This window comes from Natator depressus, chromosome 13 (assembly GCF_965152275.1).
Source record: "Natator depressus isolate rNatDep1 chromosome 13, rNatDep2.hap1, whole genome shotgun sequence".
Taxonomy (NCBI): Eukaryota; Metazoa; Chordata; order Testudines; family Cheloniidae; genus Natator; species Natator depressus.
The window spans coordinates 41145659-41286799 of record NC_134246.1 but is presented as its reverse complement, the minus strand read 5'-3'; the positions used below and the strand labels follow the sequence as shown (position 1 = coordinate 41286799).

Genomic DNA, 141141 nt, shown 5'->3' with positions numbered 1-141141 from the left:
GGCTATGGTCTTGGACATAGTGTTCTGTAGGGGTACGGCCTCGGGATATCGGGTGGCATAATCTAGTACTACCAATGTACTGATGACCCCGGGTTGACTTCTCCAGTGGCCCTACTGGAGCCATAGCTATTCGCTCGAATGGGATTTCAATAATTGGTAGAGGTACCAAAGGGGCCCTTAGGTGAGGTTGGGGCCCATGTAACTGACATTCCGGACAGGAGGTACAGTATTGCTGGACCGCCACATAAATGCCAGGCCAAAAACACCGCTGCAGAATCCGATCAAAGGTCTTATCTACCCCTAGATGACCCCCAAACAGATGGCTATGGGCCAGATCCATCATGCCCCTCTGATGCTTCTGTGGGACCAAGAGTTGTTCTACGACTTGCTCTTGGACCCGGACTACTCTGTATAGCAGATCACCCTTCTGCTATACAGAGTAGTCCGGGTCCAAGAGGCCCTGGGCCCTTGACTCTCCCCTCCACAGGGACCCCATTTACCTCGACTACTTCTTTACAAATATTGCTGTATATTGGATCATTGGCCTGATCCTGACCAAAATTTGTCCAAACTCAGGGGGATCTACCTCTGTCTCCCCCACGGGGAAAACCCGTGGGGAACTAGGTCCGGCTATTGGGTCGTTGATCTCCTGCCCCACCCCGCTGTCCGTTGAGCCACCTCTTTCCCCTACAAGCGTAGATTTCTGGTACTGGGTCATGATCCTCGTTCCTCTCCTTTTATCCGCCCTCCGTTCCCTCTGAGTCTTCCAGGGCTTTCCCGGCGGGGAGAACAAATCCTGGCCAAATTTGTGGAAGGCTGGGGGAGGGGTTATCTATCTGGGCCACCTCCTGGGTCCCGGGTTCATTATTTTCTTCCACCTTCTCCCCAGGGAGTAGGCTATCAAATCCCGGGAAGTCTCATCCGATAAGGACTGGGTAGGGGAGTTTCGGAACTACTCCCACCGTCACCTTAGTGGGGTTTCTGAGAACTTCTATTTTTACGGGGATGGTCGGGTAGTAACTGACATCCCCATGCACACAGGATATTCTTGATAGTTGGGATATAGTTCTGGGATAGTTGGTCCTGCCCGACCAGCTTTCCCGAGACCAGCGTGATTGCACTTCCAGAGTCTATTAAGGTGGTGGTCTCTATACCATTCATCTTAACGGGTCTGGTGTATTCATGAGGGACCATTGCAACCCCTACTAGACTTATTAGATCACATGATCCCCCTATATCTCCCAGTTCGCATTGCACGGGCTCTTCTAGATTTGGGCATTGGGCAGCAATATGCCCCAATTCGCCACATGCATAACATCGGTACCCTGCTCGGGCTACTGGGCTTTATCCCCCAAGCCTTTCTCCCCCAGTCCTCAAGTCTCTCTGGGACCTCTGGCTTCTCTTCGGCCTCCGTCCTCCCCTCCATAGTCCGGCCCGGTGCTAGGGCAAACCGGGGCCTTGGCGCAGAGACATGTCTCTGATTCTGGCGCCTTCCTTCCCCGGTGGTCTGCGAAAGTTCTTGGGCTGCTAGGTGTCTCTCTAAGAGGGCAACTAGTTCATCATAGGAGGAGGGATTGTTTTGGTGGACCCGCCCCCATATGTCTGGCGGCAAGCCCCTCATGTACCTGTCCAACACGAGGATTTCCACTATCTTCTCCAGCCCATTGGTGTCGGGGCGGAGCCACTTCCGGGCGAGATGGATTAAATCAAATAGCTGGGACCTCGGCGGTTTGCTGTCCCGGTATTTCCACTCATGGACGCGCTGGACCCGTATGGCTGACGTCACACCTGACCTTGCCAGGATTTCCTCCTTCAGCTGGGAGTAATCCATAGCTGTCTCTGTGGTCATGTCGAAATAGGCCTTCTGGGGCTCCCCACACAGAAGTGGAGCCAGGATACCTGCCCACTGGTCTTGGGGCCAGGCCTCCCGCAGTACCGTCCTCTTGAAGGCGAGGAGGTATGCCTCTATGACATCGTCCCTAGTCATCTTCTGTAAATAGTTGCTTGCCCGCAGCAGCCAGGTCCCCTGGGGCCCGTGCGTCAGCATGGTCAGGGCTTTTAACTGGTTCACTACTTCATTCAGGGTGGCTCGATCTTGGGCCGCCTGGTTCATCAGTAATTGGTTGGTCTCCTGTTGGACGCGTACTGACTCTTGCTGGGCAGCCATCTGTACCCTGGTAGCCTCTTGTTGGGCCGCAGTGGCCTGTACCAACGCCTTTACTACATCCTCCATTTTTGTGTGTGTGTGTGATTTACCCTGCCCTGAGATGGCTTGCCACAGAGCCTTACTCACTCACCACATCCCACTGCTGACACCATGTGTGGCAAAATTCCTTGTTCGCCTCAGTAGGCTCAGTCCTTTTTAGCCTTGGAGACTCAGGTTTGGGGCAAGGCAAATCCTTATAGGAGGCACAGGGTCCTGCTACTCCTCTCCTCAGTCAGTCCCTTGGGCTTGTTTTCCTTCCCTTCTGGGGAGCGAGTGCAGCCTCCCTACTGGGAAGGTCTGGTGTCTTGCTGCAAACAGCCTACTGGCAGCTTCCCTGCTCCTCTCCCTCCCTCACTCTCCCCCTTCTACCACCCAGGGGAGGGTTTAAAAAGGTCCCAAGTAGTTGGAGTCAGCTGAACCTAATTGGTTCCCTAGCAATCCCTTTCCAAGCTGACCCTTATTGCCCCCTGGCTCTCTCTCCTCAGTGGATAGGGAGGGGCCTTTTAATCCCCTGGGACTAATTACTACTCCGCTTTTGTAGCTGTTTGTCCTGGGTTTACCACACTAGCTATCTAGATAGGTAGAAGGGGAGTCTGGGGATAGCTAGCTAGCTAGCTAGAGGGGCTGTATGGAAATAGATAGATAGATAGATAGATAGATAGATAGATGTGGACGGGGATGGATGGATAGATGTGGATGGGCATGGATAGATAGATAGATGGGATGTATGGGGATAGATAGATGTGGATGGGGATGGATAAATAGATGGATAGATGTGGATGGTATCACACCAAAGTGGCTGGGGGACCTGGGCCTGCCCACCTATGACTGCTGGTTTCCAGTCCAAGGTGCAATTCACCCTCCATTCATTTCCCACATTTCTTTCAGGAGGCGAATCCCCACCCCGGGGGACGAGTGGGGAGGGCCCATGTTTGAGAACGACTCAGGGGATTAGCGGCAGTGAGTGTTTGTACAGCAGTGAGCACAATGGGGCCCTGGCCCATGGCTAGGACTCCAGGGTGCTACCGCAATACAAACAGCACAAGATGAGACTAACGAGGGTGCAGAATCAGAGGTGAGGGAATGCAGCCCCTGTATGAGCAAAGGTGCAGGAGCTCTGGCTGGGTGAGACGGAACTGGGATGGATCAGCCACTAGATGGCAGGCGAGGATCATCAATGGGAAATCTCTCACATGGCTTCCCTTTGTTTCTGAAGGCTGGAATTTCCAAGTGGGTCAAGGGAGTTAGGCACCCAACTCCCATTGAATTGAGTGCCTAAATCCCTCAGGCTCCTTTGAAAGGGCTCTGCATAAAGCCAAGTTGCCAGTTGACGAGTAGCGTCATAGGGTCTGACCCACAGCGCCCATTGCAATCACTGGATGCAGGCTGATTTACACCAGAGGAGACGCCCCAGAGGTCAGTACCCCGTACACCCACTTTCCAGGCCTCGTCGTAAATGTCCCAGGCTCTGTGGCTGACAGTGCCCCCTTGGGAAGGATGGTCCAGGGGTCAGCGTGCCAGCCTGGGGCTTGGGGAATCTCCATTCCATTGCCTCCTCCTCCACTGACTTCATGTGTCACCTTGCGTACATCATTTAGATTCAGACGTTTACAGGTGTTTAGGTGCCTCCAGAGGCAGATAGGTACCGAGTGGGAATTTGAAAAGCACAGAGGTGCCCAACTCCCATTGGACCTAGGCACTTCTGAAAATCCTTTTAGGTGCCTAAATACCTTTACAAACCTGGCGCTGTATGCCTCAGTTCCCACCTGTCAAACTAGTGCAGTACTTCCCTGCCCTGCTTCACTGGGGCATTGTGAGGCTCAATACGTTGCTGATTTTGGGGTGCTCAGATACTGGGGAGCCAGATGAACTGTAGTGCTTTAACCAGTCTGGTCTAATGGCAAAGTGGTACAACTGCCCCAGTGCGGATGCAGTGATACCAGCACAGAGGGGCTTATCCTGGCATAGCTATTGCTGAATGGTGAGGAGAATCAACGGCACCAGGACAAGGCCCCTTTTTCCCAGCAGAACCTCCTCCGCATTCAGAAAGTTTCTGGGATAACTAGATTGTGAAGAACTCACCCACCCAATGACAAAGTTCCAGCTACAAAATCTGTGTGTAGAACAGGGGTAAAAGAGATGGGCTGGGAGCCTATTCCACAGCACCATCCTCCTCCTCAAACCACCCCCCACCATTTTAGGTAGCACGTAGTTCCCACAGCTTCCAAGCATTCATACCCTTAGACTCACATCCCCCAGTGAGGCAGAGAAGGGCTGGATCCCCCTTTCACTGCTGGGGAGATGAGGCAGAGGGCCAGATTTTTAAAGGTACGGAGGCACTGAGTAAGATTTTCAAATGCCCCTAGTGCCTAACTCCCACTGTCTGCGAAAGGAGTTGGACACCTAGGCCCTTTTGACAACCCCACTAGGTACCTTTAGGTGCCTAAATCTCTTTAATAATCTAGCCTGTAGAGACTAAAGACCAGATTGTCAATGGTAGTTAGGCACCTGAAGAGGCTGATTGGCACTGAGTGGTCTTTTCAGAAGCCTTGTGCACCTAACTCCTATTGATTTCAAAGGGAGTTAGGAACCTAATTTGCACAGGTGCTTTTGAAAATCCCTCCAGGTTCTTTCCTGCTCCCTTGGGCACCCCAATCCCTTTGCAAATCTCACGCCGAGTGACTTACCCAAGGTCACAAAGAGTCAGTGGCAGAGGAAGGAACTGAGTCTCCTGAATCCTAGTGTTACCCTCTCCCTGTAACAGACGCTCCGTTACAGAGTGCAGGGTTCCAGGCGCGGGCTTGTGGGGCTTGCTCTCCTTGCTGTTTTGAACTGGAAGGGGGAGGAGACAGGATGATGCAAAGAAGCAAACCTCAAGGCCTAGAGAGCCATAGCAGTTTTAAGACAGGGTTCACCCTCTGCCACGACTCAGCTCCATGAGGCGGGGAAAGGGCAACATGGTCTTGCTTTGGCTGGCAGTCCTGGTGGGGCATGCAAAGCCCGGTGAGCGGCGACTTTCACCACAGGGGGAATCTGAGCGACCAAGAGTCCCCGCTGGAGTCAGAGGGGAAAGTGCCCAGTGTCCTGAGCCAGTGGCAGAGCGGGTAACTGGGGCATTTGCACCAGCAGTGCTTGGGCGGCAGACGTGGAAGGGCAGAGAGACAGGGACGGATGGAGAGACGGGAATAAAAAGAGGAATAAAAGTCTGCATGGTTCTTTGCTAGAGAGAGAGAGATTGTACAGGGTGAGAGAGAACGATGGACAAGACACTGTCCAAGGAAGAGCAAATAGATTGACAGATGGATAGCCAGCTAGATGAGATATTGAAGAAGGAAGAATGGATAGAGAGTAAATGGATAGGCAGGCTACATTCTGTAGAAAGAGAGATGGATAGATAGGTGAGGGTGTGCCTGGGATGGATGGATGGATATAAACTGGACCTGGAGGGATAGGTAGGTAGGTAGGTGAGGGTGTGCATGGGGATGGCTAGCTGGAGACACAGGAAAGCAGTGTAACAATGACTCCCTGTCTTTGCAGGCCATGGTCAGAAGGTGTCCGTCTTCCAGTCCCCTCCTGCCCTGACAGTCCCAGCTGGGCGCAGTGTAACTCTGAGCTATAATTTTTCCACCAGTGGTAGTTTTCCGTATCTCTTCTGGTACCGGCAGCTCACACACCAGCCCCCGCAGATGCTAATTCAGCTGGACAAATTCCAGCTCAGAAAGGAACTCGGGCAAGTCTCTGCTGAGTTGCACGTGGGCAATTACACGGCCCCCCGGTGATCTGGGAGGTGACTCTACAGGACAGTGCTGGATATCTCTATGTGCTGAGGGAAGGCAACGTGGGTCTCTGCACAAAACGGGGTGGGCGGGCTCTGGATCTGTGCCTGCACTGAGCAGTCAGAGAGAACAAAGAGATGGGGGAGAGAGCGAGACACAGAGAGATGCTAGAGCCAGCCAGTGAGAGAGGTGATAGAGACCGACAGATATTAGAGATGGGCAGCTACCATGTATTAGAAATACACCTTTTATCCTAGTGTGGACAGCCCCTCAGGGTGTGTGGAGTCTGTGTGTGTACCGCCTGTGTTGTTTGAGCATGTGTACCCTCTGTGCTGTGTGGGCGTGTGTACCCTCTGCGTTGTGTGAGTCTGTGTACCCTCTGCGTTGTGTGGGCGTGTGTGTGTGTGTACTGCTGCATTGTGCGTGTGTACCTCCTGTGTTGTGTGGGCGTGTGTACCCTCTGCGTTGTGTGAGTCTGTGTGTGTGTGTGTGTACTGCCGGCATTGTGTGTGTGTGTACCTCCTGTGTTGTGTGGGCATGTCTGTGTTGTGTGTGCGTGTCTGTTTTGTGTGGGCGTGTGTACTGTTTGTGTTGTGTGTGTGTGTCTGTGTTGTGTGGGCATGTGGTTTGCATGGGTGTGAAACAGGAAGTTTGATCTTTGTGTCAAAGGGGCTGGCTGGCAGGTGTCAGAGGAAGACAGTGACACAGAGAGTCCGATTGACAGAGATGTGCAGATGGAGGCAAGGAAAGCAAGCAAGAGGTGTGGGTGTGGAGACAGAGAGGTTTGATCCTGAAGGTTGTGGGAGAAGGCAAATGACGTTTTCGTCCCACCATGAGGACACTCTCAGTTCTGCTTTCCATCCTTGGTGAGTAGGATTTTCCAGCTATTTCCCTGTGTCTCCAGCCTGGATTTGAAAGTTGAGTTTCTCAGGCAGTGACCAGTTCTTCCTCTCTCACTTCCTGCCTCTCTTCCGTAGTGGCTCTGAGATGGGCCCTGGCCCAGGTTTTTCAGCTCCCCCAGATCACATGAGTGGAAGGAGAAAGGATCTTGATCCCATGCAGCCAAAACGCCACCTCCCATAATTCGATGTCTTGGTACAAACAGCCCCAGCAGGGCTGGGGGGTGCAGAGCTTTCTAGGGATTGGGTATGACGGCTCCTCCACCGCTGGAGAATTCACCATGGCTGTGGACAAGGCCGCCCGTTCCACCAACCTCACCCAAGACGGAGCCAGCCTAAGCGATGCCGGCATCTACCACCGCACCGTGAGAGACACAGCGAGGGGAACCCAAGTGCCAGCTGCACAGAAACCCACAGCCTGGCTTCCTGCCACCCCTGTTCACAGTATAGCTGCTTTCCCTGGACAAGCTATGCTGATCCACATCAGCTGGGGATTTGCCCCAGTGACACAGGGAGGCTATGACCAACTTACACCCATTGGGGGTTGCTCCTTTGACTCCAATGGGGCTACTCCAGTTTACACCAGCTAAGGATCTGGCCCACGTATGTTCACATAAATACATTCGGGCAAATTGCCGGAACTACGATGATGGGTCTCGAACTTTCTCTTCTTGTGGGGGACGTTCAGGGCACCGTTTCTTGCACCTGAACTGGGGTATTAACTGCCCCACTAGTGTCCTAGAGGAGGGGAGTGGAGAGAGAGGGACCTGGGCCTACCCTCTACTCCGGGTCCCACCCCAGGGGCCCTAGGGTTAGCAGCAAACCACTAGAACTAGCGGTTTCTTCCCCTGGACTACTTCCCTCTCCTGCGCTTCAGCTTGTGGGGCTTCCTGCCGTCCCTCTGCAAAAACCAGGTGTCTCTTTACTGAGGGTCTTGGTCTTCTTAGCCCACCACAGCACTTCTCCAAACTCTCCTCTGCTTCCCTCCAAACTACTCTCTGCTCCAACACCAATCCACTCCACTTCAACTCCTCCAAACTGCTCTCTGCTCCAACACCAATCCACTCTGCTTCAAGTCCTCCAAACAGCCCTCTGCTCCAACGCCAGTCCTCTCTGCTTCACCTCCTCCAAACTGCCCTCTGCTCCAATGCCAATCCACTCTACTTCAACTCCTCCAAACCGCTCTCTGCTCCAATGCCAGTCCACTCCGCTTCAACTCCTCCAAACTGCTCTCTGCTCCAACGCCAATCCGCTCTGCTTCAAGTCCTCCAAACTGCTCTCTGCTCCAACACCGATCCACTCTGCTTCAACTCCTCCAAACTGCCCTCTGCTCCAACGCCAATCCGTTCCGCTTCATCTCCTTCAATGCCCTCTGCTCCAATGCCAATCCGCTCCGTTTCAACTCCTCCAAACTGCCCTCTGCTCCAACACTGATCCACTCTGCTTCAACTCCTCCAAACTGCTCTCTGCTCCAATGCCAATCCGCTCTGCTTCAACTCCTCCAAACTGCTCTCTGCTCCAACGGCAATCCGCTCTGCTTCAACTCCTCCAAACTGCTCTCTGCTCCAACACCGATCCACTCTGCTTCAACTCCTCCAAACTGCTCTCTGCTCCAATGCCAATCCGCTCTGCTTCAACTCCTCCAAACTGCTCTCTGCTCCAACACCGATCCACTCTGCTTCAACTCCTCCAAACTGCTCTCTGCTCCAATGCCAATCCACTCTGCTTCAACTACTCTAAACTGCCCTCTGCTCCAACGCCAATCCGTTCCGCTTCATCTCCTTCAATGCCCTCTGCTCCAATGCCAATCCGCTCTGCTTCAGCTCCTCCAAACTGCTCTCTGCTCCATCGCCATCCACTCAGCTTCAACTCCTCCAAACTGCCCTCTGCCCCAACGCCAATCCACTCCGCTTCAACTCCTCCAATCTGCCCTCTGATCCAACGCCAATCCACTCTGCTTCACCTCCTCCAAACTGCCGTCTGCTCCAACCCCAATCCGCTTTGCTTCGACTCCTCCAAACTGCCCTCTGCTCCAACGCCAATCCACGCTGCTTCAACTCCTCCAAACAGCCATCTGCTCCAACGCCAGTCTTCTCTGCTTCACCTCCTCCAAACTGCCCTCTGCTCCAATGCCAATCCACTCTGCCTCAACTCCTCCAACTGCTGTCTGCTCCAGCACCAATCCGCTCTGCTTCCCTCCAAACTGCTCCCTGCTCCATCGCCAATCCGCTCTGCTTCAACTCCTCCAAACAGCTCTCTGCTCCAATGCCAATACACTCCGCTTCAATTCCTCCAAACTTCTCTCTGCTCCATCGCCAATCCACTCTGCTTCAACTCCTCCAAACTGCTCTCTGCTCCAACGCCAATCCACTCTGCTTCAACTCCTCCGAACAGCTCTCTGCTCCATGGCCAATCCACTCTGCTTCAACTCCTCCAAACTGCTCTCTATGCCAGCCCCGATCCACTCCTCCTCAGCTCCTCCAAATAGCTCTCTGCTCCATCGCCAATCCACTCCGCTTCAACTCCTCCAAATGGATCTCTGCTCCAATGCCAATCCGCTCTGCTTCAACTCCTCCAAACTGCTCTCTGCACCAATGCCAATCTGCTCTGCTTCAACTCCTCCAAACTGCTCTCTGCTCCAATGCCAATACACTCCGCTTCAATTCCTCCAAACTTCTCTCTGCTCCATCGCCAATCCACTCTGCTTCAACTCCTCCAAACTGCTCTCTGCACCAATGCCAATCTGCTCTGCTTCAACTCCTCCAAAGAGCTCTCTGCTCCAATGCCAATACACTCCGCTTCAATTCCTCCAAACTTCTCTCTGCTCCATCGCCAATCCACTCTGCTTCAACTCCTCCAAACTGCTCTCTGCTCCAACGCCAATCCACTCTGCTTCAACTCCTCCGAACAGCTCTCTGCTCCATGGCCAATCCACTCTGCTTCAACTCCTCCAAACTGCTCTCTATGCCAGCCCCGATCCACTCCGCCTCAGCTCCTCCAAATAGCTCTCTGCTCCATCGCCAATCCACTCCGCTTCAACTCCTCCAAACTGCCCTCTGCTCCAACGCCAATCCACTCCGCTTCAACTCCTCCAAATGGATCTCTGCTCCAATGCCAATCCGCTCTGCTTCAACTCCTCCAAACTGCTCTCTGCACCAATGCCAATCCACTCCGCTTCAACTCCTACAATCTGCCCTCTGCTCCAACGCCAATCCGTTCCGCTTCATCTCCTTCAATGCCCTCTGCTCTAATGCTAATCCACTCCGCTTCAACTCCTCCAAACTGCCCTCTGCTCCAACGCCAATCCACTCCGCTTCAACTCCTCCAAATGGATCTCTGCTCCTTCGCCAATCCGCTCTGATTCAACTCCTCCAAACTGCTCTCTGCTCCAATGCCAATCCATTCTGCTTCAACTCCTCCAATCTGCCCTCTGCTCCAACGCCAATCCGTTCCGCTTCATCTCCTCCAATGCCCTCTGCTCCAATGGCAATCCGCTCTGCTTCAACTGCTCCAAACTGCTCTCTGCTCCAACACCGATCCACTCTGCTTCAACTCCTCCAAACTGCTCTCTGCTCCAATGCCAATCCACTCTGCGTCACCTCCTCCAAACTGCCCTCTGCTCCAACACCAATCCACTCTGCTTCAAATATTCCAAACTGCCCTCTGCTCCAATGCCAATCCACTCTGCTTCAACTCCTCCATCTGCCCTCTGCTCCAACGCCAATCCGCTCTGCTTCAACTCCTCCAAACTGCTCTCTGCTCCAATGCCAATCCACTCCGCTTCAACTCCTACAATCTGCCCTCTGCTCCAACGCCAATCCGTTCCACTTCATCTCCTTCAATGCCCTCTGCTCTAATGCTAATCCACTCCGCTTCGTCTCCTCCAATGCCCTCTGCTCCAATGGCAATCCGCTCTGCTTCAACTGCTCCAAACTGCTCTCTGCTCCAACACCAATCCACTCCGCTTCAAATATTCCAAACTGCCCTCTGCTCCAATGCCAATCCACTCTGCTTCAACTCCTCCATCTGCCCTCTGCTCCAACGCCAATCCGCTCTGCTTCAACTCCTCCAAACTGCTCTCTGCTCCAATGACAATCCACTCTTCTTCAACTCCTCCAAAATGCTCTCTAGGCCAGTGGTAATCGACTCTGCTTCACCTCCTCCAAACTGCTCTCTGCTCCAACACCAATCCGCTCTGCCTCAACTCCTCCAAACGGCTCTCTGCTCAAACGCCAATCCACTCAACTTTATCTCCTCCAAACTGCTCTCTGCTCCAAAGCCAATCCACTCTACTTCAACTCCTCCAAACTGCCCTCTGCTCCAATGCCAATTCGCTCTGCTTCAACTCCTGAAAACTGCTCTCTGCTCCAACACCAATCCACTCCACTTCAACTCCTCCAAACTGCTCTCTGCTCCAACGCCAATCCGCTCTGCTTCAATTCCTGCAAACAGCTCTGTGCTCCAACGCCAACCCGCTCTGCTTCAAATCCTCCAAACTGCTCTCTGCTCCAACGCCAATCCACTCTGTTTCAATTCCTCCAAACTTCTCTCTGCTCCAAGGCCAATCCGCTCTGCTTCAATTCCTCCAAACTGCTCTCTGCTACAACACCGATCCACTCTGCTTCAACTCCTCCAAACTGCTCTCTGCTCCAATGCCAATCCACTCTGCTTCAACTCCTCCAAACTGCTCTCTGCTCCAATGCCAATCAACTCTGCGTCACCTCCTCCAAACTGCCCTCTGCTCCAACACCAATCCACTCTGCTTCAAATATTCCAAACTGCCCTCTGCTCCAATGCCAATCCACTCTTCTTCAACTCCTCCATCTGCCCTCTGCTCCAACGCCAATCCGCTCTGCTTCAACTCCTCCAAACTGCTCTCTGCTCCAATGTCAATCCGCTCTTCTTCAACTCCTCCAAAATGCTCTCTAGGCCAGTGGTAATCGACTCTGCTTCACCTCCTCCTAACTGCTCTCTGCTCCAACACCAATCCGCTCTGCTTCAACTCCTCCAAACGGCTCTCTGCTCCAACACCGATCCACTCTGCTTCAACTCCTCCAAACTGCTCTCTGCTCCAACACCGATCCACTCTGCTTCAACTCCTCCAAACTGCTCTCTGCTCCAACACCGATCCACTCTGCTTCAACTCCTCCAAACTGCTCTCTGCTCCAATGCCAATCCACTCTGCTTCAACTACTCTAAACTGCCCTCTGCTCCAACGCCAATCCGTTCCGCTTCATCTCCTTCAATGCCCTCTGCTCCAATGCCAATCCGCTCTGCTTCAGCTCCTCCAATCTGCCCTCTGCTCCAACGCCAATCCGTTCCGCTTCATCTCCTCCAATGCCCTCTGCTCCAATGGCAATCCGCTCTGCTTCAACTGCTCCAAACTGCTCTCTGCTCCAACACCAATCCGCTCTGCTTCAATTCCTCCAAACTGCTCTCTGCTCCAATGCCAATCCACTCCGCTTCAAATATTCCAAACTGCCCTCTGCTCCAATGCCAATCCACTCTTCTTCAACTCCTCCATCTGCCCTCTGCTCCAAGGCCAATCCGCTCTGCTTCAACTCCTCCAAACTGCTCTCTGCTCCAATGTCAATCCACTCTTCTTCAACTCCTCCAAAATGCTCTCTAGGCCAGTGGTAATCGACTCTGCTTCACCTCCTCCAAACTGCTCTCTGCTCCAACACCAATCCGCTCTGCTTCAACTCCTCCAAACGGCTCTCTGCTCAAACGCCAATCCACTCAACTTTATCTCCTCCAAACTGCTTTCTGCTCCAAAGCCAATCCACTCTACTTCAACTCCTCCAAACTGCCCTCTGCTCCAATGCCAATTCGCTCTGCTTCAACTCCTGAAAACTGCTCTCTGCTCCAACACCAATCCACTCCACTTCAACTCCTCCAAACTGCTCTCTGCTCCAACGCCAATCCGCTCTGCTTCAATTCCTGCAAACAGCTCTGTGCTCCAACGCCAATCCGCTCTGCTTCAAATCCTCCAAACTGCTCTCTGCTCCAACGCCAATCCACTCTGTTTCAATTCCTCCAAACTTCTCTCTGCTCCAAGGCCAATCCGCTCTGCTTCAACTCCTCCAAACAGCTCTCTGCTCCAGTGCCAATCCACTCTGCTTCAACTCCTCCGAACAGCTCTCTGCTCCATTGCCAATCCACTCTGCTTCAACTCCTCCAAACTGCTCTCTGCTCCAATGCCAATCAACTCTGCGTCACCTCCTCCAAACTGCCCTCTGCTCCAACACCAATCCACTCCGCTTCAAATATTCCAAACTGCCCTCTGCTCCAATGCCAATCCACTCTGCTTCAACTCCTCCATCTGCCCTCTGCTCCAACGCCAATCCGCTCTGCTTCAACTCCTCCAAACTGCTCTCTCATCCAATGTCAATCCGCTCTTCTTCAACTCCTCCAAAATGCTCTCTAGGCCAGTGGCAATCGACTCTTCTTCACCTCCTCCAAACTGCTCTCTGCTCCAACACCAATCCGCTCTGCTTCAACTCCTCCAAACGGCTCTCTGCTCAAACGCCAATCCACTCAACTTTATCTCCTCCAAACTGCTCTCTGCTCCAAAGCCAATCCACTCTACTTCAACTCCTCCAAACTGCTCTCTGCTCCAATGCCAATCCGCTCTGCTTCAACTCCTGCAAACTGCTCTCTGCTCCAACGCCAATCCGCTCTGCTTCAATTCCTGCAAACAGCTCTGTGCTCCAACGCCAATCCGCTCTGCTTCAAATCCTCCAAACTGCTCTCTGCTCCAACACCAATCCACTCTGTTTCAATTCCTCCAAACTTCTCTCTGCTCCAAGGCCAATCCGCTCTGCTTCAACTCCTCCAAACAGCTCTCTGCTCCAATGCCAATCCACTCTGCTTCAACTCCTCCGAACAGCTCTCTGCTCCATTGCCAATCCACTCTGCTTCAACTCCTCCAAACTGCTCTCTGCTCCAATGCCAATCAACTCTGCGTCACCTCCTCCAAACTGCCCTCTGCTCCAACACCAATCCACTCCGCTTCAAATATTCCAAACTGCCCTCTGCTCCAATGCCAATCCACTCTGCTTGAACTCCTCCATCTGCCCTCTGCTCCAACGCCAATCCGCTCTGCTTCAACTCCTCCAAACTGCTCTCTGATCCAATGTCAATCCGCTCTTCTTCAACTCCTCCAAAATGTTCTCTAGGCCAGTGGCAATCGACTCTGCTTCACCTCCTCCAAACTGCTCTCTGCTCCAACACCAATCCGCTCTGCTTCAACTCCTCCAAACGGCTCTCTGCTCAAACGCCAATCCACTCAACTTTATCTCCTCGAAACTGCTCTCTGCTCCAAAGCCAATCCACTCTACTTCAACTCCTCCAAACTGCCCTCTGCTCCAATGCCAATCCGCTCTGCTTCAACTCCTGCAAACTGCTCTTTACTCCAACACCAATCCGCTCTGCTTCAATTCCTGCAAACAGCTCTGTGCTCCAACGCCAATCCGCTCTGCTTCAACTCCTCCAAACTGCTCTGTGCTCCAACGCCAATCCGCTCTGCTTCAACTCCTCCAAACTGCTCTCTACTCCAGCACCAATCCGCTCTGCTTCAACTTCTCCAAACTGCTCTCTGCTTCAACGCCAATCCTCTCCGCTTGAACTCCTCCAAACGGCTGTCTGCTCCATCTCCAATCCGCTCTGCTTCAACTCCTCCAAACGGCTTCCTGTCCATCGCCAATCCGCTCTGCTTCAGCTCCTCCAAACAGCTCTCTGCTCCAACGCCAATCCTCTCTGCTTCAACTCCTCCAAACTGCCCTCTGCTCCAACGCCAATCCACTCCGCTTCAACTGTCCGAAACTGCTCTCTGCTCCAACACCACTCCCCTCTGCTTCTCCTCCTCCAAACTGCTCTCTACACCAGCGGCAATCCACTCTGCTTCAACTCCTCCTCTTGTCTGATTGAAGCAGGGAGTTTTTTCATGTGACTGGCTTCAGGTCCTTTAATTGGCTTCAGGTGCTTTAATTGGCTTCAGGTGCTTTAATTAATTTTTAGCAAACTTCCTTCCGTCTACTGGGAATAAGCTCCCTTCTAGCACTCTCCTGCTGCCCTCTGGCCTGGGCTTTCCTTGCTTTTTGCCCCTGCTTTAGTTCCCCCTTGCAACCGGGCCAGACGCTTTTTCTTCGTTTTGTTTTTTTTTTTGCTGTTTTTTTTTGCTGCCGTTCGAGTGCTGGTTGGCTGCCAGCTTGCCTGCCAGCCCCCCCACGCCTGCCCTCGGACGCTGCTATTGCTTCAGCTACAACCCCCGGAGGAGGGGGGGAGGACTGCTGACCTGCTACCCGGAGGAGGGGGGTGGACGCCCCCAGACCCAACCGTTTTGCTGTTTGTTTGTTGACCCGCGATTAATCGTCTTCTTATCTTTGCTTGGCATTTTTGGAATGCTCCAGAAAGACCGGGAGAGAAGACAGCTGACAGAGACATCGCCCAGGGAAGCTACAAATCATCGTGGAGGGGGCCATAAGACTGAGTAACTTTTGAACTGTACTCTCGTGTGGGGGGAGTTTGACTGTGTCTTAACTGCGTTTGTAGGGGCACAGGGGGTGTGGCACGGAGCTGCCCCCCGATCCATCGGTGCCCCCCCAACACTACTACAACCATCACGGCTCCCCCCCCCCACCGTCCGTCCCTGCTGGCAACCTGCTGTCTGCCTCTAGCCTCAACTGCTTGCTTTGAATTCCATCATCCGGACCAGACACAACAGCCGACCAAACGAGACTCTTTGGATAAACGTGCATGGGTCCGCGTTCCCCCCCCAGACTGCCCACCCCACAGTTTGCCCCTACTACCTGACCCCAACTCCTGTTTCCTTCCCTGTCCAGTCCGACCCATTTGCCCCCCCCCTCGCCTGCAGCCCAACCGGGAGAAGTGGTTAATTTGCTTCCCCCTCCCCCCTCCTCCTTCTGGTGTCTCCCCGTCTCTCCCTGCTCACGATGGCGGGGAATGAGAGGGGTGAGGCCCCTCTAGCAACCTCAGTTGCCCCTCCCCCACCTACCCCCCTGCCCAACCCCCAAGCCCCCCTCCCCACCACTGCTGCCAAAACACCTGCCACCGACCCCACTGGGGCATCAGCAGCAGGAGGCACTGGGGCGACTATTACCACTGTTATGCCCCCCCCCCAGATTCTAGGAAAGGCCCCCCGGTTAGCCGGAAAGGCCAGGGTGCGAAGAAGGGGAAAGGCCCCACCACAACCACCAAGCCCTCCATGGCAGAGGATGCCCCCACCGCTGCGGCCTCATCATCGACCATGGCGTCCCTCCCCGCTGTTCCCTCCACCAGCTCTGCGAGCGTCCCTCCCCTGGCCCCCAGGGCGTATGCCCGGGCGGTGGCAGCCCCCGCACCGCCTGCCGCCTCGTCATCTCGCCCGCCCACCGCCTCCGCTACCATCAATAGCGGCCGAGGCCCCTTTCCCACCATGACCAGGAAGCATGGCGTCCGTTGCCTCCTGGTGCCCGCCTCGCCCCATGTGGAGACATACGTGCAGGCATTGGCAAAGGTGGTAGGACCCACGGCCATTGTGGCGGCCTCCAAAATGTATGGGAAGGTCGTCTTTTTCTTAGCATCAGAGGCTGCCGCCCAAGAGGCGGTGGAGAAGGGCCTGGCGGTGCGGGGGAGGTATTTGTCCCCCTGGAGCCACTAGAAGACCTGGGCTTCCGCCTAGTCCTGACCTCCGTCCCTCCTTTTCTACCCAATGCCGCCCTGTTACCCGCTCTCTCCACCCTGGGGAAACCCATTTCCAACATCAGCCCTCTCCCGTTGCGCTGCAAGGACCCCACCCTCTGTCACGTCCTTTCGTTCCACCGGCAAGTGCAGCTTCTACCGCCACCGGCAGCGCGTGACGGAGAGGCGCTCGAGGGGTCCTTCCTAGTCCACCTACCAGGGAGCCCACTATCAGGTCTACTATTCCACAGGAGAGGCCCGGTGCTACCTCTGCCGATCAGCGGGGCATGGCCGAAGAGACTGCCCCTTGGTCCGGCGGGGAGGGGGCCCGAGACCCGGCAGGACATCAGCTCTGTCGTTGCCGACGCCCCTGGCCGCCCGACATCTGAAACCACCTCTCTTCCTGCTCGATCCACCGCTGCTCCTGCCCGGGCCCAAGAGACACTCCCCTACAACGCCCAGATGAGGGAGGGAGCCCCGCCCTTGCTGTTAACAATCCAGCAGAGCCTATGGAGAGGGTGCAGCAAAGATATTACCGGGCATAGGAGAGGGCCTGCCCCAAGGAGAACCGCCCCCCTGTCATGCTGCCTCACCGTTACCTCCCCGAGCCCCTGAACCATCGCCTCTGCTCCCCGACACGACCCCTGCTAACCAGCCCCCAGACGATGCTATGGAGGGCTGGACCCTAGTCCAGGGAAAGCGAGGCAAGCGGAAGGCTCGAGCTCCGCTGCACCCATCCGATGCGGAGGCCCCCCGGAAGACCAGGAAGGGAGGCACTGACACTGAGCCTTCCGCTATGCCCACGAGTGAGATCCATCCGCCGGTGTCAGGAGCGGAAGACAAAATAGCACTGGAAGGTAGAATCTCCTCTCCATGGGAGACCCTCCCCTCCGAGACCCCTGAGGAAGCCCCTTCTGCCCAAATATCACCCGAACCCCCCGCGAACCCCAAAGTGACCATCGTAGCAGGCGCCAGAGGGGAGCCCCCCGGGGTGGCAGAAGACGACCTCTCCTCCATGTATGAGGAGATTGAGGCCCTAGGTTTGTTACGAATTACACCTTGTAGGACACGCACACAAGTGCTGCGAATTATACCTGATAGGACACGCACACCAATGCTGCGAATTATACCTGATAGGTCACGCACAGTTCGAATCTAGGCTGAGGCACAGAAATAAAGTCACAACTGCAGAGTTCCCAAAAGACACTAAGTTTATTACGCTCGAGCGTGGTGCCCCCCTGCTAGCCAGGAGGGGACCCTGAATGCAGATTATACAAAGGTTATATACCTTTTAGCAAAGCATGTTGCCCTCATGCATCGGAAACCTTAGCCAATAAACAAACCCTTGTCTTATCTACCACCTATCCCTGCTTGGTGCATTCCTCGTGCTATACCAATATGTTAATTACACAGCATGGTCCTAAAGCCATGCATCGGTAACTTTTATTATCAGGATGGGAGGCCTCACATCAAGGCCAAGAGACAGGGAGTTAGAGACTGACAAAAACCAGATACTGCAAATCAAGGCAGGCTGGAGACAAGGAGGAGGATTTTCACAGGGATTCAGTATCTAAGGATTACTCCTCCTGGTGTATGATGTGCTGGCATTTAAACAATGGTGGGCCCCAAACCAAAGTGGAGTCACATGTGCTAACTTTTCTTTAACATCCTCCCTTTTTTTTTGTATGTCAGTAAGCTATATCGGGGCTGAGTAACCGCGCTGCAGGGTTAGCAACGGCCGACAGCACATACTGCAGCATTGTAGGCATACAAAAAATAACGCAAAAACAATAACAGTCAAAAAAAGTAAATACAAAATACGCCGTCCCCAAGTCCCCACATCCAGTAGCCATGAGGTGAGCCAGGGGAGCCAGTCCCAGACCTCCTGGAATCCGGCGGTGGTAGTGTCGAGGCTGATGTGGTGGAATAGGGCTGCCTGTTGCTTGAGGATGTGGATGTCAGTTTCCACCCTATGGTGCTGATTTACAAAAACACAACAGCTTGAGTTGACCAGAGCACAAACCCCGCCTTGATTTGCAAGGAGATAATCCAGGGCTAGGCGGTTTTGCAATGTAGGTTGGGATAGCTGGGTGACTTCAATTTGAAGGGCAGATAGAGCATCTGCAGCAGCATTTGCCATTAGTTCCAAAGCAGCTGAAATGTTAACTATAGCTTTTTTCAGCTCGCTTACTCCCAACCATGGCAGAAACCAACGCACAAAGGAGTGAAAGCCTTTGGGCCGATAAGAAAGGGGGATTAAAGGAATACTTCGTAGGTCCCTCCATACTAGACTGCGGATCTCTCCCCGGGTCAGGTTCTGGTGTACTGTCACGGCAGGTACTATAGCCCCTAAGGTACATGGACCACACCATCCTGCTGGGAGAACCTTATAGGCTGTGTGATTGCATAACCAATACCAGCCAGACCCCTCGGGGACTGGCCACGGGGTTCTGGAGTAGGTAGAGGGGCCTCCCGCACCAGAGCTGATTTGGGTGGTGTCCTTGCACCCCACAAAATTCCCTACAAAAACTGTATTTTCTATGCCCTTATGTTGTGACACACATAAAGCATAATTATCCTGAGCCACCATATCAATAGACCATATTTGGATTGTAACATTCCAGTTAAATGTAGTGTTTGCCCATAGCTTAGCTTGGAGTGTTTGATTAAGGGGGATAGGTACCCCTACCAACGGGACCCCCTGACCTAAATATGTGGGGGTATGAATACCAATTGAACACTGCGTTCGATTTACACCCTGTTTGATAGCATGGGTTAAATTCAAGAAGCTATGGCCCTCCCATCCTTGTACTGGACTTGGGAATAGGGAGAGAACCCCCCAGGCAAACCACACCAATGTCGACATCCTCCCCTGTACCATACAAAAAACACTACCCCCAATGTAAGTCCAATAAACAGGAACACAAAAAGTCCTGGTGGGCTGTGAAGGTTCCCGTAGCTGGAAAGCTCAGTCCATGGGTTGGTTGTAGTGTTCATTTGTGAAGTGGCTCATCTGCTGGCTCGTCAGGGTCAGGTGGGGGTTCTGTTGCCAACTTGACGTAGCTATGGTGAATCCAGGAACCTTTTACCTGCAACTTTTAAAGCAGAATAAGTACATAACAGAACCTGGTACAGCCCCTCCCACCGGTGTTCCAGGGGGTCGGTGCGGGGGATCTTTTTTACCATTACCCAATCCCCTGGCTTAAAGGAATGAACCTGTAACCCTAAGGGTGTGGTTTGAAACAACTGAGCTTCAGACTGGTTGTCAGTCAGCTCCTTTTGCAGTCTAGCAACATATCTGGCCAAAGTTTCATCTCCATCCAAGAGGCTAGCATGTACAGGAACATAAGTTCCCGGGACTAAAGCTGGTCTCCCAAACAGCACCTCAAATGGGGACAGGCCTAGGGGCATGCGTGGCGTTCGTCTTATATGCCATAAAACTATAGGCAAGGCCTCTGGCCACTTAAGTCCAGTTTTCTTACAAAACTTTGCTACCATTGTCTTTATTGTTCAGTTCATGCGTTCCACCTGACCTGCAGACTGGGGGTGGTACGGGGTGTGTAATTGTCGACTAATCCCCAAGCACCGGTACAGTTCCTCCAAAATCTTTGCAGTAAAGTGTGAGCCCCGATCTGAATCAATGACTTCAGGGACACCAAACCTGGGTACAATGTCTTTCATTAAGAACTTGACCACAGATCTTGCATCTGCCTTTCTGGTTGGTATTGCTTCAGGCCATCCGGAAAGTTGGTCCACTATAACAAGGAGGTGGTGAAACCCTGAGCATTTAGGCATTTAACAGGTTTGACCCCGGTCACCCAGGGAGAGAATGACCTACTGCTGGCTGGCCTCAATCTGGGCAACCTTACCCCAGTCCCCCTTTCCCCGTGCTCCCTCCCCCTAACCGCCTTCCCGGGCGAGCACCCTGCAGAAGGTGGTCCACCACCTGAGGCCATGGCTGCCAAATCCACCACAGAACCTGCGCCTAGCATCACTGGGAGCCCCCTCCCCACCCCCTTAACCCTCAAATCTGTTCGGGAGGCACCACCTCTAAGCTGCTTGCCTCCTGAAGTCCAGAGCCTCGCCTCTGCCCCCGCCCCCACCCCCACCCCTGTCCCTGCCCAATCCACCTCCTCCTGCAATGCTATTGCCGCCCCTGGGGTTATTTCTTTCCCGTTTTTTGTGGATCCCCCCTAAGGAGCAGCCTTTGCATTTTCCTGCCGCGACCCATTAGGAGCTGCAATTTTCCCTCCGCCATCCTCTTCTACCCCAAGGCTTGAGACGGACCTAATAACTTTATCCTGTCAGACGCCCCGTCGGTGGTCTGCACCCTGCCTGCCCGCCTCAGCAGATCATGAGGCTGCACCAAGAGCCCCACCAGGTAATAACCTGGAAATCGCAACCCCACCCCCCCATGAGCTGCGAAAAGCGTTGCAACAGTTTTTAGAAGATATCCGTGGCTCCCGCAACAGGGTACAGCTAGCTCTCCAGCTATGGGGGGACTTTGATCACATCCTCCAGGCCGCAAGGGCCTTTATAAAGGAGGGTAAAGGGAAAGGAAGGCACGGTGCCGCAGCCTACGGGCGGGCCCGCAGTTTCCGTGATGATTTACTCACTTACGGGATGGGTCACGGATTGTTGCGCGACCGCCGGGGGCTGCGAATACCCCCGCCAACAAGGAACCCCCACCCCCCCCAGCCCTCCGCATGACGCCTCTCATTATTGCAACTTTGAACACCAGGGGCTGTAGGATGGTTCTCCGCAGGTCCCAGGTGCTCTCTTACCTTCGGGAAGGGGGGTACTCTGTGGTTTTCCTGCAGGAGACCCATATGGATCCGACCGCCGAGGACAGCTGGCGGCTGGAGTGGGGGGACGGGGTCTACTTCAGCCACTTCACGATCCGACAAGCTAGAGTGGCGACCCTGTTCTCCCCCAACCTACGGCCCGAGGTGCTAGGGGTCACTGAGGCAGTGCCAGGCCACCTGATGCATCTCCGAGTCCATATGGAGGGGCTCGTGGTCAACATTGTTAACATCTATGCCCCGACAATGAGCCCGAAGCGGCCACAATTCTATCAGTGGGTGTCCGACTGCCTCAGCACCCTAGATTCTCACGAGTGCTTAGTCCTGGGAGGGGATTTTAACACCACCCTTGAGGAACAGGACTGCTCAGGGGCCGAGCTGAGCCCGGCCGCTGCAAACATTCTCCGAGAAATAGTCGAACATCACTCCCTAGTAGACATCTGGCGTGACCACCACCCAGATGACACTTCCACGTTCACCTTTGTCCGGGTGGAGGCCCATCGGTCACACCACTCTCGGTTGGACCGTATTTATTTATCCCGTTTCCACCTTTCACAGGTCCACTCCTCCAACATTCGGCCGGCCCCATTTTCCGACCATCATCTAGCCACCATAATGGCCTCCCTCCATGCAGAGAGGCCGGGGCTGGCCTATTGGCACTTTAACAACAGCCTGTTGGAGGATGAGGGCTTCATGACGTCCTTCCGGGAGTTTTAGCTGGCCTGGCGAGAGCAGCAGTGTGCCTTTCCCTTGGCGCGGCGATGGTGGGATCTAGGGAAGGTGCGCGCCAAGCTCCTCTGCCATGACTACACTCGGGGCACCAGCCGACGGAGAAATGCAGCGATAGAGCAGTTGGAACGGGAGGTCTTAGAGATGGAGAGGTGTCTGGCCACCAGCCCCGGGGACCCGTTCCTCTGCGGAGCATGCCGGGAGAAGTGGGAGGAGCTCCGGGCCCTCGAGGACCATCGGGCCCGAGGTGCCTTTGTTCGATCCCGCATCTGCCTCCTTCGGGAGATGGATCGTGGCTCCCGTTTCTTCTACGCCCTGGAGAAAACGAGGGGGTCCAAGAAACACGTCACCTGCCTTCTAGCAGATGATGGCGCCCCCCTCACGGATCCGGTGGAGATGTGTGGGAGGGCCCATGACTTCTACACAAGCCTTTTCTTCCCGGATCCAACCGATCCTGGCGCTTGCAGGGTGCTCTGGGAGGAACTTCCCATGGTCAGCGTGGGCGACCGAGACCGACTAGAGCTGCCTCTCTCCCTTGCCAAGTTCTCGGAAGCCCTCCGTCGCATGCCCACCAATAAATCTCCGGGCATGGACGGGCTGACCGTGGAGTTCTACCGCGCGTTCTGGGACATCCTTGGCCCAGACCTAGCCACTGTCTGGGCTGAGTCTTTGCAGGGCGGGATCCTCCCCCTTTCGTGCAGGCGAGCAGTGCTCGCCTTGTTGCCGAAGAAGGGGGACCTCCACGATTTACGAAACTGGCGTCCCATCTCGCTCCTTAGCACGGACTACAAAATCGTAGCGAAAGCAATCTCACTGTGGCTAGGGTCCGTGATGGTGGACGTGATCCACCCAGACCAGACCTATACTGTCCCGGGTCGCAGCATTTTTGACAACCTATTTCTAGTCCGAGATCTTTTGGAACTCGGGCGTAGAGATGGTCTGTCGTTCGCCCTCCTGTCTCTTAATCAAGAGAAGGCGTTCGATAGAGTGGACCATGGGTACCTCCTGGGCACTCTGCAGGTATTTGAATTTGGACCTCAGTTTGTGAGTTTCCTCCAGGTGCTGTACGCTTCTGCGGAGTGTCTGGTTAGGCTCAACTGGACCCTGACCGAACCGGTCATCTTCGGGTGAGGAGTACGGCAGGGGTGCCCCCTCTCGGGCCAGCTGTACGCTCTGGCGATTGAGCCCTTCCTCTGTCTCCTCCACAGGAGGTTGATGGGGTTGGTGCTGCGGGAGCCAGAGCTGCAGCTGGTCCTGTCGGCGTACGCCAATGACGTTCTCCTCGTGGTCCAGGACCTGGGGGACTTGGCGCGGGTGGAGGCTTGCCAGGCCATCTATTCGGCAGCCTCCTCCGCCCGAGTCAACTGGGTCAAGAGCTCTGGCTTGGCGGTGGGGGACTGGCGGCAGGTGAGCTCCCTCCCACCCGCGCTTCAGACCATCCGGTGGAGCGCGGGCCCACTGCTCTACCTAGGCGTTTACCTTTCTGCCACGCGCCCTTCTCCGCCGGAGAACTGGCAAAATTTAGAAGGTGGGCTGATAGAGCGGCTCCGGAAATGGACAAGGCTACTCCGATGTCTCTCCCTCCGAGGGAGAGCACTGGTGCTTAACCAACTAGTCCTGTCCATGCTCTGGTACTGGCTCAACACACTGGTCCCGGCCCCAGGTTTCCTGACAGACCTCCGGACATAGATTCTAGAGTTCTTTTGGTCAGGAATCCACTGGGCCCCTGTTGGGGTTCTTCATCTACCCCTGAAGGAAGGAGGGCATGGCCTGAAGTGTCTGCACACTCAGGTCCGTGTCTTCCGCCTCCAGGCCCTGCAGAGGCTCCTTTATAGTGCAGGTAGTTCGACGTGGAGCATATTGGCGCACGCCTTCCTGCGCCGCTTCCAAGGGCTCCGATACGACCGGCAGCTCTTTTATCTTTGTCCGAGAGGTTTTCCGCGAGACCTCTCCGGGCTGCCGGTCTTCTACCAGGACCTCCTCCAGACCTGGAAACTGTTTTCAACAGCCAGGTCTGTGGCGGCCACCATGGGAGCAGATCTCCTGGCAGAGCTCCTGCTACACAACCCCCAGCTCCGTGTGCAGGCAGTGGAGTCCCGCTCGGTGCGCCAGAGTTTGGTCCTGGCGGAAGTCACGAGAGTCGGAGACCTCCTGGACTACGACCGGGGAGACTGGCTGGATCCCGTGACACTCGCTCGGCGCATGGGGCTCTCCAGACCTCGTATCCCCCGGCACGTACTTCAGGAGGTGAAGGCTGCCTTGACGCCTGCTGCTCAGGCTTATCTCAACCGAGCCCTGTGCAAGAGTGCACCCTGCCCACCCTCTACCCCAGGTCTGCTAGACCTTTCAATTGGGCCCCTACCCTGTAGATCCCAAGAAACCCCTCACCCTTTCACTGCGAGCCGGCTGCATGAACTGCAGCTGGTCAGCTTCCAAATCGCGCCACGGAAATATCTATACACACTCACACTTCACACCCTTCACGCCCACACCCTGGTGTCCCGCCCCGATACAAAGTGGTGGGACCTCCTGCCACCTTTGGAGGGTGAGCAACCCCAGTGGGCCAGCCTGTATTCCACCTTGGTCCCGAGGCCCGTCGGGGACATTAGTTGGTGGCTCCTTCATGGAGCTGTGAGCATGGGCGTGTTTTTGACACGGTTCACCCCCATCCTGGATACTTGCCCTTTTTGCAACGTGAGGGAAACCCTGGTGCACGTATATTTAGAGCGTGCCAGGCTGCAGCCCCTTTTCCGGCTCCTCACAAATATTTTATTACACTTTTGGCTACACTTTTCCCCTCACCTTTTTATCTACACACTCCCCATCCGTGGCCCCACAAAATCGCGAGATCTCCTGGTTAACCTCCTCCTAGCCCTAGCTAAAACAGCCATTTATAAAACCAGAGAGGGGAGTTTGGCTAATGAAGCGTTCTGCGATTGTGGGGCCATTTTCCGATCCTCAGTACATTCACGTATCAGGGCGGAGTTCCTCTGGGCGGTGTCCACCGACTCCCTTGACGCTTTCGAGGAGCGGTGGGCACTGTCTGTGGTTCTCTGCTCGGTGACCCCGTCCGGTTCCCTCCATCTGACCCTTTGATTGAGGGGAAGAGCGAGAGACCCCAGCCGTTGCCGCTGTGGATACCATCATCACTGTCACCTAGGAGGGGTCCTATCACATGTGGGTGTAGGTCCCCCCCACCTCTAAATCGTCACCCTGCAGCCATGCCCATCTTGTCGGGCACTCTCAGGAGAGGAATAATCGGTGACACTGGGCGTGGCACTAGGTAACTCAAGGGGGTGGAAGACCATGATTGTCGAGGAAGCCCCCTTGCTCTGGGCCCAGGCTAGCCTGAACACTTCTCCCTCCTGAAGGCTGCTGTGTTATACCTTGTGTTTGCTTTTGTTTTGTTGCATAGTTTTGCTTTATTCTTTTTGGTGATTCTTTGTGAGTGTTACACAAATAAATTCTTTTCTGCCTCAAAAAAAAAAAACAAAAACCAACAACAACACTCTGCTGCTGCTCTCTGGCCATGCTGTATCACAACATACATGTACTTTAATGCACACCCCTCAACACAGGTAACGCTAATGGTGTTAACCACTAGATGGATGCCCAGGACCTTTTGGTGTGGGAAGAATTTTATAAGGTCTTTTAGGCTGGAATTTTCAGAGGAGCTGAAGGGAGAGAGGTACCCAACTCACAGTATGCTAACATTTTTATGGCTGACTTGGAACAACGCTTCCTTAGCTCTCGTCCCCTAATGCCCCTACTCTACTTGTGCTACATTGATGACATCTTCATCATCTGGACCCATGGAAAAGAAGCCCTTGAGGAATTCCACCATGATTTCAACAATTTCCATCCCACCATCAACCTCAGCCTGGACCAGTCCACACAAGAGATCCATTTCCTGGACACTACTGTGCTAATAAGCGATGGTCACATAAACACCACCCTATACCAGAAACCTACTGACCTCTATGCCTACCTACATGCCTCCAGCTTTCACCCTGACCACACCACACGGTCCATTCACTACAGCCAAGCTCTACGATACAACCGCATTTGCTCCAATCCCTCAGATACAAACACCTACAAGATCTCTATCAAGCATTCTTTAAACTACAATACCCACCTGCTGAAATGAAAAAACAGATTGACAGAGCCAGAAGAGTACCCAGAAGTCGCCTACTACAGGACAGGCCCAACAAAGAAAATAACAGAACGTCACCTTCAGCCCCCAACTAAAACGTCATCAGCGCATCAAAGATTTACAACCTATCCTGAAAAATGATCCCTCACTCTCACAGATCTTGGGAGGCAGACCAGTCCTCGCTTACAGACAGCCCCCTAACCTGAAGCAAATACTCTCCAGCAACCACACACCACACAATAAAAACACTAACCCAGGAACCTATCCTTGCACCAAAGCCCGATGCCAACTGTGTCCACATATTTATTCAAGTGACACTGTCAAGGTTCCTTCCCCACTCTGAACGCTAGGGTTCAGATGTGGGGACCTCTTAAGCTTACTTTTACCAGCTTAGGTTAAAACTTCCCCAAGGTACAAACTATTTTACCTTTTGCCCTTGGACTTTCGCTGCCACCACCAAACATCTAACTGGTTTTATTTTATTAGGAAAGAGCCCGTTTGGAAACGTCTTTCCTCCCAGTATCCTCACCAAAACCTTGCACCCCCCTTCCTGGGGAAGGTTTGATAAAAATCCTCACCAATTTGCATAGGTGACCACAGACCCAAACCCTTGGATCTTAAGAACAATGAAAAACGCATTCAGTTTCTTAAAAGAAGAATTTTAATAGAAGAAAAAGTAAAAAAGGATCACCTCTGTAAAATCAGGATGGTAAATACCTTACAGGGTAATCAGATTCAAAACATAGAGAATCCCTCTAGACAAAACCTTAAGTTACAAAAAGACACAAAGACAGGAATATCCATTCCATTCAGCACAGCTTATTTTCCCAGCCATTTAAAGAAATCATAAGCTAACACATACCTAGCTAGATTACTTACTAAGTTCTAAGACTCCATTCCTGTTCTGTCCCCGGCAAAAGCACCACACAGACAGACCCAGACCCTTTGTTTCTCCCACCCTCCAGCTTTGAAAGTATCTTGTCTCCTCATTGGTCATTGTGGTCAGATGCCAGCGAGGTTATCCTAGCTTCTTAACCCTGTACAGGTGAAAGGGTTTTTCCTCTGGCCAGGAGGGATTTTAAAGGGGTTTACCCTTCCCTTTATATTTATGACAGACACCATCATAGGACCTAATCACATTCGCCATGCCATCAGGGGCTCGTTCACCTGCACATCTACCAATGTGATATATGCCATCATGTGCCAGCAATGCCCCTCTGCCATGTACATTGGCCAAACCAGACAGTCTCTATGCAAAAGAATAAATGGACACAAATCTGACATCAGGAATCATAACATTCAAAAACTGGTAGGAGAACACTTCAACCTCTGTGGCCAGTCAGTAAAAGATTTAAGGGTGGCAATTTTGCAACAGAAAAGCTTCAAAAACAGACTCCAACGAGAAACTGCTGAGCTTGAATTAATATGCAAACTAGATACCATTAACTTGGGTTTGATCAGAAACTGGGAGTGGCTGGGTCATTACACATGTTGAATCTATTTCCCTAAGTTAAGTATGCTCACACCTTCTTGTCCATTGTCTAAATGGGCCATCTTGGTTATCACTACAAAAGTTTTTTTCTCCTGCTTATAATAGCTCATCTTAACTAATTAGCCTCTTACAGTTTGTATGGCAACTTCCTCATTCTCTGTATGTATATATGTCTATCTTCTTACTATATGTTCCATTCTATGCATGCGATGAAGTGGGCTGTAGCCCACGAAAGCTTATGCTCTCATAAATTTGTTGGTCTCTAAGGTGCCACAAGTAACTGGAAAACAGCTGATTAATTGCTCCCTCTGCTCAGGTCTCAGACTGGGAGAAGGGAGCTGCCCAAGGGCTAAGCTCCCAAAGGCCGGGCTCAAGAACAGCATAAATGCTCCTGCAGCTTGAGATCACGCACACTTCTGGTGTCACCGTGGTGGCCGTGTCAATGCTATGCAGTCACCACGCAGGTCTCGCCTGTAACCTCTGTCATTAAGAGAGACCATCTCCAAGTCCCAACAGCATAAACTGTGCTCAGAGCTCAGGCTGTTTGGGTTTAGAGGATCTGATTCCATCTATACAGGTGGAGCAAACCGGGGAGAAAGAGCTGGTTGGTTCTTGCTCGGGTCTAACTGATCACCAGATTTTGTGTGCATAAGGAATTTGAAGCAACCTTCGGGGTTTTTTTGCCTTCTTCTGCAGCCGGGGGTTGGTCACCTGCTGGGATAATCTGAGCCTCTCACTCTGTCAGTTCTGTGCCTCAGCCATTGGGGGCTCCTTGGTTTCTCCTGTTCACTGCCTGAGATCACAGAAGTTTAGTCTTTTGAGAACTGAAGTGCTTTGGTTTAAGTGAAATCACTGGGTTCAGTGTGGGGTATATATCGTGGAAGTTAACAGCTTGTGATGTACAGGAGATCAGACTAGATTATCTAATGGACCTTTCGGGACTTAAACTCTCTGAAACTTACTCTCTCTCCCCCATTCAATATACAGTTTCTCTCTCTCTCTCTATACACATACAGAAGAGAAATTTGCATTATCATGCTGAAGCATTTTGGAGGTTTTCCTTCTGCCTTGTACACTCATTGTGAAGGCACCTAGGAGTCAGGTAAGATCATGTTCCAATTCATGATAATATGCTTTGCTTTCATTAATTTTTCTTTGGCTCCCTGATGCCACGATGATGGATGAGCTATAAGAATTGAATAGAATAGAGGACAGCTGAATAGAATCGAGTAGAATTGTACAGAATCAACCAAATATAAGAGTCATGACTTTCCACTCACTTTCACCAAACTTAGGCTGGTTAGAAAGATTTACCTTTTGTGATTAAAGCTTGTGGGGTGCAAAGGGATAAATAAACAATGATTTATTGAGATTGCTAATCTGGTTGCATAATCTTTGTCTCCAGGAATGATGCCATCTTGCATGGAAATGGAGAATTGCACTGTGGTGTCTGAATTCATTCTCTTAGGGATCCCCAACACCAAAGGTCTTGAGACCATCCTCTTTGTCACCTTCTTATCCTTCTACCTCTGCACCCTGCTGGGCAACCTGCTCATCTTCTCAGTCATCCTTGCTGACCCCCGTCTGCACACCCCCATGTACTTCTTCCTCTGCAATCTCTCCATTCTAGACCTCGGATTCTCTTCCATCAGCACCTCTAAATTGCTGGCCAACCTCTGGGCCAAGAGTAGAACCATCTCGTTGGGTGGGTGCATGTCCCAGGTCTTTTTCTACCACTTCCTGGGCAGCACCGAGTGCCTGCTCTACACCGTCATGGCCTACGACCGGTACATGGCCATCTGCCACCCCCTGCGCTACCTGCTCATCATGAACTGGAGGGTGTGTGCCCTCCTGGCCGCCGGCACCTGGATCACCAGCTCCTTCCACGCCACCATCCTCACCAGCCTGACCTTCACGCTGCCCTACTGCGGGTCCAATACGGTGGACTATTTCTTCTGCGACATTTTCCCGGTGATCAAGCTGGCCTGTGCAGACACATACATCATCGAGACTGTGACTTTCACCAACACTGGTATGGTGCCCACGACCTGCTTCCTCCTCATCCTCACATCCTACGTCAGGATTGCTGCCTCCGTGGTGAGAATGCGCAGTGCTGAGCAAGGTTTGAAAGCCGTCTCCACTTGCGCATCGCACCTGACGGTGGTATGCTTCTTCTTTGGGCCCTGTGCCCTCCTCTATACCCAGACGTCCCTGAGCAAGGTGCTGGCTACCCCCATTCAGATCTTTTGTGATGTGGTCACCCCGATGCTGAACCCGGTGGTCTATACACTGAGGAATAAGGAAGTCAAGGCAGCATTCAGGAGAATGAAAGGTGGCTAAAGGCAGCCCAGCAATAATTGCTAGCTGAAATGGAATGTCTTCCCCCTTAGTCTTGTGGGAATTAATTTATTGGAAGAAATGGGGAGATTTTAAAAGGCACAAAGGGCTTGTAGGTACCCAACTCCCATGGAAAGAGTGAGAGTTGGAAACCCAATTCACGTTTTTGCATTTAGAAATCTCACTTCATGTTCTCTGCTGGCATAACTCCTTTGAAATCACCATACTTACATCATTGCTAGGGCTAATCCTTCAGTTATTCTCATGGCTTGTCTCTGAATCTTCTCCAATTTATCAGCACCCGCCTGGAATTGTGAACACCAGAACTGGACACAGTGTACCACCAGCGGTCACACCAGGGCCAAACGGGAGGTAAAATCGCCTCTCTCCTCGTATTTGAGATTCCTCCTTTATGCATCCCAGGGTCACATTAGCTCTTCTGGCCCCAGCGTCCTACTGGGAGCTCACGTTCAGCTGATTCTCCACCACGACCCCAAATGTTTTTCAGAGTCATGGCTCCCCAGAAGAGAGTCCCCTGTCCTATAAGTGCAACCTAGGTTCTTTGTTCCTAGATGTATGTGCGTACGTTCAGCTACATTAAAATACACATTGTTTGCTTGCGCCCCCTTACCCAGAGATCCTGATCCCAACTGGGGAGGAGGTCAGAGCAGCTATTCAGGGTTGGGGTTTGGAGGGACGTCAGTGGAGTTTTCCCAGGGTGAGGGAGGAGGACACTGGTGTTTTCCTAGGATTAGTGTTAGGGTCAGGGAAAAGGCCAAAGGTTTGAGGTAGGGCAGCTGGGTGACGCTAGGGTTCAGGTGATGCATTAAGTTAATGAAATTACCCAGTGTTTGGGTGAGGCAGGCAGCGAATACATTCATGTCAGGGTTTCTGAGGGCTAGGCAGGAAGTGAGGCAAAAGACATCATCTCTTTGGGGCTCAGTTCCCCATCTGAGAGACTGTGGTAAGAATTATTTCGTTCTCCCACCCATTTCCCTTGTAAACTCTTCGGGGCTGGTGCTGTCTCTCACTGTGTCAGTGCAGCATCCCTTGCAACTGGGCCTCCAGGCCTTCCATACAACAGAAATAATAATACACTGTTCAGAATTATCACTGACTCCTCGGATGTGGGTTTTAACCTTGTGGCCTTGACATGAAAAAATAATAAAATAAAAAAAGTGAAAGGAACGTGGGGTAGATACCATGAGCCAGGCCCCTGGCCCTTCTCCCTGCAGAACAGCACATGGGAGCCCAACATCTACTCCTGGGGAAATTCTGTGCCAAAAATTTTAAAAAATCTGTGCATAATAGTTTAAAATTCTGCAAAAATCTGCATATTTCATTTGTGAAAATAGCACAATATAATCACTTCCTTTCAATTATTTTGGTAATTTATTTCAAAATACCTGTCAACAAGTATGTCAGCAATACAGACAACAGCAAAAAAGATTCCCCCAGAAGTAGAGAGTTAAAGAAACCCCTAGAACAACCCAGCTCCAGGTTGGGGGCATTGGAGGGGGCTGTGTGGAGGCCCCAGAGCCCAGTCACCTGCACTCCCATCCCACCAGAGCCGAGCTGCAGGGCACCCCCCCGGCCCAGACAGCAGTACTGCCCTCCCCCGAGGACTGAGCCACGGGGCACCCCCTAGCTCAGCCACCAACATCCCCTTCCCCCCAGAACCCAGCAACAGGGAACGTCCCAGCCCAGACATGAGCACCCCCATTCCCCAAAACTTAGCCATGGGCAACCCCCAGCTCAGACACCAGCACTCCCCTCCCCCAAGGACCCAGCCACGGCACACCCCCTGGACCAGACACCAGCACCCCCCTCCTCACAGGACCCAGCCATGGGGCACCCCCTGGACCAGACACCCGCACCCCCAGAGCCTTTACTGCCCCCAGCTTCTTTATTGTCCTGCCAGGGGATGCGGTGCGGTGCAGCCCTGCCCTTCCTCACTCTTTGCTAGAGATAGGTCTCCCAGGCGCTCTCCTGTCCCCAGGAGAATGGGGATCAAGAGGAGTGACCAGCCTCCAGCCCAGCCAGCCTGGGCTCTCTGCTCACTGCGAGCTGGGCTCCACAGAGTCCAGTGGCTCCTAGTTGCACCAGGCAGCTCTGCAGCCCCGATTCTGTGGGGGAAACTGGGAATTCTACAAAATTCTGCATTGTGCAGTGGTGCAGAATTCCCCCAGGAGTAAACATGGCAGCACTAGAAACAGCCCTGACTCTGAGGGAAGAGTAACTGAGTTACCTGCACCACTCCCTGCACCGCAGCGCCCCCCTTTGCACTGCTGGGATTCATCCTGAATTTTCTCTGTGGTTTCTTTGCATTGGTCCAGGGAATCAATTTCCAAAGAGCCACAAACCCAGACTGTGGTGACTGAGATAAGAGAACCTGGAATGGAAGATCAGGGCACAAATTGCAGACACTGATTTTAAAATCCGCAATAGACTCTGCTGGACAGTGGGAAAGCTCCATTTACCTCCAAACCATGGGCACTGCGTGACCGTAGAGGGAGAAGCAGAGAGAGCAGGTGGCTATAATATTTATAACTGAGAACTGTGTCAGTTCATCACACCTACATCTAAAAAGCGCATGGGAATTATTTGCAAACCATTATCTTGCAGCTAAGACAAAGGACTGAAACACAGGAGATCTGGGTTCAAGTATAGGCTTTGTAGATGACTCTCTGTTTGACCTTTAGTAACTCACTAAATCGCATTGTGCCTCAGTTTCCCCACCTGTTGTATATATGGATAATTAAATCCTTTGTCACTCTCAGCTATTAAATATGTCTCACATTCGGGCTGGGGCTGTGTCTCTGTATCTGTGCTGGGTGTTGAACATGACACTTATAGTGACAATAGAAATTAAAATAGTCAAATGCAGGTCCGGCTCCGGGGTACGTGGCAATGACACGCGGAACTCAGCTGATGCAAAACAAGAGTAAATTCTGAGCCTGGTACCCAGCGCAGTGAGACAGCCCAGCCTGGGGATTCATTAGAAACGTCAACATTTTAATTAATCCCAGTGGCCATTGCAGCCCGTGGGATGCTCTGACTGGGCTGGGGATAACGCTTCTACAGAGATTAATTATAACATCTGCTTCTGCCCCTTCATTCTGGCTCCCAAGTAAGATGCCCACCAGAGGTGGAGCAGGAAGTGATAGTGATTAAAGGAATCACAAGTGGCCTTATTAAAACTGCCGTGCTGGGCTACAGCAAATGGATGGATGAGATCATTGCTGGAAAAACCCCTAATCCAGCCCTGTTTCTCTCACATCCCTCTCTGTGTGGTGTCTATGGAGTTGTTCACACTATAGAGCTTCCCAGTGATGTAGCTAACCCCTTAGTGTAGATGCACAGTAGAGGTGCAAGACGAGGCTTGTGTCTATTCCACTTACCTGGCTCGTGAAGGAGCAGCTTTGATTCAGTTAAATCAGCTGTAATCCTCTAAAGGCCCTTTGTCCTGAACCGACTGTGCAAAGGGGAGGGTAAGAGAACACGCCAGAGGCCCAGAAAGACACAGAGCAACTTTCATCCCGATGACAAGAGGAGGGTTTTATGGCTAACGCTCAGACTGGAACAGATTCCCAGCTCTTCCACACACTCTCTTTGTGACCTTACACAACTCAACCAGATTGAGAATTTCCCAAACCTGTAGGAATTAAGTGTTCAGTGCCCACTGAACTTTGGCTAAACTGGACAGTCTCTACGTAAAAGAATAAATGGACACAAATCAGACGTCAAGAATTATAACATTCAAAAACCAGACGGAGAACACTTCAATCTCTATGGTCACTCGATTACAGACCTAAAAGTGGCAATTCTTCAACAAAAAAACTTCAAAAACAGACTCCAACGAGAGACTGCCGAATTGGAATTAATTTGCAAACTGGATACAATTAACTTAGGCTTGAATAGAGACTGGGAGTGGTTGAGTCATTACACAAAGTAAAACTATTTCCCCATGTTTATTTCTCCCCCACCCCGCACTGTTCCTCAGACGTTCTTATCAACTGCTGGAAATGGCCCATCTTGATTATCACTACAAAAGGTTCTCCCCCCCTCCCCCCAGCTCTCCTGCTGGTAAATGCTCACCTTAAGTGATCACTCTTGTTACAGTGTGTATGGTAACACCCATTGTTTCATGTTCTCTATGTATATAAAATCCCCCTACTGTATTTTCCACTGAATGCATCCAATGAAGTGAGCTGTAGCTCACCAAAGCTTATGCTCAAATAAATTTGTTAGTCTCTAAGGTGCCACAAGTCCTCCTTTTCTTTTTGCGGATACAGACTAACAAAGCTGCTACTCTGAAACCTGTAATTTTGTCAGCATGGCTCCTTCGACAATCAAACCCTGAAATTCTCTGTGCCTCAGTTCTCCCTTGTAGAATGGGGCTGGTAATTCTTACTGTGTTTGGTTTATTTAGATGGCAAACTCTGAATGGCTGGGTCTGTCTGACTCTGTGTGGGAGTGGCACCCAGAACAACAGTGCCAGGATCTTCTTGGAGTTGGTGGGGGCTGCTGTACTGTGAAAAGTGAGGTGGAGTCGTGCACAGGATGTGTGCTGCCCTCTGTCTGTACAGCAGTGAATTTCACCCTCAAGCATAACCACACAAGGGCACGAATACATCCCTGTGCACAGAGACACAGAGAAGGGGGCAGGGGAACAGCAGGGGATACAAACCAAAGACAAAGCTCTGTTGGCTTCAGAGGCTTCCAGCTGAACCTCTGGCCCAGGTTACTCTTATTTCACACCACTGGGGGGAATTCTCTGCCTTGTGTCACATGGCAGGAGAGCTTAGACAAGCATGAACGTCCCCTCCCCCCTCACAATGTCTGGGTTAGATTCTCAGCTGGTAGAAATCTACACAGCTCCCTTCAGTCCAATGGAGTTACTCATGATTTACACCAGGGTGTGTGGCTGAGAGGGGAAACAGCCCCAGGGAATCCAGTGGAGTTCCCCAGAAGCCATAGCCCTTGGGGAAGGGATAGCTCAGTGGTTTGAGCATTGGTCTGCTAAACCCAGGTTTGTGAGTTCAATCCTTGAGGGGGCCATTTAGGGATCTGAGGCAAAAATTGGGGATTGGTCTTGCTTTGAGCAGGGGGTTGGACTAGATGACCTCCCCAGCCAAATGCAAATAAACGCTTTGTTATTGTCCTTCAAATCTCACCTTAAAAATCCATCTGGCATGTTATCCACAGAGCCCAGCCTGCTGATCACAACCAAGCAGAGACAAGCTGTGGCCAGGGTGGGTGCTGAGAACCATTGAAGCAAACTGTGAACTCTGGATATGATGGTAACCACATAAAGCCAGGCGGTGTGGCAGCCCTCCCAGCCCCAGCACCTCTGGCTGTGGCTATTCCCCTTCTCCTTCTTTCCTTTTCCTTCTCTCTGTATTCCCAGTGAACTCCCCACCCCCAACAATTCACATCATTAACACAGCTGGGGCATTTCTTCTCCACATTCATTTGTTTGTATGTTCCGTCCTCTTCCTCTTCCTTAACACAAACGTGTAGCAGCCCGTGTGTTTATAAGAACAAAACCCTACCAAAACAAAGTGCTCCACTGCACACACGGACATCCCTCTGTGGAGAGGGTGAGAGAGGGAGAGAACAAACCGCACATGGGAAATGTTAGCCACAAAAGAAAGGCTCTAAGGTACTGTGGGGATAAGGGTGGGGAAAGGGCCTAGGCAGAACAGAATTGAAGAAATTGGAATAGGACAGAAGAGAAGAGAAGAGAAGAGAAGAGAAGAGAAGAAACTGGAATAGAATAGAATAGATATCCCCTTTGTCTGTTTGTGTCTGGACTGTAAGAACGTCAAGGCAGACATTTTCTCTTTCCATGTTCAGCGCCAGCACAGTGAGACCCTGACCCCAAGTGGCATTACAATGATAGAAATATACGCCACTCCTAATGACAGTGAGTCACGTGGGCTGTGGAAGGAAGGGTGAGCATTGCAGCTCTAGGATGACAGGTCTTTTGGTTTCAGTAACTCACTGGCATTATTTCTCTCCCCTACCCCAGGAATGAGTCCTCTGTGGGGTGGGTCAACCACACTGTGGTGACTCATTTCATCCTCTTAGGGATCCCCAGCACCGACAGCCTCCAGACCATCCTCTTCGTCACCTTCTTAGCCTTCTACCTCTGCACCCTGCTGGGCAATCTGCTCATCTTCTCAGCCATCCTCGCCGATGCCTGCCTGCACACCCCCATGTATTTCTTCCTCTGCAATCTCTCTATTGTGGACCTTGGATTCTCTTCCATCAGCACCCCTAAATTGCTGGCCAACCTCTAGGCGAAGAGTACAACCATCTCGCTGGGCGGGTGCATGTCCCAGGTCTTCTTCTACCACTTCCTGGGCAGCACCGAGTGCCTGCTCTTCACCGTCATGGCCTACGACTGGTAAGCGGCCATCTGCCACCCCCTGCGCTACCTGCTCATCATGAACCGGAGGGTGTGCGCCCTCCTGGCCACCGGCACCTGGATCACCAGCTCCTTCCACGCCACCATCCTCACCAGCCTGACCTTCACGCTGCCCTACTGCGGGTCCAATGTGGTGGACTATTTCTTCTGCAACATCGTCCTGGTGATCAAGCTGGCCTGTGCGGACACGTACGTCATCGAGACTGTGAGCTTCACCAGTATTGGGGTGGTGCCCATGACCTACTTCCTCCTCATCCTCGCGTCCTATGTCAGGATCGTCTATTCCATCCTGAAGATAAACTCGGCCGAAGGGAGGCGCAAAGCAGCCTCCACTTGCGCCTCGCATCTGGTGGTGGTGACGCTGTTCTTCAGGCCCTGCGCCCTGGTCTACACTCGGCTGCAGCTGAGCACAGTGCTGGTGACCCCTATGCAACTCTTTGGCTATGTGGTCACGCCCATGCTGAAGCCGGCCATCTACACGCTGAGGAACTAGGGGGTGAAAGCAGCTCTGAGACAACTGAGAGGGGGTCAAACGCCTGCACGCTGATGTGCGGCAGCTGCAGGAGTAGCATGTGGGTCTGCTTGGAAATACATCGACAAATACGTTTCCATGGCTGGTCCGTGGCTTTTGTGAACCTCTGTCTCTCCCCATCCCCACGCAGCCCCATCAGTCTGGATCTCTACAAATCATAAAAATGCTCCTAAAAATACCTAGCTGTCTTTGACATTCAGTATGGGTGATATTTTCAAAGCTGCCTAAGGGATAGGCACAATAAGTCTGCACTAAAATTAATAGGAATTTGATATCCAAATCTTGTAGCTGACTTTGAAAATCTCAGCCTTATTACACAGATCTGCGGAAGGAAGTGCAGCATCTTCTAAACATGTAAAAGGGAAGGAAAAAAATTCCCTTCATCTTCTGGCATGAACCCCAGCTCACCAGGCACCTAGGTAGTTGCCTAAAGCTCCTGGGTGAACAGTTAGACTTTTCAACATACCCTGAAGATCAACGGATTTGTGATGAAATTTGCAAAAACCACCTAAGTGATTTGGGGACTTAACTCCCATTTTCAAAAGTGATGGAGGTATTTAGGAGTCTAATTCTGACTGAATGGCAGTGGGATTTAGGCATCTGCAGACCAGATTTTTTAAGGTGTTTAGCTACTTACTTTCAATGGGAGTTAAGTACCTGACCTATTTAGAAGCTTTATGTACCTAGTGGGATTTACTAAACCTCTTTGTAAAGCTAGACAGTAGGCCAGATTTTTAAAGATCTTTAGGCACCAAGTAGGATTTTCAGAAGCATTTTCAAAAGATTTTCTCATTGAAATCAATGAGAGTTAGCTATCTAGAGCCAGGTGTGACAGTTACAGCAATTTGCTGGATAAACCTTATTGAATTAAGTTTAATCCCTTTGGGGGTCCGTTGTATTAAAAATACAATTGTGTATGTGTTATTGTGGATTGAACGTAACTTTTCTTGGAGACTGACTAATGTAATCTTGGGGAAATGTTAGGAACTTCTAAGAACTGTTTTGGACAGTATGTGTGAAGGGGGCCAGGACATACTTGGGAGGTCTTTCAAAGCTATGTCCCAGGGAGCAAAACCGATTTTCTACTGATTACCTGGTCCTGGAAACCCCAGATCAACCCCCCCATCCTGCATAAAGCATGGACTAAACTTGTTGTGATGGAGCTAGTTCTGAGCTGAGGCTGTACTAATCATCTGACAGAGTCCATGGTGGAGCTGGGGTGATCTCTGCTAAGTTTATTACTATGCACGTAGGAGCTTTTATTAACATAAGAACATAAGAATGGCCATACTGTGTCAGACCAAAGGTCCATCAAGCCCAGTATCCTGTCCTCTGACAGTGGCCAATGGCAGATGCCCCAAAGGGAATCATAGAATCATAGAATATCAGGGTTGGAAGGGACCTCAGGAGGTCATCTAGTCCAACCCCCTGCTCAAAGCAGGACCAACACCAACTAAATCATCCCAGCCAGGGCTTTGTCAAGCCTGACCTTAAAAACTTCTAAGGAAGGAGATTCCACCACCTGCCTAGGTAACGCATTCCAGTGTTTCACCACCCTCCTAGTGAAAAAGTTTTTCCTAATATCCAACCTAAATCTCCCCCACTGCAACTTGAGACCATTACTCCTTGTTCTGTCATCTGCTACCACTGAGAACAGTCTAGAGCCATCCTCTTTGGAACCCCCTTTCAGGTAGTTGAAAGCAGCTATCAAATCCCCCCTCATTCTTCTCTTCCACAGACTAAACATCCCTAGTTCCCTCAGCCTCTCCTCATAACTCATGTGTTCCAGTCCCTTAATCATTTTTGTTGCCCTCTGCTGGACTCTTTCCAATTTTTCCACATCCTTCTTGTAGTGTGGGGCCCAAAACTGGACACAGTACTCCAGATAAGGCCTCACCAGTGTCGAATAGAGGGGAACGATCACGTCCCTCGATCTGCTGGCAATGCCCCTACTTATACATCCCAAAATGCCATTGGCCTTCTTGGCAACAAGGGGACACTGTTGACTCATATCCGGCTTCTCGTCCACTATAACCCCTAGGCCCTTTTCTGCCGAACTGCTGCCGAGCCATTCGGTCCCTAGTCTGGAGCGATGCATGGGATTCTTCCATCCTAAGTGCACTTGTCCTTGTTGAACCTCCTCAGATTTCTTTTGGCCCAATCCTCCAATTTGTCTAGGTCCCTCTGTATCCTATCCCTACCCTCCAGCATATCTACCTCTCCTCCCAGTTTAGTGTCATCTGCAAACTTGCTGTGGGTGCAATCCACACCATCCTCCAGATCATTTATGAAGATATTGAACAAAACCGGCCCCAGGAGCGACCCTTGGGGCACTCCACTTGATACCGGCTGCCAACTAGACATGGAGCCATTGATCACTACCCGTTGAGCCCGACAATCTAGCCAACTTTCTATCCACCTTATAGTCCATTAATCCAGCCCATACTTCTTTAACTTGCTGGCAAGTATACTGTGGGAGACCGTGTCAAAAACTTTGCTAAAGTCAAGGAACAACACGTCCACTGCTTTCCCTTCATCCACAGAGCCAGTTATCTCATCATAGAAGGCAATTAGATTAGTCAAGCATGACTTGCCCTTGGTGAATCCATGCTGACTGTTCCTGATCACTTTCCTCTCCTCTAAGTGCTTCAGAATTGATTCCTTGAGGACCTGCTCCATGATTTTTCCAGGGACTGAGGTGAGGCTGACTGGCCTGTAGTTCCCAGGATCCTCCTTCTTCCCTTTTTTAAAGATGGGCACTACATTAGCCTTTTTCCAGTTGTCCGGGACCTCCCCCGATCGCCATGAGTTTTCAAAGATAATGGCCAATGGCTCTGCAATCACATCCGCCAACTCCTTTAGCACTCTCGGATGCAGCGCATCCGGCCCCATGGACTTGTGCACGTCCAGCTTTTTTAAATAGTCCCAAACCACTTCTTTCTCCACAGAGGGCTGGTCACCTCCTCCCCATGCTGTGCTGCCCAGTGCAGCAGTCTGGGAGCTGACCTTGTTCATGAAGACAGGCAAAAAAAGCATTGAGTACATTAGCTTTTTCCACATCCTCTGTCACTAGGTTGCCTCCCTCATTCAGTAAGGGGCCCACACTTTCCTTGACTTTCTTCTTATTGCTAACATACCTGAAGAAACCCTTCTTGTTACTCTTAACATCTCTTGCTAGCTGCAACTCCAGGTGTGATTTGGCCTTCCTGATTTCACTCCTGCAAGCCCGAGCAATATTTTTATACTCATCCCTGGTCATTTGTCCAATCTTCCACTTCTTGTAAGTTTCTTTTTTGTGTTTAAGATCAGCAAGGATTTCACTGTTAAGCCAAGCTGGTTGCCTGCCATATTTACTATTCTTTTTACACATAGGGATGGTTTGTCCCTGTAACCTCAATAAGGATTCTTTAAAATACAGCCAGCTCTCCTGGACTCCTTTCCCCCTCATGTTATTCTCCCAGGGGATCTTGCCCATCAGTTCCCTGAGGGAGTCAAAGTCTCCTTTTCTGAAGTCCAGGGTCCGTATTCTGCTGCTTTCTTTTCTTCCTTGTGAACAAACAGGTATTCATCAAGTGATCCATGCCCTGTCACCCAATCCCAGCTTCTGGCAAACAGAGGCTAGGGACACCATTCCTGCCCTCCTGGCTACTCGCCACTGTGGACCTATCTTCCATGAATTTATCTAGCTCTCTTTTGAACCCTGTTATAGTACTGGCCTTCACAACACCCTCTGGCAAGGAGTTCCAGAGGTTAACAGTGCGTTGCGTGAAAAAATACTTTCTTGTGTTTGTTTTAAACCTGCTATCTGTTAATTTCATTTGATGGCCCCTTGTTCTTGTATTATGAGAAGGAGTAAATAACACTTCCTTATTTACTTTCTCTATACCACTTATGATTTTATAGATCTCTATCATATCCCCCTTAGTCGCCTCTTTTCCAAGCTGAAAAGTCCCAGTCTTATTAATCTCTCCTCATACGGAAGCCGTTCTATACCCCTAATAATTTTTGTTGCCCTTTTCTGAACTTTTTCCAATTCCAATAGATCTTTTTTGAGATGGGGCGACCACATCTGAATGCAGTATTCAAGATGTGGGTGTACCATGGATTTATATAGAGGCAATACGATATTTTCTGTCTTATTATCTATCCCTTTCTTGATGATTCCCAACATTCTGTTTGCTTTTTAAACTGCCGCTGCACATTGAGTGGATGATTTCCGAGAACTATCTGCAATGACTCCAAGAACTCTTTCTTGAGTGGTAACAGCTAATTTAGACCCCATCATTGTATATGTATAGTTAGGATTATCTTTTCCAATGTGTATTACTTTGCATTTATCAACATTAAATTTCATCTGCCATTTTGTTGCCCAGTCACCCAGTTTGGTGAGATCCTTTTGTAACTCTTCGCAGTCTGCCTGGGACTTAACTATCTTGAGTAGTTTTGTATCACCTGCAAATTTTGCCACCTCACTGTTTACCCCTTTTTCCAGATTGTTTATGAATATGTTAAATAAGACTGGGCCCAGTACAGACCCCTGGGGGACACCACTATTTACCTCTCTCTATTCTGAGAACTGATCATTTATTCCTACCCTTTGTTTCCTATCTTTTAACCAGTTACCAATCCATGAGAGAATCTTCCCTCTTATCCCATGACTGCTTATTTTGCTTAAGAGCATATTTTTTAATGTTTTTTCTTTATTGTTTTTACCTTAAAAATAAAATACGCTTACTTACGAAGAACTGTGTGAACTTAAAACTGAGCCAATTACACTGTGCACCACCCCTGGGGGTGGGGGAGGCAGGGAAGCAAAGTCGGGCTGCTTAGGTTGGCTGGCTTTTGAGGGAATAATGCAGTGAAAGGAACTGCTCAGCCTGGAAAGGCCCCCATTGAGGAGGGAGGGAGATGTGGGTCTCCACCCAATAGCTAGGGAGCTGGCAGCCTGAGAGAGATGCTCCTGCTGGACCACTAAGGGGAAATACAGGTGCAGTTGCTCTGAACTGTGACTAAAGGCTGGGCCTAAACACCAAGGTCCATTTGAAAATCCCACTACGTGCCTATCTGCATCTTTAGGTGGTGATATACCTTTGGAAATCTGGCCATTTCTGATTGAATTTCAGTGAGAACTGGGCTCCTGAATGGCTTTTGAAAATGGGACTTACTCTCCTAAGTTAATTAGGAGGTTTTGAAAATTTTACTCACTACATAGATAAAGCTAGAAAGATAAAAAAGGAAGAAAAAATGCTAATAGATTTAACCGAGGTGAGAATGGCTACACTCATCACACACAATGTATTTTGGATTTGTGGTGCTTATGTATTGTGTCTTCTGCGCCTGTTGCCTTGAATTTTGAGTAACATGCAATATGCATAGAACCGAAATCTGGGAATAAAAGGGGAATTTTTTTCTTGTTTCCTGCCCCCAACAGTTGTGTCATTGGAACTGGTCATTAAGTTTTCTGTGCTTTTTCTAGTTGTTCAAATTAAAAATAAATCTGGAAACCAGTGTCTGGAGAGGGCTGGGCCCATTTATGAGACTGACAAAGAACAAGTGAAATTTTAGAGAACAGGAAAAATAGCTGGACTTTAAGGCTGGAATTTCCAAAGGAAGTTAAAAGTCTATGTCAGTTAGACACCTAGCTCCTGTGAAGTGCTTTTGAAATTCCCAACCTAAAGCAAAAGTGTGAGATGAAGTTCACCTGGGTGTGCAGCGGGTCAGCTCACCGGTTCTATACCAACTTCCGTCCTAAACCATTTTAGACTTGCACGATTAGCCTGACAAACTCATCAGCACATGTTATTATTGAGGCCAAGAGCTTAGTAGATTTCAAACAAGGATCAGAGATTGATCCGGATAATCAGAACGTCTTGAGTTATATAAAAGCCAGTCATCATCATCATCATTAAGGACGAATAGTAAATTTTCCTTTGAAACTTTTCTTTGGTGGAAAACTGGGTTTTCAGTGGACCTGCGTGTTAGGATATAGATATTCAGACCTGTCTGTAAAGGCCTATACTCTAAGAATTTAGGTGTATTCTTATCACTTAGCTAGTTCTAGAGGTATAAAAGAAAGAATCAAAATCACTGTCTGCCGGTGTCTTACTGTGACAGTCTGAGGCCCTGGTCTTAGGCTAAGGCCTCTGGCTAAGCAGCAGAGGCAGCCATAAGCTGGGAAGCGAATGGTCAGATCCTCACATCCCAAACTAGTCACATTGAAATAAGGTGCTATTGGGCTGCTAGGATACAATCCTCTCCTGATAACGCCTATCGCCTCCAGAGAAAGGGAAGTGCCTAGAAGATGTAAAAGGAAACTTAGTTTGATAACATCCTGTCTGGCAAGAACTCACTTATCAATAGCTGGGATGTGAAATCCTCATTTCTGTGTTTGTTCTATCACTGTAGTCCCCATTTCCCTATTGTTTGTCTGTATAATCTCTGTTTGGTTCTGGGATTGTTTCTGTCTCCTGTGTAATTACTTTTGCTGGGTGTAAACTAATTAAGGTGGTGGGATATAATTGGTTACATAATCATGTTACAATATGTTAGGATTGGTTAATAAAATTTCAGGGAAATGATTGGTTAAGGTATAGCTAAGCAGAACTCAAGTTTTACTATGTAGTCTGCAGTCAATCAGGCAGTAAGTGGGGAGAATGGGAACAGGGAATGGGGGTGGGGAAATTGGAATCATGTTTTGCTAAGGGGACGAATGGGAACAGGGACACAGGTGTAAGGCTCTGTGGTGTCAGAGCTGGGAAGGGGGACACTAAGGAAGGAAACTGGAATCATGCTTGCTGGAAGTTCACCCCAATAAACATTGAATTGTTTGCACCTTTGGACTTCGGGTATTGTTGCTCTCTGTGCATGCCAGAAGGACCAGGGAAGTGAGCGGGTGAAGGAATAAACCCCCTAACACTGCACAGGGGTAAACATCACCCACTAGACGGGAATGTGAACCTCTACTACTGAAAAAGTGCTATTGCTTACATCAACCCACAGTGAACTGGGCACCAAGGAAAGTAATACTGCTGGGCCAGAACGGTTTAGGAATCTCACTACATACAGCTATGGCCTCATGACCTAGTGGTCTGGCTCCATTCTGGCAGGCACTGTGTGTGCAGTGTCAGTCCTTGTCCTAAAGAGTTTATAATCTAAACAGCCTTAAGGAAGTGGCCCTAGCCCCATTTTACAGATGGGAAACCAAGGCATGCATGGAGCAAGTGACACAGGCTGTCTGAAGTCCCACTCCAGTGCCTTCACCACAGACCCGTCCCTCTTTGGGAATTGTTGGGGGTTATTTTTCGTAGCACTGATGTGCCTATGGGCCCCCTTGTGCTATGTGTTGCACAGAGAGAGACTGCGTGGGCCCTGAGGACAGGACATTCTAATCTGAGATAAGACACAACAAGTGTATGTGGCATACTGGGGATGGGGATGGGGTTTACAAAAATAAGACCATGTGGTGACAGACGTCATTTTATTTTAAGAGTGGAAGAGCTTTGACAGGAATGTGTGGAACAATGTTCTGATGCTGTTTGGCCATTCCTGTGTCCCTAAAACAAGTCAAACACCTCGGATTCTGCCCCAGGACCCCTTATTAGATGAGCCTGAGATTCTGTTGTTTTCCCTTCTCCTTCTTGGATTAGTATGTCAGAGCCACACTCATGGACCAGGACCCCAGTGTGCCAGGTGATGTACAAACACAGAACAGCAACACAGCTCCTAACCCCAAGCTGCCCATCCCATCACCTCCCATTGTCAGAAGCAGACCCCATGCAGTGGTTAGAAAGCCTATTTCTCTGGCTCCCATGACTGAACCCCTCCTCATACTCCTCCCAGTCAGTAATGACTTTAGCCTCACAACCCTGGGTGTCGTGCAGTAGGGAAATGACCTGCATGGGGAAACTGATGCCAAGGGACTTGCCCAAGGTCATACAGGGAGTCTGCGGCAGAGCTGGAAATAGAACCCAGGAGTCCTGACTCCCAGACCACCCTGCTCTTACCATGAGACATGACTCCCTTCCAAGAAACAGAAATGCAACCCAAGAGTCCCTAGTGCCAATCTGGGCATCTCTAGCCATGAGAGCATTGGAACAAATTCCAATAGATCCCAGGAGCCTGGAGTTCAATTGTTTAGACCCCACTCCCCTCCCAGAGCCAGGGACAGAACCTAGGAGTCCTGATGCTCATCTCCAAGTCCCTCTCTCCCTGTCCAGTTCTCAGGCAGCTCCTGCTGGCCGCAGGATAATCATGGCTCAGGCCCTGGCAGTTTTCTGCCCCCCAGTCTCATGAGGGCAGCTTTCATCTCCTTGTTCCTCAGTGTGTAGATGAGGGGGTTGAGGAGCGGGGTTACTGTGGTGTAGAATACAGCCACCACCCTGTCCATGGGGTGCTGGGAACCTGGCCTCAGGTAGATGAAGACCACGGGCACATAGTAGGTCACCACCACGGTGATATGTGCTGCACAGGTGGAGAAGGCCCGACGTCTACCCTCATTGGAGCGGATCCTCAGGATGGCCGAGATGATGTAGATGTAGGAAGTCAGGATCAGCAGGAAGCAGGTCATGGCCACGAATCCCACGTCGATGAATGTCACCAGCTCATTGAGTGCCGTGTCCCCACAGGCCAGCTTCAGCACAGCTGGGATATCGCAACAGATGTAGCCTACCTGCGTGCCCCGGCCATAGCGCAGGCGGAAGGTGAGTGCAGTCTCTATGAACGAGTGCAGGGAGCCCCCTAGCCAGGTCCCTGCTGCCAGGCACAGGCAGGCTCTGCGATTCATAATGACGCTGTAGTACAGTGGCTTGCAGATGGCCAGGAAGCGGTCGTAGGCCATGACCGTGTAGAGGAAGCACTCGGTGCAGCCAAGGAAGTGGAAGAAGAAGAGCTGGGCCATGCAGCCATGGAAGGAAATGGCCCCGCCGCCTGGCAGGAAGCCAGCCACCACCTTGGGCACCACCACCGAGGAGACCGTCATGTCCAGGAAGGACAAGTGGCAGAGGAACCAGTACATGGGCTTGTGCAGCCGGCGCTCCCAGGCCACCGCCAGCAGGATGAGCAGGTTCCCGCATAGCGTCAATAGGTAGATGAGGAGGAAGAAGAGGAACAAAGGCACCCGCAGCTCTGGGGGGTATGGGATCCCCACCAGGATGAAATGGGTGAGCTGGGATCTGTTCCCACACTCCATTCACTCTGTTTGTGTCCCTGTGAGTGAACCTGCAGTGTTTATAATGAACAAAAAGTGAAATGGGTGATTTCTGCATGGGCTTTCAGAATAACACTCATGTACAGGGCTCAGAATCAAACCCAGGTGTCCTGGCTCCGCACCTTCCTGCTCCAACCCACTGAACCCCACTCCCTGTCCAGATCTGGAGATAGAACCCAGAAGTCCTGACTCCCAGCCTGCTCTGTTCTAACCTACTAGACCTCACTCCTCTCGTGGAGCTGGGGATAGAAGCCCAGAGCAAAATACAGACAAATTCAAATGGGAAACAAAGCATGCATGGTTAGCCACGAGGGTGATTAACCCTTGGAACAAGCTCTCAGGGGAAGTGGCAGATTCTCTGTCTCTCGCTGTCTTCAAGACAAGAGCACTTGCCTTTTTGGAAGCGTGCCAGCCTCTGTGGAGGAGGGCCTTTAGTCAGGCAGGAGTTGCTGGGCTTGGTGCAGGGGTAACTGGGTGAAATTCTATAGCCTTTGGTACCCAGGATCATCCTGGCCTCTTCCAGTCTTAAAATCTCCCTCTGTATGACTGTGTACAGCTGTGTACGGTACCTGGCTGTGCGCTCAGTGGGATGCTGCAGCCAGCGCTCTGCACCACTCTCACTGCTGCACTCTCGGCTCTCCCTTTACCTCGTTAAATCCCTCCAACCAGACACTTCACACAGGAGCTGGGGTCGATTCGAACATGAAGCCAGCCTCAAACTGGCCGGGGCTCAGGGTCATCGTCCCTACAGAGGATTATGCCAGAGCTGCCCACTGCAGACTCCTTGCATCTGCCTCCTAAGTAATTGGTACCAGCCACGGCGGGAGACCAGGCTGGAGGGGACCTGGCACTGATCTGATCAGGCAGTTTCTCTGTTTCTAGCAATCGTTTCTCTGCTCTGTTTAGTTTCTCCTTCAGCTCTGACTTGTCCTTTCTCTCTGCAGTTTCTTATAACCTTCTCTCTGCTCCTCCTTGTTCTCTCCTCTCTTCTCCCCTTGTGTATTTCTCTCCTTCGGGATCACTCATGGCTGGGCCAATATTAAACTGTTGACGTTCGCAGTATTTATAAGTACATATAATGATGCCCTCCGATCACTACTGGGAAACTCCAGTGGGCATTATTAGAAGTGTTGTTTGGGCACAGTGAAGAAGACCCGTGTATTTCATTAGTGAGGAGAGTCTGTGGGCCTGGCTAGGCTGGACTGCAGAACGCACCTCGTGCTGATGATGATGGTTACACCAAAGGTCCTGCCTTTGCTTAATTTAATGCAATAATTCTTATAGAAAACTGCTCTCACTGATATTCCACACACACAACCCTCTGAGCCAGGCCTGAGCCCAGGGTTCAGCAAGGGGATGCTGCTTTGCACAGAGTGGAGTGAGTGTCTCTTCCCTTGGTGTGAGTGCTGATCCCAATGTCCCAGCAAAGTTCTAGGGGCGCTGTGCTGCAGGGAAAGGGGTGGGGCCCTGTTTTCTCTGGTTATGTCTGAACAGGGATCAAAAACTTGCAGCTGGCTTGGGTCAGCTGACTTGGGCTTGCAGGGCTCTGGGGCTAAAAAAACCAACAACACAAAAAAATTCGCTCAGTAGATTTCTCAACTTGGCTCCAGTCTGAGCATGTACACAGCGATATTTACCCCGGCAGCCTGAATCAGCTGACCCAGGCCAGCCACCGGTCTTTTATCCCAGTGTAGACACACCCTCTGAGTCAGTTTTGGACCCAATGTACCAGCATGGCAGCTGGGGGCACGATGCTGTAGGGGGTGCTGTCTCCTGAGAGTCAGCATGAGCCCAGGTGAGAACCCAGTGCTTGGGGTCACCATCATGGTCATTGGAGAGCTCATGGCACATTTTGATCAAAGTAGATGTTTTAACCTTCATTTCCTGTCTACACTCTCACTTGGACAGTTAATTACACTCTAGTTATAGAGGCAGCTCTAATGTAAAGCAGCCGTATCCCCAGCTGGCACGACTCGCCAAAGCATCAGGGGCGTTAATATCCTCATGTCTTTTACACCGAGCACATTCACTTTGACACTTGGCTGCATGTCTATCGGACTACACAATGGTGGGTTTGCTTTCAAAGCAGGGCTAGGTGGGCTAGATTTTCCATCCCAGGAGAATTTCTGGCATTTTGAAATTTTTCAGAACGGAAAAAGCAAAATCTCCAAAGTGTTTCTTAAAAAATCTAAAAAAAAGTTCACTTTGGGTAAATAAATGTTTCGTATTAATCATTTTAAAGTGTTTTAGTCAATACTGACCTTTCCCCTTTTTTAACAATTCTAAACAAGGCATTGTTTTGACTCAACCCCCCGCCCCAACTTTTTGAGCTGACAACATTGAAACAGGGTGTTTCTACAATCTTGAAGATTTTTATTTGAGTCAGGTGTTTCAGTGAGCCCAACACTGTTTCAGGAGCAGTTCTGGTTTTGCAAAATAGACATTATCCAACCAAAAATCCACAAACAAAAAACAAACAAAGAAAACCCCACACCAAACACCAGAAAATGCCCCACCAGCTGTACGCCAAAGGTTTGTTTTCCTGGCATCTGGCTGATCTAAGTGGAGTGTTAGGGGAAGAGTGAGAAGACTCTGAAGAATACAATTTCTACCTGAGTGCTTGCATTGCCCTGGGTCCCTCTATGGCCCCTCACTTACACCAGTGAATCTCTCCTCCTTCGTGTCAGAGAGGGAAGGGTTAGCCCATTTCACAGGCTGAGGGCCACAGAGGTTGTCAGGAATTTTCATAGGGGCCCAACAGACTTAGTTGCCTCCTTTGACCTTTCCAGCATAGGTGACTCACGCAGTGTCTGGGCAGATCTCGAACCCAAATCTCTTGAGTTGCAGGTGACCTCTGTTTTGCCTCTGTTTTCACTAACAAGGTCAGCTCCCAGACTGCTGCGCTGGGCATCACAGAATGGGGAAGAGATGGCCAGCCCTCTGTGGAGATAGAGGTGGTTAGGGACTATTTAGAAAAGCTGGACGTGCACAAGTCCATGGGGCCGGACGAGTTACATCCGAGAGTGCTGAAGGAATTGGCGGCTGTGATTGCAGAGCCCTTGGCCATTATCTTTGAAAACTCGTGGCGAACGGGGGAAGTCCCGGATGACTGGAAAAAGGCTAATGTAGTGCCAATCTTTAAAAAAGGGAAGAAGGAGGATCCTGGGAACTACAGGCCGGTCAGCCTCACCTCAGTCCCTGGAAAAATCATGGAGCAGGTCCTCAAAGAATCAATCCTGAAGCACTTACATGAGAGGAAAGTGATCAGGAACAGTCAGCATGGATTCACCAAGGGAAGGTCATGCCTGACTAATCTAATCGCCTTTTATGATGAGATTACTGGTTCTGTGGATGAAGGGAAAGCAGTGGATGTATTGTTTCTTGACTTTAGCAAAGCTTTTGACACGGTCTCCCCCAGTATTCTTGTCAGCAAGTTAAAGAAGTATGGGCTGGATGAATGCACTATAAGGTGGGTAGAAAGCTGGCTAGATTGTCGGGCTCAACGGGTAGTGATAAATGGCTCCATGTCTAGTTGGCAGCCGGTGTCAAGTGGAGTGCCCCAGGGGTCGGTCCTGGGGCCGGTTTTGTTCAATATCTTCATAAATGATCTGGAGGATGGTGTGGATTGCACTCTCAGCAAATTTGCAGATGATACTAAACTGGGAGGAGTGGTAGATACGCTGGAGGGGAGGGATAGGATACAGAAGGACCTAGACAAATTGGAGGATTGGGCCAAAAGAAATCTGATGAGGTTCAATAAGGATAAGTGCAGGGTCCTGCACTTAGGATGGAAGAATCCAATGCACCGCTACAGACTAGGGACCGAATGGCTAGGCAGCAGTTCTGCGGAAAAGGACCTAGGGGTGACAGTGGACGAGAAGCTGGATATGAGTCAACAGTGTGCCCTTGTTGCCAAGAAGGCCAATGGCATTTTGGGATGTATAAGTAGGGGCATAGCCAGCAGATCGAGGGATGTGATCGTTCCCCTCTATTCGACACTGGTGAGGCCTCATCTGGAGTACTGTGTCCAGTTTTGGGCCCCACACTACAAGAAGGATGTGGATAAATTGGAGAGAGTCCAGCGAAGGGCAACAAAAATGATTAGGGGTCTAGAGCACATGACTTATGAGGAGAGGCTGAGGGAGCTGGGATTGTTTAGTCTCCAGAAGAGAAGAATGAGGGGGGATTTGATAGCTGCTTTCAACTACCTGAAAGGGGGTTCCAAAGAGGATGGCTCTAGACTGTTCTCAATGGTAGCAGATGACAGAACGAGGAGTAATGGTCTCAAGTTGCAATGGGGGAGGTTTAGATTGGATATTAGGAAAAACTTTTTCACTAAGAGGGTGGTGAAACACTGGAATGCGTTACCTAGGGAGGTGGTAGAATCTCCTTCCTTAGAGGTTTTTAAGGTCAGGCTTGACAAAGCCCTGGCTGGGATGATTTAACTGGGAATTGGTCCTGCTTCGAGCAGGGGGTTGGACTAGATGACCTTCTGGGGTCCCTTCCAACCCTGATATTCTATGATTCTATGACCCACTGTGATGGGTTGGATCACAGAAACCCCCTTGGGGTTGCCAACTGATGTGCCAAGACTACTTCTGCCCCGCTTTCCCTGCCAGCTTGACACTCCAGCACCCTGTCTTGCTGAGCCAGACACGCCAGTCTGTTCCAACACAGACCCAGGGTCCGAACCACGGGCCCCAAAGCTGCAGAATTAACCGAAAGCAACTTAAGAAGTGTTCCTGTCTTTAATACTCAGATGCCGAACTCCCAACGGGGTCCAAACCCGAAATAAATCTGTTTTACCCTGTATAAAGCTTATACAGGGTAAACTCATAAATTGTTTGCCCTCTGTAACACTGATAGAGAGATATGCATAGCTGTTTGTCCCCCCAGGTATTAATACATAATCTGGGTTAATTAATAAGTAAAAAGTGATTTTATTAAATACAGAAAGTAGGATTTAAGTGGTTCCAAGTAGTAACAGACAGAACAAAGTGAATTACCAAGCAAAATAAAATAAAACATGCACGTCTAAGGCTAGTACAGCTGATTGAATACAGATAAAATAAAGCTGAATACAGATAAAATCTCACCCTCAGAGATGTTTCAATAAGTTTTTTTCACAGACTGGACACCTTCCTAGTGTGGGCCCAATCCTTTCCCCGGTACAGCCCTTGTTCCAGCTCAGGTGGTAGCTAGCGGATTCCTCATGATGGCTGCCTCTTTTGTTCTGTTCCACCCCCTTATATGGCTTTGGCAGAAGGCGGGAATCTTTTGTCTCTCTGGGTCCCCCCTCAAATGGAAAAGCACAAGGTTTAAGATGTCAAGTATCAGGGGGTAGCCGTGTTAGTCTGTATCCACAATACAACAAGGAGTCTGGTGGCACCTTAAAGACTAACACATTTAAGATGGATTTCAGTACCAGGTGATATGGTCACATTTCCTGTGAGACTCCAAGCCTACATTCCTCCTGGCCTGACTCACAGGAAGGCCTGCCTGGGAACAGAGCCATCCACAGTCAATTGTCCTTGTTGATGGGAGCCATCAAGATTCCCAACCACCATTAATGGCCCACACTTTGCATAATTACAATAGGCCCTCAGAGTTATATTTCATATTTATAGTTTCAGTTACAAGAGTGACACCTTTATACAAACAGGATGACCACACTCAGTAGATTATAAGCTTTGTAATGATGCCTTACAAGAAACCTTTTGCATGAAGCATATTCCAGTTACATTATATTCACACTCATTAGCATATTTTCATAAAATCATATGGAGTGCAGCGTCACAAGGATCCATGTACCTCTTCCACTCGACCAGGGAGCTTGAACCCCCCTGCAATTTACTGTGACTATCTCCAAGGGTCTGAGTTTAATCCAGCACCTGTGGTTTGCTCCTTCTGAGGGACAAGGACAAGAATGACCAGTGACCAGTCAGATTTCACACAGTCCGTTAAGTTTAGAATTACAGAGAGAACATACAACAACAATAATTAAAAAAACACAGCTGACGCCTGCTAAGCTTACCAGGTGCCACGCATCTCCCACCCTGGCAGACCGCAGTCCTTCAGACACTAGCTAGAATCCAGGAGTCCTGAATCCCCCAAGTCCAAGTCCCGCTCTCCTCTCCAGTTCTTAGGCAGCTCCTGCTGAAGGCAGGGTAATCACTACTCAGGGCACAGCTAGTCTCCTGCTCCCCAGTCTTATCAGGGCTTCTTTAATCTCCTTGTTTCTCAGCATGTAGATGAGGGGGTTGAGGAGTGGGGTCACCATGGTGTAGAATACAGCCACCACCCTGTCCAGTGGATCATGGCATCCCGGCCTCAGGTAGATGAAGACCAGGGGCACGTAGTAGGTTACCATCACAGTGATATGTGCCACGCAGGTGGAGAAGGCCTGGTGTAATTTAGTGAGGAAGAAGCACATAGGCACGGTGAATTTTCTGAGAATTTGCAAGTAAATCTTGGTTGAGTGACTAATGATAGATAGATAGATGGGCTGTATGGGGATAGATAGATAGATAGATATACTCCTCACTGTTAGAAAGAAGAGCACTGTGGCTTCCTAGATATTGCTGCCCAGAATTCAAGTTAGTACAGTGTTCTGCCTCCAATGATAGTAAGTACCAGATAGATCACAAATTGAATATGAGACAACAATGTAAGAAATATAAGAACAGCCACACTGGATCAGACCAAAGGCCCATCTAGCCCAGTGTCCAGTCTTCCAACAGTGGCCAGTGCCAGATGCTTCTGAGTGAATGGACAGAACAGGGCAATTATCAGTGATCCATCCCCTGCTGTTCAGTTCCAGAATCTGGCAAGTCAGAGGCTTTGGGTTGTGTCCCTGACCATCTTGGCTAATAGCCATTGATGGACCTGTCCTCCATGAACTCATCTAATTCTTTTTTGAACCCAGTTATACTTTTGGCCTTCACAACATCCTCTGGCAATAAGCTCAACAGGTTGACTGTACATTGTGTGCAGAAGTACTTCCTTAGGTTTGTTTTAAACCTGCTGCCTATTAATTTCATTAGGTAACCTGGTGACATTGCACTCTATATGATTTTATGACAATATGATAATGAGTGTGAATATAATGTAACTGGAACATGCTTCATGCAAAAGGTCTCTTGTAAGGTATCATTACAAAGCTTATAATCTACTAAGTGTGGTCATCCTATTTGTATAAATGTATCATTCTTGTATCCGAAACTATAAATATGAAATATAACTCTGAGGTCCTATTGTAAATATGCAAAGTGTGGGCCATTAATGGTGGTTTGAAATCTTGATGGCTCCCATTAACCAGGACAATTGACTGTTGATGGCTCTGTTTACTTGCAAGTCTTCCTGTGAGTCAGGCCAGGAAGAATGAAGTCTTGGGGTCTCACAGGACATGTGACCATATCACCTAGTACTGAAATCCATCTTAAACCTGGGGCTTTTCTATTTAGAAGGAAGGGTGGGAACCCAGAGAGAGACAAAGGATTCCCACCTTGTGCCAAAGCTATAAAGGGGGGTGGAACAGAACAAAAGGGGCTGCAGTCATGAGAAATCCCCTAGCTACCATCTGAGCTGGAACAAGGACTGTACCAGGGGGAAGGATTGGGCCCAGACTAGAAAGGAGTCTAGTCTGTGAAAGAAGCTTATTGGAACATCTCTGAGGGTGAGATTTCATCTGTAATCAGTTTCTTAATGTATTAGGCTTAGACTTGAGTGTTGTTTCATTTTGCTTGGTAACTTACTTTATTCTGTCTGTTATTACTTGGATATGAAGGTAGATATTACCACATCCGAGGTAGAAGCCAAACTTGAACAGCTTAATAGGACTAAATCGGGGGGCCCAGATAATTTTCATCCAAGAATATTAAAGGAACTGGCCCATGAAATTGCAAGCCCATTAACAAGAATTTTTAATGAATCTGTAAACACAGGGGTTGTAACGTATGACTGGAGAATTGCTAACATAGTTCCTATTTTTAAGAAAGGAAAAAAACGTGATCCGGGTAACTACAGGCCTGTTAGTTTGATATCTGTAGTATGCAAAGTCTTGGAAAAATTTTTGAAGGAAAAAGTAGTTAAGGACATTGAGGTTAATGGTAATTGGGACAAAATACAGCATGGTTTTACAAAAGGTAGATCGTGCCAAACCGACCTGATCGCCTTCTTTGAGAAGATTTTTTAGACAAGGGAAACGCAGTGGATCTAATATACCTCGATTTCAGTAAGGCATTTGATACGGTTCCACATGGGGAATTATTAGCTAAATTGGAAAAGATAGGCATCAATATGAAAATTGAAAGGTGGATAAGGAACTGGTTAAAGGGGAGACTACAGTGGGTCATACTGAAAGGTGAACTGTCAGGCTGGAAGGAAGTTACTAGTGGAATTTCTCAGGGATCGGTTTTGGGACCAATCTTAATTAATCTTTTTATTACTGACCTTGGCACAAGAAATGGGAATGTGTGCTAATAAAGTTTGCGGATGACACGAAGCTGGGAGGTATTGCCAATACAGAGAAGGACTGGGATATCATACAGGAAGATCTGGATGACTTTGTAAACTGGAGTAATAGTAATAGGATGAAATTTAATAGTGAAAAGTGCAAGGTCATTCATTTAGGAATTAATAACAAGAATTTTTATTATAAACTGGGGACACATCACTTGGAAGTAACAGGAGAAGGACCTTGGAGTATTGGTTGATCACAGGATGACTATGAGCCATCAATGTGATATGGCCATGAAAAAAGCTAATGCGGTCTTGGGATTCATCAGGTAAGGTATTTCCAGTAGAGATAAGGAGGTGTTAGTACAGTTATACAAGGCACTGGTGAGACCTCATCTGGAATATTGTGTGGAGTTCTGGTCTCCCATGTTTAAGAAGGATGAATTTAAACTGGAACAGGTACAAAGAAAAGCTACTAGGATCATAGAATCGTAGAATATCAGGGTTGGAAGGGACCTCAGGACATCACCTAGTCCAACCCCCTGCTCAAAGCAGGACCGATCCCCAATTAAATCATCCCAGCCAGGGCTTTGTCAAGCCTGACCTTAAAAACTTCTAAGGAAGGAGATTCCACCACCTCCCTAGGTAACACATTCCAGTGTTTCACCACCCTCCTAGTGAAATAGTTTTTCCTAATATCCAACCTAAACCTCCCCCACTGCAACTTGAGACCATTACTCCTTGTCCTGTCATCCGCTACCACTGAGAATAGTCTAGATCCATCCTCTTTGGAACCACCTTTCAGGTAGTTGAAAGCAGCTATCAAATCTCCCCTCATTCTTCTCTTCTGTAGACTAAATAATCCCAGTTCCCTCAGCCTCTCCTTGTAAGTCATGTGTTCCAGTCCCCTAATCATTTTGTTGCCCTCCGCTGGACTCTCTCCAATTTTTCCACATCCTTCTTGTAGTGTGGGGCCCAAAACTGGACACAGTACTCCAGACGAGGCCTCACCAATGTCGAATAGAGAGGAACGATCACGTCCCTCGATCTGCTGGCAATGCCCCTATGTGACAGGTGTCGGTCGGTCCTCCGAGCCCCTAGGGGCGATGGAGAGCAATGGTCTCCGTGGCAGGCCTCGGCCCCACCTCCCGGGTGTTGGGGAATTAGCGGGGAGGTGCGCCGGCCAGAGTCAGTAGCGCGCCCCTCGGGCGGGGGAGCGCCGGCCAGAGTCAGTAGCGCGCCCCTCGGGCGGGGGAGCGCCGGCCAGAGTCAGTAGCGCGCCCCTCGGGCGGGGGAGCGCCGGGGTAGGGGAACGCAGGCCCACCCAACTCCACTGCGTTCCAGCCCAGGGCCCTGACAGCAGCGGGTGCGAAGGTCCCGCCGCTGGGTCAGCGGGCAATCCGCACCCGCTGACCAAACACACCCACCCCACGGTGTAGTTGGGCCCCTGGGCTACTTCCTACCCGGTCTTTCTCAGGCGGGCGCTCCGGTCCCTCCATCTCCTCCGGGTATTCCGCGGCGGGCAGCTCCGGAACCTCCATCTCCTCTGGGTATTCCGCTGCGGGCCACTCCGGTTCCTCCGGGTATTCCGCTGCGGGCCACCCCCGCTCCCCCTCGGTCTCGGACTCACGCTGGCCCGGGCTGCAGTCAGGCCCCTCCAGGTCCTCTGGGTATTCAGCGGCCGGCATCTCTGGTTGCCACAGGCCTTCCCCCCGGTCAGGCTCCTCCTTGCCCAGGGCTTCGCCTGGGTCAGCAGCAGGATCGCGAGGGAGCAGCCAGCCTGTGTCTGTCTCCCTTCCTGGTGCTCTCCTCACTGGGCAGAGGGCCCCGCCCTTTGTACTTCCTGTCCCACCCTTCCCCTTCCGGGGATTGGTGGAAGCTTGACCTGGCCCCGCCCACTCAGGCCCAGAGGGTGGCTCTTTACCCTCTGGTTTGGAGGGGAGCCACCCTGGCTCCCTACACCCTACTTATACATCCCAAAATGCCATTGGATGATCTGAGGAATGGAAAACCTGTCTTATGAAAGGAGACTCAAAGAGCTTGGCTTGTTTAGCCTAACCAAAAGAAGGCTGAGGGGAGATATGATTGCTCTCTATAAAAATATCAGGGATAAATACCGGAGAGGGAGAGGAATTATTTAAGCTCAGTACCAATGTGGACACAAGAACAAATGGATATAAACTGGCCATCAGGAAGTTTAGACTTGAAATTATTTGAAGGTTTCTAACCATCAGAGAAGTGAAGTTGTGGAATAGCCTTCCAAGGGGAGCAGTGGAGACAAAAGACCTATCTGGCTTCAAGACTAAAGATTGATAAGTTTATGGAGGAGATGGTATGATGGGATAGCCTAATTTTGGCAATTAATTGATCTTTGACTAGTTGTGGTAAATATGCCCAATGGCCTGTGATGGGACACTAGATAGGGTGGGATCTGAGTTCCTATGGAGAATTCTTTGCTGGGTGTCTGGCTGGTGAGTCTTGCCCACATGTTCAGGGTTTAGCTGATCGCCATATTTGGGGTCGGGAAGGAATTTTCCTCCAGGGCAGATTGGCAGAGGCCCTGGGGTTTTTTCGCCTTCCTCTGCAGCATGGGTCACTTGCTGGAGGATTCTCTGCACCTTGAAGTCTTTAAACCACAAGTTGAGGACTTCAATAGCTCAGACATAGGTTAGGGGTTTGTTACAGCAGTGAATGGGTGAGATTCTGTGGCCTGAGTTGTGCAAGAGGTCAGACTAGATGATCATAATGGTCCCATCTGACCTTAAAGTCTATGATTCTATGGGAACCAGTTAAATCCTACTTTTTATATTTAATAAAATCACTTTTGCTTATTATTGAACCCAGAGTTAGTGACTAATACCTGGGGGAGCAAACAGCTTTGCATCTCCCTCTATCAGTGTTATAGAGGGCAGACAATTTATGAGTTTACCCTGTGTAACCCTTCTGCCCATCAGAGTTGGCAGCAACAAGGGCTAGATTCAGTATCTAGGAGTTCCATTACAATAACACAATGCAAAACCGGCTCGAGCCCCCACCCAGTGACCTGGGACAAATATATACCACCCTGCTGGGCGCCTCCAAGAGGCAATACTTCCCCTCTCGCAAGCACAGAGTCTGAGTGTAGCAAAAAGCCTTTTCATAACAGAGAAACAATGTGGCATTATGTTGGGGAAACACCACCAACAGGATTCATAACACAACCCATGAGCAAAAACCAACCCCAAGCAAATTGGGGTGTGTCCTTTCCCTTTGGTTCTTGAGTCCAGCAACCCAAAAGTCACCCAAAGTCCCAAAAGTCCAACAACCAAAAAGTCTCTGTCCCTGGTCAGGGCAGCCCCAGCGTTCGAAAGTTTACCTGCAGAGTTTTACCTCCCAACCTGGGTGGAGATGGAGGTGGGGGTGAAGGGGCACCTTACATGGTCTGAAACTGATTGCCCCACCTCTCCATGGGGCTCCGCTCTTCCAGCCGTCCCGCAAACTGCTCTGCTCCACCAGCCACTCCACTCTGCCAGCCATCCCACAAACTGCTCTACCATATATCTTCAGGCTCCCCCGCTACTCAACGATTTCAACTCTTAGTAAGTTTAGCTCTTTTGTGATTTCAGCTTGTAGTAGGGGAGCCTCAGTGCTGGTGCACCGTTAGCCCAGAGTGAATTCAGCTCAGCAGCTTGTAACTAGACTCCTAATAGAATCAAACTTAACTCTGATATTCTACAGGAGAGAGATGAAGAAGTACAATTAGCATGTAAGACCCTCAGCAGGGGACCCATACCACAAAGTATTAATACCTATCCCCAGCCTCTCTTCCTTCACTAGGTTTTGGAACCCATGACCCTTGCCTAGCGAGTGCTGCTTAGTTGATGGCGAGTCCTTCCATCATAACAAAAGGGCAAGTACAGTTCCACTGTCCTTGATTCACATAATCAGGATAATAACAGTTTATTCCTGACCCAATAACAGAGAAACTGGTGCTCCTACAGAAGCCAAAGTGACCGTCTAGGCAGGGTGGGTGTGCCTATGCAAATGAGATCAGCCCCTGAAGTTCTTTTCCACAACCCACCATGACTCGCCACCAGATGTCAGGGTAGAGCTCATCCTGACTCTGTTTACACCTGTATAAGCTTTATACAGAGTAAAACGGATTTATTTGGGGTTTGGATCCCACTGGCAGCTGGGTTTCTGGGTGTTGGAGACAGGAGCACCTGCTAAGTGGCTTTCAGTTAAGTCTGTAGCTTTGGGGCGTGTGGTTCAGACCCTGGGTCTATGTTGGAGCAGGCGGCATGTCTGGCTCGACAAGGCAGGGTTCTGGAGGCCACTGGCAGGGAAAACAGGCTCAGAAGTAGTCTCAGCACATCAGGTGGCAGTCCCAAGGGGTCTCTGTGACCCAACCCGTCACAGTGGCATACTCGGCAGGATCTGTGCACAGCTGATTGCTTTGAGACACTGGTAGTGATTTAAAGTGAGTTTTAAGTGTGCTGGCTGGAGAACAGGCAAAGTGGTTTGTTATTTTCTGTTTGCTTATTTCGAGTAAGGGAAATAGGGACAGAAAAATAAGCAAAATAAATAAGAGTGAAGATCAGAAGAAGCTAGAACTGCACATGTTGCAAATTGCCCAGGAAGGCTGAACGCTGGCCGCTGGGAAAGTCTCTGTTAACTAAGAAGCCCCTGAGCTGAGTGCATCCCAGTTTCAGTGAGCTGCAGACGGGTGTGGCCCAACCTCGGGGTCTGTGCTGGAGCTGACTGGAGTGTCTAACTCAGCAAGACACGAGTGGAGGGTGCCTGTTCTGGCAGGAGGGTCGTTCTCGGTGGTATCCAGCTCATCGAGTGATGGTCTCGACGGGAGACAAGTGGAAATTGATGCACAATTTGCCCTGGAAAAAGAAAAGGCTGCTCACCAGCAAATCCTGGACTGCTCAGAGCTCAAGTATGAAACTGGAGAAAAACCTGAGAGTCTCTGGATTAAGTTTAGAAGCGTGAGCAACAAGGGTGATGTCATGGTGGGAGTCTGCTATAAACCACCGGACCAGGGGGATGAGGTGGACGAGGCTTTCTTCCGGCAACTCACAGAAGTTACTAGATCTCAGGCCCTGGTTCTCATGGGAGACTTCAATCATCCTGATATCTGCTGGGAGAGCAATACAGCGGTGCACAGGCAATCCAGGAAGTTTTTGGAAAGGGCAGGGGACAATTTCCTGGTGCAAGTGCTGGAGGAACCAACTAGGGGCAGAGCTCTACTTGACCTGCTGCTCACAAACCGGGAAGAATTAGTAGGGGAAGCAAAAGTGGATGGGAACCTGGGAGGCAGTGACCATGAGATGGTTGAGTTCAGGAACCTGACACAGGGAAGAAAGGAGAGCAGCAGAATACGGACCCTGGACTTCAGAAAAGCAGACTTTGACTCCCTCAGGGAACTGATGGGCAGGATCCCCTGGGAGAATAACATGAGGGGGAAAGGAGTCCAGGAGAGCTGGCTGTATTTTAAAGAATCCTTATTGAGGTTACAGGGACAAACCATCCCGATGTGTAAAAAGAATAGTAAATATGGCAGGCGACCAGCTTGGCTTAACAGTGAAATCCTTGCTGCTCTTAAATACAAAAAAGAAGCTTACAAGAAGTGGAAGATTGGACAAATGACCAGGGATGAGTATAAAAATATTGCTCGGGCATGCAGGAGTGAAATCAGGAAGGCCAAATCACACCTGGAGTTGCAGCTAGCAAGAGTTGTTAAGAGTAACAAGAAGGGTTTCTTCAGGTATGTTAGCAATAAGAAGAAAGTCAAGGAAAGTGTGGGCCCCTTACTGAATGAAGGAGGCAACCTAGTGACAGAGGATGTGAAAAAAGCTAATGTACTCAATGCTTTTTTTGCCTCTGTCTTCACGAACAAGGTCAGCTCCCAGACTGCTGCACTGGGCAGTGTTAGGATATAGATATTCAGGCCTGTCTGTAAAGGCCTGTACTTTAAGAATTTAGGTCTATTCTTATCACTTGGCTAGTTATAGAGGTATAAAAGAAAGAATCAAAATCACTGTCTGCTGGTGTAAGGGTCTTCTCTTACTGTGACAGTCTGAGGCCCTGTTCTTAGGCTAAGGCCTTTGGCTAAGCGACAGAGGCAGCCATAAGCTGGGAAGCGACCGGTCACATCCTCACATTCCAAACTAGTCACATTGAAAGAAGGTGCTATTGGGCTGTTAGGAATACAATCCTGTCCTGATAGTGCCTATCACCTCCAGAGAAAGGGAAGTGCCTAGAAATGTAAAAGGAAACTTAGTTTGATAGCATCCTGTCTGGCAAGAACTCACTTATCAATAGCTGGGATGTGAAATCCTCACTTCTGTATTGTTTTGTCATTATAGTTCCCACTTTGCTTTTGTTTGTCTGTATAATCTCTGTTTGGTTCTGTGATTGTTCCTGTCTGCTGTATAATTAATTTTGCTGGGTGTAAACTAATTAAGGTGGTGGGATATAATTGGTTACATAATCATGTTAGGATTGGTTAATTAAATTTCAGGAAAATGATTGGTTAAGGTATAGCTAAGCAGAACTCAAGTTTTACTATATAGTCTGCAGTCAGTCAGGAAGTGAGGGGTGTGTGTGTGTGGGTGGGGGAGATGGGAACAGGGAATGGGGGTGGGGAAATTGGAATCATGTTTTGCTAAAGGGGGAAATGGGAACAGGGAATGGGAGTAAGGAAATTGGAATCATGTTTGGCTAAGGGCAGGAATGGGAACAGGGACACAGGTGTAAGGCTCTGTGGTGTTAGAGCTGGGAAGGAGGATACTAAGGAAGGAAACTGGAATCATGCTTGCTGGAAGTTCTCCCCAATAAACATTGAATTGTTTGCACCTTTGGACTTCGGGTATTGTTGCTCTCTGTTCATGCGAGAAGGACCAGGGAAGTAAGTGGGTGAAGGAATAAGCCTCCTATCAGGCAGCACAGCATGGGGAGGAGGTGACCAGCCCTCTGTGGAGAAAGAAGTGGTTCGGGACTATTTAGAAAAGCTGGACGAGCACAAGTCCATGGGGACGGATGCGCTGCATCCGAGAGTGCTAAAGGAGTTGGCGGATGTGATTGCAGAGCCATTGGCCATTATCTTTGAAAACTCATGGCGATCGGGGGAAGTCTCGGACGACTGGAAAAAGACTAATGTAGTGCCCATCTTTAAAAAAGGGAAGAAGGAGCATCCTGGGAACTACAGGCCAGTCAGCCTCACCTCAGTCCCTGGAAAAATCATGGAGCAGGTCCTCAAGGAATCAATTCTGAAGCACTTAGAGGAGAGGAAAGTGATCAGAAACAGTCAGCATGGATTCACCAAGGGCAAGTCATGCTTGACTAACCTAATTGCCTTCTATGACGAGATAACTGGCTCTGTGGATGAAGGGAAAGCAATGGATGTGTTGTTCCTTGACTTTAGCAAAGCTTTTGACACGGTCTCCCACAGTATTCTTGCCAGCAAGGTAAAGAAGTATGGGCTGGATTAATGGACTATAAGGTGGATAGAAAATTGGCTAGATTGTCGGGCTCAATGGGTAGTGATCAATGGCTCCATGATGAGTTGGCAGCCGATATCAAGTGGAGTGCCCCAAGGGTTGGTCCTGGGGCTGGTTTTGTTCTATAGCTTCATAAATGATCTGGAGGATGGTGTGGATTGCACCCTCAGCAAGTTTGCAGATAACACTAAACTGGGAGGAGAGGTAGATACCCTGGAGGGTAGGGATAGGATACAGAGGGCCCTAGACAAATTGGAGGATTGGGCCAAAAGAAATCTGAGGAGGTTCAACAAGGACAAGTGCAGAGTCCTGCACTTAGGACGGAAGAATCCCATGCATCGCTACAGACTAGGGACCGAATGGCTCAGCAGCAGTTCTGCAGAAAAGGACCTAGGGGTTACAGTGGATGAGAGGCTGGATATGAGTCAACAGTGTCCCCTTGTTGCCAAGAAGGCCAATGGCATTTTGGGATGTATAGGTAGGGTCATTGCCAGCAGATCGAGGGATGTGATCGTTCCCCTCTATTTGACATTGGTGAGGCCTCATCTGGAGTACTGTGTCCAGTTTTGGGCCCCACACTACAAGAAGGATGTGGAAAAATTGGAAAGAGTCCAGCGGAGGGCAACAAAAATGATTAGGGGACTGAAACATATGACTTATGAGGAAAGGCTGAGGGAACTGGGATTGTTTAGTCTGCGGAAGAGAAGAATGAGGGGGGATTTGATAGCTGCTTTCAACTACCTGAAAGGGGGTTCCAAAGAGGATGGATCTAGACTGTTCTCAGTGGTAGCTGATGACAGAACAAGGAGTAATGGTCTCAAATTGCAGTAGGGGAGGTTTAGGTTGGATATTAGGAAAACCTTTTTCACTAGGAGGGTGGTGAAACACTGGAATGTGTTACCTAGGGAGGTGGTGGAATCGCCTTGCTTAGAAGTTTTTAAGGTCAGGCTTGACAAAGCCCTGGCTGGGATGATTTAGCTGGGGATTGGTCCTGCTTTGAGCAGGGGGTTGGACTAGATGACCTCCTGAGGTCCCTTCCAACCCTGATATTCTATGATTCTATGAAAAGACAAAGAAATTGAGGTCCAGAGACAAGCACAAATTGAGCCCCAGAAGCATGAGCTGGCTGTAATGGAGTGGAAGAGGTGCACAGAGACGTGTATCCTGGAGCTGGAAGTTGGGGTCCTGGCAACTGCTGCGGTGGGAACAGACCCCAAGGATTCTGTAGCTGGAAGCAAACCCAACCTGAGTAAAATGGAGGGGGGGAATTTTGCTGGCCAGTGAAGGGTCTATCATAGCTGGTAGCTGTGAGCCCTCAGCTGTATCAGGTTCACCTTCCATTTTGGGGGACACAGGAGTGTCTGCCCCAGAGGGGAGCCCAAATTGGAATTTTAGGTATACTGCCTCCGCCATGGACAGTGTCCAAGTCTCTGGTAGTAAGTTCAGAAGGAGGGTGTGACCGTGCACTCTATATGATTTTATGAAAATATGCTAATGAGCGTGAATATAATGTAACTGGAATATGCTTCATGCAGAAGGTCTCTTGTAAGATATCATTACAAAGCTGATAATCTACTGAGTGTGGTCATCCTATTTGTATAAACGTAAACCCACTGTAAGTGATTAATACCTGGGGGAGCTAACAGCTGTGCATCTCTCTCAGTGATCAGTGATATTCAGGGCGGACAATTTATGAGTTTATGCTGTATATGCTTTAAACAGAGTAAAACGGATTTATATGTGGTTTGGATCCCATTGGGAGCTGGGTGTCTGGGTGCTGGAGACAGGAGTACCTGCTAAGTGGTTTTCAGTTAAGTCTGCAGCTTTGGGGCGCATGGTTCAGACCCTGAGTCTGTGCTGGAGCAGGCGGGTGTGTCTGGCTCGACAAGGCAGGGTTCTGGAGTCCCAAGCCATCAGGGAAAATGGGCTCAGAGGTAATTCCAGCACATCAGGTGGCAGTCCCAGAGGTTCTCTGTGATCAAACCCATCACAAACCCCTAGTTCTTGTATTATATGAAGGGGTAAATAACATTTCCTATTTCACTTTCTCCACAGTATACTTGATTCTATAGACCTCTATTATATCCCTTGTTAGTCCCAGTCTTTTCAATCTTTTGTACAGAAGCTGTTTCATACCCTTAATCATTTTTGTTGCCCTATTCTGTATCTTTTCCAATTCGAATATATCTTTTTTGAGATGAGGCAACCAGAACTGCATGCAGTATTTAAAGTGTGGGCATCTATTTTCTGTCTTATTATCTATCCCTTTCCTAATGGTTCCTAACATTCTGTTAGATTTTTTGACAACTTCTGCACACGGAGTGGATGTTTGCAGAGATCTATCCACAATGACTACAAGATCTCTTTCTTGATGGGTAACAGCTAATTTAGACCCCATCATTCTGTATGTATAGTTGGGATTCTATATGTGAAGTTATCTGATCCAAATATGACCATATGACCATATAGATCATTGTTGCAACCACTGTTATAAATGTAACCCTTATGCCCATCAGAGTTGGCAGCAACAAGGGCCAGGTTCAGTATCTAGGGGTTCCATTACAATAACACAATGCAAAACCGGCTCGATACCCCACCCAGTGACCTGGGACAAATATATACCACCCCCGCTGGGCACCTCCAAGAGGCAATACTTCCCCTCTTGCAAGCATCAAGTCTGAGTGTAGCAAAAGTCTTTTAATAACAGAGAGAAACAATGTGGCATTATGTTGGGGGAACACCACCAGCAGGATTCATAACACAACCCATGAGCAAAAACCCATCCCAAGCAAATTGGGGTGTGTCCTTTCCCTTTGGTTCTTGAGTCCAGCAACCCAAAAGTCACCCAAAGTCCCAAAAGTCCAACAACCCAAAAGTCTCTGCCCCTGGTCAGTGCAGCCCCAGAGTATGAAAATTTATCTGCAGACTTTTACCTCCTAGCCTGGGTGGAGGTAGGAGGGTTAAGAGGCACCTTACACGGTCCAAAGCTGATTGCCCCACCTCTCCATGGGGCTCTGCTCTGCTCTACCAGCCCCCTGTGAGCTGCTCCAACTGTCTCGCATACTGGTCCGCTCCACCAGCCACTCCGCTCCACACAGCTGCCCCATGAACTGCTCCAGCTGTCCCACATACTGCTCTACCATATATCTTCAGGCTCTCCCGCTACTTAACACAACGCTCAGGGATTTCAGCTCTTAGTCATTTTAGCTCTTTTGTGATTTCAGCTTGTAGTAGGGGAGCCTCAGGGCTGGTGCACCATTGGCCCAAAGTGAATTCAGCCCAGCAGCCTGTAACTAGACTCATAACAGAACCAAAATTAGCTCTGATATTCCACAGTGCAGGGAAAAGGCAGTGTAATTAACACATAAGACCCATATTAATGCCTATCCTCAACCTCTCTCAATTCACTGAGTTTTGGAACCCATGTCCCTTGCCTAGCAAGTGCTACTGAGTTGATGGCGAGTCCCTCCATCATAACAAAGGCCAAGTACAGTTCCACTGTCCTTGATTCACATAATCAGGATAATAACAATTTATTCTTCCTGCCCCAATAACAGAGAAACTGGGGATCCCACAGCAGCCAAAGTGACCATTTGGGCAGCTGTGGGCTCATTCTAGGCAGCGTGCGTGTGCCTATGCAAATGAGATCAGCCCCTGAAGTTCTTTTCCACAACTTGCCACACCTCACCACCAGATGTCACGGTGGAGCTCATCCTGACTCTGCTTACATGTATTTGCAACAACCTTGCACATAATGTGGCATGTAAGATGTCTATGAGAAGCTTATGATTTGCTGGTTATGATTGTGCTATCTGTATGCATGTATCATTTTTGTATTTGAAGTTATGAGCATTGGCTCTATACCTGTGTTTCAAATGTTTGCTCCTGGAGTAATGCCCACAGGGTATTTAGCCAGCACATTTTGGAGGGACTATTCAAATTAAGTGGCTCATGAAGAAACACTTAACTGACAATGGACTATGGGGATGCCCATCTACACTGAATGGACTGTTCTACAAACAAGCTGTCTGAGGTATAGGTAATGGCTTCTACTGTGTCCAAACCTTCATGCATGGACATGTGACTCCGAACACTATCTTGTCACCCCTAATTTTCCACTAGCTGTGCTGAGGGCTTTGTTTGAAACAATGGGTTTCCCACCACATGGCAGAAGATATAAAAGATCTTGGAATGGAAACACCTCCATTTTGCCTCTTTTCTGCTCCAGCCTCTGGACTATGAACTTATACTAATGGGAGCATTCTAACCACAGGACTGAGGTCCTTCCAATGATTTGGAACCAGCCAGAGACTTGACTTAAGCCAGCAGTTTATTCCATTGCTGTTACAAGCCTGAACCCAGAATTTTGCCATTACTGTATGTATTTGACTCCTTTGACCAATTTTAACTCTCACCTTTCTTTCTTTCTTTCTTTCTTTCTTTCTATAAATACATCTTTAGATTTTAGATACTAAAGGATTGGCATCAGCGTGATTTTTGGGTGAAATATGAATTATATATTCAGCTGGGTGCATGACTGGTCCTTTGGGATCAGAAGAACCTTTTATTTGATTAAATTGGTTTTAAAAACCACTCATCTTTAAATCCAATGTTTTCGGTGGTAATACAAGGACTGAAATACCTAAGGAAACTGCTTTTATGACTTCTTGTTAGCCACTGTGGTGAAACAGAAGTTTACTTTTGTTCCTGGTTTTGGTATATATTATGGATGGATAGCCATTAGTTTGGGGGTATATCTGTCCTATTTCTCAGCAGTTTGTCCTGAATTTGGTATTCTCAGTTGTGATCCACTGAGGCATGGTTACACCATGTACTTCATTAGCATTTCTCAACATTGACTTTCATCTGCCATTTTATTGTCCAGTCACCCAGTTTTGTGAGATCCCTTTGTAACTCTTCCCAGTCTGCTTTGTATTTTCTGCAAACATTGCCATCTCACTGTTTACATTGTGATGCAGTTGCAAAAAAGGCTAATATCATTCTGGGGTGTATTAACAGGAGTGTTGTATGTTAGACATAGGAGGTAATTCTCCTGCTCTACTCACAACTGGTAAAGTCCCAGCTGAAGTACTGTGCCCAGTTCTGGGCATCACACTTCAGGAAGGTGACAAGTTTCAGAAGGGTAGCCGTGTTAGTCTGTTTCAGCAAAAACAATGTGGCACCTTAAAGACTAACAAATTTATCTGGGCATAAGCTTTCGTGGGCTGGAATCCACTTTGTCAGATGCATCTTTCAAACTATAAGGGTCGTTAAGGACTGGAACAGGCTTCCAAGGTAGGCTGTGGAAACTCCATCATTGGAGGTTTCTAAGAAGAGATTAGACAAACACCTGTCGGGGATGGTCTAGATATATTTGGCCCTGCCTCAGAGTGGGGAGATTGGACTAGATGTCCTATTGAGGCCCCTTTCAGCACTACTTTTCTGTGAATCTATGCTTCAGAGAATCGTGTAAGACACTCTGCAGTGGTTAGTTATGGGATTACCTGTGCACAGGTGAAGTATTTTTTAACCCACGTTGTGGAGTGGTTTGTTTGTTTCCTGGAGCTGGAGATTTCACATGCCCTGCCGTGCTCATGTTCTGGATGAAACAATTGAAACAAAGAGTAAACCTTTGAAGAAGAAGGTGCTTTTATCTTTATTCACTCACTCTTGGGATAAGCTCCCGGAAGAATGTGGTAGCAGAGGCATCAGCCTAATGAGCAATTACTGGATTTTGCATCATTTTGGTGAAATGACAGCTAGCAAAGATTGTTAAATATTTTAATTTCTGAACTGTTTCTTTTGACCTAGTTATATGTACAATTATGGAGGTGGTTGACCATGCTTTCATTGTTAAGATGGAGTCGAGGCTTCACTCCTGGGGGAATTCTGTTCTACTTCAGCTTTAATGAGCTGCACATATTTTTAATTTTTTGTGCAGAAAAGAGCTTCTGCCAAAATGTTACTGCAGTTCTGCCTTTTGCCCACCAGAGGGTACTGTGGGGATAGAACAAAGGCCACCTCCCCACCAGCAAGGGAAGAGAAAGAGCCTGCCTTCTTTGCATCACCTGTTGGGCCAGGTCAGGAGACAGGGGCTATGGGAAGACAGACAGCGTGGGCTTGGGGGGGGGGGTCAGACAGGGGCTCATGAGTGCTATTGGGAGAGGACAGACTGGGACAGGGGCTGAATAGGAGTGGAGGCACAGAGCCACAGAGGGGAGGTGGTGCAAAGCCATGGTGATGTGGGACGGGGTGCAGAGCCACATAGGGACAGGGGGAGGGAGTGCAGTGCCACAGGGGGATGGAGGTAGAGGTGGAGGGACACATGTGGACAGGGGGTATAAGGATACATGGGCATAGGGGAAGATGTACCTGGCTGAATGGGAGAGGCTAGGGGTCAACCAGGGTCTGCATGGGGGAAACTCCCTAACAATCCCTCCTCGCCCCCGGCCCCCTAAAAACCTGTTTCATACTTTTCCCACCCATATCTGACAACCCTCCAAGTTCACCTTTCCCAGAAATTTACTTCCCTCTTCGTCAGCTCCTCCATTACCTCTGATTTCCCCAAGCCTTTGCACTGCTTCTGAGGGGTGTGGAAAATATGGTTCTGTATTGTAGTTTGAATGACTTATTACTCAGAGTTCTGTATTAATATGCCTAGTAAGGAATCTATTTGTCAAAAAGCATTTCCTGAATCATTTTTTATGTTACAGACATACTTACTTACAGGTATTTTGAAATAAATGACCATAAATAATTCAAACTGGTGTGTAGAGCCCTGCGCAGATGTAAATTTCTATCTGCAGATGAGGATATCTGTGGACAGCAATCAGTATCTTCTGATCCGCAGGGCTCTACTCTCAGGAAATGCAGCGGCCAAGGGGAGAAGAACGTGGTGCTGCCTCTCCCAGGATCCAGCTTCCTGCATCAGCAGTCCCTCCCGGCCATACTGTACGACCCCAGACGGGAGATGCAGAGTTTTTCAAATATTGTGTGCAGTTTTTCTTTTTTTTTTCTGCAGAATTTTAATTTTTTTTGCACAGAATTCCCCCAGGAGTAGATCATAGCACCATTGTTCTGGGTGCCACTCAGACAGAGTGACACAGAACCAGCCTTTCAGAGTTCATTAACTAACCCAAGCAGCGGAAACGTTATCAATGCCAGCCCTCCTCTTGTCATTGGGATGAACATCCCTCTGCATCTTTCTGGGTCTTGGGCATGTTCTCTTACCCTCCCCTTTGCACAATCAGGTTTCAGGAGAAAGGGTCTTTACAGCATTATGGCTGATTTAACTGAACCAAAGCTGCTCCATCACTAGCTAGCTAAGCAGAATAGACTCAAGCCTCGTCTTGCACCTCTACTGTGCATCTACCCTAAGAGGTTGGTGGGGGTTAGCTACATCGCTGGGAAGCTCTGTAGCGTGGACAAATCCATAGACACCACACAGAGAGGGATGTGAGAGAGACAGGGCTGGATTAGGGGGTTTCCAGCAATGATCTCATCAAACCATTTGCTGGTGTCCCAGCACCGCAGTTTTAATTAGGCCTCTTGCAATTCCTCTAGTCGCGATCATTTCCTGCTCCACCTTGGGTGGGCGTCTTACTTGGGAGGCAGGATGAAGAGGCAGAAGCAGATGGTATAATTAATCTCTATAGATCTGTTATCCCCAGCCCAGTCAAAGTATCCCACGGGGTGCAATGGCCACTAGGATTAATTAAAATGTCGATATTTCTAATGAGTACCTAGACTGTTCCTTCTCATTGCACTGGGAGCCAGGCTCAGAAGTTACTCTTGACTGCTTTAGCTGAGTTCCATGTGTCATTACCATGAACACCAGAGCCGGAACTGCATTTGACTATTTTAATTTGTATTATCACTATTGCTATAATAGAATTATGGTAGGACCTACAGTCTGGCACTGAGACATGGGTCCCTTTGTGCAACATGCAGCGCAGATACATAGACACAGTTCCCACCTGAATGCGATACACATTTCATAGCTGAGAGTGACAGAGGATTTAATTAGCCATGTGTAACGCCAAGAGACCTGGGTCGCAGGCAGGATTGAACCTGGGAACCTTTGGAGCTAAAGGCATGAGCCTCTACCACATGAGCTAAAAGTCAACTGGCACTTAGCTAAATCTGTAAAGCAGCCACACTAATCTCTCTCTCTCAGTGGTCTCAGTAGCTCTAGGTTACACATGTATAATGGATGGGGAAGCTGAGGCACAAAGCAATGTAGTGAGTTACTTAACGTCAAATACAGAGTCTTCTATGGAGCCTGTACTGGAACCTAGATATCCAGTGTCCCAGGCCTTTGTCTTAACTGTAAGATAATGGTTTGCAAATAATTCCCATGGGCTCTTTAAATGTAGGTGTGTTGAACTGATACAGTTCTCAATTACAAGATACTATAGCCACCGGCTCTCTTGGCGTCTCCCTCTATGGCCGCCCAGTGCCCATGGTTTGGAGGTCAATGGAGCTTTCCCATTATTCATCAGAAGCTACAGTGGTTTTAAAAATCAATGTAACATTTTGTGCACTGATCTCCCATTCCAGGTTGTCTTTTCTCAGGCACCATAAGTCTGGATTTGTGGCATTTTAATGCAACTAAATATATGCGTGTACACCTGGGAACAAAGAATCGACGCTGTGCTTACAGGATGGGGGCCACTCTCCTGAGGAGCAGCAACTCTGAAAAAGATTTGGGGATCATGGTGAAGAATTAGCTGAATGTGAGCCCCCAGTGCAATGCTGTGGCCAGAAGACCTAATGTGACCCTGGGATATATAAAGGAGCAATCTCTAGTATGAACAGAGAGGTGATTTTACCATTGGTGTGATCGCTGATGGTACACTGCGTCCCGTTCTGGTGTTCACAATTCCAGACGGGTGTTGACACATTGGAGAGGAATCAGAGAAGAGCCATGAGAATAACTGAAGGAGTAGAAAACCTGCATTATAATGATGGACTTAAAGAGTTCGAGCTCTGTAGAGCTGTGTAATAAGGTCAAGATTTTCAACATCCTCTTCAAGGTTTGAATCTCCAATTTCTATTAACTGTAGTGCAGACTGATTGTGCCTGTCGCTTAGGCAGCTTTGAAAATGTCAGCCTCACAGCATGTCAAAGACAGCTCGGTATTTCCAAGCAGACCCATATGCTATGCCTGCAGCTGCCGCATATCAACGTGCAGGCGTTTGACCCCCTCTCAGTTTTCTTAGAGCCGCTTTCACCTCCTTGTTCCTCAGCGTGTAGATGGCCGGGTTCAGCATGGGCGTGACCACGTTGCTGAAGATCTGCACGGGGGTCACCAGCACTTTGCTCAGCTGGGGCTGCGTGTAGACCAGGGCGCAGGGCCCGAAGAACAGCGTCACCACCGCCAGATGCGAGGCGCAAGTGGAGGCTGCTTTGCGCCGCCCTTCGGCCGAGTTCATCTTCAGGACGGAATAGACGATCCTGACGTAGGACGCGAGGATGAGGAGGAAGCAGGTCGTGGGCACCATGCCAGTGTTGGTGAAGGTCACAGTCTCAATGATGTATGTGTCTGCACAGGCCAGCTTGACCACCGGGAAGATGTCGCAGAAGAAATAGTCTACCACATTGGACCCGCAGTAGGGCAGCGTGAAGGTCAGGCTGGTGAGGATGGTGGCATGGAAGGAGCTGGTGATCCAGGTGCCGGCGGCCAGGAGGGCGCACACCCTCCGGTTCATGATGAGCAGGTAGTGCAGGGGGTGGCAGATGGCCACGTACCGGTCGTAGGCCATGACGGTGTAGAGCAGGCACTCGGTGCTGCCCAGGAAGTGCCAGAAGAAGACCTGGGACATGCACCCACCCAGAGAGATGGTTTTATTCTTGGCCCAGAGGTTGGCCAGGAATTTAGGGGTGCTGATGGAAGAGAATCCAAGGTCCACAATAGAGAGATTGCAGAGGAAGAAATACATGGGGGTGTGCAGGCAGGCGTCAGCGAGGATGGCTGAGAAGATGAGCAGGTTGCCCAGCAGGGTGCAGAGGTAGAAGGCTAAGAAGGTGATGAAGAGGATGGTCTGGAGGCCGTCGGTGTTGGGGATCCCTAAGAGGATGAAATGAGTCACCACAGTGTGGTTGATCCGCCCCACATGGGACTCATTCCTGGGGTAGGGGAGAGAAATAATGCCAGTGAGTTACTGAAACAAAAAGACCTGTCATCCTAGAGCTGCAATGCTCACCCTTCCTTCCAGAGCCTCCATGACTCACAGTCATTAGGAGTGGTGTATATTTCTATCATTGTAATGCCAGTTGGGGTCAGGGTCTCACTGTGCTGGTGCTGAACATGGAAAGAGAAAATGTCTGCCTTGAAGATCCTACAGTTCAGAGAGGAACAAAGGGGACGTATTTTCTATTCTATTCTAGTCCATTCCAGTTTCTTTTCCTCTTTCCTGTCTGATTCCAATGTCTTCAATTCTGTTCTGTCTAAGCCCTTTCCCCACCCCTGTCACCACAGTACCTTTGAGCCTTCCTTCTGTGGCTAGCATTTGTCATATGTAGTTTGGTGCCTCTCTCATGCTCTCTGCAGAGGGATAGCCGTGTGTGCAGTGGAGCGATTGTTTTGGTAGGGTTTTGTTGTTATAAACACACTGGCTGCTACGTGTTTGTGTTAAGGACGAGGATGGAAATTACAAACCAATGAATGTGGTGAAGAATTGCCCCAGCTTTGTTAATGATGTGAATTGTTGGGGAGGGCGTTATTGGGATTAGCGAGAGCAGGAAAAGGAAAGAAGAAGGGGAATAGTCATAGCCAGAGGTGCTGGAACTCGGGCTGCTGGGGGGGGGGGGCAGCTCCTCCCTTGACATGGTTACCATCATATCCAGGGTTCACAGTTTGGTTCAATTTCTCAGCACCCCCACTACACAAATTGTTCCTCAGCACCCCCGGCCACAGCTTGTCTCTGCTCGGCCGTGATCAGCAGGCTCAGCTCTGTGGATAACATGCCAGAGGGATTTTTAAGGTGAGATTTAAAGGACAATAACAAAAAGCCTGTTTGGGTTTTGCCAGGGAGTTTTCCCTGTGCAGGAGAGGCAGAGCTGAAGGGGAAACGCTGGCAGGTTGGGGATATAACACATGGAGAGAGAGAGATAAAGGATAGATACACCACAGACAGACAGGCAGGCAAGCAGGTACTGCACAGAGAAGGATGGATAGATGGCTGGATCAATTTCTCTCTAAAGAAAATATTTGGCTGATGTCATCTCCCTCTGTGCGAGACAGAGACTGACAGATTCAGAGACAGGCAGAGACCGAGGGACAGAGAGAGAAGAACTTTACCAAAGTAGGAGTCTTACACTGGCTGCATTGGGAGAGGCCGATCCCGCTGCCTGGAATTCTTCCTTTCTGTCCCCGGCCGTGACTCCTGTGTAGCACCATCCAGCTTTCTCATCCCAAACGGCCCATCGCCCAGGAGAGGTGCACGGCCTGGGCTCTTGGTATCCAACCCGGAGACCTAATCTGCTCTGAAGCTAGGCAGGGCTGCCTGCAGCATATCACCCCACACTGCCGCCGAGCCCCACAGCTTCCTCACAGCTTCCAGCCTCCTTATGGCTCTCCGTGGCCGTTAAATCCCCTTCGGGCCCTTCGGGACCAGGGCCCTGAATCCCCACCAGGCTCCCAGACTGAGACCGCAGCAGAGTCGCCAATTAATGGAGATTTTGCATCATTTGAGCGAACGCTCATAGACCCCCGGGACCAAGCCCTCCGCGGGCATCAGTAAGTGTAGCGCCATGGAACTGAAAAGGCCAGATCCCCAGCTCCACCAGGGTCCAGATTCTGCTCTCGCTCCCCCTGACCTGACTCCTGGGGAACTCCATTGGATTCCCTGGGGCTGTTTCCTCTCTCAGCCACGCACCCTGGTGTAAATCAGGAGTAACGCCATTGGACTGAAGGGAGCTGTGTAGATTTCTACCAGCTGAGAATCTGACCCAGACATTGTGAGGGGGGAGGGGATGTTCATGTTCGTCTAGGCTCTCCCGCGGTGTGACACAAGGCAGAGAATTCCCCCCAGGGTGTGAAATAGGCGTAAACTGGGCCAGAGGTTCAGCTGGAAGCCTCTGAAGCCAACAGAGCTTTGTCCTTGGTTTGGATCCCCTGCTGTTCCCCTGCCCCCTTCTCTGTGTCTCTGTGTGCACAGGATTGTACCCATGCACTGGTGTGGTTATGTGAGGGTGAAATTCACCCCTGAAATTCATAGATAGCCTCATACTGTATGAATAACCCTGTGCAGACAGAGGGCAGCATACGTCCTGTGCACCAGGTCTCATCACTTTTTGCAGTACAGTAGAGAATCCAAGAGGAGCATTGAGTTATTTTTGGCAGGACAGTACAGCAGCCCCCAACTCCAGCAAGACCCTGGTACTGTTGTTCCGGGTGGAGCTCAGACACAGAGTGAGGCAGACCCTGCCTTTCAGGTTAATCTAAATTAACCCAAGCATAGGAAGGATTATCTACGCCATCCCTCCTCTTCTCACTGGGTTGAATGTCACCCTGCGTCTTTCTGGGCCTCGCGTGTGTTCTCTTACCCTCTGTAACGAGGCTGGTTCTGGCGGGACCAATTCAGGACAAACTGCTTCAAGCAGGGCAGTTACAGCCCAAGGCTGGAGTTTTTCCACCTCTAAGGCAAACCAAACCAGCCAAACAGAGCAGACTTTGGTTTTACCCCAGTGGCTAACCACAACTCACACAAGCAATTCCCTTCGACACTCCCGTTTCCCAGTATCACCACCAGTGCCACTCGTTCTGGGGACAGATGGTTAGGAAAACCAATACCCCAGTAAAAGAAGAAAGGTTCTCTCAATCCCAAAGGACCAAGCCCCAGACCCAGGTCAATATACAAGTTAGATCCTACCCACAAATCACGCTGTTGCCAATCCTTTAGAATCTAAAATCTAAAGGTTTATTCATAAAAGGAAAAAGATAGAGATGAGAGCTAGAATTGGTTAAATGGAATCAATTACATACAGTCATGGCAAAGTTCTTGGTTCAGGCTTGTCGCAGTGATGGAATAGGCTGCAGGTTCAGATCAAGTCTCTGGAGAACATCCCCAGCTGGGATGGGTCTTTCAGTCCTTGGTTCAAAGCTTCAGGGTAGCAAAGTCCTTCCAGAGGTAGGAAGCAGGACTGAAGACAAGATGGAGGAGCTGCAGCAGCTTTTTATATTCTCTTGCCGTGTGGTCTTTCTTCTTTTGTCCCAAGGACAAGCTGCCCACCACATGGCCTGGAAAACCCTCAGAGTTCTGTCCATAGGCATGTCCCTGCATGCCTTGCTGAGTCGCAAGGCATATCTGCCTTCTCTCAGTGGGTCAGTTGAATAGCTGATGGTCCTTAATGGGCCATCCAGCAGGCTAGGCAGAGCTGACGCCACATTGTCTGGGGTGTCCCCCAGAAGCACAGCACAAGTTTGAAATACAGACAGTACAGAGCCAATACTTACAACTTTAAATAGAAAAATGATACATGCATACAGATAGCATAATCATAACCAGCAAACCATAACCTTGTCTTAGACACCTTATTTGACCCCCTTTATGCAAGATTTGGTGCCACTACAGGACCTTGGTTGCAACAGTGTTCTAAACGGTCCCAGTTCAAGTCAATAACATCAGACCCTCCCCTTTGCATAGTCAGGGTTCGGAGGAAGGGCCTTTAGAGGATTATGGCTGATTTAACTGAACCAAAGCTGCTCCTTCACTAGCCAGGTAAATGGAATAGACACAAGCCTCATCTTGTACCTCTACTGTGCATCTACACTAAGGGGCTGGTGGGGGTTGGCTACATCGCTGGGAAGCTCTGTAGCATGGACAAATCCACAGACCCCTGCACAGAGAGGGATGTGAGAGAGACAGGGCTGGATTAGGGGGGTTCCAGCAATTACCTCATCCATCCATTTGCTGTAGCCCAGCACTGTAGTTTTAATAAGGCCTCTTGTGATTCCTCTAGTCGCGATCATTTCCTGCTCCACCTCGGGTGGGCGTCTTACTTGGGAGCCAGGATGAAGAGGCAGAAGGCAGATGGTATAATTTGTCTCTGTAGAAGTGTTATCCCCAGCCCAGTCAGAGCATCCCACGGGGTGCAATCGCCGCTGGGATCAATTAAAATGTCAACATTTCTAATGAGTCCCCAGGCTGGGCCTTCTCACTGCGCTGGGAGCCAGGCTCAGAATTTACTCTTGGCTGCATCAGCTGGGTTCTGCGTGTCATTGCCACGTACCCCGGAGCCGGATCTGCATTCGACTATTTTAATTTCTATTATCACTAGTATTATCATGGGTATTATGGTAGGACCTACATTTTGGAACTGAGGCATAGGCTGCTTTGTGCCACACCCAGCAAAGATAGATAGAAACAGTCCCCAGCTGAATGTGATACACATTTCATCGCTGCGAGTGACCAAGGATTTAATTTTTCATGTATAACAGATGGGGAAACTGAGGCACAAAGAGATTTAGTGAATTACTTAAGGTCAAATACAGAGTCTACTATAGAGCCTGTACTGGAACCCAGATCTCCTGTGTCCCAGGCCTTTGTCTTGGCCACAAGATAATGGTTGGCAAATAATTCCCATGGACTCTTTAAATGTAAGTGTATTGAATTGATACAGTTCTCAGTTACAAAATATTATAGCCACCTGCTTTCCCTGCTTCTCCCCCTACAGCCATCCAGTTAGGGTTGCAAGGCATTCAGTTTTCGACCAGAACGCCCAGTCAAAAAGGGGTCCTGGCAGCTCCAGTCAGCACCCAGGGGGCTCTGGGCGAAGGCAGGCTCCCTGCCTGCCCGAGCTCTGCATGGCTGCTGGAAATGGCCGCCAGGTCCTTGTGGCCCCTAGGCACATGTGTGGCCAGGGAAGCTCCATGCACAGCCCCCGCCCCTAGTGCCAGTTCCACAGCTCCCATCGGCCATGAACTGCAACCAATGGGAGCTGCAGGGGCAGTGCCTTTGGGTGTGAGGGCAGCACGCAGAGCCTCCCTCGCTGTCCATGCACCTAGGGCCTGTGTCTTCTTCCTGGGATCCGTGGTAAGCGCTGCCGGGACCCCACACCCCAAACCCCATCCTGCACCCCAACTTCCTGCCCCAAACTCCTCAGCCCCAGCTCCACCCCAGATCCCAGACACCCAGCCAGAGCCCTCATTCCCCCACACACACTCCAACCCCCTGTCCCAGCCTGGAGACCCCTCCTGCATCCCAAATCCCGCATCTCTGGTCCCACCTGAGAGTCCACACCCCTAGACAGAATCCTCATCCCCTGTCAAGGTTCCTCTCCCACTCTGAACTCTAGGGTACAGATGTGGGGACCTGCATGAAAGACCCCCTAAGCTTATTCTTTCCAGCTTAGGTTAAAAACTTCCCCAGGGTACAAACTTTGCCTTGTCCTTGAACCGTATGCTGCCACCACCAAGCGTGTTAACAAAGAACAGGGAAAGAGCCCACTTGGAGATGTCTTCCCCCAAAATATCCCCCCCAAGCCCTACACCTCCTTTCCTGGGGAAGGCTTGATAATAATATCCTCACCAATTGGTACAGGTGAACACAGACCCAAACCCTTGGATCTTAAGAACAATCAAAAATCAGGTTCTTAAAAGAAGAATTTTATATAAAGAAAAGGTAAAAGAATCACCTCTGTAAAATCAGGATGGTAAATACCTTACAGGGTAATCAGATTCAAAACATAGAGAATCCCTCTAGGCAAAATCTTAAGTTACAAAAAGACAAAAAAACAGGAAGATACATTCCCTCCAGCACAGCTTATTTTACAAGCCATTAAACAAAAGAAAATCTAACGCATTTTCTAGCTAGATTACTTACTAACTTTACAGGAGCTGTAAGGCTGCATTCCTGATCTGTTCCCGGCAAAAGCATCACACAGACAGACAGACCCTTTGCTCTCCCCGCCTCCAGATTTGAAAGTATCTTGTCCCCTCATTGGTCATTTTGGTCAGGTGCCAGCGAGGTTATCCTAGCTTCTTAACCCTTTACAGGTGAAAGGGTTTTGCCTCTGGCCAGGAGAGATTTTATAGCACTGTATACAGAAAGGTGGTTACCCTTTCCTTTATATTTATGACACCCCCAACCCCTGCCCCAGCCCAGAGCCCTCTCCAGCACCCCAAACCCCTCATTTCCAGTCCCACCCCATAGCCCGCACCCCCAGCCAGAGGGCTCACCGCTTCCTGCACCCAACACTGTGCCCCAGCCTGGTGAAAGTGAATGAAGGTGAGGGAGAGTGAGTGACAGAGGGAAGGGGGATGGAGCGAGCAGGGGTGGGGCCTCATAGAAGGTGTGGGGCAGGGGCGGGGCCTTGAGGAAGGGGTGGAGTAGTGGGCAAGGACAAGCGGTGTTTAGTTTTGTGCGATTAGAAAGTTGGCATCCCTGCGTCCAGTGCCCATGGCTTGGAAGTCAATGGAGTTTTCCCATTGTCCATCAGAATGTACTGTGTTTTTTAAAATCAATGTGCACAATTTGTGCACTGATCTTCCATTCCAGGTTTTCTTATCTCAGGCACATAGTCTGGATTTGTGTCTTGTTGGAAATTGGTTCCCTCGACCAATGCAAAGAAACAACAGAGAAAATTCAGGATGAACCCCAGCAGTTCAAAGGGGGCGCTGAAGTGCAGGGAGTGGTGGAGGCAATTCTGTAGGGGGTGCTCTTCCCTCCGAGTCAGGGCTTTTCCTAGTGCCGGGATGCTGGGCTCACTTGCACTGTTCTGCAGGGAGATGTTATCTACCCCAGGTTCCTTTCATTTTATTTCTTTTATTATTTTTTCATTTCAAGGCACAAGGTTAAATCCCATGGCCTAGGAGTTAGTGATTGTGACAGGTTGTCCCCCGCTCCAGAGTGCCACCTGATGGGGTACCACTGAGCCTGCCAGTTCCACCAGCCTGGGCTCCCTTACACTGTCTTGCTGAGCCAGGCCCTCAAATCTCCTCTAGCACACACACAGGTAGGGACACATCCAGCTGCAGAAAGACACAGACACTGAAATCAGCTCTGCATGGGAATATTCAGCTAGGGAATTGCCAGCACCCAAGTTCACACCCCCTCTGGTATGAAAACGCAAAATGGTATTGTCCTGTGCTGCACAGAGAACTGTACAGCATAAGCTCATGAAATCCACTCCCTCCCTCAATGTGGAGGAAGATATGCACACTCCCCCCACCCGCCCACCCTGGTGTTATGAATTCCACAAACCGGTTTTAGAGAAAGCAAAAATAAGTTTATTAACTACAGAAGATATATTTTAAGTGATTAAATGGGATAGCAAATAGGTCAAAGCAGATTACCTAGTAAATAAACAAACCGCAAACTGAGTTAACACACTAGATTGGTAGGATATGAATTAGCAAATTCTCACCCTGAGAGACAAGCAGGCTGGTAGATTTTTAAGGCATAAGCTGCCTAGACTTTTCAGCTTGGGTTTCCCACGTTTTCATACATAGGCTAGAAATCCCTTAGCCTGGGACCATCACTTCCCCCTATTCTGTCTTTGTTCTTCGGGTGTTTCCAGGTGACTTGTTGTAGGGAGAGTGAGATACCATCATGATGCCATTTCCCCGCTTTTATAGCTTCTTTCCACTTGCTGGAAAGCTCTTTTGCTGTGACCTGGGTCAAACAGTTCTCATTGGGCAGTGCTGTCTCTGAGGGGTTTCTATTGTACGCAGTTCCTGGGGTAATCCTTGTGCTTGTGCATTTCCTCCCTGAGCCATTAACTTTATTTGGCCTTTTTACTGTTGTACCTGAAAGTCTTCTTGTTTCAGTTTCAGTAACACAAACATAGGCAAACTTCATAACTTCACATACAAAGAAAGCACATACAATTCAATGAGATATTAATGTCTAGCAGATCAAGACTTTTAGAATGATAACTTACAAAGCATACTTCATGCAAAATATGTCCTAATTACATGACAGTGGTGAATATTGGGGTGTCAGGATATCACAGTGATAAGTCAGAAAAATACATTATTATTTCTGTCGTATGGAAGGCCTGGAGGCTCACTTGCAAGGGGTGCTGCAAAGACACACAGCGAGAGACAGCTCCTGCCCCAAAGGGATTACCAGAGAAATGGTTGGGAGAAAGGAATAATTTTTAGCAGTGTCTCAGGTGAGGAACTGAGCCCCAAAGAGATTATGTCATCCTCCTAATTTCCTGCCTAGCCCTCATGAAATCTGGCATTAATGTATTCACTTCCTGCCTCACCCAAACCCTGGGTAACTTTATTGACTTCATCCATCTAGCGTAACCCAGCTGCCCTACTTCAATCTGAGCAGAATTCCTTTGGCCTTTTCCCTAACACTAACCCTAGGCTAACACCAGTGTGTTTCTCCCTTGCCCTGGGAAAACTCCATTGATGTCCATCCGAACCCCAACCCTGGAATAGCTCCTTTGACCTCCTCCCCAGTCTGGATCAGGATCTCTGGTTAAGGGGGTGCAAGCAAACAATGTGCATTTTAATGCAGTTAAAGGTACGCACCTATATCTAGGAATGAAGAATCAGGGCTATGCTTATAGGACTGGGGCCTCTCTCCTGGGGAGCCGTGACTCTGAAAATGATTTGGGGGTCATGGTGGAGAATCAGCTGAACATGAGCTCACAGTGCAACGTTGGGGCCAGAAGAGCTAATGAGACCCTGGGATGCATAAAGGAGGAATCTCGAGTACGAGCAGAGAGGTGATTTTAGCTCCCTGTTTGGCACTGGTGTGACCGCTGATGCAATATTGTGTTCTGTTCTGCTGTTCACAATTCCAGACGGGTGCTGATAAATTGGAGAGGGTTCAGAAAAGAGCCATGAGAATAACTGAAGGAGTAGAAAACCTGCCTGATAATGATAGACTTAAAGAGTTAGAGCTCTGTAGAGCTGTGTAATAAGGCCAAGATTTTGTAAGTCCTCTACAAAATTTGGATCTCCAATTCTTATTCATTTGAATACAGGCTGAGTGTGCCTGTCCCTCAGGCAGCTTTGAAAAGATCAGCCTTACAGCATGTCAAAGACAGCTCAGTATATTAGGAGCATTTCTATGACTGGTAGAGATCCACACAGATAGATGGGGCTGTGTGGGGATGAGGAGAGACAGAGACGTTCACAAGAGCCACAGAGCCGCCATGGAGATGTATTTGTCGATGTATTTCCAAGCAGACCCACATGCTATGCCTGCAGCTGCTGCATATCAACGTGCAGGCGTTTGACCCCCTCTCAGTTTTCTCAGAGCCGCTTTCACCTCCTTGTTCCTCAGCGTGTAGATGGCTGGGTTCAGCATGGGCGTGACCACGTTGCCGAAGATCTGCACAGGGGTCACCAGCACTTTGCTCAGCTGGGGCTGCGTGTAGACCAGGGTGCAAGGCCCGAAGAACAGCGTCACCACCGCCAGATGCGAGGCGCAAGTGGAGGCTGCTTTGCGCTGCCCTTCGGCCGAGTTCATCTTCAGGACGGAATAGACGATCCTGACGTAGGACGCGAGGATGAGGAGGAAGCAGGTCGTGGGCACCATGCCAGTGTTGGTGAAGGTCACAGTCTCAATGATGTATGTGTCTGCACAGGCCAGCTTGACCACCGGGAAGATGTCGCAGAAGAAATAGTCTACCACATTGGACCCGCAGTAGGGCAGCGTGAAGGTCAGGCTGGTGAGGATGGTGGCATGGAAGGAGCTGGTGATCCAGGTGCCGGCGGCCAGGAGGGCACACACCCTCCGGTTCATGATGAGCAGGTAGTGCAGGGGGTGGCAGATGGCCACGTACCGGTCGTAGGCCATGACGGTGTAGAGCAGGCACTCGGTGCTGCCCAGGAAGTGGTAGAAGAAGACCTGGGACATGCACCCGCCCAGAGAGATGACCCTGCTCCGAATCCAAAGGTTGGCCAGGAATTTAGGGGTGCTGATGGAGGAAAAACCGATGTCCAGCACAGAGAGGTTGCAGAGGAAGAAATACATGGGGGTGTGCAGATGGGGGTCAGCAAGGATGGCTAATAAGATGAGCAGGTTGCCCAGCAGGGTGCAGAGGTAGAAGGCTAAGAAGGTGACGAAGAGGATGGTCTGGAGGCCGTCGGTGTTGAGGATCCCTAAGAGGATGAAATGAGTCACCACAGTGTGGTTGACCCGCCCCACGGAGGACTCATTCCTGGGGTAGGGGAGAGAAATAATGCCAGTGAGTTACTGAAACAAAAAGACCTGTTATCCTAGAGCTGCAATGCTCACCCTTCCTTCCACAGCCTCCATGACTCACAGTCATTAGGAGTGGTGTATATTTCTATCATTGTAATGCCAGTTGGGGTCAGGGTCTCACTGTGCTGGTGCTGAACATGGAAAGAGAAAGTGTCTGGCTTGAAGATCCTACAGTCCAGAGATGAACAGACAAAGGGGACATTCTATTCTATTCTTGTTTCTACTCTTCTCTCCTGTCCTTTTCCAGTTTCCTCAATTCTATTCTATCTAGGCCCTTTCTCCACCCTTCTCACCATGGTACCTTAGAGCCTTCCGTTTGTGGCTAACATTTCCCATATGTGGTTTGTTCTCTCTCTCTCTTTGTCTCTCCTGCTCTCCGCAGAGTTATTATCCTCTGTGCAGTGCAATTCTTTGTTTTGGTAGGGTTTTGTTGATATAAAGGCACGGGCTGCTACGTGTTTGTGTTAAGGAAGAGGACAAGGATGGAACATACAAACCAATGAATGTGGTGAAGAATTGCCCCAGCTTTGTTAATTATGTGAATTGTTTGGGGGTTTATTGGGTTTAGAGAGAGAAGGAAAAAGAGAGAATGAGAAGCAGAATAGCCACAGCCATAAGTGCTGGAACTCGGGGTGCTGGGGGTTCAGCAGCACCCCCTGGTTTAACATGGTTTCCCTCATACTCAGGGTTCACAGTTTAGTTCAGTGGCTCTCAGCATCTCCACTACACAAATTTTTCCAGCACCCCTGGCCACAGCCTGTCTCTGCTTGGCCATGATCAGCAAGCTCGGCTCTGTGGATAACATGCCAGAGGGATTTTTAAGGTGAGATTTAAAGGACAATAACAAAGAGCCTGTTTGGGTTTTGCCAGGGAGTTTTCCCTGTGTAGGAGAGGCAGAGCTGAAGGGGAAACGCTGGCAGGTTGGGGATATAACACATGGAGAGAGGGAGATAAAGGATAGATACACCACAGACAGACAGACAGGCAGGCAGGTACTGCACAGAGAAGGATGGATAGATGGCTGGATCGATTTCTCTCTAAAGAAAATATTTGGCTGACGTCATCTCCCTTTGTGCGAGACAGAGACTGACAGATTCAGAGACAGGCAGAGACTGAGGGACAGTGAGAGAAGAACTTTACCAAAGTAGGAGTCTTACACTGGCTGCATTGGGAGAGGCCGATCCCGCTGCCTGGAATTTCCCTTTCTGTCCCCCAGCCGTGAACCTTGTCTAGCACCATCCAGCTTTCTTATCCCAAACGGCCCATCGCCCAGGAGAGGTGCATGGCCTGGGCTCTTGGTATCCAACCCGGAGACCTAATCCGCTCTGAAGCTAGGCAGGGCTGCCTGCAGCATATCACCCCACACTGCCGCCGAGCCCCACAGCTTCCTCACAGCTTCCAGCCTCCTTATGGCTCTCCGTGGTTGTTAAATCTCCTTCGGGCCCTTCGGGACCAGGGCCCTGAATCCCCACTGGGCCCCCAGACTGAGACCACAGCAGAGTCACCAATTAATGGAGATTTTGCATCATTTGAGCAAACGCTCATAGACTCCCGGGACCAAACCCTCCGCGGGCATCAGTAAGTGTAGCGCCATGGAACTGAAAGGGCCAGATCTCCAGTTCCACCACGGTCTGGATTCTGCTCTCGCTCCCCCTGACCTGACTCCTGGGGAACTCCATTGGATTCCCTGGGGCTGTTTCCTCTCTCAGCCACACACCCTGGTGTAAATCTGGAGTAACGCCATTGGATTGAAAGGAGCTGTGTAGATTTCTACCAGCTGAGAATCTGACCCAGACATTGTGAGGGAGGGAGGGGACGTTCATGCTCATCTAGGCTCTCCTGCGGTGTGACACAAGGCAGAGAATTCCCCCCAGGGTGTGAAATAGGAGTAACCTGGGCCACAGGTTCAGCTGAAGGCCTCTGAATCCAGCAGAGCTTTGTCCTTGGTTTGTATCCCCTGTTGTTCCCCTGCCCCTTCTCTGTGTCTCTGTGCACAGGGATGTATCCATGCACTGGTGTGGTTATGTGAGGGTGAAATTCACTGCTGTGCAGACAGATGACAGCAAACGTCCTGTGCACCACGTCTCATCACTTTTTGCAGTACACTAGAGACTCTGACAAGAGCATTGAGTCATTTTTGGCAGTATAATACGCCCCCCCCGCCAACTCCAACAATATCATGGTACTCCTGGGGGAATTCTGCACTAGTGGGAACAGAGCCACATAGGAACGGGGGAGTGGCTGGCAGGGGCACAGAGACACATGGGGACAGGGAGGGGGTACAGGGACAAATAGGGACAGGAGAGGGGGGTGCAGGGCCACATGGGGATAGGGGAGTGGGTGTCTGGATAGGGGTGGTAGGACACATGTGGAAAGGGGTAGATGTACCTGACTGAACAGGAGAGGCTCGGGGTTAACCAGGGTCTGCATGGGGGAAGCTCCCTAAGAATCCCTTCCCACCTCACAAAATAACCTGTTCCATACTTTCCCCACCCATACACAACAACCCACCAAGTTCATACCCAGGCTCCTTCCCAGCAATTTACTTCCCTCTCCCTCCGGTCCTCTATTACCCCTGACTCCCCCAAGCCTTTGCACTGTTTCTGAGGGGTGAGAGAAATATGGTTCTGTATTGTAGTTTAAATGAATTATTACTCAGAGTTCTGAATTAATATGCCTAGTAAAGAATCTATTTGTCAAAAAACATTTCCTGAATCTTCTTTTTTGTCTCTATTGTTAAAGACATACTTGCTGACAGGTATTATGAAATAAATGACCACAAATAATTGAAATTGGTGTCAAGTATCAGAGGGGTAGCTGTGTTAGTCTGTATCCACAAAAACAACGAGGAGTCCGGTGGTACCTTAAAGACTAACAGATTTATTTGGGCATAAACTTTCATGGGAAAAAAGGCCAGTTCTTCAGATGCTTATGCCCAAATAAATCTGTTAGTCTTTAAGGTGCCACCTTGTTGTTTTTTTGAAATTGGTGTGATTGTGTTGTATTATTTTAACACAAGATGCAGAATTTGATGCAGAATTTTGAAACATTGTGTGCAGAATTTTTAATTTTTTGGTGCAGAATTCCCCCATGAGTAAGGCTTGGACTTAAAGCAAGGATTCAGCACCTTTGTTATGTACAAAGGAATTGGAGAGGGTTCAGAGATGAGCAATAAAAATGACCTGAGGGCTGGAAAAAATTTGCCTCACAAAGAGAGGTTTAAGAAGGTCAATCTATTTAGCTTATCAGAAAGAAGATCAAGAGGTGACTTCGTGACAGGGTGTGAGAACCTTCATGGGAAGAAAAGACAAGGTATGAATCACCTCTTTAATCCAGCAGAGAAAGGCACGAGAACTAAAGACTGGAAGCTGAAGTCTGGCGAGCTCAAATTAGAAACAAAGCTATGCGTTTTTTAACAGGAAAGGTGATTAATTATTAACACTAGCAACCAAGGGACGTGATGGAGTCTCTATCTTTTGAAGTCTTCAGATCAAGGTGGGATGCCTTTCTGGAAGATATGCTTTAGTCAAACACAAGTTATTGGACTCACTAGAGGAGTAACCATATGAAATTCCCTGGCCTGTCTAACTAAATGATCTAATGGTCCTGGCCTTAAACTCCAGGAACCTATGAAAAAAACCCACAGCATATTCAAATATTATAGCTCTTACTCTCTGGGCACAGAATGACTTTTCTAACAATTTACAAATAAATCGGTTAATTTGTTTATAAATTAAAAAGGATCCTTTTAATATTTAACACCTAGTATTGGATCATTTCTTCGAGCTGAAGGATCTTAATAATAAATAAATAATAATAACAGATTGACAGAGCCAGAAGAGTACCTAGAAGTCACCTACTACAGGACAGGCCCAACAAAGAAAATAACAGAACGCCACTAGCCATCACCTTCAGCCCCCAACTAAAACCCCTCCAACGCATCATCAAGGATCTACAACCTATCCTGAAGGACAACCCATCACTCTCACAGATCTCGGGAGGCAGGCCAGTCCTTGCTTACAGACAGCCCCCCAACCTGAAGCAAATACTCACCAGCAACCACACACCACACAACAGAACCACTAACCCAGGAACCTATCCTTGCAACAAAGCCCGTTGCCAACTGTGTCCACATATCTATTCAGGGGACACCATCATAGGGCCTAATCACATCAGCCACACTATCAGAGGCTCGTTCACCTGCACATCTACCAGTGTGGTATATGCCATCCTGTGCCAGCAATGCCCCTCTGCCATGTACATTGGTCAAACTGGACAGTCTCTACGTAAAAGAATAAATGGACACAAATCAGACGTCAAGAATTATAACATTCAAAAACCAGTCGGAGAACACTTCAATCTCTCTGGTCACTCGATTACAGACCTAAAAGTGGCAATACTTCAACAAAAAAAATTCAGAAACAGACTCCAATGAGAGACTGCTGAATTGGAATTAATTTGCAAACTGGATACAATTAACTTAGGCTTGAAGAAAGACTGGGAGTGGATGGGTCATTACACAAAGTAAAACTATTTCCCCATGTTTATTCCCCCCCACTCCCCACTGTTCCTCAGACATTCTTGTCAACTGCTGGAAATGGCCCACCTTGATTATCACTACAAAAGGCTCCCCCCCCCCCAGCTCTCCTGCTGGTAATAGCTCACCTTAAGCGATCACTCTCGTTACAGTGTGTATGGTAACACCCATTGTTTCATGTTCTCTGTGTATATAAATCTCCCCACTGTATTTTCCACTGAATGTATCCGATGAAGTGAGCTGTAGCTCACAAAAGCTTATGCTCAAATAAATTGGTTAGTCTCTAAGGTGCCACGAGTCCTCCTGTTCTTTTTGCGAATAGTGACTAACACGGCTGCTACTCTGAAACCTTAATAATAAAATAGCTCAGAGGTGTCAAACTTCCCTTATGGTTAAAATTCACTGAAATCTTGTGTATTGGCTACAGCTGAAGACTTTAATTGGGATTAATGGTCATTCCCCCCCCCCCATTATTTTTCATAAGTGAAAATTTCTCCTTCAGAACAGTCTGATGAACAACATGGTACTACAGAGAGTTCCACGTAGAACTGGCACTGCCCTCTTCCAAAATGGCTGACATCTGTCACGGAGTGTGGGGGACTCCGGGCCCTGCACCCCTCTTCCTGGGATTCACCGTAACTCTCAGCCAGCCAGTAAAACGGAAGGTTTATTGGACAATAGGAACACAGTCTAAAACAGAGCTTGTGGGTATAACCAGGACCCCTCAGTCAAGTCCTTCTGGGGGGCAGGGAGCTTAGACCCCAGCCCTGGGGTTCCCTGCGTTGGACCACCCAGCCCCAAACTGAAACCAACCCCCCCCACCCGGTCTCACTCTTCCACCCCCCAGCTCCTCCTCCAGCCTTTGTCCAGTTTCCCGGGCAAAGGTGTCAGCTGGGTCCAACCCCCTCCCAGCTCCGGTGACAGGCTCAGGTCTCCTCACTCCAGTGGAGTCACCCCCTGCTCTCCCGTCCCCCGGGCAGACAGTCCCAGCAGAACTAGACGCCATTCCCCAGTCAGTCCGCCCTACTCCCTGCTGCGTCACAACATCTCCGGCTGTTCTCAGTGAGACTCGGGAAATAACTCACCCAGTTTGGTGGCCATCTATCTCCCATTGTTCTCACTGGGACTGAAGCCACAGGCTGCCCGTAAAAGCCTTAAAATGGTGGTTGCTGGCTTCATTCTTGCTGGAAAAAAGGAGAGGGAGTGGCCATTTTGAAAGAGGGTAGCTCATCTGAGGGAAGCTGTGGTTTTACTGCCCTTGAGGACTAAGGAGGTGGGAGGCCATTTTGAAAGATGGAAGTTCTTTGTGAGTTTCTCTAAAGGAGAAGATTTTATGTGCTGGCAGATAAACCTCCAGTTATGAAAAATAACAACCAAAATTACCACACACACACACACACACACACACACACACACAAAAGCAACTGAGAGGGCAGGAAGAGGAAACTTAGACTGTGTGGAAACAGGGGAAAGAGAAAAAAGAAATATTGTGTGTGTAGGTGTAACACCGACAGACCCCAGTCGTCAGCAGGTGGGATCGAACCTGGAGACTTTGAAGCTTAGTGAATGAGCCTCTACCACATGAGTGGGAGTGACCCATGTAGTGGAAGACACAATGAAGATGACTGGATGTGGAAGCTGCGGTATGTACATGATCCTGGAGGGGGTACCTGGAAAGAGTTTTGTCTGCATGAAGTGCCATCTGATAGAGCTGATGGAAGAAAAGATCCTAGGATTGGAGATGCAGGTGGAAAGTCTGACTGAGTTTAGAAGGGGGTTCGAGCAGATTATGGAGCAAAGACATGAGGCAGCTGAAGGGAAAAGCTCAGACTTGTAGATGGAAAGAGGACTGAAGAATTCTGAGGGGAGACTGCTGGGTGAAGAAAATGGACAGTGGAAGCATGTGACTAAAAGAACCGGACAGAGGAAAAGACGGGCTAGTGAAGGAGAAATAGAGCTTAAGATCAGGTTTGCAGAGTTAAAAAATGAAGAAGGGGCTCAGCAGGTGGTCACTGAAGGTGGAAGGGCAAGGAAGAAGAGAAGAGCTGCTAGTCCTATAGGAAAAGGGGAGGAGCCAATGGAGACTACACCAAATATGAGCCCCAGGAGGATACAGGATGGGTTGAAGAGGATTACAAGGGAGAATAGGAATGGAAAGAACCTGCAGCCAGAGGGAACAGGTTTAGACCGGAGAATCGCATCATCACCAGGAAAAGGCAGGTCTATGTGATCGGGGACTCCTTAATGAGAAGAATAGACAGGCCTGTAACCAGAGCTGATCCAGAGAATAGAAGGGTGTGCTGTCTTCCAGGTGCTAAGATACGGGATGTGGACCTGAGGTTGAAAAGGATCCTAAAGGGAGCAGGAAAGAATCCACTGATTGTCCTTCATGTGGGAACAAATGATACCAGTAGATTCTTACTGGAATGTATCAAGGGAGACTATGCCAGGCTGGGGAAGACGCTTAACGAAATCGAGGCTAGGGTGATCTTCAGTGGGATTCTGCCTGTTCCTAGACAAGGGCAACAAAGGCGTGACAAGATTATGACTATCAACAGATGGCTCAGGCAGTGGTGCTATAAGGAGGGCTTTGGGATCTATGGTCACTGGGAGGCATTCATGGACAGAGGACAGTTCTCTCGGGATGGACTTCATCTGAGTAGGGAAGGAAATAGACTTCTAGGATGGAGGCTGGCACAACTGATTAAGAGAGCTTTAAACTAGGAATCTGGGGGAGGTGGTTGGTTGGGGGATGTCCAGGTAATCTCCATGCCGGATTTTAGCCTTGAGAGGGAAGAAAACAAAGTAAGAAAGGATACAGCCATGGGTAGGAGAATGGCTATAAGGAGGAAGGGCAGTGTGGATACCAGTCTAATATTTTCTACTGGCTGTAGAATGACCGTGCCTCATTGGGTACAGAATGTGAGCGAGGTCAAACAGCAAAAATTAAGATGTTTGTACACCAATGCGAGGAGCCTAGGTAACAAAATGGAGGAACTAGAGCTACTGTGCAGGAAGTGAAACCAGATATTCTAGGGATAACAGAAACTTGGTGGAATAGTCGTCATGACTGGACTACAGGTATTGAAGGGTATGTGCTGTTTAGGAAAGACCAAAATAACGGTAAAGGTGGTGGAGTAGCATTGTCTATCAAGGATGAGGTAGAATGTAAAGAAATAAGAAGTGATGGAATGGATAAGACAGAGTCTGGGCAAAAATCACATTGGGGAAGAAAACTACTCGAGCCTCCCCTGTGATAGTGCTTGGGGTGTGCTATAGACCGCCGGGATCTAATGTGGATATGGACAGAGCCCTCTTTAATGTTTTTAATGAAGTAAATAGTAATGGCAACTGTGTGATCATGGGAGACTTTAACTTCCCAGATACAGACTGGAGGACGAGTGCTAGTAATAATAATAGGGCTCAGATTTTCCTAGATGCGACAGCTGATGGATTCCTCCATCAAGTAGTTGCTGAACCGACTAGAGGGGATGCCATTTTAGATTGGGTTTTGGTCAGTAGTGAGGACCTCATAGAAGAAATGGTTGTAGGGGACAACCTTGGTTCAAGTGATCATGAGCTAATTCAGTTCAAACTGAACGGAAGGATAAACAAAAATAAATCTGCAACTAGGGTTTTCTATTTCAAAAGGGCTGACTTTCAAAAATTAAGGAAATTAGTTAGGGAAGTGGATTGGACTGAAGAACTTATGGATCTAAAGGCAGAGGAGGCCTGGGATTACTTCAAGTCAAAGCTGCAGAAGCTATCGGAAGCCTGCATCCCAAGAAAGGGGAAAAAATTCATAGGCAGGAGTTGTAGACCGAGCTGGATGAGCAAGCATCTCAGAGAGGTGATTAAGAAAAAGCAGAAAGCCTACAGGGAGTGGAAGATGGGAGGGATCAGCAAGGAAAGCTACCTTATTGAAGCCAGAACATGTAGGGATAAAGTGAGAAAGGCTAAAAGTCAAGTAGAGTTGGACCCTGCAAAGGGAATTAAAACCAATAGTAAAAGGTTCTATAGCCATATAAATAAGAAGAAAACAAAGAAAGAAGAAGTGGGACCGCTAAACACTGAGGATGGAGTGGAGGTTTAGGATAATCTAGGCATGGCCCAATATCTAAACAAATACTTTGCCTCAGTCTTTAATAAGGCTAATGAGGATCTTAGGGATAATGGTAGCATGACAAATGGGAATGAGGATATGGAGGTAGATATTACCATATCTGAGATAGAAGCGAAACTCGAACAGCTTAATGGGACTAAATCGGTGGCCCCAGATAATCTTCATCCAAGAATATTAAAGGAATTGGCACATGAAATTGCAAGCCCGTTAGCAAGAATTTTTAATGAATCTGTAAACTCAGGGGTTGTACCGTACGATTGGAGAATTGCTAACATAGTTCCTGTTTTTAAGAAAGGAAAAAAAAAGTGATCCGGGTAACTACAGGCCTGTTAGTTTGACATCTGTAGTATGCAAGGTCTTGGAAAAAATTTTGAAGGAGAAAGTAGTTAAGGACATTGAGGTCAATGGTAAATGGGACAAAATACAACATGGTTTTACAAAAGGTAGATCATGCCAAACCAACCTGATCTCCTTCTTTGAGAAAGTAACAGATTTTTTAGACAAAGGAAATGCAGTGGATCTAATTTACCTCGATTTCAGATACGGTCCACATGGGGAATTATTAGTTAAGTTGGAAAACATGGGGATCAATATGAAAATTGAAAGGTGGATAAGGAATTGGTTAAAGGGGAGACTACAACGGATCCTACTGAAAGGTGAACTGTCAGGCTGGAGGGAGGTTACCAATGGAATTCCTCAGGGATTGATTTTGGGACCAATCTTATTTAATCTTTTTATTACTGACCTTGGCACAAAAAGTGGGAGTGTGCTAATAAAGTTTGCGGATGATACAAAGCTGGGAGGTATTGCCAATTTAGAGAGGAACTGGGATATCATACAGGAGGATCTGGATGACCTTGTAAACTGGAGTAATAGTAATAGGATGAAATTTAATAGTGAAAAGTGTAAGGTCATGCATTTAGGGATTAATAACAAGAATTTTAGTTATAAGCTGGGGATGCATCAGTTAGAAGTAACGGAGGAGGAGAAGGACCTTGGAGTATTGGTTGATCACAGGATGACTATAAGCTGCCAGTGTGATGTGGCCGTGAAAAAAGCTAATGCGGTCTTGGGATGCATCAGGCGAGGTATTTCCAGTAGAGATAAGGAGGTGTAAGTACCATTGTACAAGGCACTGGTGAGACCTCACCTGGAATATTGTGTGCAGTTCTGGTCTCCCGTGTTTAAGAAGGATGAGTTCAAACTTGAACAGGTACAGAGAAGGGCTACTAGGATGATCCGAGGAATGGAAAACCTGTCTTATGAAAGGAGACTCAAAGAGCTTGGCTTGTTTAGCCTAACCAAAAGGTTGAGGGGAGATATGATTGCTCTCTATAAATATATCAGAGGGATAAATACCGGAGAGGGAGAGGAATTATTTAAGCTCAGTACCAATGTGGACACAAGAACAAATGGATATAAACTGGCCATCAGGAAATTTAGACTTGAAATTAGACAAAGGTTTCTAATCATCAAGAGGAGTGAAGTTCTGGAATAGCCTTCCAAGGGAAGCAGTGGGGGCAAAAGACCTATCTGGCTTCAAGACTAAAGATTGATAAGTTTATGGAGGAGATGGTATGATGGGATAACATGATTTTGGCAATGAATTGATCTTTAACTATTCATGGTAAATAGGCCCAATGGCCTGTGATGGGATGTTAGATGGGGTGGGATCTGAGTTACTACAGAGAATTCTTTCCTGGGTATCTGGCTGGTGAGTCTTGCCCACATGAAAAGGGTTCAGCTGATCGGCATATTTGGGGTCAGGAAGGAATTTTCCTCTAGGGCAGATTGGAAGAGGTCCTGGGGGTTTTTCACTTTCCTCTGTAGCATGGGGCACGGGTCACTTGCTGGAGGATTCTCTGCACCTTGAAGTCTTTAAACCATGATTTGAGGACTTCAATAGCTCAGACATAGGTGAGAGGTTTATTGCAGGAGTGGGTGGGTAAGATTCTGTGGCCTGCATTGTGCAGGAGGTCAGACTAGATGATCATAATGGTCCCTTCTGACCTTAATATATATGAGTCTATCTATGAGTCTATGAGCTAAAAGCCACATGGCTCTTGGTTAAGGCTGTAGCAGACTCCTTCATCTCTAAATGGTCTCGGTGCCATCACATGGGACAAAGCACCACAACCAGGAGGCGTGTGGGTTACATCGTCAGAGAAAGGACAAATGCAAGAAGGAGTGGAACTGGTGTGTGTATGGAGAGGAATGTGGGGTGCAGGAGGGAAGGAATTGGTGTGTGTGCGTGTGTGAACGTGGAGTGGAGGAGGGAGGGGAAACTGATGTGTGCACACAGGGGAATGTGGGGTGCAGGAGGGAAGGGGAACAGGTGTGTATTTGTGTAGGGAAATATGGGGTGTCATAGGGCGGAAGAGTTTGGTGCTGGGGGTGTGTGTAGGCGGGTCTCTGCAATACTGAGCCCCTGCTCCTTACAGCACAGCACCCTGTAGCAGTGCACTGGGGCACTGGGTTCCGCACTGACGGCTAGCGGACAGCTTCCTGCATTGATCCCCGCCCCACGTCCCTGCAGAACAGCATCCCCTAGCATCATATTGGAGAATTGCAGTCAGTGCTGATTCAGAGAGGAGAGCCCTCCCCCACGACTGTGTCACCATGCTGGTTCCTGCAACACAGCATCCTCTAATGCCACCGTGGGTTCAGAACGGACATGGAGGGGAGAAAATCCCCGGCTGACCCCCTCATCCCACTTCCTGACCACAGCGCCCCCTAGTGCCATGCTGGAACACTGGGGTCAGCACTGACTGTGAGGGGAGAGCGCCCCCTACTGAGACCAAACCCCCCACCCTGAAGTCCCACACTGGGCCATTCTTTTAAGATCCTAAGTCAATGCTCTGTCTCCTTCATTTTTGCCCCAAACACCATTTCTAATAATGACCATTGGGGTTTGCCAATGGGGGATCTCATTATTCACGTAAAAATACAGCAAATGTCAACAGTTTAATATTAGAGCAGCCATGAGTGGTGCTGCGGAGACAGAAATACACAAGGGGGAAGAGGGGAGAATGCAGAGACGAGGGCAGCAGGGACACCAGAGAGAAAGGACACGGCAGAGCTGAAGGAGAAATTAAACAGAGGAGAGAAATGATGCACAGAAACAGAGAAACTGCCAGAGAAGATCAGCACTGGGACCCACCCAGCTTAGTGGCATCACATTGGAGACAAAGGCACCTCCTGTGTGCCATGTTTGATCGGGGGGTAAAGGGAGATCTCAGAGCATAGAAGAGAGCAAGTGGGAGCGGCTTAAAGACCTAGCCATGGCATCCCAACTGGAACACACGCCAGGTAACGGTATTCAGAGGGGCAGCTGTAGGACTAGTCTGTCACCTGTTTCAGGCTCTCTCTGCTGCTCTTCCTCACTATGGGGCCAGGTCCCTAGTTGGTGAAAATTCCCATTTCCAATGGCAAATGAGTCCTTCATGACACCCAACAGCCACTCGCCCCTTGATGGTGGCCTGAACTGACAGTTCCAATATTGACTTTCCAGAGTGGAAGTTTCTTCCCCCTGCATAAGAGTGAGTCTTATCCCAAATGCCCCTGAAAAGATCACCCATTGCTTCTCTGCTCATTAATCATTAACACCCCGCATTCACTCACAGGGACACAGAGTGAATGGAGTGTGGGAACAGATCCCAGCTCACCCATTTCATCCTGGTGGGGCTCCCATACCCCCCAGAGCTGCGGGTGCCCTTGTTCCTCTTCTTCCTCCTCATCTACCTATTGACGCTACGCGGGAACCTGCTCATCCTGCTGGCGGTGGCCCAGGAGTGCTGGCTGCACAAGCCCATGTACTGGTTTCTCTGCCACTTGTCCTTCCTGGACATGACGGTCTCCTCGGTGGTGGTGCCCAAGGTGGTGGCTGGCTTCCTGCCGGGTGGTGGGGCCATCTCCTTCCATGGCTGCATGGCCCAGCTCTTCTTCTTCCACTTCCTTGGCTGCACCGAGTGCTTCCTCTACATGGTCATGCCCTGCGACCGCTTCCTGGCCATCTGCAAGCCACTGCGCTACAGCGTCATTATGAACCGCAGAGCCTGCCTGTGCCTGGCAGTGGGGACCTGGCTAGGGGGCTCCCTGAACTCCACAATGCAGACTGTGCTCTCCTTCCGGCTGCCATACGGCCGGGACCCCCAGGTAGGCTACCTCTTCTGTGATATTCCGGCTGTGTTGAAGCTGGTCTGTGGGGACACGGCACTCAATGAGCTGGTGACATCTATGGACATCGGCTTCCTGGCTGTCACCTGCTTCCTTCTGATCCTGACGTCTTACGTCTACATTGGCTTGGCCATCCTGAGGATCTGCTCCGCTGAGGGCAAGCGTCGGGCCTTCTCCACCTGCATGGTTCATATCACGGTGGTGGTGACCTACTACGTGCCCCTGGTCTTCATCTACCTGAGACCAGGTTCCCAGCACCCACTGGATGGTGTGGTGGCTGTATTCTACACCACAGTGACCCCGCTCCTCAACCCCCTCATCTACACACTGAGGAACAAGGAGATGAAAGCTGCTCTATTGAGACTGTGGGGCAGGAAAGTGTCAGGGCCTGAGCCATGATTATCCTGCCTCCAGCAGGAGCTGCCTGAGAACTGGACAGGAGAGAGGGTCCTGGAGACAGAAGTCAGGACTCCCCTGTTCTGCCTCTCTTCTGTGGGGGAGCTGGGGTCAGTGGCTGGGAGTAGGAACAGATGGATTTTTTATATCTGCCCCTGACTCTGGGACAGGCGCAGGTTACTGTGCTTAGAGCAGGAGGGCTAGGAGTCAGGAACCTTGGGGTCTGTCCCCAGTGTGAAGACGGGCGCGGGGCCTAGTGATTAAAGCCCGGACTCCTGGTTTCTCCTTCTACCTCTGGGAACATTTGTTCCAATTGTTGAACACTTAGAGAAGGGACTGGGGGGTGGGTGGGGGACTCCTGGGTTGTAGTCAATGCTGTGAGAAGGTAGTGGGGGTAGCAGGTTAGATTGGGGAGAGAAGGGGCTGGGAATCCAGACTCCTGGATTCTATCCCTAGAGCCGGGAGGGGAGTGGGGTCTAAGGGTAACAGTGGGGGTGGGAGGGGACTGGAAGGTCCAGACCCCTAACAGAAGGACGGGGGGTATGACCCTCTCCAACAGGCAATCGAATCCACTGGTTGCGTACAATGTCATTGTGCAAAAATATAGACCAGGTAAGGTCTTGTATGAAAGCTTGTAATGCTCTGAACTTGATGGCCAGGTAGGAATACAGACGGTGGTTATGAATCTCTGTCTTAAATCATATGCTCATGACCGGTACTACAAATTCCAGTACACCTCAGAGTGGGGAGGAGGGTTCTCCCAAGCCTGTGGTTTACACAAAACTATCCATCCCTTGTCCAGCCAGGAAAAGACAATGGTGGCCCATTAGAGTTAACGGGGAAACACTGAAACAGCTTGAAACGGAAAAGAAAACCCCAGACCTGGAAAAGTAAGAGAGGAGGGAATCCCTGTCCCCCAGAGAAGGGGGTTGACGTGAAGGACGTGTCTTCTAGCTAGAAACTGTGGGCCGGCGCCCCAGAGCTCTTTACCCCTTTTAAGATTCCCTCTAAGTGACTATGCGCAAAAGACACGTCCAGTCACACAACTAATAGGGCATTTCTCCTGCCCTCCAGCTGTTTTCTGTGGCTATAACTCCCCGGGGAGAGCAGGCCAATTCAAACTGCTCATGGACCCAATCAGCCAGTCCACCCCACTGTGTCTCCCAGGCATGGAAATGGACTAGTCCGGAGTCTAGCACTGTGCTGAAATTGACACAGCCACACTCTCTGTTACTGCAGAATGAAGGGAGCCCAGTGCTGCCTCCTACCCTGCCAGGACATGGCAAGTGGCCAGGACATGGTCAGTTAATTTTATTTTTCTACCTCCCTTGGGGGGTTGTGAGGCTAAATCCAGGACAGTTTCGCGAGTTGCTGAGACGTGAAGCTGCTGGGCTCATGTAACAGGCAATAAAGTCAGCGAGTGCCCCATCACTGGTGCGTGATGTTTCTCCGAGAAAGGGGAATGGAGTGGATGGGACACAATCGCAGGGTTATGGGAGAAGGGAAGAACGGCATTGTCATAAATATAAAGGGGAAGGCTAACCACCTTTAAATCCCTCCTGGCCAGAGGAAAAACCCTTTCACCTGTAAAGGGTTAAGAAGCTAAAGATAACCTCGCTGGCACCTGACCAAAATGATCAATGAGGAGACAAGATACTTTCAAAGCTGGAGGGGGGGGGGACAAAGGGTTCTCTCTGTCTGTCTGTGTGTTGCTTTTGCCGGGACCAGAGCAGGAATGCAGGTCAGAACTCCTGTAAAGGGTTAATAAGCAATCGAGTTAGATCTGCGTTAGATTCTGTTTTGTTTAAATGGCTGATAAAATAAGCTGTGCTGAATGGAATGTAGATTCCTGTTTTTGTGTCTTTTTGTAACTTAAGGTTTTGCCTAGAGGGATTCTCTATGTTTTGAATCTGATTACCCTGTAAGGTATTTACCAAAATGATTTTACAGAGGTGATTCTTTTACTTTTTCTTCAATTAAAATTCTTCTTTTAAGAACCTGATTGCTTTTTCCTTGTTCTTAAGATCCAAGGGTTTGGATCTGTGTTCACTTGTACCAATTGGTGAGGATTTTTATCAAGCCTTCCCCAGGAAAGGGGGTGTAGGGCTTGGGGGGATTTTGGGGGGAAAGACTTTTCCAAGTGGGCTCTTTCCTGGTTATATTTTGTTAGACGCTTGGTGGTGGGAGCAATAAAGTCCAGGGACAAAAAGTAAAATAGTTTGTACCTTGGGGAAGTTTTAACCTAAGCTGGTAAAAATAAGCTTAGGGTGGCTTTCATGCAGGTCCCCACATCCGTACCCTAGAGTTCAGAGTGGGGAAGGAACCTTGACAGGCATCAAGGCTTCTCTGCATGCAGTTTAAATGTAAAGAAATAAACCTGAGTATGTAACATCCATGTAGAGGCAGTGGGCTTTTCAAAGGGCTGCGATGCCTAACACCCACTGAATGTAGGAGAAGTTGGTGTCCAAATCCCTTCTGCTCCTTTGAAAATTCCAGCCTAAGTCATTAGACACACAAGACAAGTCCCTACCCACAACTGATACTATTATGCACAAGTTTCAGAGGGGTAGCTGTGTTCGTTTGTTTCAGCAAAAACAATGAGGAGTGTGGGTTCCAGCCCACGGAAGCTGACGCCCAAATGAATTTGTTCGTCTTTAAGGTGCCACAGGTCTCCTCGTTGTTATTACACACAAGAGGCCCGTATCTGCCCCGCTCCAATTTGCCTCTCACTCGCTCGCTCACTCTCTCTCTCTCTCTCACACACACACAGGAAACTGCCCTCTGTACAAACCTGTGGCCACACACTGTGCAGGTAGACGGTGGCCTAAAATGAAGGGGGCTGGAATTTTTGGAAAGTGTGGCAAGAATTTTGTGGCATCAGTAGCAGTATGGGCCAGATGCTCAGGCACTTTAAATCAGTGATATTGGGATGATTTCAGTGGTGATTTGGCTGATTTACACCATGTGGGGTTCTGGACCCATTCATTCCAATGGAGGTATGTCTGATTTACACCAGGTAGGATTCTGACCCACTGACTCCAACGGTGCTATGGCCAATTTACAGTAACTGAGTGTTTGGCCCAATGGGCTCAAATTGTGTAATGCTGATTTACACCAACTGGGGATATGGCATATTGACTCCAATAGATCTACATGGATTTACATTAGCTGGGGATCTGGCCCATGGACTTTAATGGCATATGGACAATCTATACCAGCTGGGGATCTGGCCCATTTGATGTCAGTGTCACTACCCTGATTTACACCATTGGGGAATCTGGCCCTATTTTCCTTTCCCTTTAAATAGCCGCACACAGGGGCTCTGGCGTGAGTCTCTCTCTGCTCTGTTGGAGCCACTGGCTTAGCCAATATTCAGGGCCCTGCAGGGCAGTTTCCCTGAGGAAGTGAAATCTGGACCGGCTCAGAGCTCCCCCACCAAGGGGGCTATTCACAACTGAGCAGATCCTGGTGCTTTCCGGTCCCTTTGCACTGCCCTGGTGGCACAAAGGGGCCAGACTGCAGCAGGAAATCTGGCCCAACGTTTTCCTCTAACATGAGGACGCACTGGGGCCTCCGCCTTCTCCTTGCACCAAGTCTGCAGTTGGGTGCAGCCTCCCCACGGCTGCACCCTGTGCTATTCACTGACCTCTTCCCTTGTCCCAGATTCCCCCTGGGAAGTGGGATTTTCATGCCCCCTCAGAGTCTTTGGCTGGCTCCATTTCTCCTGCAGTTAGCCAAGCCTGGCCAATGCGCCTCACTCCGGAGCCGCTGGCCCCTTTGCCATGGACTACTCCCAGCCATCCCTTCTGCCTCCCTCCCATGTTGTTACAGTTCTCCCTGCTAGTGCACCACAGATCTGTTACCCCCCGCGGCCCCGTTCGTCTCCTGGGGGCCCGGTATCGACTTCCTGTTTGCTCAACAGCCATTGCTCCTCAGATCTAATCTGCAGTGCCCCTCTCCCCCTGCTCAGCCTGCTGCAGCCCCTCAGCGCTGACCTGTCGCTCCCCTGTCACCTCAGCCTGAGGATCCCCCGTCCCCGCCATGCACACAGCACAACCAAAGCCTGGGCTCTTTCAATGCCCCACTGATACTTTCCCCACCACCAGCACATGCTCAAAGCAGGTTGATCCCTCCATTGCTCCAGTGACACGGGTACCTTCGTGCAGGGAGCAGCAGTGTAATGCTCCAGAGGTGACGTCAGATGCCCAGGAGAACCCCCCTCCCCGGCTGGCAGCACAGCCAATAACAGGAGATCCAGGTGCCAGGCGTACCCTGTGTTTGCCACAGTCAAGGCGCTCCCAAGTGCTTAGCAAGCAATGGTCCCAAAGGGTTCAAGCACCCTTCAAATACTTGGGTGTCTCGGGAACGGTGCCACATTGAAGACAACAAGGAATCTGTTCTTCCTGGTGTTATAAGAGAGGTGAGTGGGTCTGAGGCAGAGACACTGCTTAGCTTTAGGGACAGAGAGAGTCAGACTTGATGGGACCCAAGGTTGCTCTAGCTCAATCTCCCGTCTCAGATTGCATTTGATCCCTGCTACTTCATTGGAAGGGGCAAGAAAGCCTGCAGTTAACCTGCCCATGGTAGAAGTTTCTCCCTAACCTCTCAGTTTGGGGTCAACTCACTCCCTGAAAAGTGGGGTTTGTCACCCACTCAGATTTCTGTCACCCTCCTTCTCACATCTCTGATTTCATCCTGTCTGTCTTGTGTCTGGTACCTGTTCATCTGCTCTGGCTAGTGGCATCACGCACGGGTCAGCGCATGAGATGTGTGGCAGGGTCAGCTTCCATCATTGCTCAATTGTTTGTAATCCTTTGCGGATCTCTGCAGCTCCTCCCTGGAGCCAGCAGCATGGGGACGGGTGGCAACCGGAGAAGCTGGACAGAGAGAGACAGATGTGCCTGTGTAACACCGACAGGTGGGCGGGATTGAAGCCGGGGCCTCTGGAGCTAAATGCATGAGGCTCTACCGCATGAGCTAAAAGCCAATTTGCTCTTAGCTAAGGCTGTAGAGCAGACTCATTTGATCTCTCTCTCTAAGAGGTCTCAGTGCCACTAGACGGGACAGAACACCATGCCCAGAAGATGTGTGGGTTACACCTAGATGGACAGATTAGCCTTTCTTTGCCTCAGAGCCTCAGCTGTCAAATGGGGATAATCACAAAGAACCCAAAATTGATAAAAGTCACATTAGAAATATGACAGCAGCTTTCTTGTGTCAGCAGAGGTTTGCTGTTCTATGTGGCTTGCCTCAGGGGTGGGGCATTTAGCTTTTATTCCCTTTGCCTCCTCCTTGTCCACTGCAGCTCAGGCAAGAAGCAATGGCCTCACTGTCCAGCAAGGGAGATTTTGGTGAGATATTAGAAAAACTTTCTAACTCTCAAGCTTAGGGTGACCAGATGCTAAATCCAAAATATTGGGACCGCTGCAGGGGGAGCGCCTTTTCAATTGTTACACTCACCCGGCACGTTCGGCTGCGGGAAATAAATCTTGCTGACGAAGAAAAAAGTATCCGCCACCGAAATGTCGCCGAAGCCCGTCAGCTCCGCCTGCCTGTCACCGCCGCCTAAGCGAAAAAGACAATTGGCGCCCCGACTGTACTTAGGTCGGGACGCGGGACAAACTGCTCAATATCGGGACAGTCCTGATTTTATCGGGACGTCTGGTCACCCTACTCAGGGTAGCGAAGCTCTGGACCAGGCTCCCAAGGGAAGGTGTGGAATCCCTGTCACTGGAAGTTTTTAAGAACAGGTTGGAAAAACACTGGTCAGGGATGGTCTAGGTTTACCTCAGCACAGAGGGCTGGACATGACGACTTCTCAAGGTCCCCTACAGCCCCTCCTGTGTATGATTCTGTCCTTTCCTAGCTCAGAAGACCATTGTGAGGACAAATCCAGTGAAAAGTGTGTGGTGCTCGGATGCCACAGGAAGGGAGGTGAGGTAGGTGAGGCACAAGAAGGGATGAGCTTTTGGTGCTTTGGCTTGTGATGAGGGGCTGGTGGGACATTAGACTAGGTGGCCCGATGCAGAGTTCTGCTGGCATGTTACTGCATTGTGTGTGTGTGTGTGAGAAACAGGGGATAACTCTGGCCGTTGTGCTCTGGTTCGCTCTGTTCTAGCTGGTGCTGCTGGTCTATGTGCCAATGCTGTTTGTATACGTGCACCCCTCTTCGAGTCATGCATCCAAGGGGCAGTGGCCATGTTCTACACCGTGTTCACCCCCTTTCGAAGCCTTTCATATACACGCTGAGGAACAAGGAGATGAAAAAGGCCCTGAGGCAACTGGCTTATGGACAAGCACTGTCTCAGAATGGAACCAAAGGCTGAAACTTTCAAAGAATCCTGAGAGAGATAAATGCGGAATTTTCATAAGGCGTCTGATTCCTTTAGCCACCTTTGAGAATTCCAGCTGAAGGTCTGTTTACTGGAGCGAGACAAGGTGGGCGAGCGAGGTAATATCTTCTCCTGGAGCAACATTTGTTGGTGCAGGGGACAACAAGCCTTTGACTTCTGAGTTTTACAGTCTCACAGAGCTGTTCCTCAGCTCTGAAGAAGGTAACCAGAGTGTGTCAGCTAAATATCAGGTGGGACAGGATTGTTAAGCATCAGGGGTCACACAATTTGTAGGACACCACTTAAAATGCAATGTAGGGCAATTAACATCTCTGCAGTTGTAGGACAAAGCAGGGTTAGTAGGCAACAGAGTGTTACAAATTGTTGTCATGAGCCATATAACCAGTGTCTCTAAGTCCCTGGTTTTTAGTGTCCAGCAGCGTTATGATTTGAGGCTCCCAAGTTGTGCAGGTCTCCTTTGAGGATGAGGCCTGACAGATCAGACATGAAGCTAACAAGATTTTATGGCAAATCAAGGGTAAGGGTTGCACTATAGAAGGAAGGTGCATTCCCTTGGAACATGTAGTGTGCATCGTAAAAGGGGTAACACAAAATCCTACAGAGGCTCCAAGGAGGAACCACAAGGGGTTGTGTTTTCTTTTTCAGATGGCTGTGCTTTGGAAGCAGAAACCAACCCAGCACCAAGAAAGCTCAGTGAATATAAGAAATGGAGCTTAACCATTATCACACTTATCCAAGTGTTCTGTTTATCTGCAGTGTAAAGTAAAAGTGATTAGGAAGTAAAAACCTGTATGGAAGTGATTTGTAAATGGCAAAAGAATAATTGTATTAAAATGAAGCAATTATATAAAAGATTGAAATGCCCTAGATTGGAAACAAATCCAACCAATGGTTTGGAGTTAAATCTATTGAGAAAATGTTGTTTAATGTAGTTTATGAATGTGCCAACTGTTATTGAATTCCACCTATCTGCAGTCACTGGGGTTTGGTTAAAAATGGTTAAAAACACTATTGAAAGGACTTTATGGACAAAAAAGTAAACTTTTAAAATGCATAAGGCTGCCACAGTGAGACAGCAATGAAACTGGAGGGAGCGTGACATGGGAAACTGGTACGTCAGTCACTCTGAAACCAAGCTGACAGAGATGCTGTGGGAACACGACCTAGCATTTCAACAGAAGCTAGCCGCAGACATACTGTATCCATTACGTGAGCAAGGGGTCTAACTGTATTGTGAAAGTCAACAAGGAAAGAATTTAGTATGAGTTTTTAACTATTTTGTATGTATGATGTTGTAAATGTGTTTTTAATGTATAAGTTAAAGTAAATTTCCTACCATGAAAGATGAAAGATGAAAAGCAAAGCCAATGATGCTCAGTATATGGGAAATATACGCTATGTAAAGTAAAAGAGGCCTTAAGTGACATAGAACAAAGAAGGCTGCCCTCTTTTATCACCACAGAAAAGATAAAAATGTGGTAGAAGGGAGGTAATACTAATTGGCACAGGGTCAGAAAATTAACAAGGGTCCAATGCCATGAAGTTCAATGTGGAAAGCACTACAGCTCCTACGGCGTGGAAGAAGTTTGCTTTCCCTCCCCCAGTAGTGTTACAAGACAATGCAAGGTCTGCAAGGTCCCAGACTCATGCATCTGTTTGTACCTGGGGGATCGTTACAAGTGCAGGTGGAATGAGTTGCTGGCATGTGGGTAACAGGCTCCAAATTGCGCAGTGTGGTTGAGACACTGGGACGTTGGTAAGTAAAAACTGCCCTGTGCTGGTGATAATGAGCATTGTGTGATGGCTGAAGAGACTCATGTCAGGTCTGGACCAGGGAATGTTATTCCAGTTGGCCCAGGTTCTGTTTCACACCTCAATTTCCCGGGGTGATAAATGGAAAGATTTTTATATTTTTGTCAAGGTTCCTTCCCCACTCTGAACTCTAGGGTACAGACGTGGGGACCTGCATGAAAACCTCCTAAGCTTACTTTTACCAGCTTAGGTTAAAACTTCCCCAAGGTACAAACTATTTTACCCTTTGCCCTTGGACTTCCACTGCCACCACCAAACGTTTATCTGGGTTTATTTATTAGGAAAGCGTTGTTTGGAAACGTCTTTCCCCCCAAAATCCTCCCAACCCTTGCACCCCACTTCCTGGGGAAGGTTTGGTAAAAATCCTCACCAATTTGCATAGGTGACCACAGACCCAAACCCTTGGATCTTAAGAACAATGAAAAAGCATTCAGTTTCTGAAAAGAAGACTTTTAATAGAAGTAAAAAGTCAAAAAGAATCACCTCTGTAAAATCAGGATGGTAACTACCTTACAGGGTAATTAGATTCAAAACATAGAGAATCCCTCTAGGCAAAACCTTAAGTTACAAAAAGACACACAGACAGGAATATCCATTCTATTCAGCACAGCTTAATTTCTCAGCCATTTAAAGAAATCATAATCTAACGCATATCTAGCTAGATTACTTACTAAATTCTAAGACTCCATTCCTGTTCTGTCCCCGGCAAAAGCATCACCCAGACAGACAGAGACCCTTTGTTTTTCTCCCTCCTTCCAGCTTTTGAAAGTATCTTGTCTCCTCATTGGTCATTTTGGTCAGGTGCCAGCGAGGTTATCCTAGCTTCTTAACCCTTTTCAGGTGAAAGGATTTTTCCTCTGGCCAGGAGGGATTTTAAAGGTGTCTACCCTTCCCTTTATATTTATGACAATTTTGTACCAGCGTTTCATAATGTAATTAAAATAAAAGCAAAGCTAAAATTACCAAAGGATGCTTTAAAAGCAAAGGAAGCTTATAAAGTGAAATTGCCCCCTGGTGGGCTGTCCCAGAGGAGGTGAACTTGCACTCTGTGGTTTGTCCTTAAAGCTAATATTGATGGTGGTTCAAATAAGTACAACATCTGTGGTCTTGAGTTTGTGTTGCTGGGTAAACCTGAAAAAGAGAGCCCAGAAAGAGAGGAAGATGATGCAGCTGAAACGACTGCTAATATAAAAGAGAAAGACAGAAGCAGGGACATGTAGCTGAGGCCTGGCCAGACATGAGTAATTAACACATGGAGGCAGGTCTCATTTCTTGGAGGCTAGAATTAGGGAGGTAAACAGATCATTAGGCTGAAAACAGCATGTCTGTGCTAAATAAAATAAGTAAGTGGGTCAGTAGGCTAAGAAGTCAGACTGTCCAAGCCAGCTAAGAGAAGAGGGAGAACACCCAAGGACACCAAGTTCACTACAAACAAGATAACAGTGGACAAGATAAGTTAAGAATGTAGAGATGAGGTAAAGAGTCGGTTGAGTGTGGACAATGCTTGGACAGAGCATGCTGCAAAGTAACCAAGCCAACCCCAGAATGCGTGATACAATGTATAGTACATGCAATGTAATATATATATAATGTATTTAGATGCTGGCTGTGTAACTTTGGCTGTGTGGTATGTCCTATACTCACCCCCTACACTTGAGTCAGATCAGCTCAGCGTACCTTTGCTGTACGCCGAATAAAGGGACCTGAGTGATGAGATCTGGAGTAGCAGTGAGTTTTTGGATCACAGAGAGCTGGGTGAAGTGTCAAGCTGTTCTGGATCAACTGAGGGGAAAAGGTCTTGGAGGGAATCCCAACAAGCAGAGTCATGAGTTTATGGCTCATTCCAACTGGATGTAACATCCCGTGGGGCCTACTAACCTTCCTTTGTCCTATGCCTGCAGAGGTGTTAAGTGACCATTTCATTTCAAGCGGTCTCCAGCCCCTTGTGTGATAAAACGTCTCATACAACTAAGAACCTGAAGAGAAGTGACAGGCTGCGCATTTTAGCTATTGCTGGAGCGGCCTGTGTTACCTTCCTCTCGGTTTTATTCTCAGGGTCCAAGCATAGCTTTTTCAGGCCCGGTACACACATGTAACACGGGCCCCCTCCCGTACACAGACCGCAATCCCTCATCCCACACATACAATCTCACGCGCACTACTCTCTCCTACGGCTTGTAAACCTTCCGCATGAGGTGGTGCTAACGGTGACATTACTCGACTGTCTTCACGCATTAGATTGGAGTCACGTGTTCTGGCAGCTTTTCTGCGTTATCAATTGCCAGCGCCACAGACACAGTCTCTATATGGAAATCATTTTCATCTTCTTTTGTTCATTTGCTTCCCTGGTTAGTATGTTGCCTGACTGCAGAAAGGCCGTGTCTGATCTGAAAAACTGGAGGATAGATTGGCATCCTTTAGCTTCTTTTAGTTCCCTTTCTTTTACCTCCTTACGTTTCCGGCTGCCTGATTTGTATTTAGAGCCCCCACCAGACATGGCAGTATGGGCTGTGTGTAGGGTTACCAGATAACACCTGTGAAAAAACGGGATGGGGTGGGAGGTAATAGGCACCTATATAAGGAAAAGTCCCCAAAAACGGGACTGTCCCTTTAAAAATGGGACAGCTGGTCACCCTAGGTGTGTGTAACTGTGAGTGAATTAGACACTTACTCCCATATATTTTGGGCCTGCAAATCCTCCCAGAAGAAGCAGCTTTACTAGCTCCCACTGTCTTATGGTGCTTTGCCCCTCCCACCAGCTGTCCCTCCCTCCTGCCTTTGCACAAGGAACTCTGGGGCGGGTAGTTCTTGACCTTGATAGACCATGTCACACAGAGGAGCACAAGTCTCTGTCTCTCAGTCTCAAACTACACGCGCTAGTTTAATGGCACAAGCAGACTCTCTATTCTAGAGAAGGGCCTCAGGCCCAGCAACTCACTGTTCAGAATGTGGCTTGAGACTGCTCTAACACTGCTTCTGATTAGCTCCATCAAATCTCACAAGATCTGGACAATAGATATGTCCAGGGTATGTCCAATAGATACAGGGAAATAAGTTTCTATAAATATCTGCAGGCATGATCTACAATTTAGCCTCAATTTTTTCCTCACGGTAATGGGGATTGCAACCTAGGCTGGGCCCTGGTAAAGTGTACCCTTCTCCCCCCACATGTGAGGGCCCTGTTTATTCTTTTCAGAGTAACAGCCGTGTTAGTCTGTATTCGCAAAAAGAAAAGGAGGACTTGTGGCACCTTAGAGACTAACCAATTTATTTGAGCATGAGCTTTCGTGAGCTACAGCTCACTTCATCGGATGCATACTGTGGAAATTGCAGAAGACATTATATACACAGACACCATGGAACAATACCTCCTCCCACCCCGCTCTCCTGCTGGTAATAGCTTATCTAAAGTGATCATCAAGTTGGGCCATTTCCAGCACAAATCCAGGTTTTCTCACCCTCCGCCCCCCCCCACAGACAAACTCACTCTCTTGCTGGTAATAGCCCATCCAAAGTGACCACTCTCTTCACAATCTGTATGATAATCAAGGTGGGCCATTTCCTGCAGAAATCCAGGTTCTCTCACCCCCTCACCCCCCTCCAAAAGCCACACACACAAACTCACTCTCCTGCTGGTAATAGCCTATCCAAAGTGACCACTCTCTCCTTACAACGTGCATGAAAATCAAGGTGGGCCATTTCCAGCACAAATCCAGGTTTTCTCGCCCCCCCCCCCCGCAAAAAAAACCACACACACACAAACTCACTCTCCTGCTGGTAATAGCCTATCCAAAGTGACCACTCTCTCCTTACAACGTGCATGAAAATCAAGGTGGGCCATTTCCAGCACAAATCCAGGTTTTCTCGCCCCCCCCCCCAAAACACACACACACAAACTCACTCTCCTGCTGGCAATAGCTCATCCAAAGTGACCACTCTCCCCACAATGTGCATGATAATCAAGGTGGGCCACTTCCAGCATAAATCCAAGTTTAACCAGAAGGCCGGGGGGGGGAGTAGGAAAAAACAAGGGGAAGTTTATTCTATTACTTATCACCGCAGTATCTGAGCAACTTCCGTATAAAATCAATTGCAATAATAAAAGTCCAGATCATCATTGAAATCAATGGGAGGATCTGGGCCCAAGTCCTTTGTATTTAGCTGTGTGACACTGATTCCCAGCTCCAGACCTGGGGAAAAGCTCTGCCTAGCTCGAAAGCTTGTCCCCTCCACCAGCAGAAGTTGCCCAAGAAAGGTATTATCTTACCCCCTTTTCTCTCCCAGATCCTGGGACCACCATGGCTGCAACACTGCAAACAATATCTCATCTATTGATCAATCCATCCACCATGTTTTGTCCAACTCCAGGAAAGAGTACCGAAGCCGAGTTACAATAACGGCTGCCACACGTTCTCCCTTGTGGAACCCTGTCATCTATTTAGTCGATGCCGAGTGCTAATAATGACTGGTACATTTTTTTTTTCAGGAGAAACAAGCCTGTGCAATACTTTAAACAATACTTGCAGTTGCCTGATCCTTTTAATGATTAATAATAATTGTATTGATTGCCAATCCTGAGGCCTTTTCATCCCAAAACTTCAGACTGTTGAGAAATGTTAGCTAAATAACCCACCTGGGGGATGCCTCATTGGCGGCTCTAGAGTAGCCACTTCTGGGGTGGGATGCTGTGGCTGTTTTACAGTGCACTATAACAGTGCCTTATAGTAGAGGAAGAAGAGTCCTGTAGCCAGTTCAAAACAAAAATGTGAACTGAAGACGGCAAAATGTTACAAGCTAAGTCTGAGTCTGGGCTGGATACCAGGGCTAGCTCAAAGGAAAAGCAACAAGGTCACTAGTAGTAAAGTGTTGGTTTCAAGTGTAACCCAAAAGAGGGAAATTCCCACTGCATTGAGCCTCCTAGCACGACCTTGGGGCATTGGGGTCAGCACCGACTATGAGGGGTGAGTGCCCCCTACTGAACCTCCCACCCTGCTCCCTGCAGCACAGCGCCCCCTAGTGCCCTCCTGGGGCATTGGGGTCAGCACTGACTGTGAGGGGAGAGCGCCCCCTACTGAAACTCCCACCCTGCTCCCTGCAGCACAGCGCCCCCTAGTGCCCTCCTGGGGCATTGGGGTCAGCACTGACTGTGAGGGGAGAGCGCCCCCTACTGAGCCTCCCACCCTGCTCCCTGCAGCACAGCGCCAGGCTGGGGCACCGGGGCCAGCACCAACTCAGACCCATTCCCCAGCACGGTCAGCACCAGGAGCGAGATGGGAGTTCAGAGTCACTGCCCCATTTGACACTTGGTGTCTCTGACAAATGATACAACAGGGCTGGGAGCTGGTGCCCGATGTTGCAGTGTTTCCACTATTACGTGCCCGGGCCACTGCCAGATACTTTTACAGAGCCAGTCGAACAGCCACTTTACTTCAATGACCCACAGCCACTAGTGGACTGGAGCCACTGCCCCATATGCCGTTCCCAAATTCCCTGGATTGGAGGCAGATTGAAGCCAGCATCACTTAGTGGGGAAAGGCCTCATGTCCTATTCTAACCCCCTGAGCCAGGAAGTCCCCCTGACCTAGGGCCAGATCATAGCCAGCTGCCTCTAGAGTGGAGAAGCCCCATTCCACATCCCCCCCGCCCCGCCCGGAGCCAGCCAATCCTGCTGCTCCAGGACGGGATTAGAGCTGGTGCCCCCAAGAGGGGGAAGGCCCCGTATCCCATTTCCAGACCACCCACGAGCCATCTGGCTGTCACAGGGTGTTTAAACATAATGTGCCACTCTGCTTGTCTTTAGCATCCATTTGTGAGTGATTGCTGCCGAGAAATTCTCCATGGACCCCAGGTCCATTTTGTCAGGAGGAGTAAATCAGCAGAATCCCACTGAACTCGACTGACCTCTGGCTGATTTACACCAGGTGGGGATCTGGCTTTATATTTTTGCTTCTGCTTGTTACATCGTAATTGTTCTCGAGGGACTTTGGGCCTTGCTCATATCTCACCTTGGCTTAGCTCCACTTTGCAGACAGCTGGGTTTCCTTTAGCTACAATTGCCTTCTTTTCCAAACATACACTCACTGGTTGTCAACCTCTCACACTGCTGCTAACAAGCCCCATGGGGGCATTAATTCAAAGCTCTCCCTAATTAACCCTGGGGATTGCAAACAGGTAGCAAAGGCAACAATTAAAAAGTCATCACAGGGAGGAACTGCAGGATGTTTAATGAGCCGCAATGGGAACCAGAAGTTACATGGTAACATTTTGCCCTAGCAACAGGAAAACACTGCGCAGCTTGTTAAAACCCTTATTATGGCTGTGCAGCTTTCTCGGCTCTGTCTGCTTCACAGCCCTCAGCGGGCCAGAGGCTCAGCGGGTGTAATTTGGCTACTCGAATTTACACCAGCTGGGCATCTGGCATCACTGAGTTTATTGCAGTAACACCAATTCACCCAGCTACTGATCTGGCCCATTGACTCCAGTGGAGCGATGACCGATTTACAGCAACTGGTCGTCTGATCCCCTGTCTAGTCTGGGCTGTTAATTCTACCTTTTACAAAGACAAAACCATCCTGCAAAGAGGGATAAAGTGTCTCACACAAACTAAGCACCTGACAGGAAGCAACAGCCTGCCCATTTTAACCACTGCTGCAGCTCCCTGGGTTGCCTTCCTTAGGGTTTTATGCTGTTACTTATCCTCGTGCTCTCTGAGCAACTCCCATATAACATCAACATCAGTAATAAAAGCCCAAGTCCTGGCTGAGATCAATGGGTGTCAAGTGCCTAAATATCTTGGGGGATCTGGGCCAGAGTCCTGGGTGGACTTTATGGAGTTTCTGGCCCTTCTCCTTTTTGGGAGTAAATGCTCTGCTTGGGACGGGGTTGCTGAACGCTGATCTAGGTGACACTAAATGAGAACAAGGATACTGCTGATAGGAGTGAGGCTGCCCCTCCGGAAAGCAGGAGGCTCACACCTTAGATCTCCCAGGCTCCGGCCTATTTGTTTTAACCACAAGGCTGCTATTAGCATCCCACCTGCTTTAGACAAAACTGAGTCCCCGGATGAAATTACTTCCCTCCAGGCTAGTTTTATACAATGAATTATAGGGACTGACACCTTCTGAAACAGAGAGTTTAAGGCCAGAAAGGACCATTAGATCCTCTGGTCTGATCTCCTGCATATCACAGGCTGGAGAATTTCTCTGAGTAGCCCCTGTATTAATCTCAATAAATCATGCATGGCTAAAATATCTTCCTGAAAAGCCTCCAGTCTGAGTCCAAAGACTTCAAGGGATGGAAAATCCTCCACTTCCCTCGATTGTTGAGTCCAATAGATAATCACCCTCACTGTTAAAAAAAAGTATGTCTTATTTTCTAGGCGTGGAGGAATCAGATTTTTATTGGCAAATGTTGGTCAACATCGATTTCCCTGTGCACACAAACTGATGAAAAAATATTTCCATCTGTAAAAAGTGAAATTTACAGATAGGTAAAGATAGGTACAATTCTGCTTGAGAATTTTTTATAGTTTAATTTAAGGATACTTACTTTGTATATTGTCATATTCGATGTTGCCCCCCCCCCACTCCTCACCCCGGCTAATTTTGTACAACTAGATAAAAATAATTTTTAAAATGCTTAAAAATACTCCATGGATGTGGTTCATCAAAATTATAAAAAAATAAAACCTGAATTCTTCTGAGCCTACTTGCATTTGTCTGGTTGTGACGTCCAGCTGTTGTTTCTCGTTCTGCCTTTCTCTGCAAGTGCATAGGAAAGCAACTTGGCCTGGTGGACTGAGCATTAGCACTGACAATAGGAGGGTTTTATTATTATTGGCAGTAGTACCGAGGGGGTGTGGGTGCACAGACAGACAGCCCAGACCCTTCCCTAAAGAGCCTACAGTCTAAGTCATCTTGACTCTGCTATATGAACTTGGGCAAGTCCTTTCCGCTCTCTGCACATCTGTTTTCCCTCGCACCCCTTGCCTGCCTTCCCCTGCTTCCCATGTAATTTCTTAGAGGCTGGCAGCCTTTATCACAGTGCGCACTAGCCTGGTTTGGAGATGGGGCGCCAGGCCCAATGGATCCTCCAGCCCATTCTCAGAATACACCTTAAGGTAACACCAGCCCTCTTCATATTTCTTACCCTCTGCTGCCACTTAGTGGCTATTCCACTCCAACCACTTACGGCTACATCAATCTGCGTTTGACTGAAATTCCCTTTGCATTTGCTACCCCTCACCATTTAAAAAAAAATCCTGATACATTTCTTTGCCTGCTAGTGAGACAGGCTGATGCCTTGCCTTGTTACCCCCTTTGGCCAGGGGCTTATAACCATCTTATTTTTGCTTCCTTGATGTTGGTGTGTGCGCGCTACATCAGTATTGCTTAACCCAGGAGAGCACAACAGAGAGGGAAATCCATGAATTCTAGGGACAGAGCCTTAACTGGTAGAAACAGGACCAGCTCCCCCGGATTTAAATGCAGCTCCAGTGATTTACATCAGCGACAGATCTGCCCATGGTCTCCAGTGGAGCTATGGCCAGTTTGCTCCAGCTGGCGAACCGGCCCAATGACTCTGATGGAACCCAGTGAATCTGCACCAGTGGAGGATCAGGCCCAGGGCACTCAGAAGCAAAACCCTTTCCCTCCCCCACCCACTTGAACAGGGTAAATGTACCGATTTCCTTCCAGCCTGAAGGCCACCCCTGGAGGCTGAGCGGTGTCACAGCTTCACCTCATCCAGCCACTTCATTCTGCAGCTGGGTCCCTGACAATGAGCCTGGCCGCTTTGCTGCTGGTGCTGGCTCCAGGTATTCAAGGCTCTGCTCTGAGCACGGCGCCACGGGTTGGGATTTCCAGGCTTTTCTGAAAGAAAGGCACTCCGATACCATGGGGATGGACGCCCATAGGTAGACAGACGGACAGTGCAGAGGGAAGGATGGGCAGAGCAGAGGGAAGAGTGAATGGATGGACAGACAGACAGCACAGAGGGAAGGATGGACAGATGGTGCAGAGTGAGAGATAGACAAATGGAAAGACAGCAAAGAGGGAAGGGTGAATGGATGGACAGGCAGACAGCACACAGGGAAAGTGGATGGATGGGTAGACAGTACAAAGGGAAGGGTGGATTTTTGTTTGCTTGTTTTTGCCTTTGTCAACAGAGGTGCATGTATTTTTCTGTCATTGCTGAGCAAGAAAACCTGGACTAAAACCAACCTTCTCCCCCAGGTACGTTGGCCCAATACACGGTGAGCCAGGACCGGTCCCAGGCCCCTGCCCATGAAGGAGAACCCATCCAGCTCAACTGCTCCTACACGGGCACCGAGTACAGCGTGCACTGGTATCGCCAGCCCCAGGGGGGCCAGCCGCAGTTCATGGCGCTCCTGTCCTCTAGCCGCAGAGACACTAGAGAGAATTTCACCATGAGCCTGGACACCAAAACCAAAAGCAGCTTCTTGTACCTGAACAGCAGCCGCCTGGAAGACTCTGCTGTGTATCTGTGCGCCATGGAGCACCGTGCTAGGTGAGCACAGGCAGCCCGTCACGAAACCCTGGGTGCGGCAGGCCACAAGGACCGAAGAGAGCAGACAAGAAGACATTAGAATGGAATGCAAGGATATGAGCACAGAAGAGAAGAAAGGAAAGTAGAACAGAGTAGGCTAGAGGTAATAAGAATAGACTGAATAGAAAAGAATTCACTGGAATGGACTAGAATAAAAGAAATGTGAATAGAATAAAGGGAAGAGAAGAGGGGTCAGTAATTTAAGGAGGAACCTTGAAAAAACACCTGGAAAATTATAGGTTTCGGAGTAGCAGCCGTGTTAGTCTGTATTCGCAAAAAGAAAAGGAGGACTTGTGGCACCTTAGAGACTAACCAATTTATTTGAGCATAAGCTTTTGTGAGCTACAGCTCACTTCATCGGATGCATTCAGTGGAAAATATAGTGGGGAGATTTATATACATAGAGAACATGAAACAATGGGTGTTACCATACACACTGTAACAAGAGTGATCAGGTAAGGTGAGCTATTACCAGCAGGAGAGCTGGGTGGGGGGGGGAGCCTTTTGTAGTGATAATCAAGGTGGACCATTTCCAGCAGTTGACAAGAATGTCTGAGGAACAGTGGGGGTGGGGGGGAATAAACATGGGGAAATAGTTTTACTTTGTGTAATGACCCATCCACTCCCAGTCTTTATTCAAGCCTAAGTTAATTGTATCCAGTTTGCAAATTAATTCCAATTCAGCAGTCTCTCATTGGAGTCTGTTTCTGAATTTTTGTTGTTGAAGTATTGCCACTTTTAGGTCTGTAATCGAGTGACCAGAGAGATTGAAGTGTTCTCCGACTGGTTTTTGAATGTTATAATTCTTGACGTCTGATTTGTGTCCATTTATTCTTTTACGTAGAGACTGTCCAGTTTGACCAATGTACATGGCAGAGGGGCATTGCTGGCACAGGATGGCATATATCACATTGGTAGATGTGCAGGTGAACGAGCCTCTGATAGTGTGGCTGATGTGATTAGGCCCTATGATGGTGTCCCCTGAATAGATATGTGGGCACAGCTGGCAACGGGCTTTGTTGCAAGGATAGGTTCCTGGGTTAGTGGTTCTGTTGTGTGGTGTGTGGTTGCTGGTGAGTACTTGCTTCAGGCTGGGGGGCTGTCTGTAGGCAAGGACTGGCCTTTCACCCAAGATTTGTGAGAGTGTTGGGTCATCCTTCAGGCTAGGTTGTAGATCCTTAATAATGCGTTGGAGGGGTTTTAGTTGGGGGCTGAAGGTGATGGCTAGTGGCGTTCTGTTATTTCTATCAAGCATTCTTACAACTACAGTACCCACCTGCTGAAGTGGAGAAACAGATTGACAGAGCCAGAAGAGTACCCAGAAGTCACCTACTACAGGACAGGCCCAACAAAGAAAATAATGAGTTCAATCCTTGAGGGGGCCATTTAGGGATCTGGGGCAAAAATTGGGGATTGGTCCTGCTTTGAGCAGGGGGTTGGACTAGATGACCTCCTGAGGTCCCTTCCAACTCTGATATTCTGTGATTCTGTATATAAATCTCCCCACTGAATGCATCCCATGAAGTGAGCTGTAGCTCACGAAAGCTTATGCTCAAATAAATTTGTTAGTCTCTAAGGTGCCACAAGTCCTCCTTTTCTTTCTGGAAAATTATAAACCTTTTTGTCTTCCGCAATTGCCTGGATCGGGTGGTTTTATATCAAAAATAGCTTCCTAGCCCTGCAATTCTAGTCAATGGGGAAGCATTCCCTGGGGAGACAATCCGGTAACTCAGTAATTCCCATGTGAGTTTCCCTCTTATTCAGGTCAAACACTTTCAGACTGGTAACATGCACACAGACATTCTTACATACACAATGACACACTGACACACAAGCATTCTCACATACAACCTGACATACACATACACAGACACATTTGCACAGACATACACATTCACCTCTCTCTCTCTCATTCACACACACAAAATATCTCACCTAGACTCACACACATAGGCAGATTCTAACACACAGACAGAAACCCTCACACTGAAATCACACACACAGAGGCATTCTCTGACATACCTACCCCTTCATACACACTCAGAAATATAGATCTCTCCACATATACACCATGACACACGCACACATTTCATCTCAGAGACAGATCCATGCACACTCCTAGATAACATCCTTTATTGGACCAACTTCTGTTGGGAAGACGAGTTTTCCAGCTACACAGAGCTCTTCCTCCGCTGGGAAGCCGGTCTCTTCCACCAACAGAAGTTGGTCCAATAAAAGATATGACCTCACCCACCTTATCCCTCCAATAGCGTGGGCCCCACACAGATATAACAACACGGCACACTCCTAGATAAACAGACTGGCCCCCAGAATGCAGCCCACACCCAGAGAATGTCCTGTGTCCGACTCAGATCTCTGGGCAAAAGGACCCAGTCGTGCCTTTCATTGCAGGATCTGGCAGACCCCACAGCACCCATGAACTTCCCTCTGCTGCCAGGTATTACACCCTTTTGTACTCAGTCTTTGTTACTCTCTCTCTCTCACACACACACTTCCCGCCTCACACTCATGCAGGATTTAAGAGTTTGGCATCACTTGGTATTTTATAAGCAGAGAACTGCATTTATGCCAATCCCGTCTCTTTGTGGTCAGCCTTTCCTCTTCTCTGCACAACAGAACCTCACGCAGTTTGTAAAACTCTGTCTGTCTCCTGGCGGCTCATCTCTAGCCCGCCACTGCAAGGGGACTTCCAGCCAAACACCCGCCCCCGCCTCCCTGGGCATCACCTCCTTTGGCCTCCCTCGCCCTGTTTTCCCCACAGGGGCCCGCGGCCCATACGCTGTCATTCGGTGAGGGAGAATACGTACAGCTCCAGTTACCAGGGAGAGAGCAGAGCATCCATTGCTACCAGCAGTTCCTAGGCAGCTCCGTGCAGTTCATGATATTAAGGATCCTGGGTGGCTCGGAACAGGGAGATTCCTTCACTATGGCCTTGGACACCACAATTGTTCTCTCAGCTTCCCCAGCCTGGGCCCTCAGCTGTGTACTCGCACTACTACGAAATCCACTGCAGCCTGCCAGGGAGGAGGGTGTGTGTGTGTGTGCAAAGATTTGTAGACCCCTCAGGGTCTATGTGGGACATGATTTTACTATCCCCACTCACATGCCACAGAGACGGGTGATATTGCAGCAAGAGGGAGGGATGGACAAAGCAGCGGGCAGGGTGGCTAAATGGCTGCATAGACAGATGTGCAACAGGAAATCTAGCCCTAGTGGATCAGGAAAGCGAGGGAGCTCGATAATGAAGCATGAAGACTGCAGAGAACGAGAAGAGACATTTTTCCTTTCTCCATATTCTAATATAAGATGGTTTTGAAGAAATCGCTGTCTTGCCCGACGCAGCAGGAAACATCACTTCCTTGTGTATAAGTAGCCTGCAACACTTATACCGGCGGATTATTCCTCTAGACATGTGAAATCTACTTAAGAACATTAGAATGCCCAGACTGGGTCAGACCAAAGGTCCATTCTGCCCAGTATCCTGTCTCCTGACAGTGGCCATTGCCAGGTGCCCCAGAGGGAGTGAACAGAACAGGGAATCATCCAGTGACCCATCCCCTGTCGCCCACGTCATGACCATACTTTCACGAGGGTTACGTTTCAGGGGAGGGAGAAGGCTCATCCTCTTCAGCAGTTTGTGGCACCAATAGAATAAGCAATGTGGCCGCGTCTGTCTGTAGCCCTGTGGGTCATTCAGGCCCAGCAGGGATGCACATTGCAAAGAGGCATAAAAGAGCTGAGCACCCAACTCCCTTAGTCCCCTTTGGAATCTCTGCTGGCGGGAAACTGCTGTAGGGAATGGAGAAGTCCGATGGGCACAATGAGTGAGATGTGAGCAGGATGGTTCTTGTACCCATGTCCCTCTGAATTTAGAGCAAATAGTGTTTCTGTTATCAAGGGGCAAATCTGAGGAGGGTGAGGGGCAGGTAACCTTCAGATTGTGAGCCAGAGTCCAGCACAATTTAAGTCAGGCCGACAGCCCGAGCCCATCCAAGGCCCATGCCCTCTCCAAATTCCATGCACAGCCCAAATTCCGCCCATCACTCAAGCTCTTCACCCGCAGCCCCGGCTCTTCCCCACAACCCGTCTGTGTCTAGAAGCCAGGCTCCGCCCACTCAGGGCACACACTTGCTCAGAGCAGTTTTGCGAAGTGACTCCCTGGGACTCATTTCCTGGCTGTCTTAGGCTACCCCGTAGCTGCAGCCTGTGGGTACCAAAGAGGCTCCTCGTTCAGGAGGAGCAGGGCCGGTGCAACCACTAGGCAAACTAGGCGGCCGCCTAGGGCGCCAAGTGGTTGGGGGCGGCCAAAAGCGCGCCCCGGGGAGGAGGCAGAGCAGAGGTGAGCTGGGGTGGGGAGCTGCCGCATGGCTCCTCAGGCCAATGGGGCTGGGGGGGGGGCAGGGAGCTGCCGCATGGCTCCCCGGGCTGAGGGGAGGGAGGGAGGAAGGGGGGTGGGGAGCTGCCGCATGGCTCCCCGGGCTAAGGGGAGGGAGGAAGGGGGGTGGGGAGCTGCTACACACAGCTCCTTGGGCTGGGGGGGGGGGCGGGGAGCTGCCGCATGGCTCCCCGGGCTGAGGGGAGGGAGGGAGGGAGGGGGGCAGGGAGCTGCTACACACAGGTCCTCGGGCTGGGGGGGGGCGGGGAGCTGCCGCAGGGCTCCTGGGGGGGTGCGGGCGCACCGTGGAAGTTTTGCCTAGGGTGCGAAACATCCTTGCACCGGCCCTGAGGAGGAGGAGCTGGTAAATTTGTCCCAGGGGGAGAATTAAATCTACCTGTGAGGGGGTGGAACCTTTTGTACTGAACGGGGAACACCCGGCTATACGGCTTCTTTGCTACGGGACAATGAAGAGATCCTGGCTGCCGTTCCCACAGCTGCTGCTACTGCTGGTGAACATTCCCTGTAAGTTCAGGGACAGGAAACGCAACAGAAGATGCTGAAGGTGGTGGTGGATTTAAGAGACAAGGACTAATTCTCTGACTCTCCCTTTGCTTTGCTAGCTACGCACCATTCTCTGTACTGGAGTGGATGAGGATACAGGACTCCTGGGTTCAGTTCCCAGCTCTGGCCTGCTGGAGTTCCTTCCCTTTTCTGTGCCTCAGTTTCCCCTCCCACCCTTTGCTTGACTATTTAATCTGTAAGCTCTTTGGGGCAAGGGATGTCTCTTACCGTGCCTTTGGGAATCTCACTGACAGCACTAATCTAAGGAAAAGAGCAGTCGTGGGCCAGATGCAGGCCCATGGAAATGAAGAGAGACTCCACCGGGCTTTGCATCCGGCCAGTGTGTGAACTGGGCAGAGGTGCCCTGTCATCTATGGGGTGTGTCTTTTGCCTTCTGCCCGCAGGGGGGAGCTGCCAGGCCGAGGTGCACCGGAACCTGTCTGCGGTCACTCGGGAAGGGCAGAACGGCAGCATCTCTTGCCACTACACGACGAGCAATTTCTGGAGTTTGCGGTGGTTCAGGCAGCTTCCCGGAGGCCAGCCTGTCTCCCTGCTGATTCTGGTGTCCGATGGGAAACAAACCAAGGAGCCCAACCTCACCGCGGAGCTCGACAAGGGGAAGCAGCTGAGCTCCCTGCACATCAGAGAATCACAGCTGGGAGACGCAGCCACCTACTTCTGCGCCGTGGAGACACAGTGACACAGGAGCACTGGCAGCCTGTGCAAAAACTCCCCAGCTGGAGGGTAACTGTCAGGCTGGCTGGCGGTACAACACCACCACCTACTTCTTACACAGTGCATCTCGGAGCGTGCCTCACCTTCCTTAACACGGTCAGCCCCCCACCCCCCTGGTGAGGCAGGGCTGGGCAAGGATCCCCATCGCACAGGTCGCGAGCTGAGACAGAGAGGCTGAGGAGGGAATGCACTTGGGGAATACCCGGTATGGAAAAACGTCTAAGGCGGTGGCTCTCAACCTTTCCAGACTACTGTACCCTTTCCAAGAGTCTGGTTTGTCTTGTGTACCCCCAAGTTTCACCTCACTTAAAAATTACTGGTTTACAAAATCAGACCTAAAACTACAGATGTGTCAGCCACACTTACTGAACAAATACTGACTTTCTCATTTTTACAATATAGTTGTAAAATAAATCAACTGGAATATAAATATAGTCCCTACATTTCAGTGTATAGTACATAGAGCAGTATAAACAAGTCACTGACTGATGAAATTTTAGTCTGTACCAACTTTGCCAGCGCTTTTTAGGTAGTATGTTGTAAACCTAGGCAAGTAGCTAGATGAGTTGCTGTAGCCCCTGGAAGATCTCTGTGTACCCCCCGGGGTACGTGTACCCCTGGCTGAGAACCACTGGTCTAAGGAGCCTGAAGGTTTGGAGGGAGGAAGAAAACTAAAAGATAAAATATAAAAACAAATGAAAAGGAAGAAAGAAAGAAAGCAAGAAGTGATGGGTGGATTTATAGATACACAGGGAGAGAGAGAAAGACAGGCATAAGAAACAGAAATGGAGATATGTTAGAAAGAACAATCACCAGGGGCACAAAATAGCCCCCTTCCTTGGGGGAGCATCAGACACTGAGGATGAAACCGAGGCTGATCTCCGGTTGCCACAGGCTGCGCCCTACAGCACAAGGCTGAGACAGCGGCAGAGTGTTTGTGCGGAGCTGGCACTGCCCCTTCCCATGAAGCCCAGCTCTGGGGATTCCCCCTTTGTCCAGGGGGAGGCAAGTCAGAGCGTTAAACCCAGGGGAAAGGGAACTATTTAACACAGACACAAAACATACCAACAGTGACAACCACAGGGGGAAAAGGAGGACTTGTGGCACCTTAGAGACTAACCAATTTATTTGAGCATAAGCTTTCCTGAGCTACAGCTCACTGCATCGGATGCATTCAGTGGAAAGTATATACACTTGCCACAGTTTGCATCCGATGAAGTGAGCTGTAGCTCACGAAAGCTCATGCTCAAATAAATTGGTTAGTCTCTAAGGTGTCACAAGTCCTCCTTTTCTTTTTGCGAATCCAGACTAACACGGCTGTTACTCTGAAACCACAGGGGGATTCACTTCAATGTGTGTGTCTCTGGCCAGGAGGGGGCAGCATTCCTAACGAAGAGGAAGGAGATTGAGGTTAATCAAGTTGCACCCGTCTCTTGTTTCTTTGCCCGGCAGAGGGCAGCTTTTCCCCTAAGACACCAGAGGCAAAGGGAAGGAGGACTTGTGGCATCTTAAAGACTAAGGAATTTATTTGAGCATAAGCTTTTGTGAGCTACAGCTTATGCTCAAATAAATTTGTTAGTCTCTGAGGCGCCACAAGTCCTCCTGTTCTTTTTGCGGAGACAGACTGACACGGCTGCTACTTTGAAACAGAGGCAAAGGGTTATTCCAGGGCATGGTTCTATTTTAGTGAAACTAGGGGCTTGCCCCTGATTGTCTGGGCTCACAGTGTGAGAATAACGTGTGTGATTCCTCCAGCAAAGAGGGCTGCAGACAGATTTTGCATCGCTGTCCTGGAGGCAGGGAAAAAGCTCCATCCCCTGGCCTCAGTGCGCTGAGGGGTAACCCGGAGCAGCAATGGAAAGGCAGCTGGCATCCTTGTCAGTGATACTGTCCATTCAGTTCTAAGGGGAGTTTGTCTGTCTGGACTGTGAGCTCACCATGGCGCGGGCTTTTCCACACTGTGTCTGTGCAGTGCCCGGCGAAACACGGCCCAGATCTCAGTTCCTGGGGGTCTCTGCAGCATCCGGCACAATGCCCCACCCCCCAGCTCAGTTCAGTTCCATTGTATGTTTGTGGAGGTTTTGTCTGTTGAGCTCTGGGGGACAGGAATTGTCTTGTATTCTGTGTCTCTACAGCGCCTGGCACAAGGGGCTCTGATCTCGGCTGGGTCTCCAAGTGCTATAATAATAATTCATCGAGTTTAATGCCGGTAAGGATCTAATCTGACCTCTAATAATCTAATAATGTGGGAATGAGGAAGGTCTGGTGCTTTAGCCATTAGACTGGGACTCAGGAGATGTGAGCTTATTTCCTGGTGCTGCCAGAGAATTTGTGACCTTAGGTAAGTGATTTAGGCTTGGGTTTTGGAAGGAGGCCAACAGAGTCAGGCGCCCAAATCCCATTGAAACTGCAATATGAGTTGAGTGCCTGGCTCCTTTGAAAACCCCCTCCCAGATCTCTCACTGCCTCAGTTCCCCAGAGCAGTTCTAGTCCCTGATGACCCAAGAAGCCTCTCCATTCTTCAGGAGATGATGGACTGAACATCACAAGAATGGAGCAGGCACTCAGCTGGTGCTTATCAGGGGAGGTTTGCTGACTTTGATGGAGCCACAAAGATTTACACCAAGGCCCACAATATTAAGAGATTCTGATTTATTTTGGCTGAAGAAGAAACACTGGTAAGGAGCAATCACTGGGGAAGATGAGGGGCTGATGAGAACCGAACAAGCTCATCTGTTGCTTCTCCATTTGCCTTTGTCTATAGGGGTGAGCTGCCAAATTAAAGTGGATCAGAGTCCTCCATCTTTGACCAGATCTGAAGGGGAAATCTCCATTCTCCAACACAAATGCAAGAAGCCTGGGAAACAAGCAGGGAGAACTGGAAGTCCTGGCACAGTCAAGGAATTATGATGTGATTGGAATAACAGAGACTTGGTGGGATAACTCACGACTGGAGTACTGTCAAGGATGGATATAAGCTGTTCAGGAAGGACAGGCAGGGCAGAGAAGGTGGGGGAGTTGCACTGTATGTAAGAGAGCAGTATGACTGCTCAGAGCTCCGGTATGAAACTGCAGAAAAACCTGAGAGTCTCTGGATTAAGTTTAGAAGTGTGAGCAACAAGGGTGATGTCGTGGTGGGAGTCTGCTATAGACGACCAGACCAGGGGGATGAGGTGGACGAAGCTTTCTTCTGGCAACTCACGGAAGTTACTAGATCTCAGGCCCTGGTTCTCATGGGAGACTTCAATCACCCTGATATCTGCTGGGAGAGCAATACAGCGGTGCACAGACAATCCAGGAAGTTTTTGGAAAATGTAGGGGACAATTTCCTGGTGCAAGTGCTGGAGGAACCAACTAGGGGCAGAGCTCTTCTTGACCTGCTGCTCACAAACCGGGAAGAATTAGTAGGGGAAGCAAAAATGGATGGGAACCTGGAAGGCAGTGACCATGAAATGGTCGAGTTCAGGATCCTAACACAAGGAAGAAAGGAGAGCAGCAGAATACAGACCCTGGACTTCAGAAAAGCAGACTTTGACTCCCTCAGGGAACTGATGGGCAAGATCACCTGGGAGAATAACATGAAGGGGAAAGGAGTCCAGGAGAGCTGGCTGTATTGTAAAGAATCCTTATTGAGGTTACAGGGACAAACCATCCCGATGTGTAGAAAGAATAGTAAATATGGCAGGCGACCAGCTTGGCTTAACAGTGAAATCCTTGCTGCTCTTAAATACAAAAAAGAAGCTTACAAGAAGTGGAAGATTGGACAAATGACCAGGGATGAGTATAAAAATATTGCTCGGGCTTGCAGGAGTGAAATCAGGAAGGCCAAATCACACCTGGAGTTGCAGCTAGCAAGAGATGTTAAGAGTAACAAGAAGGGTTTCTTCAGGTATGTAGCAACAAGAAGAAAGTCAAGGAAAGTGTGGGCCCCTTACTGAATGAGGGAGGCAACCTCGTGACAGAGGAAGTGGAAAAAGCTAATGTACTCAATGCTTTTTTTGCCTCTGTCTTCACGAACAAGGTCAGCTCCCAGACTACTGCACTGGGCAGCACAGCATGGGGAGGAGGTGATCAGCCCTATGTGGAGAAAGAAGTGGTTCGGGACTATTTAGAAAAGCTGGACGAGCACAAGTCCATGGCGCTGGATGCGTTGCATCCGAGAATGCTAAAGGAGTTGGCGGATGTGATTGCAGAGCCACTGGCCATTATCTTTGAAAACTCATGGCGATCGGGGGAGGTCCCAGATGACTGGAAAAAGGCTAATGAAGTGCCCATCTTTAAAAAAGGGAAGAAGGAGCATCCTGGGAACTACAGGCCTGTCAGCCTCACCTCAGTCCCTGCAAAAATCATGGAGCAGGTCCTCAAGGAATCAATTCTGAAGCACTTAGAGGAGAGGAAAGTGATCAGGAACAGTCAGCATGGATTCACCAGGGCAAGTCATGCCTGACTAATCTAATTGCCTTCTATGATGAGATAACTGGCTCTGTGGATGAAGGGAAAGCAGTGGACGTGTTGTTCCTTGACTTTAGCAAAGCTTTTGACACGGTCTCCCACCGTATTCTTGCCAGCAAGTTAAAGAAGTATGGGCTGGATGAATGGACGATAAGGTGGATAGAAAGCTGGCTAGATCATTGGGCTCAACGGGTAGTGATCAATGGCTCCATGTCTAGTTGGCAGCCAGTATCAAGTGGAGTGCTCCAAGGGTCGGTCCTCGGGCCGGTTTTGTTCAATATCTTCATAAATGATCTGGAGGATGGTGTGGATTGCACCCTCAGCAAGTTTGCAGATGACACTAAACTGGGAGGAGTGGTCGATACGCTGGAGGGTAGGGATAGGATACAGAGGGACCTAGACAAATTAGAGGATTGGGCCAAAAGAAATCTGATGAGGTTCAACAAGGACAAGTGCAGAGTTCTGCATTTAGGAAAGAAGAATCCCATGCACCACTACAGACTAGGGACCGAATGGCTCGGCAGCAGTTCTGCAGAAAAGGACCTAGGGGTTACAGTGGACGAGAAGCTGGATATGAGTCAACAGTGTGCCCTTGTTGCCAAGAAGGTCAACGGCATTTTGGGATGTATATGTAGGGGCATTGCCAGCAGATCGAGGGATGTGATCATTCCCCTCTATTCGACATTGGTGAGGCCTCATCTGGAGTACTGTGTCCAGTTTTGGGTCCTACACTACAAGAGGGATGTGGAAAAATTGGAAAGAGTCCAGCGGAGGGCAACAAAAATGATTAGGGGACTGGAACACATGACTTATGAGGAGAGGCGGAGGGAACTGGGGATGTTTAGTCTGCAGAAGAGAAGAATGAGGGGAGATTTGATAGCTGCTTTCAACTCCTTGAAAGGGGGTTCCAGAGAGGATGGATCTAGACTGTTCTCAGTGGTGGCAGATGACAGAACGAGGAGTAATGGTCTCAAGTTGCAGTGGGGGAGGTTTAGGTTGGATATTAGGAAAAACTTTTTCACTAGGAGGGTGGTGAAACACTGGAATGCGTTATCTAGGGAGGTGGTGGAATCTCTATCCCTAGAGGTTTTTAAGGTGAGGCTTGACAAAGCCCTGGCTGGGATGATTTAATTGGGGATCGGTCCTGCTTTGAGCAGGGGGTTGGACTAGGTGACCTCCTGAGGTCCCTTACATCCCCGATATTCTATGATTCTATGACTCTGACCTGCAGCTACTCGGGCGCAGCATCCTGCGTACAGTGGTACAGACAGTTGCCTGGGGAAAGTCCTGCCTTGCTGCTGAGCCTGTATGAGGATGGGAACGTTACCCAGGGGCCAGATTTCATAATCGAGCTCTTGGAAAGGGAGAGACGGAGCCATGTCACATCGACGGTTCTCAGCTCGCTGACTCAGCCGGCTATTTCTGTGCTGTGGAGACAGTGAAACAAAGTGGCCACCCTCCTGTACAAAAACTTTAACTGCTGGGGGCAGTGTTGCGCCTTGAAAGACGTGCATTGGAGACGAAGGTAATTGCATAGGTCTCTGCAGTGAGTTTGTGTTTTGTCTGGGAGGGACGGGCCTTGCTGTTGATAGGGCGAGAGCGGAGGTGTCTTGCCTCTCCAGCAGGAGAAATGCAAGTAGATTAAAAAAATCTCCAGGAGAGGAAGTTTGCAGGTGATAAATACACGAGGAGCCAGGAACCCTTCTAGCTCATGGTGAACAGAAATGAGGAGCAGCACAAGGCAGAGTTGCCCTGGGGCCTTACTAGTGATCCTGGTCATTCGTCTTTACTGTAAGTCCTGCGGCTGTTTAAACCCCTTGATAATAACGGGAGCCAAGATTCTCAGAAGTGACGAGTGATTCTGGGTGCCTCGGTTTCATAGATTTTAAGGCAGAAGCGAACATTGTGATCATTTAGTCTGACTCCCTGCACCCCAGACAACTTCCCCAGTGATTGCTGCATTGAGCCCATGCTCTGTGTGGAGCTGGAGAAAGACATCCAGTCTTGATTTAAAGACTCCAAGATGGAGAATCCACCCACTTCCTTAAGAAAGTTGCTCCAATGGCTAATCCCATTACAGAGGTGGCACCTTATCTCTAGCCTGAATTTCTCTTGCTTCAGCTCCCTCCATTGGCTCTTGTCATGCTTTGTCCGGTAGATTAAAGAGCCATCTACTCATAAATCTCCTTCCCAGATAGATGCAGAGAGACTGGGATGAAGTTACCTTTTAAGAATTATTACAAGAATGGCTTAAATAACTGATGTTCCCGAGCTGAAATCAAAGGTCACTAGTATTTGTATTACCCTAGTGCCCAGGAGCCCGAGTCATGAACCAGGACCCCACTGAGCAAGGCACTGTCCAAACACAGGACAGGAGATTCCCTTGCCCAGAGACCTTACTGATTAATTAGCCTAGACTACAGAACACACTGAAATCCCATGCATAAGTAATTCTTGGGATCACAGTCTTAAAATCACCTCAAATCATTCCTGTAGCTCTTTTCTGGCCAGTTAGGGACACTGCCTCTGATAATCAGACTCTTTACGGTGTCTCACGTTGGGCACCCAAGAATCACGAGTCACTTTTGTAAATCTTAACCCAGGGGAGGTGATGCATGCCAGAACAATGTGAAAACGATGCGTTCTTCTGTTCTTCTGGGATTTAGGGATGATGGAGGGACCTGATTCGTTGATCATTCTGTTTATAAATCTAAATTCCCTTTCCCACTAGGTGTAAGTTGCCAGGTTAATGTGGAGCAGAGTCCGCTGTCCCTGAGCAGCTCTGAAGGACAGGACTTCAGCCTGCCCTGCAGTTACTCCAGCTTGGCAAGAAACGTGCAGTGGTACCGCCAGGCCCCGGGGGAAAGCCCTGCCCTCCTGGGGATTTTGTACAAGGATGAGCAAGCCACGTGGGGGCTGAATCTCAGAGCTGAGCTCCGTAGCACAGAGAAGCACAGCTACCTGAACGTCACCCAGGCGCAGCTGCAAGACGCAGCCGCCTGTCTCTGCGCAGTGGAGACACAGTGACACAGGGCGGTTCCCAGGCGATGCAAAAACTCTGCAGCTGGGCTCTAGCCACATTTATTAACCAGGGGGCTTGCAAACTGAGCAGCTGTTTCTCCATTGCCTCACCTGGATGTTGCCCTTGATGTACAAACAGGGGAGTAGTGAGCAGAAGGAGAGGCAATTTTACCCCTGTGTACGGCACTGCTGACCCCACTGCTGGAATGCGGTGGCCAGTTCTGACGTCCACATTTCAAAAGGATGTTGAAAAATTCGAGAAGGTGCCAAAAAGAGCCACAAAAATTATTCAGAAGGTGGAGAAAATGCCAAACAGTGTGAGACTTAAAGACTCAATCGGTTTAATCAAAAAGGCCAAGCGATGATTTGTTTATGGAGTATAAGTACTTTCCTGGGGAGAACATTCCTGGTTCTAAATGGGCTGCTTAATCTCGTGGAGAAAGGCACAACAAGAACCAATATGTCTGGAAGCTGAAGCCAGACACATTCAAATTAAGCATAAAAAACCCAAAAAACATTGAGGATGATTAACCACTGGCACAAACTACCAAGGGAAGTGGCAGATTCTCTAGCTCTTGCGGCCTTCGGACCAAGACTGGCTGCCTTTCTTTGAAAGGGTTAGTAGCCTAACGCAGGGATTCTCAGACTTGGTCTGTGGCTTGTTCAGGGTAAGCCCCTGGCGGGCTGCGAGATGCTTTGTTTACCTGAGCATCCACAGGTTCTGCCGCTCGCAGCTCCCAGTGGCTGCAGTTCGCCGTTCCCGGTGAATGGGAGCTGCGGGAAGTGGTGGCCCAGCCTGCCCTGCTTCCCACAGCTCCCATTGGCCGGGAACAGCGAACCGCAGCCAGTGGGAGCTGTGAGCGGCCTAAACCTGTGGATGCTCAGGTAAACAAAGCGTAAGGCGGTCTGCCAGGGGCTTACCCTGAACAAGTCGTGGCCCAAGGTTGAGAACCCCTGGCCTAATGGATTGAGAGAAGATGTCTACATGGTATATCTTCATTTTAGTCAGGCTTTTGAGACAATCCCACATCTCTTTCTTATAAGCAAACTAGGGAAACCTGGTCTACATGAAAGTACTATAAAGTGGGTGCAAAACTGGTTGAAAGACTATATTCAAAGAAAAAAGAAAAAAGAAAAGGAGTACTTGTGGCACCTTAGAGACTAACCAGTTTATTTGAGCATGAGCTTTCGTGAGCTACAGCTCACTTCATCGGATGCATCCGATGAAGTGAGCTGTAGCTCACGAAAGCTCATGCTCAAATAAACTGGTTAGTCTCTAAGGTGCCACAAGTACTCCTTTTCTTTTTTCTTTTTACGAATACAGACTAACACGGCTGTTACTCTGAAACCTATATTCAAAGAGTAGTTATCAATAGTTTTCTGTCAGACTGGGAGGGTGTATCTAGTGGGGTCCCACGAGAGTCAGTCCTGGGTCCAGTAATATGCAATTTAATTATGTGGATAATGGAATGGAGCGTGTGCTTATAAAATTTGCAGATGACGCCAAGCTGAAAGAGTTTGTAAGCGCTTTGGAGGACAGGCTTAAAATTCAAAATGACCTTGACAAGTTAGAGATTGGTCTGAAATCAGCAAGATGAAAGTCAGTAAAGACACCAATGTACTTCATTTAGGAAGGAAAATAATTGAATGCACAGCTACAAAATGGGGAATATCTACGTAGGTGGCTGCAGTGCTGAAAAAGATCTGGGGATTATTGGGGATCACAAGTTGAATATTAGCCAATAATGTGATGCAGTTGTGAAAAAGTCTAATACAATTCTGGGGTGCATTAACAGAGTGTTATATGTAAGAGCTGGGAAGTGATTCCCACTTTACTCAGCATTTGTGAGGCCTCAGCTGGAGTACTATGTCCAGTTCTGGGTGCTGCACTTTTAGAAAGCTGAGGACAAATTGGAAAGAGTCCAGAGGAGAGCAACAAAAATGATAAGATTTAGAAAACCTGACCTATGAGGAAAAACTAATAAACTGGGTCTGGTTGGTCTTAAGAAAAGAAGACTTGCACAAGGGGCGGGGGAGGGGTAGAGAACGGACTTGATAACAGTCTTCAGATATGTGGGGCTGTTACAAAGAGGACAGTGATCATTGTTGTCCATGTCCACTGATAGTAGGACAAGAAACAATGGGCTAAATATGCAGGAAGGGAGATTTAGTTTAGATAGTAGAGAAAACTTTCAAAAGCTAAGGGTAGTTAAGGGCTGGAATAAGCTTCCAAGGGAGGTTATGGAATCCCCATCAATGGAAGTTTATAAGACCAGGTTGGACATACACCAGTCAGGGATGATCTAGGTTTGTCCTGCCTCAGTACAGGGGGATGGATGAGACATAGATGAATTCCAGCCCCACATGTCTGTAATTCTGTGATCCTTTGAAGACACTTTAGGCAAACACAGGTTATTAGGGTCAATACATGAGTAACTGGATGACATTTAAAGGTCTGTGATATAGATATACAGGAGATCAGACTAATGGACCTTTATAGACAAACTCTATGAAAATAATACTGCCCAATTGTTTTTTAAGGGGATTTGTACTCCTGAATCCCCTAGGTCATTTGGAGAAATCTCTCCCTACAGCTTTAGCTTAGTAATTGAGAGGAGTGCTTTCTTCATGCAGGTTGCCTAGGGGATTCGGACACCCAGTTCTGGTAGAGGTCAATGGGAGCTGGGTGCCTGACTTCCCTTTGAAAAGAACTAAATATTTCTGCACCCGCTTATACACTTGTCCACAAGGGGGCAGCCCTCACAAGGTGAAGGGCCCTGAGCGAAGGAGTTCTGTGCCGTGAGAGTGACACACGGCTGTGATGGGAGAGAAGGGGCTGGTTGCTGATTGGCTGGGCACACGAGGGGGGAGAAGAACGTGTCTGATCCCTCCAGCACAGGAGACCCCAACACACGTGCCAGCCGCAGGGAGAACCCAGCAGCGTCCCCGCGCCCTGGGGTGTCAGTGAGCACCGGGATGGGGAGGCCATGGGGGCTGTGATCCAGCTACTGCACCTGTGGGGTAAGGGCTGGGGAGACAGAACCGCTGGTTCCTAGCAGGGAGCTGGGGCTGGATTTCATTGACTGTGTTGTGGGGAAGAAGGGAGTGAAATGGAGCGATTGGTCAGTATGTCCCCCCGCAGCCTGTCTCTCTTCCCACCCCACTCCACCGTTCCCGGGGGCAGGTGGCTCGTGGCAGCTTCTGAGTTGGTTCCCCCTTGTCTCCGTTATTCCCAGTGGCCAGCGGGCAGCTCTCTGTGGAGCAGAGCCCGGAATGGCTGGATGTCTCCAAGGGGCAGAATGGCACCGTGACCTGCACTTACTCCAGCGCACTCACCCGTTTACACTGGTACCGGCAGGCTCCTGGGGAGCGGCCCCTTTTCCTGCTGATGCTGTTCGGCAAGGGGAGCGAGACACAAGAACCGAATTTCACTGCGGATCATGATCCGGGGCAGAAGTGGAGCTCCCTGCACATCCGTGGCTGCCAGCTGGGGGACACCGCCCCCTACCTCTGTGCCGTGCAGACCCAGGCTATGTCTACACTATGAAATTAGGTCGAATTTATAGAAGTCGTTTTTTTAGAAATCGTTTTTATATAGTCGATTGTGTGTGTCCCCACACAAAATGCTCTAAGTGCATTAAATGCATTAACTCAGAGGAGTGCTTCCACAGTACCAAGGCTAGCGTCAACTTCCGGAGTGTTGCACTGTGGGTAGCGATCCCACAGTTCCCGCAGTCTCCGCCACCCATTGGAATTCTGGGTTGAGATCCCAATGCCTGATGGGGCAAAAAACATTGTTGCGGGTGGTTTTGGGTACATGTCGCCAGGCCCTCCCTCCCTCCATGAAAGCAACGGCAGACAATCGTTTCATGCCTTTATTCCTGGCAGATGCCATACCACGCAAACATGGAACCTGCTCAGCTCACTGTCACTGTATGTCTCCTGGGTGCTGGCAGACGTGGTAATGCATTGCTACACAGCAACAACAACCCATTGCCTTGTGGCAGCAGACAGTGCAATAGGCCTGAAAACCATCGTCATCGTGTCCGAGGTGCTCCTGGCTGCCTTGGTAAGGTCGGTCAGGAGTGCCTGGGTAGACATGGGCGCATGGACTAAATTAGGAGTGACTCGACCAGGTCATTCTCTTTAGTCCTGCAGGCAGTCCTATTGCACCGTCTTCTGCCGGGCAGCCAGGAGATGTGGATGGCTTGCAGTCCTACCGCACCGTCTGCTGCCAGCCAAAGATGTAGAAGATAGATGGAGTGGATCAAAACAAGAAATAGACCAGATTTGTTTTGTATTCATTTGCTCCCCCCTCCCTCCCTCCGTCAGAGCAACGGCAGACAATCGTTCCGCACCTTTTTTCTGTGCAGGCGCCATACCATGGCAAGCATGGAGCCCGCTCAGATCACTTTGGCAATTAGGAGCACATTAAACACCACACGCATTATCCAGCAGTATATGCGGCACCAGAACCTGGCAAAGCGAAACCGGGCGAGTAGGCGACGTCAGCGCAGTGACGAGAGTGACGAGGACATGGACACAGACTTCTCTCAAAGCACGGGCCTTGGCAATGTGGGCATCATGGTGTTAATGGGGCAGGTTCATGCGGTGGAACGCTGATTCTGGGCCCGGGAAACAAGCACAGACTGGTGGGACCGCATAGTGTTGCAGGTCTGGGACGATTCCCAGTAAAAAGTAACCGATTTCCTCTTGTTTATTCCTTCAAAAAGTAACCTATTTCCCCTTGTTTATTCCTCCCCCCATCCCCCACTGTTCCTCAGACGTTCTTGTTAAACCCTGGATTTCTGCTGGAAATGGCCCACCTTGATTATCATACACATTGTAAGGAGAGTGATCACTTTAGATAAGCTATTACCAGCAGGAGAGTAGGGTGGGGGGAGAGAAAACCTTTTGTAGTGATAAACACCTATTTTTTCATGGTTTGTGTGTATAAAAACATCTTTTGTATTTTCCACAGTATGCATCCGATGAAGTGAGCTGTAGCTCACGAAAGCTTATGCTCAAATAAATTGGTTAGTCTCGAAGGTGCCTCAAGTTCCCTTTTTTTTTTTGGTAAATAGAGACTCTACAATTGGAATCTTCTTAACTCAGAGCCAGAATAGACTCGACTAGAAGTGAGGGTTGGGGGGACTCGGTGAACTGGGCAGGGATTTTCAAAGGGAGGTTTTGGGTACCTAGTTCTCTTCTGCTCCTTTGAAAAATCTCAGCCTGAAGCTTTGAAAAACCTTGGATGAAGGGGATGGATCACTTGATAACATGTTCTGTTCATTCCCTCTGGGGCATCTGGCGTTGGTCACTGTCAGAAGGCAGGATGCTGGGCTAGATGGACCTTTGGTCTGACCCAGTCTGGCCGTTCTTATGTTCTTATGTAATGGGAAAATATCACAATGCTGCCCAGTCCTTGGGCCAGTCTTCCTATGGGTAAAAAGTTGCAATGGAAATCACTGGGAATCCGAGTAAAACTGATGGTGGGTTGGATAAATAAATAAATAAATAAATAAATAAATAATAACAACATATATATATATTTGCCAATAATTGTTAAGGAAAAGTTAGCACATGTGACTCCATTTTGGTTTGGGACCCACCATTGTTTAAATGCCAGCACATCATACACCAGGAGGAGTAATCCTTAGATACTGAATCCATGTGAAAATCCTCCTCCTTGTCTCCAGCCTGCCTTGATTTGCAGTATCTGGTTTTTGTCAGTCTCTAACTCCCTGTCTCTTGGCCTTGATGTGAGGCCTCCCATCCTGATAATAAAAGTTACTGATGCATGGCTTTAGGACCATGCTGTGTAATTAACATACTGGTATAGCACGAGGAATGCACCAAGCAGGGATAGGTGGTAGATAAGACAAGGGTTTGTTTATTGGCTAAGGTTTCCGATGCACGAGGGCAACATGCTTTGCTAAAAAGTATATAACCTTTGTATAATCTGCATTCAGGGTCCCCTCCTGGCTAGCAGGGGGGCACCACGCTCGAGCGTAATAAACTTAGTGTCTTTTGGGAACTCTGCAGTTGTGGACTTTATTTCTGTGCCTCAGCCTAGATTCAAACTGTGCGTGACCTATCAGGTATAATTCGCAGCATTGGTGTGCGTGTCCTATCAGGTATAATTCACAGCACTTGTGTGCGTGTCCTACAAGGTGTAATTCGTAGCAGCTGTGTGCGTGTCCTACAAGGTGTAATTCGTAACATAATTAATCTGCAACAGCCAATGATTTCCACCTCGGGGTAGGTGCTTTGCAAAGAAAATAAGTGTCAGTGCCTGATTCAAGATGACGATGACGAAGAAGATTATTATCATCATCAGGATAACCAATGAGGGATGCGCTCCATAAATCAATTCAGTGGCAACATTCTATGACTAACCTCTCCCTCACCCGCTCTGTGTAACTGGCTCCAGCACGGAAGATGCGGTAATGCAGACCCAGCTGGCGGCGTCAGGTGTGGAGAGTGGGTCTGTGACCTTGGACTGTGCTTACGAAAAGGACGCTAGCTATTATTCTTTGTATTGTGTGACAAAGCTCTGTCCTTGCCTCCGTGGGTCCCGCGTTTCCTGGAGGATTTCGCTAGCCTCAGAGGCTCACTGTGACCCTCCTCGTAACCCTTCTTTCTCTAGAGACAAGGGTCACAGTCTACTGAGCCATTTTCATCATAAGCCAGCAAGAGAGGTGAGGAGAAGTTATCCTTCCTTGCACAGTCTCTGTTGTCTCCCAGTTTCAGTGATTAATCAGGGGGACAAAGGTGGTGGTGGGGAGCCTGGGCCCACCCTCTACTCCAGGCTCCAGCCCAGGGACCCTAATAGTATCAGCTATGGTAGCTGACCTTTTAGAAACATGACATGTACAATTCCCTGGGCTACTTCCCCCACAGCAGCCCTCACTTCCTCAAGCTCCACTTTACCCTTACCTCAGGGCCTCCTTCCTTGTGCCTGATATGGTGTGTACTGCTCAGTCTCTCCAACAGGGCACCTTCCTTCCACAGCTCCTGACATGCACACCCACCTGACTGACTGGGAGGCTTTTAACTAGTTTCAGCCAGCCCCTGATTGGCTTCAGCTCCCTGCCTTCTGGAAAGTTCTTAATTGGCCCCAGGTGTCTTAATTGACCTGGAGCAGCTTCCATTTCACTTAACCTGGTACCAGGGATTTGTTTAGCCTGGAGCTAATATATCTATCTCCCACTACTTTTCTATAGCCATCTGGCCTTGCCCTGTCACATATCCCGCCCCCCTGCTCAACACCATAGAGTTGGGCAACTTGGGACGCCAGGCAGTATGCTCGTGACAGACCATCAGCATTGCCATGGTGGCATCCAGACCTGTGCCGTATGTGGAACTGGAATGGTTGGAGGGATAAGAACCACCTGGTGACCCTTGCATTCTTTTCCTTATTCCGCTGCATCCACTGGAGGGGTGCATGGTCCATCACAAGAGTAAATCGCCAGCCTAAGAGGTAATAATGCAGTGTCTCCATAGCCCATTTGACAGCAAGGCATTCTCTCTTGACTACTGTGTATTTCTGTTCTCTTGGGAGAAGCTTTCTGCTTAGGTAGAGGATCGGGTTCCTCTTCTCCCACCATTTGCGACAGAACTGCTCCCATTCCCACCTCGGAAGCATCTGTTTGTAAAATAAATTCCCTGTTAAAGTCTGGGGCTATGAGTACGGGGTCATTACAGAGGGCCGTCCGAAGGTCTGTAAATGCCCCCTCTGCTGCGTCAGTCCACTTTACCATGTCTGGACCTCGGGCCTTCACCAGGTCCGTTAGGGGACTTGCCCTAGTGGTGAAGTGGGGAATAAACCGTCGGTAGTAGCCTACCACGCCTAGGAACGCATAGACCTGCTTCTTTCGGGTCGGCCGGGGCCAGCTTTGAATTGCCTCTAGCTTATTCGTTTGGAGCTTCACTATGCCCCTTCCCACAATATATCCCAGGTACCTAGCCTCTGCTAGCCCTATGGCGCATTTAGCGGGATTAGCAGTGAGGCCAGCCCGCCTTAAGGTGTGCAGTACTGCCTCAACTTTCTCCAAGTGGGTTCCCCAGTCTGGCGTATGGATGATGACATCATCTAGGTATGCAGCTGCATAACTAGTGTGGGGGCGCAGCAGCTTATCCATGAGATGCTGGAATGTGGCTGGGGCCCCACGTAGCCAAAAAGGGAGGACGGTGTACTGGAATAGCCCATCCGGGGTGGAGAATGCTGTCTTTTCTTTAGCTTCTTTGGTCAGATCCAGTGTAGTCAAGAATCAGGCACTACCCAGCCAGTCAAACAGTTCGTCGATGCGCGGTATGGGGTATGCATCAAACTGGGATATTTCATTCAGTCAGTGAATCATTACAGAATCTCATGGTACCATCAGGCACTAGAACAATTGGACTGGACCACTGACTGTAAGATTCTTCAATAACCCCTAATTCTAACATTTTCTTTACTTTGGCCTTGATTTCTTCTCTTTTGGCTGCTGGGATTCGGTAGGGTCTCAATGTTAACTTGGCTCCGGGGATCGTGCGGATATGGTGATAGGTCTCTGTCATCTGCCCTGGTTTTGTAGAGAACACATCTCTGTTGCGATTAATCATGTCAGCTGCCTCGATCTTTTGGATCGGCGTCAAGTCAGATGATATCCTCACTTGCTCGTGTAAGTTATCCTCCTGGGGAAGGGTCTCCTGCATGACTAAGCATGCCTCTCAATCGTGCCAAGGTTTTAGAAGATTGATGTGGTAAATTTGCTCCGATTTCCAGCGGCCTGGCTGCCGCACCTTATAGTTCACCTCTCCCACGGCTTCAATTATTTCGTAGGGTCCCTGCCACTGGGCCAACAGTTTACTTTCTGCTGTGGGCACCAGTACCATCACCCGATCCCCTGGTTGGAACCGTCGAAACTTCGCTTGGTGGTTATAATGGGTTCGTTGGGTCTCCTGTGCTCTCTCCAAGTGCTCCCGTACAATGGGTGTAACTCGGGCTATCCGATCTCTTATCTGCAGTACATGCTCAACTATGTTCCTTCCGGGATTTGGCTCCTGTTCCCAGGCTTCTCTGGCTATATCCAATATGCCCCGAGGGTGGCGCCCATATAGTAGTTTGAATGGAGAGAAACCCGTGGAGGCTTGCGGAACCTCCCGGATGGTGAACATGAGGTAAGGCAATCGGGTATCCCAGTCTTTCCCATCCCGGCTCACCACTTGCCTGATCATGGCCTTGAGGGTCCTATTGAACCTTTTCACAAGGCCATCTGTTTGTGGGTGGGATACAGAGGTCCGTAGGGCTTGTACATGGAGCAGTGAACAGAGATCTTTCATCAACTTGGACATGAAAGGTGTCCCTTGATCCGTCAATATCTCCTTGAGTAGCCCAACCCAGGCAAAGATCTGTACTAGCTCCTTAGCTATTGTCTTGGAAGCTGTGTTGCGCAGGGGAACAGCTTTCGGGTACGGGGTTGCATAGTCCAGTACAACAAGCACATGTTGGTGGCCCCGAGCTGTCTTCTCTAGGGGCCCTACCAGATCCATGGCTATCCATTCGAATCATAGAATCATAGAATAGAATCATAGAATATCAGGGTTGGAAGGGACCTCAAGAGGTCATCTAGTCCAACCCCCTGCTCAAAGCAGGACCCATCCCTGACTAAATGGAAACCTCTATTATTGGAAGAGCTTTCAAAGGAGCCTGCAAGTGCGGGCGCGGGCTATGTAACTGACACTCCGGACAAGAGGTGAAGTATCGAAGGACATCTTCATGTACTCCTGGCCAGAAGAACCTCCGCAGGATCCGTGCCTGGGTTTTTTCTACCCCTAGGTGTCCTCCAAACAGGTGACTGTGGGCAAGACTCAATATGGCTTTTTGATGTTTTTGTGGCACCAGAAGTTGTTGTCTCTCTTGCTCCTGCATTTGCATCACGCGGTACAGGAGATCTTTCTTCACTATAAAGTAAGGTCCGGGACCCTGGACCTTCCCATCCATGGGTATCCCATTGATATCGGCCACCTCTTTCCTGGCGTTATCATATCTGGGGTCCTCCGCCTGGTCCCGCCCAAAAGTCTCTCTCCCAGGACTAACCTGCCCAAGCTCCCAGGGGCCGGCTTCTGCTTCTTCCAATGGCTCGCCACTGTCATGGCTGGGGGCAGCTTCTGGCTCACCTTCTGTGGTGGAAGTTTCTCTGTTGGCTGCTCTCGTCCATCTGCCTAATAGGGAGGTCTTCTGGCCCTGGGTCAGGATCTGGGTTCCCAAGGCCTTCGCGGCCTTCCTCTCTTTTTTTGTCTTCTGGGTCTTTCGGGGGGCTGAGAACGGATCCTGAGAAATCTCAGCAAACATTGGGAGTTGACATTCCCCCAGTGATGAGTCACTGTCCTCAGGGTCCCCACCTCCCTCCAGCCTCTCCAGGGGGAGTAAATTATCAAACCCTGGATAGTCCCTCCCAATGACTACAGGATATGGAAGTTTAGGAACTACGCCCACGGTCACCTCAATGGGGTTTCCCTGAACCTCTATCTCCACTGGGATGGTGGGGTAATGGCTCACGGCCCCATGCATGCACGTCACTGCTATGTGTTTGGCTTGTAGCAGCTGACTATTTTTTACCAGCTTACCCGATATGAGGGTGATAGCACTCCCAGAGTCCACAAGCGCTGTAGTCTCTGCTCCATTTATCCTCACTGGCCTGGTGTAATTATGTGGGGTTAATGCGACCCCCGCGAGGTGGATAAGGGAGCATGGGACCTCCCAATCCCCCAAATTACATTGCATAGGCTCCTCGGTGCGGGGACACTGTGCTGCTATGTGTCCCCACTCCCCATATGCATAACATCTATAATTGCTTTTAATCACTCCCCTATCCTGGGGGTTAGGGGGTTTAGTCCCGGGGTTCCCCCCACTCAGGCCAATCCCTTCCTTCTGGGGTCTCCGCTGGTTTTCAGCCCCCCCTACTTCCATCTAGGACTCCCCAGGGGTTTGGCTGCCCAAACTTCCAGGGTCGAGGTCGGGTGCTTGCTTCAAAAGGGGCCTTCCTTGGGTAGTTGGGTCAGTTCCCTGGCTGTCATCCGTCTTTCTACCAATGTCATAGAATCATAGAATCATAGAATATCAGGGTTGGAAGGGACCCCAGAAGGTCATCTAGTCCAACCCCCTGCTCGAAGCAGGACCAATTCCCAGTTAAATCATCCCAGCCAGGGCTTTGTCAAGCCTGACCTTAAAAACCTCTAAGGAAGGAGATTCTACCACCTCCCTAGGTAACGCATTCCAGTGTTTCACCACCCTCTTAGTGAAAAAGTTTTTCCTAATATCCAATCTAAACCTCCCCCATTGCAACTTGAGACCATTACTCCTCGTTCTGTCATCTGCTACCATTGAGAACAGTCTAGAGCCATCCTCTTTGGAACCCCCTTTCAGGTAGTTGAAAGCAGCTATCAAATCCCCCCTCATTCTTCTCTTCTGGAGACTAAACAATCCCAGCTCCCTCAGCCTCTCCTCATAAGTCATGTGCTCTAGACCCCTAATCATTTTTGTTGCCCTTCGCTGGACTCTCTCCAATTTATCCACATCCTTCTTGTAGTGTGGGGCCCAAAACTGGACACAGTACTCCAGATGAGGCCTCACCAGTGTCGAATAGAGGGGAACGATCACATCCCTCGATCTGCTGGCTATGCCCCTACTTATACATCCCAAAATGCCATTGGCCTTCTTGGCAACAAGGGCACACTGTTGACTCATATCCAGCTTCTCGTCCACTGTCACCCCTAGGTCCTTTTCCGCAGAACTGCTGCCTAGCCATTCGGTCCCTAGTCTGTAGCGGTGCATTGGATTCTTCCATCCTAAGTGCAGGACCCTGCACTTATCCTTATTGAACCTCATCAGATTTCTTTTGGCCCAATCCTCCAATTTGTCTAGGTCCTTCTGTATCCTATCCCTCCCCTCCAGCGTATCTACCACTCCTCCCAGTTTAGTATCATCTGCAAATTTGCTGAGAGTGCAATCCACACCATCCTCCAGATCATTTATGAAGATATTGAACAAAACCGGCCCCAGGACCGACCCCTGGGGCACTCCACTTGACACCGGCTGCCAACTAGACATGGAGCCATTTATCACTACCCGTTGAGCCCGACAATCTAGCCAGCTTTCTACCCACCTTATAGTGCATTCATCCAGCCCATACTTCTTTAACTTGCTGACAAGAATACTGTGGGAGACCGTGTCAAAAGCTTTGCTAAAGTCAAGAAACAATACATCCACTGCTTTCCCTTCATCCACAGAACCAGTAATCTCATCATAAAAGGCGATTAGATTAGTCAGGCATGACCTTCCCTTGGTGAATCCATGCTGACTGTTCCTGATCACTTTCCTCTCATGTAAGTGCTTCAGGATTGATTCTTTGAGGACCTGCTCCATGATTTTTCCAGGGACTGAGGTGAGGCTGACCGGCCTGTAGTTCCCAGGATCCTCCTTCTTCCCTTTTTTAAAGATTGGCACTACATTAGCCTTTTTCCAGTCATCCGGGACTTCCCCCGTTCGCCACGAGTTTTCAAAGATAATGGCCAATGTGATCATCTCATCGTACGTGGACGGATCGTTCTGGCCTGCCCATTTGCGGAGATCTGGCGGCAGTCCCCGCATGTAATGGTCTATGACCAGGGTCTCCAAAATCTCCTCCGGCCTACACACCTCGGGCTGTAACCACTTCCATGCGAGGTGTATGAGGTCGAATAGCTGGGACCTCGGGGGTTTGTTCTCCTGGTATTTCTACTCATGGAACCTCTGGACCCTTACCGCTGCCGTTACCCCTGATCGTTCTAGGATCTCTGTCTTCAGACGGGTATAGTCAGTGGCATCCGTGGCAGGCAAGTCAAAGTCGGCCTTCTGGGCCTCTCCACACAAAAAAGGGGCGAGAATGCTGGCCCTGGGGCCACGCCTCACGCTGAGCTGTCCTTTCGAATGAGAGGAGATATGCCTCTACGTCATCTCCTGACGTCACCTTTGGCAGACAACCAGTGGCCCTCAGGGTTTGCGTCCCTTCGGACCCCCGGGCCTGGGTGGTGAGGATCTGGTCCACCACCTCTCTCAAGAGGGCACGATCTTGGGTCACCTGGCTCACCAATAATCGATTGGTTTCCTGCTGTAGCTGCATAGCCTCTTGTTGTGCCATTGCCTGAACCCGGGTGGCCTCCTGCTGGGCTGCCGTGGCTTGTAGCAGAGCTCTGACCACCTCCTCCATTGTGGTACAAAGCAAACAAAAAGAAAACAACAAAAAAAAAAATCCAAAACCCCAGTGCACTTTTTTTTTAAACCTCTTTCTTCCGCCACGCTGTGAACAAAATCCCACTTCTTACACCAGTTGTGACAAAGCTCTGTCCTTGCCTCCGTGGGTCCCACGTTTCCTGGTGGATTTCACTAGCCTCAGAGGCTCACTGTGACCCTCCACATAACCCTTCTTTCTCTAGAGACAAGGGTCACAGTCTACTGAGCCATTTTCATCATAAGCCAGCAAGAGAGGTGAGGAGAAGTTATCCTTCCTTGCACAGTCTCTGTTGTCTCCCAGTCTCAGTGATTAATCAGGGGGCAAAGGGTGGGGGAGCCTGGGCCCACCCTCTACTCCGGGCTCCAGCCCAGGGACCCTAATAGTATCAGCTATGGTAGCTGACCTTTTAGAAACATGACACGTACAATTCTCTGGGCTACTTCCCCCACAGCAGCCCTCACTTCCTCAAGCTCCACTTCACCCTTACCTCAGGGCCTCCTTCCTTGTGCCTGACATGGTGTGTACTGCTCAGCCTCTCCAACAGCGCAACTTCCTCCCACAGCTCCTGACATGCACACCCACCTGACTGCCTGGGAGGCTTTTAACTAGTTTCAGCCAGCCCCTGATTGGCTTCAGGTGTCCCAATCAACCTAGTGTTCTCCCTGCCTTCTGGAAAGTTCTTAATTGGCCCCAGGTGTCTTAATTGACCTGGAGCATCTTCCATTTCACTTAACCTGGTACCAGGGATTTGTTTAGCCTAGAGCTAATATATCTATCTCCCACTACTTTTCTATAGCCATCTGGTCTTGCCCCGTCACAATTGGTACAAACAACATAAAGCGGAAAAGTTTGTTTTCCTACATTGGGACTATTCCAGAAGATTAAAGAACAATGAGGCTGGGGAGAGAGTCTCTGTGGACTTCAAGAAATCCGAAAGCTCCATCAGTTTGAGGATCATGGGTTTGTAGCTGAGGGACTCAGCCATGTACTTCTGTGCTTTCAATAGAGACACACAGTGATGTGATTAACAGGGAACCTGGCACAAAACTCCTACAGCTTTCTCCTTCCCTGAGAAACTGACTCCTACATGCGAAGTTAGAAGTAGATCACAGACAGGAAAGGGGTGTGTGTGTATGTGGTGGTGGTGGTGGTGGTGGGGAGATGGGAGGAGAGGGGGTACTGCTGCAGCTGGCTTCCTGGAGATGAAAACCTCTAACCGATTTCTGGGGATCAGCACCACAGTTGTGGTCAGAAATTCATCACAAAGGGGAGAGCTGGAAGGAAACACAGCAGAATGAAACCCAAGGACTGGAGGGACCTTATTGGGAGAAGAGTTCTGGTAGCAAAGGGTGTGACATTATCTGATTATAATATAACCATATAAATC

General features: G+C 49.3%; 5 protein-coding genes, 1 pseudogene and 3 gene segments (V, D, J or C); 6 read left to right on the top strand and 3 right to left on the bottom strand.

The window, feature by feature from the left end:
- The first annotated feature begins 29160 nt into the window (after window positions 1-29160).
- On the top strand, window positions 29161-30078 carry LOC141997569 (olfactory receptor 10D3-like). The gene has a single exon (XM_074969963.1). The coding sequence runs from the start codon at window positions 29161-29163 to the stop codon at window positions 30076-30078; it is 918 nt and encodes a 305-aa protein (XP_074826064.1).
- A 6050-nt stretch (window positions 30079-36128) lies between these two features.
- LOC141997568 (olfactory receptor 10D3-like) lies at window positions 36129-37055 on the top strand (annotated as a pseudogene).
- An 8233-nt stretch (window positions 37056-45288) lies between these two features.
- Window positions 45289-46227, bottom strand: LOC141997194 (olfactory receptor 10G6-like). Its single transcript, XM_074969454.1, has one exon. The coding sequence runs from the start codon at window positions 46225-46227 to the stop codon at window positions 45289-45291; it is 939 nt and encodes a 312-aa protein (XP_074825555.1).
- Window positions 46228-71371: 25144 nt separating this feature from the next.
- Window positions 71372-72298, bottom strand: LOC141997567 (olfactory receptor 10D3-like). Its single transcript, XM_074969961.1, has one exon. It carries the CDS (start codon window positions 72128-72130, stop codon window positions 71372-71374), a length of 759 nt encoding a protein of 252 aa, XP_074826062.1. The 5' UTR covers window positions 72131-72298.
- A 9075-nt stretch (window positions 72299-81373) lies between these two features.
- LOC141997566 (olfactory receptor 10D3-like) lies at window positions 81374-82300 on the bottom strand. Its single transcript, XM_074969960.1, has one exon. The coding sequence runs from the start codon at window positions 82130-82132 to the stop codon at window positions 81374-81376; it is 759 nt and encodes a 252-aa protein (XP_074826061.1). The 5' UTR covers window positions 82133-82300.
- A 12359-nt stretch (window positions 82301-94659) lies between these two features.
- Window positions 94660-101921, top strand: LOC141997565 (olfactory receptor 10G6-like). Its single transcript, XM_074969959.1, has 2 exons — window positions 94660-95550; window positions 101865-101921. Exons 1-2 carry the CDS (start codon window positions 94660-94662, stop codon window positions 101919-101921), a joined length of 948 nt encoding a protein of 315 aa, XP_074826060.1.
- Window positions 101922-112538: 10617 nt separating this feature from the next.
- LOC141997193 (T cell receptor alpha variable 30-like) lies at window positions 112539-113292 on the top strand. The segment is given in 2 exon segments: window positions 112539-112575; window positions 112994-113292. Coding segments are annotated over 2 exon segments (336 nt in total).
- Window positions 113293-118190: 4898 nt separating this feature from the next.
- On the top strand, window positions 118191-118987 carry LOC141997192 (T cell receptor alpha variable 21-like). The segment is given in 2 exon segments: window positions 118191-118248; window positions 118692-118987. Coding segments are annotated over 2 exon segments (354 nt in total).
- Window positions 118988-129482: 10495 nt separating this feature from the next.
- On the top strand, window positions 129483-130042 carry LOC141997191 (T cell receptor alpha variable 27-like). The segment is given in 2 exon segments: window positions 129483-129516; window positions 129732-130042. Coding segments are annotated over 2 exon segments (345 nt in total).
- The last annotated feature ends 11099 nt before the right edge of the window (window positions 130043-141141 follow it).

What these genes read in the sequence shown, in the direction of transcription:
- LOC141997567 (XM_074969961.1), bottom strand. Translation starts at nt 72,130, where the DNA reads ATGTATTTCTTCCTCTGCAATCTCTCTATTGTGGACCTTGGATTCTCT.
- LOC141997569 (XM_074969963.1), top strand. Translation starts at nt 29,161, where the DNA reads ATGGAAATGGAGAATTGCACTGTGGTGTCTGAATTCATTCTCTTAGGG.
- LOC141997565 (XM_074969959.1), top strand. Translation starts at nt 94,660, where the DNA reads ATGGAGTGTGGGAACAGATCCCAGCTCACCCATTTCATCCTGGTGGGG. An exon ending in GGAACAAGGAGATGAAAGCT is followed by an intron (nt 95,551 to 101,864) that starts GCTCTATTGAGA and finishes GAGATGAAAAAG; the next exon opens with GCCCTGAGGCAACTGGCTTA.
- LOC141997194 (XM_074969454.1), bottom strand. Translation starts at nt 46,227, where the DNA reads ATGGAGTGTGGGAACAGATCCCAGCTCACCCATTTCATCCTGGTGGGG.
- LOC141997566 (XM_074969960.1), bottom strand. Translation starts at nt 82,132, where the DNA reads ATGTATTTCTTCCTCTGCAACCTCTCTGTGCTGGACATCGGTTTTTCC.